The sequence below is a fragment of the Misgurnus anguillicaudatus genome, chromosome 24 (assembly GCF_027580225.2).
Source record: "Misgurnus anguillicaudatus chromosome 24, ASM2758022v2, whole genome shotgun sequence".
NCBI classification, from domain to species: domain Eukaryota; kingdom Metazoa; phylum Chordata; class Actinopteri; order Cypriniformes; family Cobitidae; genus Misgurnus; species Misgurnus anguillicaudatus.
In genome coordinates this window covers 14,125,755-14,269,933 of record NC_073360.2, presented here as the reverse complement: position 1 = coordinate 14,269,933, position 144,179 = coordinate 14,125,755, and the positions used below count along the sequence as shown (strand labels likewise).

Sequence of the window (144,179 nt, the reverse complement as noted above, 5' to 3'; positions counted from 1 at the left end):
TTACCTCTATCACTGTATCTGGGTTCTTCAATTTCACAGCCAGGTATTGCACAAGAAAAAACATACGTCACCTTGGCTTCATTCAAGGGCTAGGGAGGGCAGTATTACCAGCTTCCACTGCTACTCGTTGGGCCGAGCACGGCTGGTGTCATCCTGGGAAAGGAAGGTAAATGAGACCGCAACACTATGTCCGTGCAGTCAGTCTGACACGCCTGCTTTCCATTCCTTCCACGGGCTGGACAGGCACCTAGATCAGAGGGGCAGGCAACTGGACTCTCTCCACAGTACAAGACATGCACACAGATGGTTAGACTTGTCTGTAACAGTTTCACCACTCCCCTTTTTACAGTATGGTCTTTCCCCACAATACCTCACTTGATGTACCCGCTCGACTTCCTTCTTACTGGCACACAAGGGCTGAAGTTATAGGTGGGTGAATACTAGATGGTGGTCACCGCCACAGCAGTTCACGTAGCACCCGCAAGGATTAACTTGACCTAGGGGTGAGTACAGACAACAGGAGACACGGCACAGCACTGCAAGACTTCAGGTGCACACACGTCAAAAAGCACACTCACCCACTGCAATACACACACTTGAGTGACTGGTAAGGCCGGTACTCCACACTACGTCAAGACACCCTGAGGGAACAGCCGGGGCCGCTGACACGGGCAGCAATGTTGTTGTTTCCAGTACCCACATGATGATATGCGTTGCCCTTTAATCCTCTGGCTCACCCACCCGCTTCATTCTCCACGGTGCTGCCACTAAACAATTAATAATCTCCACACAAAGAATTAATCTCCGTTTCCTGGGGTCTCCATGGAAATAAAAAACCCGCTGTACTCACAGTTTCCGGAGCGTTTGTCTTCCTTCCTCCTTAACACTCTTTCTCTTCAGACAGCTCTCCAAATGCCCACACTGCGGTCCTATTTCCGCCCTGAGATCGGCTCTTTACTCCTTCCTTTCATCCTCCTCAGCCCCGCACTCTTTCCGCTCCCTCCAAGCGTCCGCCGGATCAACAAAAGGAGCCTGTCCCGGAAATCAACCGCTCCTCCTGTGTTTTTGAATGTCCTATTTATATGTCTCTTCCTTACTACATCGCCCAATCACGAATCGCCACGCTAAATAATATCACCTTTTTCTAATCATGCCCCGTTTTGGTTTTCATGGAAATCCAGGAAGTAATTGTGTTTGAAAATCACGGTCACGGTCTCTTCACCATTTTTGGTTCCGCCCTCAAAGTCACTCCGTGACAATAGCAAAAAACTTTTTTAATTTTCATGATTCGGTCACACATTTTCTTGAATTTTCATGGAAAACATGGGGCAAAATAATGTGATGATTTTCGAGTTTCATATGGCCAGTATTTTGTTTTTCTTGAACCCATAAACATGATTTTGGTCTCATTTAAAAGCTTTTTTTAATCTCTTTCTATCTGAACAACTATGTTAGCATTTAATCATTTTGAAAATTTTAGCAACATACCTATTTTAATGCACTTGGTTAATTGATAACAGATAATAAACGTTATAAAGAGACTATAAGGAAAGAGGATATCATTTCAAACTATTTTATTGTTTTACATTTATTACATTTCGCACACACTCTAATATATACAGACATCTACTGCATGGCTATACAGCTGCTTCACATTCTTTGTCCATTCAAGCAGATTTTGGTGGAGGTAAAACTGTCGTGGTCGTCGTTCAAATTTATTAAAATTTCGTTCACTTGTAGTTTAGCAATTAAACTAAATGTCTACTACAAGTTCAAGAATGTCTTTACGCAACTTCAGCAAAAACAACGACGATTTTACAAACAACAGACTTTGGCGAGCTCGCACGGCCAGAAGTTAAACATGAAAGGTGGTGACTGAAAACGATAAGGTACCTATGCTTCTTTCGGTGGTGTTAACAGATTTCATGCCCGGTTTTGCTGTGCTGGGGTGCTCCCTCTATTTTTGATCTAATTTGTTCGGCCCGTCTTTCTCCTCCCAGGCTGAAGGGGGAGTTGTCGTTTCTCGGTCCATTTGATAGCAGCTGATGGGCAGGACTTTTTTTTTTTTTTGGAACAAATGTACACTTATACATGGCACTCAAAGTTGTTATACAGTACAAAAAATAAAATAAAATAAAATGCAAGGCGCACAAATTTCAGAAAATAAATTACATAAATAAAAATAATACAAAAACAAAAAAAAAACAAAAGGGGGTCAATCATTTTCTAGAATGTCAAAGTCTTTTATCAGTCCAGTAAATTTACAAGCCTGTTTGGTTTTCATATAATATAAAGAAGGAAGGTAGCTTTCAAGAAATTATTTTTTAAACACAGAGAAGTAGGGTTTGATTTTGGTACATTTACATTTGTGAATAAAGAATTTACCTAAAATTAACATTGTGTTAACAAAAAACTCAGCTCTACTGTCACTTAACAACAAATATTATAGTCTCTAGAAAAAGCAGGCAGTGACTGTATTTTGGTTTCCAGCCAGAAGGACATGTTTTCCCAAAAAATATTTGAATGAATAGAGTAAAAGAAAAGATGGTCAGTTGTCTCTATATCACTTTGGCAAAAAGTACAAATGTTATGGTCAAAATTAAATCTCAGTCTTAAGAATTCACCTGAAGGGTATACACCGTTAAATATTTTAAAGTGAATTTCCTTTGCTTTAGGAACTACTGGGAAACTTATATATTGAACTCGTAATTTCTGTACAATAAACTTATCATAAACCTGTAATACATTATTACGGTAAAAATTCCCAGAATACAATCTTGAATTAAAAGAAGATCTAATGAGTTTATTCGAAATCATTGCCATGAGATCATGACCATCAAAAAAAAGAGATGGGAGTTCACATGTGTTATCTAGCTCTACACCGAAAGAGTTTCGTACCAAAAAAACAAAATTCTTTGGAATAGCTTTAATGATACGTTCAAATTGTTTACGTTCATTATAAAAGACATTTCCTGCCAGCTGCTCAGGCTCTGCTCTGCACGTTTTGATGGCCTGGGCTCTGGCCTTTGTGCTGGCAGCAGTGCCACCATTAGACTCCTTTAATTTTTGTCTTTTGGCACAACACATAGTCTAGACTTTACTGATTTGCATCACACTTTTGATTAGTCTTTTCTTTTTCTTCATTTACTGAGTTGATACATTTAATGATTTAAATTATGATTTTATTAATAACTTGAATGATTTAATAAATTACTTTTGATTTAACTGAACAGTTGTTGTGGTCTCCTCTATGTCATTGCGCTCGAACTGATTTTGCCAAGTGGTTGATGTCTTCAGGGCAACATATTGTGTTGACCCAAGGACAACATTTTTCTAAATAAAACCTAAACCTACCCCAAACCCCAACCCTAACCATAACCAAACCCTAAAATCAGAGGGACATGATAAGTAAAAAACAATGGTCTAGAAACAGCTAATCTTGGTTGCAAGCTTAAATTTAAAACAAACTATTATCTTATTTCTGAAATCTGATTGGTTGCTTGAAATGTTGTTCCAGGGTCAACATAATGTTGCCCTGAGGACATCAACCACTTGGCAAAATCAGGAGAGCCATGTCATTGCTGCTGTGAGCCAAGTAGTCGTGACACAATAAAAACTCAGAAATTTCGCCATCAACAAACCAACAGAAGCATTATTTTCCACAACACCGCGCGCCGCCTGAGGAAATCTTGAGTTTCATTGACCGGAACCAAAAAGTCAGCAACATACCTTATTAAAAATCCCAAGTTTTTAGTTAAATAAAGTTAAATACATACTTGAGTTATAGTTCTTACTACATTAAAATAAAGACATTCTTAAAAGTGCTGTAAAATTAATGTATAAGTCTATACCACTAATCATTTATATAGATCTGTGGTTTATACATACATATTAAAGGCGGAGTCCACGATGTTTGAAAAACGCTTTGGAAAAGGAGATGGGCCGACTACCAAAACACACTTAAAGCCAATCAGCAGTAAGGAGCGTGTCTACTAACCAACATCCTTGCCGGGTTGCGTATTTGTGGGACTGGTCTATTAACAGAAGGTCCAGATTCTATTGGGGTAGGGGCGTGTTTGTTTAGGTGATTTCAAATATCAACATTGGCTTTCAAACATCATGGACTCCGCCTTTAAATATACTGTCTGAAATATACTGAGTCTACATTTACAATAATTTATGATTAATAGCAAGATTTATGTGTGTTTAATGACGTGATGATGTGAAGGGGGAGGGGATTTATACGTGCATCAGGTTTAGTTGATAAAACACTTCCAAATAAGATACACTTGGGTATCCTCACTCATGACTCCTCAGAAAGCTTCCTAACTCCTCGTTCCTCGCCTCCTCACAGTACAATTAAACAATTGAGATGTCCTACATGATGGCAGAGCTTGATCAGTTTCTGGGTCGTAGGACGTAGGAGCGAGGAGACGATGAGGCATAAGCCCTTTTCACACAGAAATTCCGTAAAATACACGTAAAATGCATCCTGGATTTTTCCGGAATAGTTAGAGTTTTTGTTTGTTCACACTGCCAAGATTACACGGCATCTGATGGTCCCGGAAAGACACGTGACATGTTGAAAGTCCCGCCCTCTCTTCCACGCAGCGTCTGAAGTTTGCATATTATTTATTATTTCTCTCTCCAGAAACCACTTGCGTGCATTTTTGTTTATGATAAGACTACAAAGGAGCGCGTGAATGCACAGTTCTATGCTGGTGAATGATCTCAGCTTCAGAGTGGATATTTGACAAGCTCCCTGATTTCTGCTTTAATACAGTTTTCAGACATTTCTCATCGTGATTGTTTATATGCATTTAAAACCCGCATTTTGAGGAGCTGAACAATATATCTCGTTGGCATGACATGCGGGTATTTTCGTTTATTATAGCTCAAATAAGCACGTGACGCGATATTCTTTTATGCTGCTGAATGATCTCCGTTTCAACGCAGTAAGTAACGAGCTAACTTACCTGATATCTGCTTCAGTCCAGTTTGCTGACATTTCTCGTAGTGAATGTTGTAAATCCCTCATTTTAAAGAGTTGAACCAACTTCATGTTGCCATGACACGCGCGTCCTCACTACAGCACGTGCATCATTGTTTATGCGTCTCATATATAATTTCCTGATAACTGCTTCAATCTAGTTTGCAACATTTCTCGTGGTGAATGTTTATATGCATGTTATCTGTCGTTGTAAGGAGTTGAACCATAACTTGTGTTGTGATGATGACGCGCGCGTCCTCACTTCGACACGCCCTTTACGGCATTCTTGTTCACACAGAGGGTTACCCGCGTATCTTACTAGGTCCTCTTTCCGGCAACCATCCCAGAAGATTAACGGAACGAGTTTTTGTTCACACAGACGCTTGTCTGGCAATTTTACGGGTATTTTCTGGGACCAGAGGTCTGTGTGAATGGGGTTATACTGAGAAACACCCCTTGGCTGGGGCCTCAAAAGTTTATGGGCCCTTAGAATCGTCCTAACCACCCCCCTGGCACCCCTGAGTGTAAGGGTGGGGTTAGATCAGGGGTAGGCAAGTTCGGTCCTAGAGAGCCACAGTCCTCCATATTTTAGCCTAAGCACTGATAATCTAACCTCATGTCTAAATCCTAAAGACATTGATTAGCTTGTTCAGGTGTGTTTGATTAGGGTTGGAACTAAACTCTGTAGGACCGAACTTGCCTACACCCGGGTTAGATGCTTCAAAGAATCTTTAAAACCAAATAAATCAATTTATCTCTTGCTCCTCTGAGAGGGAGAAAGTTAAAATAATGTAAGTTGTCAGACAATCTGTAACTGATTTTGTTGTTTTTGTCTGTTGAATTTAATAAAAACAATCTTGTCCCTGCACAAACACATTTTACTATAATACACACAGAGTGCACAAACTACACATTTCAGCCTAAATGTAAAATAATAAATCAAATATTAACATATTATGTCCAGCGCAACTGATTTATACATAAAGTAAAAACAACTTTTTAAGTTACAATAAAGGTAGATGTTTAACATTGTTATGATATCTTGTGTTTCAGCTGTACTCACCTGAGATGCAGTGTACTCTATGAATGACGTCTCTGGAGATCGGTTGGACTTTGCTGATGGTCGAGCGCTTATATTTGGTCGAGGTCCCGACAGACCAGAAGTGCTCAAGGCATCAGGGTGGGTTCACAAGATCACATTTAGGTTGGCCATTCGTGCCAGTTCCGCCGGACCCGTCCCGAACATGTTTTCGGGTGGGTTCTCCGGAAGTCACGTTGGTCGACCGCATACGTCATCAAGGTTTAATATTTCGTGTTCATTTTCAGAAAAGCAACTGTTACATTTCAAGGTAAGAATGAAACTACAATGATTGTATGTCTTAAAAGAAATAAATCTTAATTTTCTAATGTATTTTAACTGAAATGTGAGAACCTCGATGACGTATGCGGTCGAGCAACGCAACTTCCGGAGAACGAACACGAAAACATGTTCGGGACGTATCCGGCGGAACTGGCACGAATGGCCACCCTAATCACATTGCATTCATTCCAGTCAATCAGACAAGTGCATACATGTCATGCTTGTGCATTTTTATAAAATCTCACTAAAGCATTTTCAGTCAAACTTTTTTGAACAACTATGCCAAACAAGAAGTCCTAGTTACACAAGTAAATAACCAGGATCTTACACTGGCTATGTTTACATGGACACATTTTGCCTCCATCGGATTAAAATCCTTCCGATTAATAAATCCTATCATAGCGTTTACATGAACACTTAATAATGTAATGATTGATGTGCGTGTTTATATGACACAAGATTTAAATCAGATGTGATCATTTGATATGCGCACATTGCACAAATATAGTTTCACGCTGTTTCAAGATTTGCTTTGTGCCTTACTCTGATTATAAAGCAGCAGCAAAAACACCCATTCACGTGTGCCCAAAAAGCGTATTTTACTTCACGCAGACCGTTCGCGAGAGCGAGTCCAAACACACGCGTTTGTGGATCAGAGTATAAATCATGGACTGACCGGACAACGCTGTCTTGTATCACTTTATGGGGAATCGGAAGGATAATAGGAACAAGATTAACAAGACAATCACTTCTTGTGACTTCCTTCAACAAAATATACTTGAGTTATTTGCGCCACATGTCATTACGCCAATTCTACGTCATTGCACGTGTGCATATGCTCCACACTCCCGTCCTGTAGGTGGCGGAAATGCACCTTTCAGTGGGTTTGCCAACCGCCATTAAAAGAAAAGAAGATGGCGCATGCGCAGAGCGTCCCAGTTTCAGTTATCCATCCGATCAAGTGTATACATGTCCTTTTGAACGGATTACAAAAGGTATAAACCACCCCTAACAAGCGGATTTGATTTTTAATCAGATTGGCACTTTTTAGTCCGATTGAGGTGTTTACATGGAGCATTTTTATTAGGGGTGTCCTCGACTAAGGATTTACATATTCGAATCAGGATTGTCGAATCTTTCCATAGTCGACCGATAGTCGAATCATCTATGTTTGTGTGCATGGGTTGGGAGGGGGTATTTCAAGTGATGAACGAAGACAAAACTGACGATGTTTATATATATATATATATATATATATATATTTTTTTTTTTTTTTAAGGTAAAATGTAAGGCAACATTTGTTACATTATTCCTCAAAACATTTTAAAGCCACGATCTACAGAACATCACACACAAAAACATTTTGATAAATAAACCTAAAAAGACAAAACTGATCCTGCCTTGGAAACCCCGGCTACAATTCAGTGTTTTTATTTAATTTGGAGATTTATGCGTCAAAGCAGTCATGACCCAAAAAAAACGACAAATGAGAAATGACATATAATTTGTGATTGTTACTGTAAATGGTAAAAACTAAGCTTTATATATAATTAATTAAACTTTAATTTATAACAAGAAAAACCCTGAAATTAATGATTTTATAGACACTACGCGTTATTATTTAGCACAGAAATACCTGCTTGCTTGCTTTGACTTTGATCATCTCTGTATTCACTTTAGATACAGAAACACCTGATGATTCTTATATTATTTATTTCAGGAATCTCTTTTCTATCATTTGAAAGTGAACACCGACCATCAGGGCCGGATTAACCATATGGGCAACTGGGCAATTGCCCAGGGGCCCAAGACCTCCAAAGGGCCCAGGGGAGCAAGGGCACGAGCAAAATACTGTATCTGGTAATCTCCCGCTCGCCGCTTTATATTAAACAAACTGTCAACACGGGCTTTTGCGCTGCAAAGAGAGACGCTGCGCTTATTACTTTGAACGTGAGTTGAGAGCGGTTGAGTCTCATGCGGACTGACCAATGAAGAGAGGGCCTCAGGTTGAGACCCTCTCCTCATTGGTCAGACCGCATGAGGTGGGTCAACGGTTCGCCAAGCATTACGTGACGCAAGGCTTTGGTACAACAGAAAAAACGAGACACGGAGAAGCTAAGTGGGAGCGCGAAGCGGAAATTAAAAAAGGAAAAGGGCATCAGAAACCCAGAAAATGTAAAGTATAAACAGTGGTGTAGTCTACGTGATACGCAGGTATCTGCGCGATCCGATCGGCGTATGAAATCAAATTACTATAGCGGCGCGAAAGTGACTGGGGAGCAGAGAACCCACAGTCAGTTCAGACTTCAAATTAAAGATAGTGTTCTTCACTTTGGTTTGGGTGTCTAATATTAGGCTATATGATGTTCTTGTAATAATAATTAAGGAAAAGCCTATTTTCATTTTTAGACAATGCTTGTATATGCAAAAATAAGCTTTTTATATCAATGACTATGCAAATTAGAGTTAATCCATGGTCATCTTAAATGTGTATTAATTAAAAAGTTCTGTTAAGTCAGATTCCGTCAATGACGAGGACAACTCAGCTAAGTTAGCCAGGACTTTTCTACACCGCCAGCTTACTTTTACAGCCGGAGATTATAGAGATGCTGATGTGTTTTGTTTCCATAGCATCATATGTGAGTGAATGTCTTTGATAGGGGACATAGTAGTGCATTTGCATGAGCATTTAAATATTTGTAAATCAAAATACACCTGATGCCAGTTAGAATTTAAGGTATTGAGTATATGTACTGTATAATACAGTAATATATTCTGTATATGACCATATTACGGTGATCCTGGGGTCGTGATGATGGGGCCCTTGAATATTGTTGCCCAGGGTATAACAAAGTGTTAATCTGGCCCTGCCGACCATAATAATAAATCACAAGAAAGACAGTCGTGTCAGGTTCTATGCCCTGTGCAGATATTTTCCGTTTCATAACCGAAATTTAAAGAAACGGCTTACCTGTTTTGTAGTTTAACTTTTGACAAGATAACCACTTTGTTTTAAATACATTTTAAAACTTATACCCGTCGAAAAACATCCGTTTTTTAATGTTTAGTTTGATGAACTCCTAAATATGAGACGCAGAGCACCCCGTTCGGCTAAATTGCATGCGCAAGCATGGCGAGCACGCAATAGCGCAGCAAGGATACAACGAACAGCAGTCCAAAATGTACAGACTTAAAATTAGATCAGAATTTACGTTTATAATAAATAAATAAAAAATAATAAAATAAGGTCAGAAGTAACAAAGTGCAGAACAAATGTGCAAAGTGCCTCAAGTGCACGGAAATGAAACACAAGCCAAATAGTAAAATCAGATAACCCAGAGTGATTTATAAATAAAATAAAATAAAATAAAGAAATTATTAAAAGAACGAAAGTATAGCCAGAATTGCCAGCTTTGTCTTTTAAATGTAGAAACAAAGAGTACATTTATTTCCGTCATCTGAGAATCGGCTTCTCAGAAATGAACCAGTTTATTAGAAACCTATTATGGACGTGTAGACCCATCACATGGGTTGTTGGATTTATTAATGCATTTTAAAAATATATATTGAAATCTACTTCTTCACATATTATTTGCAGCATTATCATATTAATATATTGGGAGAAAGCGGTTATATGTGAAATCATATAATGTGTGCACCCATATGCAGCCAAATTGAATGATCCTCATTTCATAACACATCTGCGACGATTCGACTGTGAGATTGGTAGTCGAATCAGGCTTCTCCTATCGATGCATCGAATCTTCGACTATTCGGGGTCACCCCTAATTTTTATTCAGATTGATCATTTAAACGGATTACAAATGTCCATGTAAACACAGCTAATGACAAATAGCTGCAAGCAGCAATTATGGGATCAAGCCCGCCAATGCTCAACAGGAATAAAGGTGAGTTTGGGTGAGCAGTTTAAGGAACTTAGAAAAACTTCACAATTTCAGACAAAAGAATACCAAGATTATGAGCAAAAATAGCTACATGTTTCATAACTTTGCATCAGTAGGTGTCACTGTGACAAAACTGTAACCCAGTTTTAACTGTTAACCTTGTTAATATGTAACTGCAAACATATTCTGTCCTTTATCTTTGCAAAAAATAATTAAATTATCATGCTTTTCAGCCATTTTGGTCTGAAAATTGCTTATTTTTTATTTTGGGTACATATTTTCTGTTTGTAAAAATAAAATTATATTATTAAAGTTATTTATACATTTGGAACATTTTATAATAATACAGATACTCCAAGGGAAAGTTTCAGAACCATAAGAGTGAATTTGTCATAAAATTAAATGCATTTAAAAATAGTTATTTTAGAGTTATTTTTGCTATTCGAGCTTAATTCAAATTAAATGTAAACTTCGCTTGCGTTGACTTTTGTTATCTGTAAAAACAACGTGCACACAGCCCAGAAGATCTTCCTTACAGAAAACGAGGGGGTGGTGATGTTGAGAGTTGCAACAGCTCATAAGTCTCATGCCCTTTACTGCTGCAGGAGTTTCAGATAGCTCCAAAGTTAGTCAAAGTTTATGTTTAATGAAGCAGATAAGTTGCTGTTGCATTTATATGTGTTGTGCCTAAAGCCTGTAGAGCTCTTTGTTGTCTCGCATGTGATATTTTTACTCTTTATTTCTTGATTAGGATTTTCTTTACAACCAATATGACAACCGACTGGCCAGTTTGTTAAAGAAAGGAGTTAAGGTGCTTTTTTATCAAATCTTAACTTTTTTTTTTTTTTTTACTTTTTTACTTTTGTTACATTCTGACACAGGTCTCAGAATGAATAATAAATGCTAAACTGCAGATGTTCCCACTTATTATCCCCGATGCAGCAGGTCGTCCTGCAAACTGGGCCCCCAGGATAAAAGACGACTTTTCCTGACCTCAGTGACAGACTGGTAATCAAATCAACTCCCTTAGGTTTTTATTAGACATTGCAGATTGCATGAATGTCAGTTTTTGAATTGACACTCCATCAACACTGTACTATATTTAATAGTACATAGTAATATATTTGCTATTTTAATATCAGTACTTGGCCACAAGGGGGTACTATAGTTTCATTTTATATGTGTTACCTGGGCATTACACAAAAAGGTATTAGTGCAATGCCCTTCCAATCTGAGCAGAGACTTAAGGTTAAATAACGAAAGTTATTTTTTTATTAAACTATAAAAAAATAATATTTTACCAAAGGCAAAACTGTTTAAAATTTAAAGGTGACAGAATGATTGAACGGAGTATTTATCCTTGTTCTGTGATGTGACATGTAGACAAAATGTTTTGTTTGGGTCTATAATGCCTTAGAAGCTTCCTAAAAACCTCTCTCAAAAAGCTCTATTAGGGTGGGGAATTTAAACAAGTGGTTTTGCACCTATTTGGCTCCCCCTACTGGCTTAACTTGCAATCTCATTACTGATTGGCTGACTTGGCTGCCACTCAAAAAATTTAGCCAATTATTTTAAAGTGGAAGTGCAGTTAGATGCCTGTGATGTAAGCATCAGTTTTTCAGATTGGGCTTTTTTCTGGCTGACATTTCTAAAAGAGGAATTTCTATGAGACTGAGATGTTTAGCATGTTTAGCACTTTTTGTATGTTTATGAATGTGGGTAGACTACCATTATTCAACAAAGACAAGGTAAAAATGGTTTTGCATTCTCTGTCCCCTTTAAACATAGGAACTTTTCTTGGGTTGAAAACCTGCTCCATTCAAAATGCCAACCTTTGACCCTGTGAACTAATTGTTTTACCTATTGATCAAGTTTATTTAATTTTAATGATTTAATTAATTTTAACCATCTTAATGATTCATGTTGTGTTTATATACTATTTTTCACAGAAAATTTGACTTAAATATGTGTCTTTATAGCACCAGGCTGTTGAATGCTTTATTCTGATTGGCAGAGCCGGACAGTAACGGAGTACATTTACTTGAGTACAATACTTAAGTACAATTTTGAGGGATCTGTACTTTACTCGAGTATTATTTTTGAGGAGTACTCATGACTTTACTCAAGTACATTTGAGAGGCAAATATTTTACTCTTTACTCTACTACATTTCTATCCATAACCGTGAGTACCCGTTACTTCTTCTAAAAAAAAGGAAAAAATAAAAATCTCAGAAGCCCTCGATTTGTTGTTTCCCTCGTGATTGGATTGTGCAGGCGCCATTGATTGGGACAGCCTATCAGCTATTACCTTCAGCTTTCCGCCAAAGTCCCAATAGTCAGATTTAGATATGAGAAGAAACCATGGACGAAACAATGGATGAAGACACAGCAGGTCCATCCTGGGAATGTGACAACCCTTGGCTCCATTTCGCCAGACTATTTTCATTTTTTAAACAAGTTAATAATAGTTTTCGCTTTAAGTGTTTGCTGTGTTTACCAAAACAGAGCTTCATCACCGCTTACAAAAAGTCAACCCCTTGAGAGCGGCAGGGATCCAAATGTTGCTGTTGGGAGGGGTCTGGAATGCTTCGTTGTATGCTGTTCACGACACCAGCTACAGCCCTGTGGGACACATAAGCACAGTACTGTAGTGTGAATGACCACTAACAATGGAATCACTTTCCCAACACTATGTTCAAACCTATCTCAGAGTTGTTGGAAGACAAGACACTGACAGTCTATGCTGTTAATGATACGCCTATTCCTTATAACTGTTGCAGTTCCCATACCCATCACTGTTACCAAAACTTCTAATAACACCATCTGCCTGGACTGTCATAGAATGATTGAATACCTGGAACCCATCAAGACTTTATACACAAGTGCAAACAAAAGAAAGTGGGACACCAGCTGAAATGAAGGACAGCACAGAGAGAAAGTTCAGCAAAGAGAGTAGCACACCACTGTCAGGGTTTGATTGATAAGAACCCAAACGCAGAGTTTCATAAACACTAAACAGATATTAATTCCAACAAACAGGGAAAACAAAAACCCATGAGGGGGCAAAACAAGGTGAACCAGATGAACACAACACTAAACTGACAATAAACAGACTAGACTAATGAAACAAAGAGCTTGACAAAACCTCTCTCTCTCTCTCGGAGTGCATGCTGGGAGTAGTTTGAGAGCGGTGGTGGGTGAGACCTGAGCTCTGTGAATATCTTTATATTTCTACATTTTTAGATTTTTTCTGTTCTAATTTCTTGCATGGTTTGAAAGTTTATACTTTAAGCACCTTTGTAGAGACTGTATCAAATGTTCGGCTGTTTATTCCCGACGATGCATTGGAACGAGAATTGTTACGTTTTGACAAATTTGCGAGTGGTTTTAAAACAATCCCTCTGGGCTGCAAACACATGAAGTTGAGTGGGGAATGTGGTGGAAGGGTCATCATATCCTTAGTCATGGCACAAATCTGAGTCTGGGAATTGCTTTTCTTTTTATGTCAGATAAAAAGATTAGTATTTTGAAAATAGAAGAATTTGTAAAAGGTCGTCATGCTCTTGCCAAAGCTGATATTGAAGGGCTCATCTTTTACTTCATAAATGTTTACGCACCAAATCTGGGACATGAAAGAATTATTTTCTTTAATATATTGAATAATGTTTTAAAACAAGATTTTAGTGATGGGAATATTATTATTGGTGGAGACTGGAATTGCACGGAAAAGTTTACTTATGACTGTGTAAATGAGGAACCTCATATGGCGGCTTCTATTCTTTTGTAAAAATTAATGAGGGAAGCTGAATTGTTGGACATGTGGAGAATTAAACACCCAGTAGAGAGATAATATACCTGGGTTAAAATGTCTCATAATCAGGTTAGTGCTGCCCGATTAGACAGAATCTATGTTTCAGAGTCTTTTAATAATAGAGTCATTGATTGTTGTATTTCTCCTGTTGGGATTTTCTGATCATCACCTTGTGTTTATTTTAGTTAATATGACACAGTCTTTAAGAAAATCCTCATATTGGCATTTCAATGCTAAATTGTTGCAGGATTCATCTTTTTGTGAACATTTTGTAACTTTTTGGAATCAGTGGAGAACTAAAAAGGCAGATTTTGAAAACTTAAAGCAGTGGTGAGAAGTTGTCAAAATCCATATTAAAACATACTGTCAACAATATACTGCATACTCTACTGTCATACAAAAGAGAAACAGTTCAAAGACTTGAAAAAGACATTGATTCTATAGAAACTGCAGTGTTACAAAGAAATGACACAATCATGATTAATAATTTGCAGCAGAAAAAGACGCAGTTAAGCTCTTTATTGAATGAAAGGGTGAATGCAGCCCTGGTAAGAGCACGTTTTACATCAGTTGCCGAAATGGATGCCTCAAGTACTTTCTTTTTTAATCTGGAAAGATCAGTGGCACAGCACAAACAACTGATATGTCTGCAGCTTCCTGATGGAAAAATAACCAACAATATTATAGAAATGAGTCTTCACGCTGTTGATTTTTATTCTTGTTTATATAAGGCTGACAAATGTAACTCTGATTGTGCTGAAAAGCTGTGTCAGGATCTGCCAAAAATAGACTCTGAATCAAAGACTACTTTGGAAGCCAACATTTCTTTTCATGAACTCAGTAATGCTGTTGGACAGTTAAAATATGGTCGTTCCCCTAGCATTGATGGACTGACTTCTGAATTTTATAAACATTTTTGGAAGTGCATCGGTATGGACCTCTTTGGAGTATTTTGTGAAAGTTATAGGGATGGATCTTTACCAACTTCATGTCAGCATGCTGTATTGTCTCTCTTACCAAAAAAGGGAGACTTAATGCTCTTAAAGAACTGGAGACCTGTCACCTTGTTAACAACAGAATACAAACTTCTCTCAAAATGTATTGCTAACAGACTTAAGAAATAGCTACATTTGATAATTCATCAAGACCAAACCTACTGTATTCCAAAACGATCAATAATGGAGAATCTTTTCCTGGTGAGAGATGTCTTGGATATTTGCAAAACATGTAATGATGAATTTGGGATATTAACACTAGATCAAGAAAAAGCATTTGATCGTGTAGACCATAAATACCTCTTTAATTTGCTTGAAGGTTTTGGTAAAAAAAAATTATAAAATGGATACAGCTTTTATATAATGGAGCTTCTTGTATTGTTAAGCTTGGTGGTGGTTTAAGTAGGCCTATTTCAGTCTTAAGAGGTATTAGACAAGGTTGTCCCTTATCAGGGCAATTGTACAGCATTGCAATTGAACCTTTTCTTTTTCACATACGAAAAGCTTTACCCGGCCTATCATTACCTACTATGTCTCAGCATTTAAGGATTACGGTTACTGCATATGCTGATGATGTCAAAGTGTCTGTAAATGATCAGAATGATATTAATGTTTTAATGGAGATTAGTGACATGCATGAAAAGGCATCATCAGCTAAAGTAAACTGGGAAAAGACTGATGGCTTTTGGGCAGGTAAAAGAGATGTAAAAAGGTTCCCAAAACTACCCAGTAATTTAGTATGGAACACAAGTGGACTAAAAATATTGGGTGTATTTTTGGGATCTGAGGAGTATCAGAAAAAGAATTGGGAAGGGGTATTGGAGAGAGTGTTCACCCGACTGTCGAAGTAGCGATGGCTGTTGCCACAGATGTCTTATAGGGGGAGAGTTTTAGTTGCCAACAATTTGCTTGCTTCTGCTTTGTGGCACAGATTTATTGTGCTACAGCCACCTGCTGGACTAATTCAAAAAATCCAAAGGAAACTAGTGACATTTTTTTGGTCTGGGCAGCACTGGGTTTGTTCAGCTGTTCTCTTTTTACCAGTTCAAGAAGGGGGGCAAAGTCTAGTTGACATCAAATCGAGACTGATGGCCTTTCGTTTGCAAGCTGCCCAAAGACTACTTTACACCAATGAAATTGCTTGGATAAATACCGCAATTGCTCTGCTAAAAAAGGCAGGAAACATGGGAATTGATAGACACTTGTTCCTTATGGACTTGAATGAAACCATTTTAAAAGATCTGACCCCTTTCTACAGGTCCATGATGGAAGCCTGGAAAGTATTTTGTGTGTCAAGATCAGTGGAAACAAGTGCAGGTTTTTGGCTTTTTGAAGAACCATTGTTTTTAAATCCATTTTTACCCTCTAGACATTTACACTCCACTTTTTTGACATCACGACTGACAGCAGCTGGATGTTTGGACCATCTTCTAAGTATCAGTGTGGACAATCTGAGTGAAAGAACTGGGATAAAATCTACTCGCTTTTGAAACAGCTCGCTGATGAAGTGCTTGGAGAACTGAACTTTGATCAGCAACTTTTCATTAATAATTCTAATCATATTGATGATTGGAAAACTGGATGTGAATATATTTTTCCAACCCTAATGGTAGCTGCTTACTCAAGACAATGGCAGGAGGAGGAAAATCTCATATTGTCCTTTAGTACTCCTCAGCTGGGCAGCTTTGAGTCTGCTGAGATAACGGCATTATATGTGACTTGTGTTAAAGTGATCAATACACGATCCTTTTCTGGAGTGATTTTATCTAGAAGGACTGAATTTTTTAGAGATAATACCTCCCCCAAAGGCTGTTGGCGATCATTGTATAAACGGCCAATTGACAAACGAACAGGCGATTTGCAATGGCGCATAGTCCATGGCGCAATAGCAACAAATAGACATGTGGTGCACCTCAATCCTAATACAACAGTGGGCTGTCAGTTTTGTTCTGAAAGTGAATCTGTTTTTCATTTGTTTGTACAATGTGCACGGCTGGGCAATATGTTTACCATCTTAACTCAATGGGCATCAGCATTAGGTGAAGATTTTTCTTATCAACTGTTTATATATGGACCAAAATATTCAGTCAGTCGCAAAAATGCTTTGGTTTTAATAAATTATGTGTTTGGTATTGCTAAACTGGCTATTTGGAAAACAAGGAAGAATAAGATGCTGGGCAGAGATACATTAGATCCTTTGTTAATGTTTCTGGGGTTGATGAAATCAAGACTCAAGATTGAATATGCCTATTATAAACTTACAGGATGTTTACCAATGTTTGTGAATATATGGGCTGTAAATGAGGTACTTTGCACAGTTGATGAAAATGATGATTTAATGATCAGCTTTTGACTATTTTTTGTGGATGGTTAAATGTTTTAATTTTGATTTGTGAAATGTAAGAGTTTTTGGTCTTGCCTATATGGTATAAATAGAGAAATTAATTCTCTCTCTCTCAGAATGCAGTGTACACTAGTGAATAATGTCTCTGGAGATCGACTAATGGTTGAATTGATATTTGGTCCTGAGTTAAAAAAAGAGGTGATCAAGGCATCAGGATGAGTTACAGTATATAGTAAGATCACAATACACCCATCCCAGTAAGTCATACAAGTGCATACGTGTCATGTTTGTGCATATTTATAAAGACAATCTGAAGCATTTTCATTCACAGTCAAACTTGTAGCCAACTATGCAAAACAAGAAGTCCTAGTTACACAGGTAATAAAGTTTTATGAGAAGTATTTATAAATGCAAACCTGTTTTTCCATAGTTAGGGTCCAACCCATCTAACATAGATGGTCAGTGTTTGGGAAGGGGCCAGTCTGCATGTCTGACTTAGGTTGCACACTCTTTCTGGTTAATCGGTCACACCCATTCACTGTAGAGTTTGTTGAGATTTCAAATGGCAACTCTCATTGCCCTAATGAGGAGAAGGGGAGAGCAGTAGGTGTAAGCAGAGATAGAGAGTGGTAAAACTATGGAGACCCTGTAATGTTCTTATTTATATAACTGAATAAGACATCATGAATCCAACTTGTGCTAGTTTCATCTAGCTGTGTTTATTAACAACGTCACATGAACTCTTACTCTCTCCAGCTATCATACAGTCACTCGAGTACATACAAATGTTAGGGCTCCCCCTATTGGTATCTCCTTTGTTAACACTTATCATTACATCCCCCTTCCAAACAGATATGATTTTAAATATAACTTCTAAATGACTGTCAGTCTAAGTAACAACATTTAATATGTCAAAATTAGAGCAACAAACTACATTCATTTACTCTTAGCAGCAAACTACATTCCTTAGCATTTAGCTTTTTTTAAACGAAAACACATTATAACTTAAACAGTTGAAAATACATTATAACAGCATATTTGGCACAAGTATTCAGCATATTTGGCACAAGTATTAACAATTAATATTATGTTTCTCTTTTTTTACTGTGGCATTTTTAACAACTTTCTGTCACTGCTTCTTAGTTGAAATAATTTCACCCTTGCTCTATGAGCCTCTTAGGAGGTTTCCATGGTCTGGTAGACCTTCTCAGTGTCAGTTATTGTGATATGTGAAGGAGGCTGTGCATCTTGTGTAACACTTTCTTGTTGTTCTGATCCAGTCACCTCAGCTTGATGTTCAATGCCTTGAGCCTTTAACAGACTCCTTCTGTTTCTCCTGAACAATTGTCCATTCTCTGTCTGAACAACAAATGACCTGGGACCTACTTCACTGAGAACTGTTGCTTTCCTGTCCCAGCTGTCAGGACCCTCAATTTTCACAACATCCCTTTCCTGAAGAGGTTCCAGACACCTTGCTGTTTTGTCATAGTTAATTTTCTGTCTGAGTTTGAGTCTCATCCTTTTGTCATTCAGCTTATAGTTGTGTTTGTTATCATTGTTTTGTGGAATGTGTGGAAGTGTAGTACGCAGCTTGCGATGCATTAGTAGCTCAGCAGGAGATGCTCCGCACTCTAAAGTTGCAGCTCTGTAGCTTAGTAAGGCCAGATACGGATCAGTCATACTGTCTCTAGATTTTTTCAAAAGTCTCTTTATGATTTGCACCCCTTTTCAGCCTTTCCATTGGCTTGTGGATACAAGGGACTAGAGGTGATATGTTGAAATCCATATTGCATTGCAAAGTCTCTAAATTCACCACAATCATACTGTGGACCATTATCACTGATGACACATTGTGGAATCCCATGTCTGGCGAAAAAACCTTTCACGTGTGTGATGACAGATTGAGCTGATGTGCTGGACAGCTGTGCAACCTCCGGATAGTTAGAATAGTAGTCAATCACTAGAAGGTAGTCTTTGCCATGCAAATGAAATAAATCCGTGCCTACCATTTGCCATGGTGCAGTGGGTAGGTCTGTTATCAGCATCGGCTCCTTTGTTTGTTTGTAGTGATGTTTGAGACATGTTTCACATTTCTGTATCATCTCCTCAATGTCATTGTTTATGCCAGGCCAGTAAACTGTCTCTCTTTCTCTCCTCTTACATTTTTCCACACCTAGATGTCCCTCGTGGATACGGTGAAGCATATCCTGGCGCAAGGATTGCAGGATGACAATTCTGTTTTGTCTCAGCACCAGCCCATTAGCCATACATAAATCTGCACGCACCGAGTAGTATCTTGGACAGACTCCTTTTGGCCAGTCATTTTGGATGTGGTGGGACACTTTCTGCAGGAAAGGGTCTTTCGCTGTCTCTTGTACGATTCTTTGCAACATGACATCTGATGTTGGGAGTGAAGCAGTCACCATATTTATGAGTTTTTCAGCTTCCTCAGTTGTAGGGCTGACCAACATGTCACTGCTTGGTGCTGGTGCTCGTGACAAAGCATCTGCCAGCACGATGTATTTTCCTGGCGTGTAAATCAGCTCAAAGTCATAGCGTTGTAACGCCATCATCATTTGCTGGATTCTGGGTGACATGTCGTTAAGATTCTTTTTTCTGATTGAAATGAGCGGTTTGTGATCTGTCTCTGTCATGAAGGTTGGTAGTCCATACACATAACTGTGAAACTTTCCACAGCCAAACACAAGACCCAAAGTCTCTTTTTCTATCTGAGCATAGCGTTGCTCGGTCTCCGTCATCGATCTAGACGCATATGCTACAGGTTGCCATTTGTCTCCATTCAATTGGAGCAGTACGGCTCCTAAGCCATCTTTTGAGGCATCTGAGGAGATTTTTGTTGGTTTTGATGGGTCAAAGAATGTGAGGACTGGTTCTGTAGTTACAGTGTCCTTTAATTGTCTCCATTCTTTCTCATGTCGAGCAGTCCACTTAAACACTGTGTTGTGTTTTAGAAATTCTCTGAGACATGCTGTTTTGGAGGAAAGGTTAGGAATGAATTTTCCCAGGAAATGAATCATTCCCATGGCTCTCAAGACACCTTTTTTTGTCAGAGGGGGCAGGCATGTCCAATATGGCTTGCACTTTTGACTGATCAGGTTCCACCACTTCACTTGTGATTTTGTCTCCCAAGAATGTCATTTCTGTTACACCAACAAGGCACTTGTCTCTATTAAGTTTTAGTCTAATTGTTTTTGACTCTCTGTAAGAGTTTCTCCAGTCTTTCATCGTGTTGTTGTTTTGTCTTTCCCCAGACCACCAGGTCATCTATATACACTCTGGTGCCTTCCAGACCTTCTATTATGAACTCCATAGCTCTGTGAAAGATCTCTGGCGCTGATTTAATGCCGAACGGGAGCCGTAATAAGCAGTAACAACCAAAGGGTGTGTTGAAGGTGGTGTATTTGCTGCTTTCTGGGTCCAGCCTCAGCTGCCAAAACCCGTGTGAAGCATCCAGTTTGCTAAAAAACTTAGCACCAGCCATTTCACTCAAAATCTCTTCTCTTTTGGGAATCTGGTAATGTGCTCTTTTGATATTTTCATTTAGATCTTTAGGATCAAGGCAGACTCTTAGAGCACCTGTGTTCTTTTTCTTGACACATGTAATGGAGTTGACCCAGTCTGTGGGCTCTTCCACACAGTCTCTATGACACCCATTTGAGTCATTCTTTCAAGCTCTTTTTTTAAAGCAGTCCTGAGTGGTGCAGGCACTCTCCTTGGGGCATGCACTACAGGCACGGCATCATCCTTGAGCTATATTTTGTACGTGTAAGGTAATGTGCCATGTCCTGTGAAAATCGAAGGAAATTTATTGACAATGTCTGAACTTCCCTCACACTGATGATGTTCCTTTTGTTTGCCTTGTGTGACCATTTTCATGTTGTCAGTGTTTATCTGATAGATCCTTTTTACTAGTCCAAGGTCCTCAGATGCTTTGTCTCCTAAGAGTGACTCATGTCCATCAGGGACAATGACGAACAACATGTTATGCTGTTTGCCTTTTGACGTCACTTTAGGTCTGCATGCACCTTTTGTTTGTATTGGCTGATTATTATAAGCCTTCAGAGGTGACTTTTTCTGTGTAAACGGAGTAATCCATTTATCTTCTGTGACAGTACTTACAGTTTGACCTGTTTTGATTTTTTCTGCAGACTGACAAGTGATGTCTTTATCCTGTGATACCATTTTAATGAAAAATGTGTCACTCATGTTATCACTGTCATCGGTGTCTTCCTGCACCGTGTGAACACCCTGTCTTTTCTTCTTAGAGAGACACATTCTTGCATAATGATTTTGTCCTTTGCATTTTGCACATGTTTTTCCTTATGCAGGACATTGTCTTGGTCTGTGATTTTCACCACATCTTTTGCAAGTGAACATTTCTTTTTCACTGTTTTTAACTCTGTTGTCCTTGTCTTTAAATTTGTTCCGTGGTTTTCCTTTCATTGCCACTGCGTTTTTTGCTACGTCATCTTCACGCGCTGCTCCATGTGCAAACTCTCTGAAATTTAGTACATGTTGTCGTGCTAGCTCATTGGCTTGACATATTTTCATAGCACTGTCCAACGTGAGCTCTGTTTCTCTAAATAATTTCTACCGGAGCTTCTTTTCATTTGTTCCAAACACTATTTGGTCTCTGATCATGGAGTCTCTGAGAGCACCAAAATTACATGTCTGAGCTTTAATCTTTAGGTCGGTCAGAAAAGTATCAAAAGACTCACCCTGGTTCTGTAGGCGTGAGCGAAAGACGTATCTCTCGTACGTTTCATTTGGTTTTGTTAGACAGTGTTCATCAAATTTCTTCAAGACTTCATCAAATTTGTCTTTGTCCTCTGGTTGAGCATACACAAATGTGTTGAAGACCTCTATTGCTTCTGTGCCGACGATGGTAAGCATGCATAGCAATTTTTCTTTCATCTGCCTGTCGATCCACTCCGACAGCCGCAATATACAACAGAAACTGCTGTTTGAACGACCTCCAACTTGCATCTACGTTTCCAGTCAGCTTCAGCGGACCTGGCAGTTTCATTGCATCCATCATGTGTAGCTTTTTGTTCTTGACCCGACTCCTGGTACCATGTAATGTTCTTTTTGATATAACTGAATAAGACATCATGAATCCAACTTGTGCTAGTTTCATCTAGCTGTGTTTATTAAAGGCACACAAGGCAAGTCTGAGTATTATTTCTCTACTAGCTCCCCCTAGTGTCTGGGAGTAAATGCTTTCTATATCTGAGACTACGAGACTGAAGGACACTGGGTCGGATACAGCGAACTTGCAAGTGGGGTATTCTTCCTACAGATGGTAGGGGCGGGCGAGAGAGTCTTCATTCGTCATGTAATGAGTCATATAACCATATACCGACTTCCAAAGATGATTTATTAACATAAAAATGCTGCCTTGTGTCCCTTTAACAACGTCACATGAACTCTTACTCTCTCCAGCTATCATACAGTCACTCGAGTACATACAAATGTTAGGGCTCCCCTTATTGGTATATCCTTTGTTAACACTTATCATTACAGACCCGGAGGTCAGGTCCCAGGAAAAACATCCAGGATTACTTTACTCAATTCCTCAAAAAGGGTATATCATCCAGGCTCAAATAACGTCTTCTATTTCTCTTCTCCTCTTGCAGGAGGAAAGGGGCCAGGCACCAAGGGCAAGCGCGCCCACAGGGGGAAAGGGGAAACAGAGCTCCTTTGTTCCCACGGCCAGGAAGTATATCCTCCTGGGGGCCTTTTGTCCTCCTCCGTGGGGTTTTGTTGACGCGTGGCGCCCTCCTCTTCTCCTGGAGGCAGAAATGCAAACACAAAATAAGTGGGTGGAAAATAGGCCTGGCAAACTCAACCCCTTTTAAGGATCCGGGTTATTGTGAGTCACTCACTAAAGTGATCCGGGTTGTGTGAGTCACTTGAATCACTTGAGTCAGTATTGCTAAATCGCCAAGGAAACTCAGTACAGACCCACTTGTAACCGGCTGATCCACGCGACTCGAGATTCACAGAGCCGGAAACATTGCAGACTCGCAGACCATGGGACTCGCTCTACAGATCCACTAACCGGAGCCGGTTAGTGGATCTAGCGACTGAAGTCTCCTCAACAGCAAATCCACAACAAAAGCCTTTCACTTCTGAGATAACATGCTTATAAGTTTTAGGTTTGGTGTGTATGGTCGACCATTTAAAAAATAGGCCTAATAATAATAGCATAATAATATAGAAAAAACCGGTGTCCTGCTTATGCAGCCCCAAGAGGTGGAGAGACAGTTTGCGCTGATCAGCCGGTTACGGATCAGCCGGTTACGAATTGAAAGATTCTCGAGTCAGAGCAGATCTGCAGGTCTCTCGAGTTTGCAATGTTTCCGGCTCTGAGTGAGAATCTCGGGTCAGTTCTCGCGCAGATCAGCCGGTTACGAGTGGATCTGTAGTGCGAGCGAAGTCTCATCAATAATGTTGAAAGAGGTTTGTGTGTGTGGTGGCGCTGTTTATGGTTTTACATTGAACTGTAGTAGGACTCAACTGATCCGGGTAAATGACACTAGAGACTCGCGACTCATGAGTTAATTTAAAGATCCGGGTTAAAGATCCGAGTGAGTCGCGACTCAAACAGGTCTAGTGGAAAAGTGATAGCGGCTACCTGCAACCTGGTGAGGGTACTATTCCTTGAGTTGAGATTTGAAATGATTTGTCTCTCCACTCCTCTCTACAGGGTGCTTGGTCGACGTCTGCTTTCCCGAAAACTGGAGGTGGACTCCACACGCTGCAGCAGAGCTCCTGAGAATGCAAGTAAAAGGTAAGGTAAGTATTGCTACTAATTCCGACTTGAAAGTAACTTGCTCCTTCTGTCTCCTCTCTCCACAGGCTGCTTGGACAACTCTTCCTCGTCCGTGGACCCGAGGTCCTCACAGCTCGTTACACAGAGCTCCTAAAGTCAAGGCAAAGAACAAGGTAAGTATAACTTTTAACTTGGTTCAAGTGACACTCTGTATCTCACCGAGCGTGCTGTTCTGGGCTTGACGGGACTTTCAAGGCAAGTATAGCTCTTAGCTCGGTTTAGATAACTTTGTGTCTCACTTTCGGGGTGAGTATACCTTTAGCTTTGCTACGGACAGCAGATTATCTCGATCACTGTGTCTGGGTTCTTCAATTTCACAGCCAGGTATTGCACAAGAAAAAACATACGTCACCTTGGCTTCGTTCAAGGGCTAGGGAGGGCAGTCTTTACCAGCTTCCACTGCTACTCGTTGGGCCGAGCATGGCTGGTGTCGTCTTGGGAAAGGGAGGTAGATGGGACCGCAACCCTGTGTCCGTGCAGTCAGACTGATACGCCCACTTTCTGTTCCTTCCACGGGCCGGACAGGTACCTAAATCAGAGTGGCAGGCAGCTGGACTCTCTCCACAGTACAAGACATGCACACAGATGGTTAGACTCGTCCGTAACAGTTTCACCACTCCCCGTTTTACAGTATGGTCTTTCCCCACAATACCTCACTTGATGTACTCACTGGACTTTCTCCTTACTTGGACCCAAGGGCTGAAGTTATGGGTGGGTGAATACAAGATGGTGGTCACCGCCACAGCAGTCCACGTAGCACCCACCAAGATTGGCTTGACCTAGGTGTGAGTACAGACAACAGGAGACACGGCACAGCAAGACTTCAGGTGCACACACGTCAAAAAGCACACTCACCCACTGCAATACACACCCTTTAGTGACTGGTAAGGCCGGTACTCCACACTACGTCAAGACACCCTGAGGGAAACGCTGGGGCTGCTGACACGGGCAGTGGTGTTGTTGCTTCAAGTACCCACACAATGATATGTGTTGCCCTTTTATCCTCTGGCTCAACCACCGGCTTCGTTCTCCACGGTGGGGCCACTAAAACAATGAACAATCTCCACACACAGAATTAATCGCCGTTTATTGGTGTCCCAATGAAAGTAAACAACCCGCTGTAATCACAGTTTCCTGAGCGTTCATCTTCCTTCCTCCTTAACTCTCTTTCTCTTCCGACAGCTCTCCGAATGCCCAACAACGCTGTCCTATTTTCGCTGTGAGATCGGTTCTTTACTCCGCCTACAAAACAACATCTACACTGGTAAGAACATGAATCTTCAAAGTTTGTTTTCTTCAAACCTGATCTGTTGGTACATCTCCAACTGCTTCATTCCGTCAGCGAGTCCTCTTTAAATGCTTCTGCCTGTTCGCCTGTCTCCGTAACAGCATATACACAGCCTCACCCACAGTATTCCTTTCCAACTATGACTACTTCCTGTATCTTCCACGCTTCCTTTATACTCATCTGGGTGTGTGAACCGCCCAATCGGCAATCGCCACATCATCCCCCGCACCTGTTACACATTGCCATTGATTTGGTTGCCTGGGGTTACCCGGAAGTGACGGGTGTTTGCACAATTCGGTCATGGTGGAACTTCTCCTCACATCATTGGTTCCACCCTAAAAGTCACTCGTGACACATTCAATATACACATTTCATTCTTTGAGTTCCTGGAAATCAAACCCATGACCTTTGTGATGTTAACACAATTTCAAATGTGTTGAAAACACATTCAATTCCAAATCAAAACATTAACAAAAGTCTTTCTTGTTGTTTTAAACTAAACAAAGAAAATGAATATTAATGTGTTAAAAATAGCAGTGTCAACATTTTTCTCTTTAGACACTTATAAACTGATTTAGACACTTATAAACTGATTTAGACACTTATATAACTTATTTCTTAAGATTTAACATCACTTTAAACTATTAAATTACTAGTATTTAGTTGGATTACCATTGTTGTTGCTATCTGCTGTGCATGTGTCACAAGGTGACGATCTTTTTGGGCGGAACCAAAAGTTGGGAAAGTTTGGTTCCGCCCAGAAGTTTCCGCCCAGACCGGACAGCTGTGAGTATTAACTCCTGTATTAAAGTGAAGTAGAAGACTGACTTGTGATCTTACTAAATACTTCCAGGAGAAGGAGGGCGGCCCTACCCCTGAACTAGCGTGGTAGGTGAGCCAAAGGGACTTTCATTGAGCAGCCACAGCAGCGGAGTAAATAACCAGGCGTCTTTGTGTGTACACCTGAGTGTGGTGGGTGAGCCCTTGTATTTTTAAACCTTTCACGTTGAAGTGGTGCTGTGTATTGCTGTGGGTTGCTGTGCAAGTGCTGTGTGTCTTGTCAGACGTACCCCCGCATCATCCATTTCGTCGAGGGAAGGACGTAGAGGCTAACGGTCCTAGGGAAACTATCTATCATACGCTGTGTGCGGTTCCAAGTGTGAAGTGACGGCGTGGGCCTCTGGAAGCGACCCCCCGTCTGAATATCGGCAGGCTTTGGAGAGTGGCGGTGAAGATCTGGAAGTTGGCAGTGTGTGAGTACAAATACGGGCCGCCGCATTGATACCTTACTTGTGTAACTTCCATTGTTGCAGAGTTAGAGGCGAAGGAGTTCCGCCGCCCCGAGGTCTCTACAAAAGGGAGCCTCTGTCCGGTGTCCGATCGCCCTACTGGTAGCGAGGAGAGGGAAGCGCTCGACCCGGCGAGACGGTGTGACAATTTGCCCCTCTGCCGACCAGCGACTTTGCCGAGCGGGTTTTGCCCCCGGCGCCATCGGGAAACTACTGTCCGTATGATACATCTGTGTACGCCAACCGCTGTACGGCCGCCACCTCGCACATTGTCGAGTCACACCCGATTGACAGAGAAAGGAGAACGAGTTGTGGGAACACTGCACTTACCAAGAGCTGTAGAACAGCGGAGAGGTGAAAAAATATCCAAGCCCAAAACCACCGTGTCTTTGTGTCCCAGCTGCTGCCTGTGGAGAACAGAGAAACGAGAGTGAGCACCAGGAAAACGAGCCGTGGGGAAATTATACCTACCAAGAGCTGTAAACAGCGGAGAGGTGAGAAATATCCAAGCCCAAAATAACCGTGTCTTTGTGTCCCAGCTGCTGCCTGTGGAGAAGAGAGAAACGAGAGTGAGCACCAGGGAAACGAGCTGTGGGAAATTATACCTACCAAGAGCTGTAAACAGCGACGAGGTGAGAAATATCCAAGTCCAAAATAACCGTGTCTTTGTGTCCCAGCTGCTGCCTGTGGAGAAAAGAGAATGAGAGTGAGCACCAGGAAAAACGAGCTGTGGGAAAATTATACTTACCAAGAGCTGTAAACAGCGGAGAGGTGAGAAACATCCAAGTCCAAAGTAACCGTGTCTTTGTGTCCCAGCTGAGAAAAAGAGAACAAGAGTAAACATCAGGAGAACGAACTGTGGAAAATTGTACTTACCACGAGCTGTAAACAGCGACGAGTTGCGGGGCTATCCAAGTCCAAATAACTGTGTCTTTGCGTCTCAGCCACTGCCTGTGGAAAGAGGAAGGAAGGAGAGTGAGCTGAACATAAAGAGTTGTATGAGCCCGAGTAGTGAAGCCCCCGCAGAGTGAAGCACAGGTACGCAGGTAGAAAGAGTCAACCTCCATATATTCATACTATTTTACTTTTGCCTCCAGGAAGGAAGAGGAGGGCGCCACGGATAGCGGGGACCGGCAGGAGCCTGTTCTCTACGACCCCCCCCCCCTTGGTCTCCAGCCCCCCTGGACCCCCGTTGCCCCCCTCCCCTCCATAGGGTATTTAGCCCTATATCCACAATTCCCTATATCCACAATTCCTGTCAATTTTGGGGTTTTGCTTCAGAAACTGCATTTTAACCCTCTGGGGTCGGACCATTTTGGGACACTCTCAGAGGTTCTGACATGCTCTTACATTTGGTCTTTTTCAGTTGCTTTAAAACATAATAATGGCAAGTGTCTCATACCACCGCGTTCAGCACAAACTGGGCTAAAATATTGTATGAGCTACATGTATGTTAATGTTTGTATTTTTGAGAGAAAAATGTTTATGCGTGGTTTTTAAAAAAGCAAAATTTTTAAGTCACTGATATAAGTCCACAAAACCCATACTAAACATGTTTTAACAAGACTTTCCTAAACAGAATCTAGTAGTCTAGAGTTTTTTTCTTCAAAATGATGTGGCAATCACCCTGCCTACTTATTCACATAAAACAATGTATTGATTTAGAAATTGTAAGACACTTTTTGTTTAGAGGGGCTGTATGCGAGAAGGATTGATTGACAGCTAGCAAACAAAGGCTTGCATAATGAGCTGCTTAATGAGCTGCATAATGAGCCTTTAGGCAGGAATCTGAGAGTGAACTACAGTAAAGAATGTGAGGACAAATGTATACATGTTTGTTTGAGGTTTATTAAGTTAACAATATAATCAAAATAGAAATGATGGTCAGTAGGACATTTTAAGTTTATTTGGAAACAAACCCCATTCAAACACTTTGTATAAACTAAGAAACTGATACACAACAGAGCTGTAAACTTCATGTGGCTCATGTTACCATATAACTTTATGTCCAAAAAGGGTTTTTCCACTTCATAGTTTTGTACTGATGAGAGAGATGCAGACCTCTAAGAGAGTTATAAACAGCTGTTAGCATAAATTGTCCACATGAATACCCTTACTTAGTGTCAGTGATATTTACCCATCAGTTATATAAGTAACATTCATATACTATCTTGTACATAAACTTAATCTCAGATAAACATCTGCAGCAATTAATATAAAAAGCTTTTTTTCAGATGACGTCTAGCTTCTGTTTTAAACGTGTTTCTGTAAGCGCGTATGAACTTTAAAAACACATCGCATATGGCGCGTCCATGTGCGCGAGCTCGCGTCTCCGTGTGCAGCGCTCACAGAAACGGTGTCGCGTGTAAAGCACAATGTATGGAATTACCTTGCATGTAAACAACATGGAATCATTTTACAGCAAACCCCGCAGTGCAGCATTACTAAAAGTTGCCATGACAGATACGAAAGTGAATAACTGTGTCTTAACACTGTACAACATGTAACAGATATCCGCCATTATGGGAGGTCACGCGTACTCGTTTGTAAATAAGCATGTAAACATGGAATCATATTACAGCACACACTTAAAAGATACAGCAGTTCAGGCTTACTGAAAGTTTCCATGAAGGATATAAGTGAATAACTGTGTTTAACACTGTTACAGCATGCAACAGTGAAATCCGCCATTGCGTGAGATCGCGTCCGTTTGTAAACAATGCGAAAGTTTTTCAATCCGAAGCGTGCAGTCTGCTAAGGTTGCTTAACGTTACTGTATGTAGGCTGAACTGCACAAGCCATGAGCATAGCCTATTAAGTTACATGATAGCAAATATAAATGGTATAAATTAACTGTTAACGTTACTTACTTCTAATCCAGCCCCGGTGCGTTCTCCATTGTTCTTCTTAGGTAACGTTAAAGATAAATGCTTATAAATGAAGATATTCCTCACATGTTTGTAAAGTTTATCTCCCAAACATGCGGTAAAGTCTTTAAATCTGATAAAACTTTACGCTTTGCTTGTTATGGTTGAACAGCTCGTGTCTTCATTACCATGTCAACAGCCTGAGGGCGTGGCCAAATTAAAGATAATGAAGTCAGCCAGGAAAAACGGTACTCTCTTTACTTCAATGCAGATTACATAAACAGGCAATATTTGTTTTCGAGTATATTTAGCTTGTTTAAAAGTAGACATTTCAGGCTTTCTTTGGATATGTGTATCATGCTTGGGTGACGAGTATTTGCGGAGTTTCAATTGATTTTTGTAACGTGTTTTGAGAGACAGCTGGCGGAGACAGAAATGTCTGGATGCACACCCTGTTTATTTTCTTTATTTGACAAAAACACAAAGATCTCTTGTTATTGTGAATGAACACATATTAAAGAAGACCCTTTACCATTTCAAATGATGTCAAACACGTAAGTGTATGATTATTAATGATGGACTATTTTAAGTTGATTCTGCCATGATAAGAAAAAAACACGTCAAAACGCGGCCCCGCGTTTTTGGACGCCAGGGGGTTAAGTGTCACCCCACAAGTTTTCAATGGGTAGAGATCAAGGTATTTGGCTGGTCACTCCAAAACCTTAATCATTTTTGTCTTTCAATAAATGGGTCAATAACTCAGTAGAGTGTCATTACCAATGGGTCTATTATTTTTCTATTTCACTACTACATCTGTAAATAATTTGCAATGCAGAAATATTACTACTACTAATAACAGTGGTTTATCGGGTTACTGATATTGTATTGCACTTATTTACTCAACTGTATGTAGTACCTGTATGTTCAGTATGTAGTAAACAAAACACTACAAACCTTAGCCCTAATTTATGTAGGCCGTTGTCCCTAAATGCCCTGTTGCCCTTGCTAAAACAGGTTTTTTTTGACAGGTTTTAAAACACAATGAGAGAAAATATCTTTCTGGCATTCTGGTTTTTACCTACATGCTTTTCAGCCATTTTCTGTTTGTAAAAAATAAATATAAAAATTATATTATTAAAGTTTTGTTTTACAGTACATATAATTTTTATAATAATGCATAAAGGACTCCAGGAAAGTTTAACAACCATATGGGAGAATTTGTCATAAAATTAAAAAACATTTAAAAATGTGTCTCATTTTTTGATGATGCTCCCCACAGAAAACAAGAACATGGTGATAAGGAGAAGCTTAATCAAGCTTATTATCCCAGATTCAGTAGGTCATGCTGCAAACTGGGCCCCCAGAATAAAAGAAGAAATACTTTTCCTACAAACCGGTAATCAAATCAACTCAATCAACTTAGGTTTTTATTACACAATGCAGATGAATGTCAGTTTTAAAGTGAATTACACAACTTTAAAATCAGTACTTGACAAGAAGGGGTACTTTTAGTTTTATGTGTGTTCCCTGTGAGTCAAACATTTACATTCAAGCATTTAGCAGACGCTTTTATCCCAAGCGACTTACAAAGAGTGGGAAACAAAACCTTTTAAATTGTTAGTGCAATGCTCTACCAACTGACCTAGAGGGACACAAAGTTAAATAATTGTATATTTACTTACATACAGTTTTACCATATGTTAAAAGAGAATTTTTTGTTCATGCTTCTAGTTTGCCATCAATATTTTTCACAAGTTTTACACCCCAGAGGAATTTTTCTTGGGTTGGAAACCTGCTCCATTCAACATGCCAACCTTTGAATGTGTCTACTTTAAAGGTCATCTAAGTGATTTATGTTGTGTGTTAATATCCTATTTTCCAGAAAAAATTACACTCTAATATTCATCTTTACGATCCACCTGAAGCATCACTTGCATCTACCAAAAAGTCATAGTTGCAGTGGGATTCCCCGGAGGTGAGTTTTAGGGTGTTTTCAAACCTAGTTCGTTTGACCCCTCCAAATGCTCTCGGAGCAGTTCAGGGTGTATATGTGAACAAACCAAGTGATCTCAGACCCCCCTGAAGGACCCAAATTAAATCAAACCACAAAAGAACCCAAAAGCGAACCGTACCCAGATCACCTCCGGAGGTGGTCTGAGTATGGTTCGCCCCTGGGTTCCCCTGTGGTTCGACCTCATTTTGAGATGTAAAAATGGAAAGGTTTCGGTCACTTTGCGTGTCGTTTGGACATTGTATCAAAATAAACAGCTGCACAGAAAGCTGGGAGTTCTTATGAAATTGGGCTACTATATTGTATACACCAAAAGGACTAAGGTCACATTCAGTTAATTCCTTTTCTGATTTACTTTAAGTGTTTGGTTCTTTTAAATGAACTATGTACCCTTAACGTGATGTGTCTGAAAGTCTGTGTTTGACTTCCTTCCAGGTAAATGTTTTCATGTTGTCACCCCCTTTTTTCCATTTTGCAGTGGGCAATTCAACAATTTTCCAAACACATATCATTCCAAAGAGCTACGCTTATGTAAACAGGCTGAGTTTTAAGTGTATATAGATATAGTTTTTGTTCATATCTTAAATTATATAAATTTCCTAGAGATACAACAAAGACTGTTGAAATTAATAAACTAAACTAATCTAATGTTTAAAAACCAAGAAAACCACCAAGCCCACCAAGACAAATGATACAGTATTTAAAAACAACCTAAAGAGAGCTGCATGGATGAGGTTAGCTTCACATGGGTCCCCATTACAAAAATCAGTGTAATTTTTTCATAGGCTTTGCATCACATTTTAAAAATAAGCTCTGCATGTGGTCAACAAAAGTTTATGATATTTACACATTTTGATCATCAAGATAATCTTAACAATGAACACAACTAGTTTGGATAATAGATAAACATAGTTTGGGAATTGTGCTATTTACATCATCTGTCTCACGTTGCTTTTTAGCAACCGCCTTTTTAAAGACATGTAAAACTTTATAAACTTTGTAAAAATTATAAGTTACTTGTGTGTTGTGTGTTTTAAAAAAAACATGTAAATATATCTTAAGCTTTTGTTAACCACAGATCTTATTTAACATTTAACCAAAAACACACTGACGTTGGGACAAGAGAACTGGAAGAGCTGAAATGATAACTCCGGTCCAGGTTTTAGCCTACAAAAAGTTTTCATACATGCAGCTCTCTATTAACCCATATTAATCTATTTTGTCTTATTTTAATCAGATTTCGCCCTGTAATTATTAAAACTCTCTCAGGTGTCTTATTTATCCTGCTTCATAGGATGATCGCTCCACTCTGGGAGATGAGAGATCTTCTGCTCAGTGCTGGGCTCGATCGGCCAACCCCAGGCTTTGAAGAAGGACGACAGATTCATGTTCACCACCTTGGAGAAGGTCTCAGCATACAGATTCATCTTGACTGGATTTTTATTGGGCACTCCAGTCATGACATGATAGGCAGCAAAAACCTTCTTGAAAGCATCCCAGCCAAATTTGCCTTGAAGCTTAAAAAATATGAAGTGTATATGATTATGAATACAGTGATGATTAAATGAAATTATTATTGGTTTTATTTTCTAATTTTCGATTATTTTCATCCATGATATAAAATTAGTTGATCGTCTAAAATTAGTGAAGTTTATTAAAGCTGCCATACATACAGTTCTTGGTTAGAAATAAAGAACAGTTATTGAGCAAGTAGATAAAAAGTGAGCTTATAATAATGTTTTTCAATTAAAGATGTGTAGTACGATTTTTTTGTTGTTGTTTCAAACAGAGCTGAATAGACCAGCAAAAGTTCCGGGTTGCGGCTTTAACAAGCAAAAACAAGAAACATTGTTCTGTATGTTCCTACCTGCATATAAGTCTCCAGTGCTATCCACATGCTCCATTTTTTCAAATCCCTCCCACCTTTGGCATAATCTCTGGCACGAGCCTGGCGACCATCTAGGGCCATGCCTGGGTGAGCAGTAGCCCTGTCGACACCAAGCACCTCCTCATGCACATACACTGACCACAGGTTGCAGGTGCACTCAGTTGTGTGTGGAGGAAACTCCCAAACTCCACGCTGCTGGTTATGACCAAGCTCATGTATAAATCCCCACATACCCTTTTTACGGGCACTTTCTGGATTTATCAGTTCTTGGGCGGAGCTGGACTGAATCATGATGGGATATCCAGCATGCATAAAGCCTGGGGATAAAATGAGGAGTGGGTTTCTAATAGAATAGTATTACTGTACTTTACCCCAAATTATTCACAGTATGTCTTTTTCAGAATATAGAAGAAGATAATTAAAAGTGGCGGCCGGCGCTCAATGCGAAGTTCATCACAACATGTAATCTAGCCCGTCATGTGTGTTTCCTTTTTTCAAAATATGTATTCTGCGCATCTAGAGATCCTGTGTGTATTTTGTGAACGTGAGCGTCTCTTTTATCATAAACGGTTTTGACACGTGCACCAGGCACTTATTTTGACAATGCACATGGTTTACATGACGCAACAAACACATATTTTGAAAACGCAAGCAACACACATGACACTTATTTTGAATTGGCGCCCCTCGGATGAGCAGTCACGAGCCACAACTGATTATTAAATGTTTTTCTATTCAAACAGATTCAATATAATGACAGTAAATTATTGAGCCCCAAACCCAAGAATGTAAGCAAATAGTGGGTGTGGGTTGCTGTTTATTTTTCAAGTACTGTAGGCTACAGTGATAGTATTAAATAAAAACTGCAAAATTTTTTGCAATTTTACAAAAAATCATGGTGGCTGTAATTATATTCGATTAATTCATCTTGCATTGACATCTTACGGCATTTATGCAAGATCTGGAGGCAGAGAAGTAGTCCATGTGACATCAGTGTGTCAGTTAGAATTTGTTGAAACATCAAAAATAAATTTTGGTCCAAAATAACTAAAATTACAACTTTATTCAGCATTGTCTTCTCTTCAGGTGACTGCAGTTACGCAGATGAAGTGTTATCTGGTGTGCCCCAGGTCTTTTTTTGTGCACCTGGGCTTCGTTTACAGTCTGAAAGAGACGCACACTGTAAGTTTGAAAAAAAACCTGCAGTCAAATGACTTTAGTCTCACGCATGGGCTTCACAACAGATGCGGAAGAGAAGACAATGCTGAATAAACTCGCAACTTTTGCTAATTTTGGACCAAAATGTACCTTCGATGCCTCAACACATTCCAACTGACCCACTGATGTCACATGGACCGCATCGATGACGCTTCCATTACCTTTCCTGACATGGACAGCACACCGCGCATAGATTTTCAATAAAGGGTCAACAAGCTCCCAGACCAAATATAAAACATCCTAAACATCTGTGTTCCGAAGATGAATGGAGTTCTTACGAGTTTGCAATGACATGAGGGTGAGTCATTAATGACATTATTTTCATTTTTGGGTGAACTATGCGTTTAGTAGTATCTCATACCGACAGAGATCTGAACATCTGCAACAAATCGCTCCTTGCGGGGAAACTTATGAGGTATTGCTGCCAGGTCAGCTATGCCTCTCATTATTAAATCCCAAAGTTTCGCCACCTCATCAGGATGATCCAGATTCCGTATCACATCTGAATGTAATGTGATGATGAGGTTCTCAAACTCAAGCTCCGCCCAGGGTGCTGGCGCCTGACGGATCCCACCGACCCAGTCAGCTACACTGGTCTCTCCTAAAGGGACAAACCCAGTCAGCTTTCCAAACTATACTACACTATTTTACATGGTTTTGAAACATATTTCACTGATATTCATCTTCTGAATATGAATATTAAGTTTGAAATCTCACTGTGATGTTAATTGTTATTTTTTATTTAACATTCTTACCAGACTTAAAGTATGGAGCCTGTACAGCAGTCTGCACCACAATTTCCACCCCATCCACTTTGGTTTTGGGAGGTGCAACTAGGTAGATGAGCCCTCCCCATAGATTACAGATCTGGACCATTTCATTGTCCAACAAGAAGCGCTCATGGACCACAGGAGCTCGTCTCAAAACATCTGCGGCCCCAATGTTATCTGTGTGACAACCAATCTGGACCTACAGACAGTTGGAAAACATGCTGTCATCACCCTATTAATGTGTGATTAAGTGTAGAATACAAGTTAACAAAAATTGCCAATATACAGCTCTGGCGAAATGAGTCGGAAGATGCAACGTTCCATTTTAAGATATGGGCCGATAATGTGAAAAAACAATGGAATAATATTTTTTTAGCTAATTTCAAAGAACAGACATTCAAAAATAATCTCCCAAAGTTTCGTAGTTTTACTAAATTTGCTGGAACATTGCTTTTCTCAAAACCTCTCGTCACCTCAGAGCATTTCCCGAGTATCCCCTGAAAGTCACTCCAAATATGATTAAACACGTTGCATATAGAGCCAATCAAAAATCTTAGAAATCTAGACAAACGCTGATCATTTGTCAATGGGAAACCCCGGGGCACGCGATTGGTCTAGTCATCTTCCTGTGAGACTCGGAGCACTCTGTATAAACAATTATTTTAAACCAATATTTAACTGTTGGTAACTCCGTTATGAATTTGTTACACTTTTATTGTCAACTAGCCTACACAAAGATATGATTGCATAGGCTAGCATTGTTTGTTTTCTTTTTGTTTGTCTCTCTGCCTCGCACACACGTGTGCGCACACATGCACACACTCTTTCTCTCTCTAGCAAAAATGTAGCACTTCTGTTCAATCTTTCTGATTTTAATAAATATTTGTAAAAGTGCCTTTTAAAATATTTATTCAAATAAATACTTTACAATAATTTGAGCTTCAGCCTGGTTTAACCTGGTTTATTGTAATAGCATTTATATATATTAATGTCATTGGTCAAATTAAGCTGCAAAACAAATAGTTTATCCCTTTAAAAATGCAATGGACTTTAATAGATATTTACAAAAAAACAGGCAAAAAACTTTAAAAGCGATTTTCCCAAGGTTTTCAATTGGAAAAAGAGGGCAGACGATCATAATTCAAATGTCTATATCTTTAAAACCATTCAAGGTATGACTTTGACTAGGATATCATTTGAAAGTTCTCTTCTCTTTAATTTGTTACACAAAATCTCAATTTTGAAATTGGGTCACTGTGACTCATTTTGCTGGATCAGGTCACATATATAGTATTAGACTGGACACATAAAAATAATGTACTTGAGGGTATAAATTCGATCACCTTCCAGTTTTTCCCAATGAGCTCTGGAGGTATTACCATCTGTGTCCTCATACCAGGAGAAAGATACAAGCCTGTGCTTATCCATGCTTCAGAACCTGAAACAAGTGATGTGCTGTTAAATACACGATAACAACTCGTGTGTGTAACAAGTCAATTCTCACCTACTTGCGAATTTAAAAGAAAACTTTTATACCACCAGTGTCAGCACTAATACGAACTCTTGCATCAGTCACAGTGGGCAGGTCAGGTATATCCTTAATGATGTATGGCAGCAGTGCATCAGGGTCAGACATGGTTTTGTAAAGTTCAGTCGCAATTTGGAGCATAAGGTAGTCTTTGGGGGCTTTAATAGGGCACGTACTACACACCTGTGGAACACCAATCTCCTTCACCATGTCCGTAAAATGAGTTACCATTGAACTATAAGAAGCACAGTCATGTGTACGCATACCAAGGTATTTGGTACAGTCATTGCCAAGTTGTTTTAGGGAACCCTCTACATGAGGAGCAAGATTTTGCCCCTTGGTTACATGTTTCCCAAACTGTCTCAGTACATTACGAAAGTGGTACACATCTTTAACGCCCTCCTTGATATCTGGGGCTTTGTATAATCCTCCATTCACAGTGCTGCCCAAAATACTCAGTCCCATCTTGTTAAGAATGCGATTTCCTGGGTATTCAGTCATCACATTGCGGCCATGGTTTGTCTGGGCCCAATGCCAGGCATGACCTCCGATCAGAAGACCACTACCTTCTGCCACAAATTCTTGGATCTTTTTACACTCTGCATCACTGTAGGAAGTGCAGACGTAGACACTGAGATCTTTTCTCAAGTTTGTTAACTGGCAGTTCAGACCGGATTTGGTCAGTATCTTTTGGGCTCCTCCAAGGTTGGGACTGATCCCAATAATGCCTTTACGCCCCTCATCAAGCCAGTTGATAGCATTAATCAGGAAAGTAGACAGAGATTCACGGCCCAGGTAGCCTTCATGGGTTAACACAATTACCCGTCCTTGTCCATAGTAGGCACCGGCAATGAATACTTTTCCTGGTGGAGCGACTGCAATAGGAAATGATAATAATCCATGCACCATCAGCTCAGAAGCCACAGCCCCACCTTGGATGTCAAACTGAGGCACACCTTTCAGCAGGAATTCTAGATCATTCTTAAAATCCTTGACGATTCTGAAAAATAACAATAAAATTGTTACAAGAAAGTTTGAAAAATGTGTTTACTAAAATAAGTAGGTCAAAGCTAAAATGTCTGCTGAACTTACGATACAGCAAGCCAACTAGATGGGATATTTGAAGGAACAGGGAATACGCCACGTTCTCCTTGGTGTTCCGTAAAGTAAATTCCTGCGACGCTGCAAACCTTGTTTCCAGGAAAGTTCAGAAAAACATCCTCCTTTGAATGAGAGTAAGACCAGTGCCATGCTTGGCCAGCAATAATTAAACCGCCCCCAGCTTTGACAAAAGCAATCAAATCCTTTGCACAAGCGTCAACGCTGTAAGCATCTGTGATATATACAGCCAATCCCTCCCGAAAATCTCCAAGCTCGGTGCTGATAGATGAATTGCGGAAGTTTTCAGCTACTCTTCCTAAATTCTTCTGAATCCCTACAATGCTGGCATCACCGGTACATGGCATGAGCCACATCAGGGCATTCTCTATCAGGTTGGGGAAACGGGTCAAGTAGTCTTCGTGTCCCAACACCACCACACGTCCCTGACCGTAACGAGATGCAGCCATCAGAACTTGACCTCTTGGATTCATGGCAAGTGGAAAGGCATCAGAACCGATCAACACAAGATCACTAGGGACCGCTTGTCCTTGAAAGTCAAGCTCACTCAGACCAGTCATAATGGAGCAGTAGTCATCTTCACGCGCCATGATGCTTCAGTTGTTTAGTTGGTCAAAAAGCGTTTTTCTCTCTTAGTTTTGCAGATTGAGTACTTGATTTGTGCAACAAGAGGTTTTCCAATGCCCCAGTCTAAGTTTTCTACGCAAAGACAAAATATATTTTAATTACAGAACAAATATTATTTTTATTACATTTTACTTAAATATAAATATAAAAACTGAATCCATGTGTTAGGGTTATATCACAGTTGTGTTATGTGTTCTTGTTTTGTTCATTGTTCCTGTCTTTTATTATGAAGTTCTGTTTTGTAGTCATGTTTTTTATTCTGAATATCTTCATTGTCATGGTTTTCTCTTGCTTTCCCATTCCCTGATGTGTCATGTTCTGATTGGTTCCCTGTCTGTATATAAGTAGGGTGACCATACGTGCCATTCTTCCCGGACTCATTCCGACCAGGATTTTGTGTTCGTCTCCTGGAAGTCGTATTTGTTGACCGCATACGTCATAGAGGATTATTATTTTTATTACAGAAAAGCAACCGTTACATTTTAAGGTAAGAATGAAACTACGATTGTATATCTTATGTTTTTAACTGAATGGCATATGCGGTCAACAAATACAACTTCCAGAAGACGCACCGAAATCCTGGACGGGATGCGTCAGGGAAGAATGGCACGTATGGTCACCCTAATATAAGCCTTCATGTTTCCCATTGTCCTTTTATGGACATTTGCTTTGGACTTAACAAAATAATTTCTTATTTAATGCTGTGGAGTTACAAAGTGGGAACTTCATTGGAATTTATAGACATTGCTTTATTGCTAATTGCCTCTTCTTTCACTGAAGGAACTGTGGATGAGGAGCCCCATAGTCCTAAAACCCATTCGCACAGACCTTTGGTGCCAGAAAATAACCGTAAAATTGCCAGACAAGCTTCTGTGTGAACGCAAACACGTCCAGTAAATCTTCTGAAATCGTTGCCGGAAAGAGGACCTAGTAAGATACACGGAAAACCCTCTGTGTGAACAAGAAGCTGAAACAGTGGCGTAATGGGCGTGTCGTAGTGAGGACACGCGTCATCACAACAAAAGTTATGTTATGGTTCAGCTCTTTAAACAAGAGATTTACATGCATATAAACATTCACCATGAGAAATGTCGCAAACCAGATTGAAGCAGTTTTCGGGAAATGATAAATGAGACGCATAAACAATGACATGCTTGCCATGGCAACATGAGGTTGGTTCAACTTTTTAAAATAAGGGATTTACATGCAATACAACATTCATGACGAGAAATGACAGCTAACTGGACTGACGTAGATATCAGGTAAGTTAACTTGTCAGTTACTGCACTGATACGGAGATCATTCAGCCGCAAAGAATATCGCGTCACATGCTCATTTAAGCTTATAATAAACAAAAATGCCCGTGCGTCACCCCAACAAGATATATTGTTCAGCTCCTTAAAACGATGAGAAATGTCTGAAAACTGGATTAAAGCAGAGATCAGGGAGCTCCTCAAATATCCACTCTGAAGCGGCGATTAATTACCAGCATAGAACGGCGCGTCATGCGCTCCTTAATAGTCTTATCATAAACGAAAATGCACGCGAGTGGTTTCTGAAGAGAGAAATAATAAATAACATGCAAACTTCAGATGCTGCGCAGAAGATAGTGCAGGACTTTAAACAGGTCAGTGTCTTTCCGGGACCTTACAGATGCCGGCAAATCATTGGCAGTGTGAATGGAAAAACGGATGGAAAAACGGTCCATATCATGTTAACCTGAGCTGATTGCACGGCAGACCAGAACGATTGCCAGGCCACCGGGAAACGTCCCGGTGCTCCAGAGTGCTAGTCCACCCCTGGCTCAGCCAGAGCACACAGGTGAGATGGCTGAAAATACTGAACCCACCGCACCTGAGCCATTTCACAAGGGGCGGCAGTGATTGAGTGGTTCATGTAGGTCGGAAGGTTGGTAGTTCAATCCCCGGCTCCACCTGACCAAGTGCCGATGTGTCCTTGAGCAAGTCACCTAACCCCAGCTGCTCCCGACGAGCTGGATGGTGCCTTGCATGGCTGACCCCAGTGTCGATGTGTCAGTGATGAATGGGTGAATGTGAGGCAATATGTAAAGAGCTTTGATGGCCATTGGTCTATGAAAGCGCTATATAAATGCAGTCCATTTACTATGGCCGCCTCTACATTGCTTCTGAAGAACTTCAGGACCAGGTGGCTGGTTTTGAATCTGGCAGGCACTCCACTTTTGTCAGTGTGGGAGGCTGGTGCTCCTAGTCCAATGGTCTCAGTTTTGTGGTCTCTATGGTGCCTGAAGTATTTCCTTTGTCTTCTGTGCTCCTTGTGTTTGCCATGGCTCTGTGACGTGTTTGGTCTGCTCTCTGCTCTTTTGTTCCACAAGAGTCTTCTGAGCAACCTACCATGCCTGAACCAGTTCCCAAGATGGCCACCACCATGCCTGCACCAGTTCCCAAGATGGCCACGCCATGCTAGAACCAGTTTCCAAGATGGCCACCGCTCCCTTAAGTATTTTGGGGGGAGCTAATAAGGGCTGAGGCCTGTTGCTGCTTCACAGGCTGAAGCCTGCCGCTGCTCCACAGACCTGGCCCATCCACCTACAGTCTTGAAATACTCACAGACTATGAAGTTTTCTGTTTTATAGTCATGTCTTTTATTTTGAAAATCTTCATTGTCATGGTTGTCTCTTGTTTCCCCATTCCTTGATGTGTCATGTTCTGATTGGTTCCCTGTCTGTATATAAGCCTTCATGTTTCCCATTGTCCTTTGTGAAGCTTTGTTTAAATGTATCTGCTGAAGGTGTCATGCCAAGCCACGCTTTGTGGTTGTTCCTGTTTTTGTCAATAAAACTGTACTTGGGTCTACAACTCTCCTCTCAGTGGAATAAAAATTATTTTAACATACTTTCTGATTCTTAATTTTACTTGTCTTAGCATATACCATCATTACTCAAACAAGTTTGGGAATGTTTGTATTATACCATACCACACCCGCAATCAGTACACCCAACAATACACCTTCTGCATTGTTTTTGTTCTTTCTAAAACAAACAAAAGATGTTTTGTGAGATCTGATTAGCTGTGCCCTTTGTGGTGATTTCTAGGTAATCTATGTTTTAAAACATTTGGGCCAAGCTTAAGTATAAGTATTATATGTGTGTGTGTGTGTGTGTGTGTGTGTGTGTGTGTGTATATATATATATATATATATATATATATATATATACATATATATATATATATATATATATAAATCACTGATTCTTGAGAGTCGGGACAAAACAGGTTTTAAAAAACTGTTTTTTAAAATACACACTATATCAATTAAAGTTATATGTTTCTGTAGAGAAAGGTCTTAGCTATTTAACCATGTAAAGGAACAGGTTCTAAATAAAAACACATTTTTAAAAAATAAACATGTTTCCCTTCAGAACTGGATTTGTGTCAACTCCATCAGACACACTAAAAACTCTGATATGATATGTAAAAAAAATACAATATATAAACTTAGGTTGTGATTCCACACTATTCTGAAAACTCAGATTTCTAAATATTAGCATTTTCAAACATTGATTTAACTTCAATATTGTAAAAACAATTTCCTTAAATAAATTAAACATAAGAGATGGTAGATCAGATGGTCCTTTATTACAAAAACAACATAAACTGAAGAAAGAATATATTTTTCCCCAAAAGATTAACAAAAAAATACATCCAACGCTGTTGGAAGATCTGACGGTGTTGACAAAAAACTGATGGTGTTGACAAAATATATGTGTGCATTGCTGATTATTGAACAGCAGAGGTGGAAAGAGTACTGAAAATTTGTATTCAAGTATAAGTACAAGTAGTTGCTAAAATAATACTCGATTACAAGTAAAAGTACTGGTGTTAAAAATGTACTTAAGTAAAAGTACAAAGTACCCCTCTTAAAAACTACTCAAGTACAAATGACTTTTTAGCTGGTGATATTTATTGAATAAACATTAAATCCATTGAATGAAATCAGAAATATGAATAGATTAAAAAGAGGCAATTTGTGTTTTATACGAATAAACACATAGTACAGGAATTCTGTCTGTTTAAAGAATGTTAAATGATTTTAACAGCAGCTATATTATTTAATATTGTTTCTTCATATAATTTTTATCAAGTTATAAAAATGCTCTAATGTTATTATTATTAATGAATTATGATGCAACATAAATAAGCTTGTTGGGTTATTTTATTTAAAAACAGATTTTTTTACATTAACTCATTCCCCACCAGCCATTTTTCGAAAAGTTGCCCGCCAGCATTTTTTATGATTTTCACAAAAGTTTTACAAAATGCCTTCAAGGAAATTTTTCTTCTAAAAATATATAAACATACAAATATATCAAATGAAAGAACCGACCCTCTACTTTCAAACAAACAATAAGAAAAGTGAAAAACCCGTTTCATCCTATTTTTTCCCTGCTTATAAACTCTGAAATATTGGTATTTTTCTTTACAAATACACACAATTGCATTTTTGTGAAGGAATTTAGTTAGAGATCAGATTCAGAACGAATATCAAACATAAAATTAGTAAATAACGTTTTGGCTTCAGTTTATCCATAAATTGGGTAAGTCCGCTATCTAGTGGACAATCGCGGTATTGCACATTAACATAAATTCTTCAGAAACACGTTTTTTATGCAAATGTTTTTTTCTTAATTGACAAGAAGCAAAAGCTGCGGTGTTTACCTGCAGTTTACCTGCAGTTCCACGCCTTCTGAGAAGAGATATTGCTCCAGAAAAAAATAATTTACATTGCTCTTTCCAAGTGTCCACACGATGTGACAAGACATTACTCCCATTAAGTTTAACGTAACATCCATGAGCGCTGATCTTTGACGGAATAATAACTTCAGATTGGGATTCACACACTGATTTACGAGCTAGTGAACTAATGAGACACACGGAGAGTGATTCAAAACAGTGCGTTTGTGTGTGTCCGTGTGTGCCTGCAGTTTTTCCATTCAGAGATGAGCCTGTTTAGAGGACCTTCATTTACTAGGTGGCGGAATGATACGAAAGGTAAAGCGGTTACTGTGCCGTTATCAGTAGAATATTGCACGCCATCAGATTCGAGAACCAGAAAGAACTGTTGTATAATTTCGCATACGTCATCCGACAGATGTGCTCTTCAAACACTACAACTAAAACTACTCATTGTTAGTAGAGTATTCAACTTACTGTAAAGCAAACTATAATAAAGATATTGCACATAAACCGTTTCAAAAAAAGAACAATAAGGGAAACCAGGGGCCCTCCTCCGCCTCTGTTTTCATTTCACATGTGTGTGTTTGGGTGTGTTGGATGTATGATTGACCTGCATCATATATAGACATATATATATACACACTCACCGGCCACTTTATTAGGTACACCAGTCGAACTGAGCATTAATGCAAATTTCTAATCAGCCAATCATATGGTAGCAACTCAATGCATTTATGGATTGTAGACATGGTCAATACGATCTGCTGCAGTTCAAACCGAGTGTCAGAATGGGGAAGAAAGCTTAATTTGATGGACTTTGAGTGTGGCATGGTTGTTGGTGCCAGACGAACTGGTCTGAGTATTTCAGAAACTGCTGATCTACTGGCATTTTCACGCACAACCGTCTCTAGGGTTTACAGAGAATGGTCCAAAAAAAGAGAAAATATCCAGTGAGTGGAAGTTTTGTGTGCACAAATGCCTTGTTGATGCCAAAGGTCAGAAAAGAATGCCCAGTCTGGTTTGAGCTGATAGGAAACAGTAACTCAAATAACCACTTGCTACAACCGAGGTATGCAGAAGAGCGAGCATCTCTGAACGCGCAACACGTCGAACCTTGAGGCGGATGGGCTACAGCAGCAGAAGACCACACTGGGTGTCATTCCTGACAGCAAAGAATAGGAAAATGAGGCTACAGTTCGCACAAGCTCACCAAAATTGGACAATAGAAGATTGGAAAAACGTTGCCTGGTCTGATGAGTATATATATATGTGTATATATATGTTACATGTTACACAATAACAAGCAGACCACTGCCTGCCCATTCTTTACAAGTCAGATGTGTATGGTTAAATAATGTAATGCATGCTATGTGTGCATTTATGTGTAAATAAAACCCTGAAATAACGGTTTAATCCTTCACTATATTCACAAATAATATTATAATCGCACATTAAGAGGTTATTGGTGGATTTGTCAACTCCATCAGCTTACAGGTCAACTCCGTCAGGTTCTATGTCTGTTCATAGTTGACGTCTGACGGAGTTGACATAAGAGCATGTTTTTTCCCTCCAAAACATTTATTGTACACTGCAGCTAGGTAGTTTTTCCTCAGTTGCTAGCTGTCCCAATAACCTCACTAAAATGCTTAAATTCAATCCACTATGGTTTAAAAAAGTATCTTAACAGAAAGATGGTGTTGACATGGTGCAGCTGTGACCATAGGTATATTGACATTTGTCTAAAATATATAAAAAAAGTAGACATAACAGATAATGTTTGGTAGTGCTGCATTCACCACAGTCAGGGAGATGAAAAGGGGTCCTCAAGGATATAGCTGACCTGATTTTCCTGATTTAAATAGCTTTATAAAAAAAATCTGACGGAGTTGACAGAAACTGAGGACACAACTTTAATAGGTAGATTTTTAGGGAAAATATTGTTTGATGTTCACTTGATGCATTGTTTTTTTATATTTATACCCCTTATTTTTTATTGAATATATATGTTTTCACAATTGTAGAGCTTTTTTAAAGTTTTTTGCGATGATTAATACTGTGACCTCTTGCTGAGGACAAGTGCAATAACATGGACCTTCTAACCACAGACCACACATTTAAAAAAAATCCGCCCCCCAAAAAAAAGTTTATTCTAAAAATCAGATATGTATATACAATTCCTTTAGATTTTACTTTGTAATTATGTCAATCATGATTAATTGCTATAAATTAGACTTTTCTAAATGGGACATGTTTTGTCCCGACTCTCAAGATAGTAGCTGGTTTAAGCTGGTCCTCCCAGCCTGGCAAAGCTGGTGGATCAGCTGGTCTTCAAGTCTGATCAGCTAGATCAGCTTAAAAAGTGACCAAAACACAGTTTGCTAGACCAGGTTGCTTCACCAGCAAAACCAGCTAAAACCGAGCTGGGAGACCAGAAAAAACTGCTTGCTAGCTTATGCTGGTCTTAGCTGGATTCTTTAGTAGAGGAAACATAAAAAAATTAACTGTTATTTGAAATACAAACAGAGTGCGCAAACATTTTAGCCTAAATTTAAAATAATAAATCAAATAGTAACAACATTTTTAGTTTAGTTACAATGTAAATGTAGTTAACATTGTTATGATATCTTGTAATTCAGCTGTACTCACCTGTGAATGAAGATGCAGTGTACTCTAGTAAATGACGTCTCTGGATATCGGGTGGAGTTGGGTGATGGTCGAGCGCTTATACTTGATCGAGGTACTGAGTTGAAAAGTACTTAAGACATCAGAGTGAGTTATACAGTAAGATCACACTACACCCATCCCAGTAAGACAAATGCATACGTGTCATGCTTGTGCATGTTTATAAAGACTCATTGAAGCTTTTTTAATTTACAGTAAAACATGTTGCCAACTATGCAAAACAAGAAGTCCTAGTTACACAATAAAAGAATCAGTATCTCACACCTGACAACAGCAGTTATTTTTAATGGGAACTTCAGTATATGATGACTCACATATGAGAAGTATGCAAACCTGTTTTTCCACAGTTAGGGCCCAACCCATCTTCCAAAGATGGTCAGTGTTTTCTATGATTTTGGAAACAAATATAAGTTTCATATGTGCATAATACAGAATTTTTACTGATTCTGTTGAGAGTGCATTGGAGTACATCAGTGTAATATGTAGAGTATGTAGCAAACAAAGACCTTTGGGCCTAGGTTCACAGTTTTTGCTACATACTGTACATATTACATATTTGCAATATAGTGTACTGCAGTGTTGACATTATTAAAACAGATTTCTCTTCACAGGTTTTATAACACAAAGACCTGTGGCCGGTTGCATAAACATAGCCGTGACATTAAGACTGCGTCTTAAGAATGATTCTGACTAACTGGCAATTAGGGCTAATCAGTTTTGTTATTTGGATTTAAATCAGACCAATCTACCTTTCTAGGTAACATACTTAACCCTTAAGAGTTCCTAGGGACGTTTTGTGCCATTTTGATTTTGATTTTTAAACCATCTTGACTGTGATGATTGAATATTGCCCAAACTTGCCAAAGGTTAATCATTTTTGATACATTTTAGAATATTGGTTTCAGTTTTTTAAATTAGCTTAAAATGGCTAAGCTACGCAAAAACCGACTAATGTGTTCCTTCGGACAAAAAATGCCCCATTGAAAACCATTATAACTACCATTTTTGACCCCCATTTATCTTAACATAAACTAATACATACCTTTATGTCAATATATCATTTTGAACTACTGGCCTTGAAGTTTCAATTTTTATACTTGTCCACCAGGTGGCGCTACTTTTTACCATTTCATGCATTCATCAAAATGTCACAATTTTTGCTGTTTTCTGCGGACCGCATAGCTGCTGAAAAGATAAACCTTTAATGTTGAAAATTGGTGTGTGTGTAAAAAAAGTGTGTCTGAGTGGTAAGGGGGTGGGGTGATGTCGGGGTGGGGTCGGTGATGAGTGGGGCAGGGGGGCATATTCAACATATCCAATTTCTTCTCTCTTTTGAAGGGCACATTCTGCGTTATAAACCAAATCAGTAATAAAAACGATTAGAGGCCAGAACCGAAACAAAATCAATCTTCATTTTGTTTCTCGCTCATGTTGTTTATGCAAATACACTGCTATAAGTATAGCAGAAGTAGTGAAAATGGCAAGGCATTACAGCACACATAAGGCTCCTGAAATAATCATGCACTTCAAGAGCGAGGATGTCTCCTCATCTTCCTCCGGGGATTCTGAGGTTGACACGGAGGCCTCAGAGGTAGAAGTAGACCAGCTGGAGTCTAATTCATTAGAGGGATCTTCAGAAGACTTGTCAGAAGGTGAAAGCGGAGAGGAGATTGATGAAGTGGCGGCAGGATGGACGTCAAAAATTGAAAAATCTTCTGGCCTCCCACAAACATGGAGACGCTCCGCTACTTTCCAGCAGCCAGAGATTTGATCCCAGGGCTCACGCACTATGCCACTGCCCGAATCAGCCCTGACTTCAAGCTTTTCATTGATGCTGATGCATGAAATCCTGCAGCATATTGGTTCCATGACAAACCTACATGGGAGACAGTCACAGACTGGAGAGATCTTGATACAGAGAAACTGCAGGCTTATGTGGGGCTGCTCATTCTGACCGGTGTTTACAGATAAAAAATTAATTAGCTCTCAGTCTCTGGAGTGAGAAATCAGGACAGGTCACTATTTGGGCTACGATGTCCCACAAAAGGTTTTACGACATCAGCTGAACACTGTGGTTCGATTAACGTTAACATATTGGCATTTAAAGGGTTAAAATTTCCACAAATTTAATTAATATTTGACATGTTTCAGGAAGAAGTAGTGTTAAAAGATTTAATAGTTTAAAGTGGAAAAAATATTGATGATATTTTTAGAGCAGGTTTTGTCATTTTGGTGTCATTTTGGCCTTAGGATCACAAGTGTGAGTTTTGTATAAAATCTGACCCTGTTCAAAAAATAACAATGCATCAAAATCAATGTTGCTACCAATCTAAAAGACTGCATCGTTTAAAATGAAAAAAATATTCACGTATGATATTTTTAGAGCAGTTTTTGGGAAGGTGTCATTTTGTCGCCTTAGGAACACTTAAGGAAGTTTTTTATAAAATCTGACCCTGTTCAAAAAATAACAATGCATGAAAATCAATGTTGCTACCAATCCTTGACCCATCTCAGGGTATAATAATAATAATAATAATCACATGGTGGTTCAAATGTGTTTTTTGGAAAATATTTAGTTTTTTTGTTTTTTTATGTTAAAAAAACATGGGCTAATGTAAACAAACAGGCATATAATGGGTTAAAATTTCCACAAATTATATTAATATTTGATATGTATGTTTCAGGCAGAAGTAGTTCTAAAAGACTGCATCGTTTAAAATGAAAAAAAATATTGAGGTATGATATTTTTAGAGCCGTTTTTGGGAAGGTGTCATTTTGTGGCCTTAGGAACACTTAAGGAAGTTTTTTTATAAAATCTGACCCTGTTCAAAAAAATAACAATGCATGAAAATCAATGTTGCTACCAATCTTTGACCCATCTCAGGGTATAATAATAAAAATAATAATCACATGGTGGTTCAAATGTGTTTTTTTGGAAAATATTTAGTTTTTTTGTTTTTTCTGTAAAAAAAACATGGGCTAATGTAAACAAACAGGCATATAAAGGGTTAAAATTTTCACAAATTATATTAATATTTGATATGTATGTTTCAGGCAGAAGTAGTTCTAAATAGCATCGTTTAAAATGAAAGAAAATATTGACGTATGATATTTTTAGAGCAGTTTTGGGAAGGTGTCATTTTGTGGCCTTAGGAACACTTAAGGAAGTTTTTTAAAGGAACTCTTGAGGGTTAAAACAGTTATGATCAGTCTTGAAGAATACAAATCATGACTAACTTTTAAGACTAGTCTTAAAGTTTTATGCAACCGGCCACTGGTTTTACAGACAATGCTTATCTAAGGCTAGTACCAGGCCATAGTTAAAATAAGATGTTTAAGCATTTTTTATGAACATGCCTTAGGAAAAGACTTACTTAAGTTATTACTGGTCTGTATCCTGAGACAAATTAATTGCACTGTATTTGAATTTTTAAAAGATAAATATAACAATTATTTTATTAATTGGATGTTCTTTTATTTTTATTATTAAATGTTTTTATGTTACGTGAACTCCGCACTTGCGTCCTGATTCCAGTAACCAGTCGTGACAGAATGATCTGGCCATTCAAGGACGCAGCGAGTTCCAGTAGGAGAGCTTTCCCTGAAATTTCTTCGAGGGGGAGTAGTGGACATTGGGATATGCATTGGGATCTGCGAGCTTCGAAGTCCCGATTTCCCTTGGAGTTGACCAAGAGGGATTGCTCGGAACTCCAGGCCGGGCTCAAGCTAGCTGTCGCCACGCCCGATTCATTCCTGGGGTGGTTGCCGCGACACACGAGCCTGTTCCTGCGAGGGTTAAATCAGTCCAGTTGGTTTCCCTGCTAATCGAGTTGTCTGGTCCGGTTCATGGGAGGTCCACCACCATGCTCGATTTGGGGCTCGGAACGGACACCACGCCCAATTATTTCCCCGGGGTGGTTGGTACCGCGTTTGGGGCCAGTTTCCCCAAGATGGTGGGAGTTGATTCCCGGGATTATCGGATCCTTGTCGGTTCCCAGGAGGGTCGAGTCATCTGGGTTGTCCCCGAGATGGCAGCTCCGTTTTTTCCGGCTTCCTGCCCTGCCGGTTTTGCCCCGGCTTCCGCCGGCTCCGCTGTGGTCTCCGAGCCCTCCGTCCCTCCCCCCAGACTCACCCTCCAGGACTTTTGTTTATGTTTATGTTGTAGTGTCTGGTAGCCACTCTTTAAGGGGGGGTTATGTTGTCACACGGTGACGAATGCAAGGGGTGGAACCAAAATTCGAGAAGATTGGTTCCGCCTGGAGTTGAGTTCCGCCCAGCGGCATGAGTAGATACACCGGAATCTTCGGGAGAACGCCGGGACCAAAATCAAGCTAATTATGCGCAGGTGTGTTTAATAAACGCAGCGATCGAGGATTGGAGGATGTAAGGAAGCGAAGGAGTACAAAAGGGAGAGGAAAATACAAGGTTGGTGCGTGTTGTTGAGTTGAGTTGCTGTTGTCACTTCGGGTTGCTTCATTGCCCATCGGGCTATTGAGTTGCTGAGCTTATTGCTACGGTGGTGAAGAGGATACTGGTGCTGTTGTGGCGAGCAGACGGAGGAATGAATGAGCTGTGAGTAGAAACAGAAGAGAAGAGATCGTTGGCTGAGTATACAGGAAGTTTTGACATTGTGGAAGTGTTGACATGTATCGCTTCATTTGAAATCATTGGATGAAACTGGACTGGAATTATATGCAGCTTCACTGTGCGGGTGCCCCGCAGTCTAATAGAGTGTGACGACTTACCGTGAGTACAAGGAATTTGCTGTGGAATGTGTATATATTGAGAACCTGTCGTTTCATGTGTGTGTGCACCCCCAGTGAACGACGATAGCGGCCCTGTCACGGAGCAAAGTGGAGGGTGAGCCGGTTGTGTATTATTGTCAGAAACGAGAACCCTTGCTACAGCTATATTCGACACCAGCCTTCATTATAACGCCCCGCCGGTTCATAGCTGACTCCGGGAAGATCTTGGCCTGACCTTACTAATTGTCACAAAGTGTGTCGTGGGTGAGTTTTGACTTTGCTGAGTGTTACACTTGATGCTGTGAAGTGTTGTGCTGTGTATCTGTTGTCAGGAGCCACTACAGTGAGTCAGTCGCAAGAGAAGAAAACCGTGCGGTGGGCGAAGTGACAATTATACATCTGCTGTGCAGCGGGTTTGTGTAGAGACGGGTGTGCCATTGAGAGCCCCTGTCGTGGAGTTGGTGCGGTTGGTGGTGGATCACATTGAAGGCCATGACCCTGGTGTGAGTAGAAATTTGAGTGCTGATGTGTATGAAAAGGAAAGCCCAGTGTGTGTAGAAGTACAGTAATTTGTTGTCACAGAGTCTCTTCAAGGGTACGCCCCTGTCCAGATCTCTGAAGATACACCTACGGAGAGGAGAGGGACGCGTTCGGCTCGTCAGTGACAGTTCTTCACCCTCTAGTGGTGACTGAGGACTGGGAGGTAAAAACCACAAGAATCTATCTCCCCACGGTTGGTTTGTGAGTAGATCTTTCCACTGCACCCACACCTTGTGTTACGGTACTGAGCCTTCACAGAAGAAAGTCAACTAAATAATTACCTGTAAAAGTATTCACCACATTTACTGCCACCAGCCCACCTATGAAAGAGAGATAGCCTCAGTTAAAGGTGCCATGTGAATTGTGTTACAGCCCTGAGCCTCTAAAAGAGGAAAACAACCAACCAGTTTACCTGTGAAAATACTCACCATAGCTGTCGCCACCAGTCGCCTGCAAGTAAGAGAGAAAAGTTAAAGTTAAAGGTGCCGTGCGAATTGTGTTACAGCCTGAGCCCCTAAAGGAGGACGGCGTCCAACTAGTCACCTGCAAAAGTACTTACCATAGCTGCTGCCACCCGTCTGTCTGCAAGTAAGAGGGAAAAGTCCAAGTTAAAGGTGCCGTGTGATTTGTGTTACAACCTGAGCCCCTAAAGGAGGAAGACATCCAACCAGTTACCTGTGAAAGTACTTACCATAGCTGCTGCCACCAGTTTACCTGCAAGTAAGAGGAAAAGGTGAAAGTTAAAGGTGCCATGTGATTTGTGTTACAGCCTGAGCCCCTAAAGAAGGAAGACATCCAACCAGTTACCTGTGAAAGTACTTACCATAGCTGCTGCCACCCGTCTGTCTGCAAGTAAGAGGGAAAAGTCCAAGTTAAAGGTGCCATATGCTTTGTGTTCCAGCGAGCCTCTGAAGGAGGAAGGCATCCAAAAAGTTACCTGTCCAGATACTCGTCATATCCATTGCCGCAAATCCACCTGCAAGTAAGAGAGAAAGTTATCATTAAAGGTGCCGTGTGATCTTGTGTTGCAGCCCTAAGCCTGCCCACAGGAGGAACATTATAGACCCGTATCGGAAGGATACCTACTGTGCTCACTGCCCCGAGCCAACAGATTTCTGCCTCCAGGACAGCGGAGGGCGCCACTAATAGAAGAGACCCCAAAAGGCTGCCCCCCCTTTCTTCCCGTTGAACTCGCCTGGAGGCCAGAAGAGGCCCTTATTTTAAATCCCCCCTTTTCCCTTCCCCTGTCCCTTCTTTTTTAAATATTTAATTAAGTTTATTTTAATTATTACTTGTACCTTGTGTGTCTGGTCATTGGGGTGGCTTTGGGAACCCCCTCGAGGGGCGTGACCTCATTAGCATCTGGGTCCGCCCCGACTTGTGACAATGTCACAGTTTGTCCATGTCATGTTTTGTGTCTGTTCCGATTATCATCAGCTGAACACTTATTTACTGATTGCTTACCTTGTTTCAACTGATGTTTATTAGTATGTGTATTTATACCTCTGCCATACTCACTGCCGGATCATTGCCATTACTTCTATGTCTGTTTCTGTTCACTTTGGATGTTCCGGTGTTACTTACCTGCCTGTTGTTTTTTACTCCTCGTGTTTTGTTTCTCGTTTTGTAAATAAATGTTATCCTTTTTGTGTGAACTCTGCATTTCCAGCCTGACTCCTGTAACCAGTTGTGACATTATTTCTAAGACTTGCCAGTCTGTTAAAGAAAGGATTTAAGGTGTTTTTAATCAAAATCTAACTTTAGTGTTGCAAAATCTTATAGTTCATTACAGGCCCGGCTGCAGGATGAAATGACTCAGGGGGCATGTGAAATTGTTGAGGGGGCTTAACTTTATACCATCAATGAATAATACACACTGAGATCTCGCTTTGGAATGACAGATTTTTAAATGTAGCGCTCCATAAAACACTCCATATGCAACTGCACAGGTAACCAGAAACTGACTAACACAATTTAGTAAAATTAGCAAAAAATAATGATAGATCATGAGATATTATTTGATAGACTAGTTACTAGTGACTAGTAAGTGTGGATTAAGGATGTTTAAAATCTCTAGCCTGGTGGACAGGACATGAATGGATCAAATCAGCAGATTTGCAAAGGTTTATTTATCTCCATGTTAAAATTAGCAGGGTAACTGCAGTATACCACATTGCTATGTGATTTCCATATTATAGAGGAGAGTAGGCTATTCAACCGCAATAAACGTCTCATATGGGAATAAATATCCTAACAACATTATTTCTCGAAACTTTGACAAAAATTTTCATTTTCAAAAATTTGACAATTTTTTTTTTCAGAGGAACTGTATTCTTACAGTTATTCAAAGATGCACACATTATTCCGCATATGATTTTAATATTAGACGAGAGTATTCATATAACGGCAATGCACGTCTCATAGCTATGGCAATAAATATCCACATAACATAACAGCATAATAAAATTAATAAACAGACAAGGAAGCAGGATTAATATATAAATTGTATTATTATTACTGGAAAAACGGCAATATTACTGAAATAAACTCTGTAGGCTAAATGCGCCAAACACGCGTTTAACCGCAAGTCTAAAAAAGCAAGTGAATGAAACATTATTATCTCTTAAAACTTTATATGACAAAGTTAATTTAAAGGTAGTTCTTGAAACACATCTTCAGATGCACCTGAACACATCATCAGTGATGTAACCTGAGGTCCTCGAGTGTTTCGGGTCTTTCAACATCAGACACCCTCACCCAGGTGACCCAGCCACGGCTGATCAGACCGCGACTTGTGTTCAGGTAGCACTCGCTTGCCCCCATGGTGCTCCTCTACGAATCCAGAGCCATCTTGAAGCTTTCTCAGCTGCATCGGTGATGTTCTTGATGGCCCTGCTCCTTGTTGTTCCTACAATGCCCAGCGCAGTAAAGGCTTTGTGGAGCGAACGCCCCACAAATCCTCTGCAGCCAACCTCGATAGGCATGCATCTCGCCTTCCAGCCATGTGCTCGGCAGTCTGTGACCAGCTGTTCATATTTGGTCATCTTCCTTTCGTGGGCTTCTGCCAAACAGTCCTCCCATGGCACAGTCAGCTCCATGATGATGATATTCTTGGTGCTCTCTGAGACTAGGATAATATCTGGCCTCATCGTTGTGCTGACAATGTGCTGGGGGAATTTAAGCTGCTTCTCCAAATCTACAGAGAGTTTCCAGTCCTTGGCTGATGCCAGGATCCCTGCTGGTGCCTTTCTCCCTGCTTGTGGCTGTTCTCCTGCCCTAACAAATGCAATTAAGCAATTGGTATTGCTCCCTCGGCCGCCTTTGCTGATCTCTTTGCTGATGGTGTCTGCAATAGATTTCAGCACCTGGTTGTGACGCCAAGTGTACCGACCCTGGCCGAGCGCTGTTGGGCAAGAACTGAGAATGTGCTCCAATGTTCCACGAGCTGGGCACAAATGGCAAGTTGGTGTGTCTGCTTTTCCCCACATACAGAGGTTTGCTGGGCTAGGCAGGACATCATACACTGCTCTAATCAGGAAGGTTATGCGGTGCGGCTCACTTTGCCACAGCTCCGTCCAGGTGACCTTGCGATTCATGGCCTGCTCCCACCTGGTCCAGGCCCCCTGTTGCCCCATTCCAGCTGCTATACTCATCCTTCCTTCCTCCACAGCAGCTCTGACCTCTTCCTGTATTCGGCTGCGTTTCTCCTTCCCCTTCAACTCCTTATGTCGAGGAGGTGTTGGGAACATCCCCAAGCCAGCTCTGCCTTGGGCCACCACTCCCACAAGCTCTTTGTGCCGCAGTCGAGCCTGTGCATCCAGCACAGCGGCTTGGGCGCTCCACTTTCTCCCTGTCTTCACCAGCACTCCTGCCTGGGCCACCTTTGGGTCGTTGGAGTCTCTGTACATCAGCACCTCACGTGCCCGAGTCACTTTAAACTCCTCTTCCAAGGATTTCAGCGGCAACCGGAGCATTGTGGTGTTCCCATAGAGGGCAATGTTACTGAGGCTCCTGAGCAACCCTAACCATCTCCTGAGACAGCTGCTGACCTTTCTTTCCAAGGTCTCCACCGTAGAAATGGGAACCTCATACACCAGTAGTGGCCAGAGTATTCTTGGCAGGATACCATGTTGGTAGATCCATGCTTTAAACTTGCCGGGGAGGCCAGAACGGTCTATTGCTCTTAACCAATAGACCGTTCTGGCCTCCCCGGCAAGTTTAAAGCATGGATCTTAAAGGAAATGTATTCTTACAGTTATTCAAAGATACACACATTATTCCATATATTAATTCCTGTTTAAGAGCACGTTCGTCTCTGGCCTCGCTTTGTTATGTAATGGCTGATTGACAGGCGCGCATCCTCGTCTTTCAAACAGGTATCATTATAACCTTTATAACAATAGAGTAAACTTTATAGTTACTTTCACTGTGTTTGTCTGATATGACTAACACACGTCGGCAAATTATTATTATTTGAAAAATGATTTTTTATTTCTTATTAGCAAATTATTATCTTATTTGAACAGATTTTTATTGCTGCTTCCATAGACATCAGTGTGTATTTTACAAACTAAATGTAGGCTATTGTTTTACCAGTGCTTATGTGTATTTAAATATCTGAAATCTAAAATAAACATTATGAGGTTGAAAACACTGCATTGATATATGACAGCGCTGAGCTCGTCCTTCTGGCTCAGCGTCAACCAACGCGAAAGACGTTTGAATCTGGCAGTAATGTCACATTACTGAACATTCTAAATCCCATATGGGGATAAGGTTAAATTATTATTTAACTCAAAAGGTTGAACATTTTATTTGTAACCATGAATACAAAAATGAAACAGAGGGGGCACAAATCAGATCTGAGGGGGCAATGCCCCCTTTTGCCCCCTCGTGGCGCCGGGCCTGGTTCATTATGTTATGATCTGACACAGGTCTCACAGTGAATAATGGATGCTAAACTGCAGATATTGACTGCAATGACAGACCGGTAATCAAATCAACTCAACTCAAATCAACGGTTTTATTACACATTGCAGATGAATGTCAGTTTTAAAGTGACTGACTTCAATAGGCCTACATAGTATAATTTTAATATCAGTACTTAACCACAAGGGGGAACTATACTTTCATTGTCATGTGTGTTCCCTGGGAGTCAAACCCACAACATTTGCATTGTGCTCTACCAACCGAGCTACAGGGACACAAGGTTAAATAATATTGTTTTACATACAGTTTGCTATTTGTTAAAAGAGTATATTTTGTTTGTGCTACCAGTTTGCCCTCATTATTGCTCTTCAGTTTGACACTCTGTAAACCAGTGGTCTCAAACTCTCGGTCAGCCGTTTTAAATAAAGATTATTGAAGTAAATGTTTTCACCCCCCGACATTTTACAAACACACATTATTCCAAAGGGCTATGCTTATGTGAACAGGGTGAGTATATAATGTCTATATATAGTTCTATATATCTATATATAGTTTTTGTTTTTTTGTTGATCTTAATTTTTCTTCTGTTAAGAGGTTATTTAAATAATTGTGGCTTGAAACAGAGGGACAATTTACCGGCTTGTGCTGCCTCTCTATGGGGAGAGCAATATAATCTGGCACTTTAAACCCCCTTGGTAGGTCACTAGATACAACCAAGACCGTTGAAATGAATAAACTAAACTAATCTAAAGTAAAAAAAAAAACACCAAGCTCACAAAGACAAATTATATAGTATTTATAAGCAACCCAAAGAGCTGTAGGGATGACATATTTTTGTAAGCCAGCCCAAGAGGTAAGCTTCACATGGGTGCCCTCCACAAAAAGTCAGTAAGATTTTTCCATAGGCTTTGGATTATCACAAAACTAAGTTGCATGTGCTCAACAAAAGGTTATAATATTTAGACGTTTTGCCCATCAAGATAATCTTAACAATAAACACAACTAGTTTGGATAATAGATCAATTTAAGTTTGGAAATTGAGCTACACTGCAAAAAATGACTTTCTTACTTAGTATTTTTGTCTTGTTTACAGCAAAAACATCTTTTCTTGATGAGCAAAATGACCTTGGAAAATAAGTCTAGTTTTTAGACAAAACATATAAAATTTAAGAGAATTTGTGGTTAAAAAAGCACCAAAAAACTGCCTTATGAAATAAGACAAATTTTCTTGAATTAATAAACTTATTTCAAGAAAAAAATATTCCCTTTTTGCTTATTTCAGGCACTAATTTACTTACAGTTTATACTTTTCTGTCCAAAACTAGACTTATTTACCAAGGTAATTTTGCTAATCAAAAAATACATCTTAGTTTAAGAATTTTTAGATATCTTTACTGAAAACAAGACAAAAACACTAAGTAAGAAAGTCACTTCTCTGCAATTTCTGTAGTCTCAGGTAGTGACTTAGCAACTGCCCTTATTAAAACGTGTAAAACTTTATAAACTGGGGTATTACTGATGTGTTTTATGTCAAAAAATAAAACGTAAATATATCTTAAGCTTGTGTTAACCACAGATCTTATTTAAGGCGTTTAACCAAAAACACACTGACGTTGGGACAAGAGAACTGGAAGAGCTTACTCGTCTTTCGATTTGGGCATATGAAAATATTGTCATCCTTGCAGCTCTATTAACCCATATCAATCTACTCTTATATCTTATTTTAATCAGATTTCACCCTGTAATTATTAAAACTCTCTCAGGTGTCTTATTTATCCTGCTTCATTGGATGATCGCTCCACTCTGGAAGATGAGAGATCTTCTGCTCAGTGCTGGGCTCGATCGGCCAACCCCAGGCTTTGAAGAAGGACGACAGATTCATTTTCACCACCTTAGAGAAGGTCTCAGCGTACAGATTCATCTTGACTGGATTGTTATTGGGCACTTCAGTCATTTCATGATATGCAGCAAAAACCTTCTTGAAAGCATCCCAGCCAAATTTGTCTTGAAGCTTAAAAAATGAAGTATTATGATTATGAATACAGTGATGATAAAATTAAATGATTTTTTTTCTTATATTCAATTATTTTCTTCTATGATATAAAATGAGTTGTTTGATAAACGTTTATAAAAGCTGCCATCCATAAATTACCAAAATGTAGTGATGTATAGAAAGACATGTTTAACTGGTTAAAACAAACATTGTGCAGTCTGTTCCTACCTGCATATAAGTCTCCAGTGCTGTCCACATGGTCCATTTTTTCAAATCTTTGCCACCTTTGGCATAATCTCTGGCGCGAGCCTGGCGACTATCTAGGGTCATGGCTTGGTGAGCAGTAGCCCTGTCGATACCAAGCACCTCCTCATGCACATACACTGACCACAGGTTGCAGGTGCACTCAGTTGTGTGTGGACGAAACTCCCAGATTCCACGCTGCTGGTTATGACCAAGCTCATGTATAAATCCCCATATACCCTTTTTACGAGCACCCTCTGGATTTATCAGATCTGGGGCGCAGCTGGACTGAATCATGACGGGATATCCAGAATGCATAAAGCCTGGGGATAAAAATGAGAAGTGGGTGTTGTGATGCGTTTGATAGAATACTATAGATGTATTTTACTCAAAACTGTTCACACTATGTCTTCATCAGAATACAGAAGAAGATTATTACATGTTTTTACGTTTAGACAGATTCAATACAATGACAATAAATTATTGAGTCACACCTCCAAGAATGTAAGCAAAGTGTAAATGGGTGTGGCTTGCTGTTCATTGTCTAAGTAGACTACAGTGATGATATAATATCATGGTGGCTGTAATGACACTTTATTAATTCATTTTGCATTGACATTTTACAATGTTGGCATTAACAAGAGTAGTAATTAGAAGGAACTTCCTGTCAAAATATCATTTATAACCCCATGTCAATCATGTTTTGACAGGTGGTGCCCCAACCCTATCAATCAAAAACTGTACACACTGGAAAGTTTAAAATGACGTGTTTATGGGGTTTTTAGGCTGCTGTCCGGATGACCGTCATTTATGATGCGTCAATCAAAGAGTTGTTTTCCTTTTGTGTCTGTTTGTTGTTGCGCAATTGTTTGTCATATTTATTGTTGTGCCAATCAAAAGGGTCAATATTTTTTGGTGCATGTTAAAAGTTGTACATAGGTTTATTTTTTGGTTGTCATTTTTATGGCAGGGGTCTCTGTGTGCTCTCTCCCCCCCACAGCCCATCACTCCTGAGCTTGTAAATGAGTATGTGTTCCTTGATGGTAAAATAAATGTAATTCTGTCTACCTGTGAATCACTTCACAAGCTCTGTGAGTCTTTTCACGATTCGCTCTCTTTTGTTCACACGCAATAAAGCTTGTGCTCACCGGCGATAGAAAACGTGCACCAGGCGTGCACTCATATTGACTACTGCCGTTGTAAAGTGACGCATGCACAGCTGGAGCGATGTAGTTTGACGCAACGTTAGCTCACAGTACACACATCTGGTGGTTTAGAAAGACAACGAAGGTGCAAGTCTAGAAAGTAAAGAGCGACAAGACCATCTCAAATGATCACGCCCTGATCACACCATTCATATTTATAATCTATATAATATATATAAGATCTTATATACAGGTATGTTCCCTGTCTGTTTTGTGCATATTCATGCTTGTTCGTTTTACATGCTTATGTATGCATAGATACTAAATACAATGCATACTATATCTTCAATAGCCTACAAAATAAATAACTGATTAAAAAACAAGATTCTGTCTATAAAGATTTATATTTTGTTATCATTAATGCATTTTCACTTCAAAACTAACTTTAACTTCTTATATTTCTAAAACTGTGATGAGCATTTAGTTAATGAGTGGCAATTTTCTGCAAATTTGTATATTCCAAAAACTATATAAACATAAATCTTATAAACATATATACTTTTACACTTTTATTTTGGTTTTATTATCACCACAAGTTGCTGTGTGTGGTTGATAAATAAAGTGTCTTGTGTTTATGCTCAAGTGGGCTCAGTGATATGTTAATATTGATATTATGGTGTTTTCTGAGTCAAAGAGGGAAAACTCATAGCCTGACGTTGTCATACTCAATTCTAGTCAGAATTTGAGTCTGATACCGCTCCATTGAGCTAAAATTATGAGGCGTGTCTCAACCAAAAAATGCCTCTGCACTCAATTGGATAGACATACGACCAATCAGAGCAACGGAGTGTGTGACTTATGTTGAAATGGCGTCTTTAGCACCGAACTGCTAGTAATTTCGCTACAATGATACTAACATCATTGTAATTATACTAAGTCTGAGTTAGCGAAGGTACATTAACACCTAGGGCCCTATTTTAACGATCTGAAACGCAAGTGCGAAGCGCAGAGCGCAAGTGACTTTGTGGGCGGATCTTGGGCGCTGTTGCTATTTTCACGGCGGGAGAAATAAGTCTTGCGCCGGGCGCAAATCAATAAGGGGTTGGTCTGAAGTAGGTTCATTATTCATAGGTGTGGTTTGGGCGTAACGTCAAATAAACCAATCAGAACGCTATCCAACATTCCCTTTAAATGCAAGGGCGCAAGTTCCATGGCGGGTTGCTATTATTATGACGGATTTACCAGGCGCACGCCCGGAGCGGTTCACAGCCGAGGAGACCGACGTTCTTGTAAGAGCAGTCAAAGACAGAGAAGTTGTTTTGTATGAGGATGGGAGAAACCCGCCCGAATCAGCGTCGCGGTTAAACAGGCGTGAGAGGAAATAGCCGCAATTGTCTCATCAGCTGCGCCAAGCACTACAATGATGTCAGGAGACGGGGGGGATCCCAAGTTGCCAGCATAAATCGGGCACGCCGGGCACACAGGAGGACATCGCTGCGTCCACCCTCACAGCTGAAGGGGTTTGGGGGCTTTGAAATCGGACACAAGAAACGCAAGGTCCAACCCCAAAGTACACTTACAAATCAAGTTCATATACATAAAGGTTTCTTATGAAAACATTTTAATTATTATTTACATAAAATAAACATAATACAGCCACACAACAAACTTATGAAAATATTTTAATCGTTATTTGCATGATAATTGTTTAACGCTGCCACACAAAATAAATAAAAACTATCACCACAATGCTCACCACTATGATTTCCCTTATCTCATGTATTAATATTTTTTATTGTAACAATTTATGATGATTTCCCTTATCTTATATTTTTTATTGTAACAATTTATGATTTGCAAAAATAACTGTTGCATCTGTGTAGATAAGATAAGCAATGCGCGTTGTGCACGCTATACATTATGGTCAAGCATGCGCCCTTAAAATAGCATAATGAACCACGCGCAACGCGCCACTGACTTTAGACTAGTTTTTTTTGGTTAGTAGCGCAATTGTTTTTTGAAACTGCAAAATAGCATAAGAGATGGTTTGCGCCGGAGCACGCCTCCTTTTTTGCGCTGAACCGCCCAGGGAGCGCAAGTTCATTCCCTAGTTTGCCGACAAGCATCTGTGGAGGGAAAAACCCGCTGTGCGCCGGTGCAAAATACGAAATGATACATGCGTCACTGACAAAGTCAATTGCGCTGGGTGCAAGATAGGGCCCCTACTATGTTTACAACATTTCATTTATATCACAACATTAAGTATTTACTAAGTCATACAGTAAGACTGTCTCTTACCATTTGTACGTTAGGTGAACTTCATCCACGACGATAGCTACCCATTATGTTGGCTTGAAAAATATCGGAGCCTAGCATGTCCCTCCACTTATTCAGCAGTCACGATTCCAGGCTTCCGAAAAGAAGCTGGCAACGACCGCTAATTATATCCATCTCGTCGTGCACGCCGAGTTGCATCCCGTGATACCCATTTCAGTTGCTTCTTTAACTTTGTCCTCCATAAGAACCAACTTCTGCCGAATCCCATAGGAAGGACGGCGAAAACATAAACAAATGCCTTGATCGCGTTTCTCTGTTCCTCTTTTTAAATCAATGCTCTGTCGATATCTTTTAGAACAGACTCAATGTCAGAATCCACACATCTGAATTCACCAGCGGCAGCCATTTCATTGTAAACAGATTGAACACACGCGCTCTTTGGTGACGTGGTTGATACGTTACTGTTGATCATCTGTCCATCATCGTATGAAGCCCGCCCTCACAATTTGATTCGTTGGCCGGTTTTGGGACTCGCATAGTAGCTCCTCAACGGAAAAACGCCAGACCGATCTTCCCGTTTTTCAAATTGTGGTGGGCGGGGCTAAGATCGGTTGGCACCCAGGCTAGAAAACTCACTGTTGTATGTCTTGAAAGAAACTAATGCATTTTGTGATGTAGATTACCTAGATATTACACTTTTTTTAAATGAGACTATAAATCGAGGCTAAGGGGGGCCTACAAAACCAAATGAACTGAATTACAGATGTGAAAACACCCATAAATGACGGTCATCTGGACCGCAGCCTAATAAACCCATAAAAACATCACTCAAAACTGTCTAATGTGTACAGTTTTTGAGTGATGGGGTGGGGCACCACCTGTAAAAACATGATTGATAGGGGGTTATAAATCATATTTTGACAGGAAGTTCCTTCTAATTACTACTGACAAGTTACCTGTTGTCAATAGTGATGCACTTCTTAATGTAGCCCAAACAATGCAAGAAAGGTCTCATGATTTTACCCATAAATTACTATCATTAATTATTATTGTCTGTAACTGACCAGATATTTAATAAATTGTTTTTTTGAAGAAAGAAGTCAAATTGGGATTGGAATCATGTGGGAGTAACTAAATCATGTTATGCTCTTTTTGGGTGAATATTTAATAGTATCTCATACCGGCAGAGATCTGAACATCTGCAACAAATCGCTCCTTGCGGGGGAACTTATGAGGTATTGCTGCCAGGTCAGCTATGCCTCTCATTATTGCATCCCAAAGTTTCGCCACCTCATCCGGACGATCCAGCTTCCGTATCACATCTGAATGTAATGTGATGATGAGGTTCTCAAATTCAAGCTCCGCCCAGGGTGCTGGTGCCTGACGGATCCCACCAACCCAGTCGGCTACACTGGTCTCTCCTGAAGGGACAAAGCCAGTCAAATTTCGAAACTTTACTACACTATTTTACATGCTTTTGAAACATATTCATATTTAGAAGATGCATATCAGTGAAATCTTAAAGGATTAGTCCATTTTCTTAAAAGAAAAATCCAGATAATTTACTCACCACCATGTCATCCAAAATGTTGATGTCTTTCTTTGTTCAGTCAAGAAGAAATTATGTTTTTTGAAGAAAACATTGCAGAATTTTTCTAATTTTAATGGACTTTAATAGAACCCAACATTTAATAATTGATTCAGTACTTGACAGTTTTTTTCAACGGAGTTTCAAAGGACTATGAGCAGTCCCGGGCGAGGCGTGGGGGTCTTGTATAGCGAAACGATTGTCATTTTTGACAATAGAGATAACAAATATACACTTTTAAAGCACAACTTCTCGTCGTGTAGATCCGGTCGTGATGCGCCAGCTGACCCCACTACGTCACCGCAATACGTCATCACGTCAAGAGGACGAACGCGAAACTCCGCCCCAGTGTTTACATGTGTTGAGAAAGAGGACCGTTCCTACGTTGTTGTATGCCAACTGATACTAATTAATATCTTTGTGGCAGTTTATTGTTTAAAATGGTCCGCAAATGTGCGTTTTATATATGTTACACGTGACCTCCCTACGTCACTACGCATTTACGTTAGATCGGGCTGGACCGGACCTTGACGAAAAATTGTGGTTTAAAAGTATATATTTTTTATTTTTCTTGTCAAAAATGACAATCGTTTCACTAGATAAGACCCTTATGCCTCGTTTGGGATTGTTTATAGTCCTTTAAAACTCCGTTGAAACAAACCGTTACGTGTTGAGTTAAGTATTAAATGTTGGGTTCTATTAAAGTCCATTAAAATTAGAAAAATTCTGCAATGTTTTCCTCAAAAAACATAATTTCTTCTGGACTGAACAAAGAAAGACATCAATATTTTGGATGACATGGTGGTGAGTAAATTATCTGGATTTTTCTTTTAAGAATATGGAATATTCCTTTAAGTTTCAAAATCTCACTGTGATGTTCATTGTTATATTTAACATTCTTACCAGACTTGAAGAACGGAGCCTGTACTGCAGTCTGCACCACAATTTCCACCCCATCCACTTTGGTTTTAGGAGGTGCAACTAGGTAGATGAGCCCTCCCCATAGATTACAGATCTGAACCATTTCATTGTCCAACAAGAAGCGCTCATGGACCACAGGAGCCCGTTTCAAAACATCTGCAGCCCCAATGTTATCTGTGTGGCAACCAATCTGGACCTACATACAGTTGGAAACATGCTGTCATAATCCTATTATTGTGTGATTAAGTGTTGAATACAAGTTAACAAAAATTGCCAATATATGGTATTAGACTGGACACATCTAAATAATGTACTTGAGAGCATGAATTGGATTACCTTCCAGTTTTTCCCAATGAGCTCTGGAGGTATTACCATCTGTGTCCTCATACCAGGAGAAAGATACAAGCCTGTGCTTATCCATGCTTCAGCACCTAAAACAAGTGATGTGCTGTTAAATATGTGAGAGAATTGAGAGAATTGACTTGTTACACAGCTCTTGTGTGTAACAAGTCAATTCTCTCCTACTTGCGAATTTACAAGAAGAAAACTTTAATACCACCAGTGTCGGCACTAATACGAACTCTTGCATCAGTCACAGTGGGCAGGTTAGGTATATCCTTAATGATGTATGGCAGGAGGGCATCAGGGTCAGACATGGTTTTGTAAAGTTCAGTCGCGATTTGAAGCATAAGGTAGTCTTTGGGGGCTTTAATAGGGTGGGTACTACCCACCTGTGGAACACCAATCTCCTTCACCATGTCGGTAAAATGAGTTACCATTGAATTATAAGAAGCACAGTCATGTGTACGCATACGAAGGTATTTGGTACAGTCATTGCCAAGTTGTTTCAGGGAACCCTCTACATGAGGAGCAAGTTTTTGCCCCTTGGTTACATGCTTCCCAAAGTGTCCCAGTACATTACGAAAGTGGTACACATCTTTAAAACCCTCCTTGATTTCTGCGGCTTTGTATAATCCTCCATTTACAGTGCTGGCCAAAATACTGAGTCCCATCTTGTTAAGAATGCGATTTCCTGGGTATTCAGTCGTCACATTGCGGCCATGGTTTTTATGGGCCCAATTCCAGGCTTGACCTCCGATCAGAAGACCACTACCTTCTGCCACAAATTCTTGGATCTTTTCACACTCTGCATCACTGTAGGAAGTGCAGACATGGACACTGAGATCTTCTCTGAAGTTAGTTAACTGGCAGTTCAGACCGGATTTGCTCAGTATTTTTTGGGCTCCTGTGAGTTTGGGAATGATCCCAATAATGCCTTTACGCCCCTCATCCAGCCAGTTGATTGCATTAATCAGGAAGGTGGACAGAGATTCACGGCCCAGGTAGCTTTCGTGGGTTAAAACAATTACCCGTCCTTGTCCATAGTAGGCGCCGGCAATGAATACTTTTCCAGGTGGAGCTACTGCAATAGGAAATGCTAATGGTCCATGCACCATCAGCTCAGAAGCCACAGCCACGCCTTGGATGTCAAACTGAGGCACACCTTTCAGCAGGAATTCTAGGTCATTCTTAAAATCCTTGACGATTCTGAAAATTAACGATACAATTGTTACAAGAAAGTTTGAAAAATGTGTTTAGTAAAATAAGTATGTCAAAGTTAAAATGTCTGCTGAACTTACGATACAGCAAGCCAACTAGAAGGGATATTTGAAGGCACAGGAATCACGGCAAGTTCTCCCTGGTGTTCTGAAAAGTAAATTCCTGCAACGCTGCAGACCATGTTTCCGGGGAAGTTCAGAAAAACATCCTTCTTTGGATTAGCCTTAGCCCAGCTCCATGCTTGGCCAGCAATAATCAAACCACCCCCAGCTTTGACAAAAGCAATCAAATCCTTTGCACAAGCATCAACGCTGTAAGCATCTGTAATATATACAGCCAATCCCTCCCGAAAATCTCCAAGCTCTGTGGTGATAGACGAATTGCAGAAGTTGTCAGCTACTGGACCTACATTCTTCTGAATCCCTACAATGCTGGCATCACCGGTACATGGCATGAGCCACATCAGGGCATTCTCTATCAGGCTGGGGAAACGGGTCAAATAGTCTTCATGTCCCAACACCACCACACGTCCCTGACCGTAACGAGATGCAGCCATCAGAACTTGACCTCTTGGATTCATGGCAAGTGGAAAGGCATCGGAACCGATCAGCACAAGATCACTAGGGACCGCTTTTCCTTGAAGGTCAAGCTCACTTAGACCAGTCATGATGGAGCAGTAGTCATCTTCACGCGACATGATGCTTTAGTTATCTTTATTTGGTCAAAAGGTGTTTTTCACTCTTAGTTTTGCAGATTGAGTACTTGATTTGTCCAACAGGAGGTTTTCCAATGCCCCAGGCTAAGTTTTCTTCACAAAGACAGAAAATATTTTAAATACAGAACGAATATAATTTTATTACATTTTACTTAAATATAAAAACTGAATCCAGATTTTAGAGTTATGTCACAATTGTGTTATGTGTTTTTGTTTTGTTCATTGTTCATCTCTTTTATTATGAAGTTCTGTGTTTTATAGTAATGTCTTTTATTTAAAAAAACCTAATTTTCATGGTTTTCTATTGTTTCCCCATTCCCTAATGTGTCATGTTCTGATTGATTCCCTGTAGCCTTCATGTTTCCCCATTGTCCTTTTATGGACGTGTGTTGCTTTGGACGTAACGAAATAATTTCTTATTTAATGCCATGAAGTTATGAAGTGGGATCTTTACTGGAAATTATAGACATTGCTTAATTGTTAAGTGGCTCTTCTTTCACTGTGGGAACGATGGATGAGGAGCCCCATAGTCTCACAGTGATTACCACATCTGAATCTCCACACGTCGTGAGTCTCCATGCATCGTGACTGCTCAGCTAGAGCCCACATGTGAGATGGCTAAGAATACCTGAGCCAGTTCACAAGATGGCCGCCTCTATATTGTTTCAGGTGAAATTCAGGACCAGACGGCTGGTTTTGAATCTGGGGTGCGTTTCCTAAACAATGACGTAACTCGCTGCTGAATCAACATAGTACGATGCATAGTTGGAGAAACTAACTACCTTGTCAAGACAGTTTCCCAGAAGCATAGTAACTTTGTCGCACATTCGTCGTTTGAACCATGTTGGTTTAACAACATAGTTGATGATGTCATGTGGGAGGTGAGGTACTAATTGATCTGTGCAAATCGATTTAATGTCAGATTATTGCTGTAAATAACATAAATTGCATTGGAAGACTGATTTTGTTAACGTAATTAAGTTATCTGTTGTTTATTTTCAAGATATTTAATTCATGCACAAGTTCCCTCTTACTCCTCCCAGGGATGAACTTTGTCAGTAACGATGAAACTTACAACAGTAGTTGGCTAACAATGCTTTTGGGAAACGCACCCCTGGCCGACACTCCACTATAGTGTCAGTGCGGGCGGCTGGTGCTCCTAGTCTGGTGGTCTCCAGTTCTGTGGTCTCTATGTTGCCTGAGGTATGTCCTTTGTCTTCTGTGCTCCCAGTGTTTGCCATGTCTCTGTGATGTGTTTGATCTGCTCTCTACTCTTCAGGGGTCCGTTCTTCATACGTCGCTTAATACATCCGAGATCAAATTACACATCCGAGGTGTTCAGATCTCACTAATTATGAACTCACTTATTCGGTTCTTTGAACACCTCTGCTGTTGATGATTAGTATGGCAGGATTGAAAATGACCGGTTGTTACAATGCCCATTTTTAACCCCTGCAATGCGAGAGCTATTGATGAAAGGTTATTGTGAACTTTTTATAATGCTGCTTTTGTTAACCCATCTAAAGCTAATTTTGTACATAAAATCACCCTACATAATGTAAAATATTATGCGAAAATATTATCTTAATATCTTTAACATTCACATTCAACATATCTTGATATCTTATCACCTCCGCTTAAATAGGTGCAATCTAATCTTGTTTATATGAAATAAACCTGCTCCCAAGCAGGTTTAGGCTGACAGAGAACCAAATAATCCAAGATTAAGCCAAATCATTAACAATCAAATCCAGCTAACTGAGTAATCCACATACGAAGAACGGACCCCTGTTCCACAAGAAGTTTTTTCAAGCCCAGGAACCTGAGTCTATACCATGCCTGAACCACTTTCCAGTTACCATGATTCACGGCCGAGGACCGCTGCTCCGCAACTTGACATACTCACGGACTATGAAGTTCTGTCTTTTATGTTCATGTCTTTTATTTTGAAAATCTTTATTGTCATGGTTGTCTCTTGTTTCCCCATTCACGGATGTGTCATGTTGTGACTGGTTCCCTGTGTGTATATAAGCCTTCATGTTTCCAATTGTCCTTTGTTAAGCTTTGTTTAAATGTATCTGCTGAAGGTGTCATGCCATGCCACGTTTTGTGTTTGTTCCTGTTTTTGTCAACAAAACTGCACTTGGGTCTACAACTCGTCTCTTCTCAGTGGATATATTGTTACACCATTCTTATTAATATGTATTAATATTGAATAAAAATAATTTTACCACACTTTCTAATTCTTAATTTTACTTGTCTTTATGTAAACCATCCTTACTCAAACAGGTGTGGGAATGTTTGTATTATACCATGCCACACCCACAATCAGCACACCCAAAAATACACCCAAAATTGTTCATTACAAAACAAACAAAAGATGGTTTGTGAGATCCGATTAGCTTTGAGACAAAACCATTTTTAGAATTTAAACTGAACATTGACTACATAATAATAATAACAATATTAGTATTTATATGGAGTCAATAAAACACATTTATCATGTCACCTTAGGATATCCAATATTGTCTTATGTTAATGCAGTCTTTGTTATCTTTAAATACTCTAAAGAACACAACACCAAACAGACACTCAAAAAACAAACGGTGCTAAATAGCACTAAAAGTGGTTCACTGGATCATTATCATAGAGGAACAATTTTAAGTGCCGTATAGCACCTATGTAGCACCTGTGTAGAACCATATTGTGCTATATAGAACCATATCCGGTGCTATATCATCCCCAGATGATTATTCATAGGTGCTTTATACGTGCTACATATCATATATAAATATAGGCTGTGCCTATAACCCCTCCAGCCGTTACTTAATTACGATACAGCACTTGCCTCGGGTACCTTAACGGTTACCAAACAATATTAAAGTAAAAAAAAGTATTAGTGCAATTTTCATGAAGTTAAATTAATAAAAACATTCCTTCCACTAGAAAAGATAGTCCCTGACTGTGAACAGCAACGTTCCAATGTGAAATATGCATAAAAGCTCAAATAAAAACAACAAACTGTTCTTAAAGCAACACCAAAGAGTTTTTGCTCTTTGCTCCCCCTACAGGTTAGAAGCGTAATTGTCCATTACCCACTGTCATAAATACTGAGGCATAGCTGGCTCTGATTGGATTGTAGGTCTGCCGTAAAGCAAGTTTTTGTAGTATTCACTCGGACTACAGGACCGCTACCCGACGGTTGGAAACTTCTTTAGTGCGGTTTTGGCCGATAGAGGGCTGCAAAGCGAATGTGAAAGTGCTGTTCACCCTGTTTAGAGTGGATGAACGACTGAAACTGTTTTGGAAACGTTATTTTAAGGTAAAAAAAACTCTTTGGTGTTACTTTAAACTTATACGTGTGGTTGCTAATGGCGCAGTGATAAATAGAACCGTTGGGTGAAGCGAAGTCATAGCCGTGTTTTATCGTGAATAAAGCACAGCTATTGACCAATCAGAATCAAGGATCGGAACTAACCATTTTATAAATATATACACACATGCACACACAAACAACTATATTATAGTGTGCTGATGGTACTATAGAAATACTATTATAAATGGTTATTCCGTGGTATTTTTAGAGTTACCAATGTTAATTTTTGTAAGGGTAGTTCATGTTAATTTATTTTATAGTGTCCTGAAGGCTTTACAAAAATTATATACATTTTCAGACTATAAGTGATTTTGTTTGTTGAATTTATTTAAAATAAAATGTAGTCTCTGAGGACCCTATACTGAAAAATCCAGCTAAGACCAGCACCTGCTAATCTTCCAGTCTGACCAGCTAGACCAGCTTAAAAAGTGACCAAAACACAGCTAGACAACTTTAACTGTTACTTGAAATACAAGCAAAGTGCGCAAACATTTTAGCCTACATTTAAAATAAAAAATCAAATAGTAGCATACGTCCAGCACAACTGTTTCATGCAAGAAAATGGATAAAATCATCTTTTTAAGTTGCAATGTATTTAACATTGTTTTGATATCTTGTAATTCAGCTGTACTCACCTGTGAATGGAGATGCAGTGCTCTCTAGTAAATGACGTCTCTGGATATCAAGTGGAGTTGGGTGATGGTCCAGCGCTTATACTTGGTCGAGGTCCTGAGTTCAAAATTACAGACAAGAAGTGCTCGGGACATCGGAGTGAGTTGTACAGTGGGATCACAGTACGCCCATCCCAGTTAGACAAATGCACACGTAATGCATGTTTATATAGACTTACTGAAGCATTTTAATTCACAGTCAAACATTTGGCCAACTATGCAAAATAAGAAGTCCTAGTTACACAGGAAAATAATCAGGATCTCACACCAGACAATGGCAATTAATTTTTATGGGAACTTCAATATGTGATGACTCACATATGAGAGGTATTTGTAAATGCAAACCTGTTTTTTCACAGTTAGGGCCCAACCCATCTTCTAAGTGTTTGGGATTTTTAATGATTTTGAAAAACAAATATAAGTTTTCATTTGTACATAATTTTTACTGGTTCTGTTTAGGGTTTTCTGCACAGGGGAGTCCATTTTAAGAAGAATGCATTGCAGTGCATTACATATATGTAATATGTACAGTATGTAGCACAAAGACCTTTGGACCTAGGTTCAAAGTTTATGCTACATACTGTATATATTTGCAATATAATGTACTGCATTGTTGACATTTTTCTTCACAGGTTTTATAACACCTGGTTTCACAGACAATGCTTACTTGAGGCCAGTACTAGGCCATAGTTAAATTAAGATGTTTAAAGCACTTTATATAAACATGCCAATGACAGACCAGTAATCAAATCAACTTTTTTTATTACACATTACAGATGAATGTCAGTTTTAAAGTGAATGACTTCAGTAGTACATAGTATACATACAGTTTTAATATCAGTACTTGACCACAAGGGGGAACTATACTTTCATTTTCATGTGTGTTCCCTGGAAGTCAAACCCACAACATTTGCATTGTGCTCTACCAACCGAGCTACAGGTACACAAGGTTAAATACATTTTTTTTACATACAGTTTGAGTATTTTTGTGTATGCTTTCAGTTTGCCCTCAATATTGCTCTTCAGTTTCACAGTCTGTAAACCAGTGGTCAAACTCCCGGCTCGCCATTTGCGGCTCTCCCTCCCCCTCCCTGCGGCCCACGTAAAAAATATAACATATTCCTGCCCACAGAAAGATTTCTATTACTTTGATTATTGATATAAACGTTTAGGCTGCCGTTAAATGAAAGTCAAGGCGCTTCTTTGTTTTTTCAAAAGTTAATGAGAGGTTGTGCGTCTTCAGTTACTACGCAGATTGCTCATCTGCACCATGTGTCAGTCACCCTGCAATCAGTTAATCTGGTCGGGACTTTGAAGTGTTTATCCAAGTAAGACCTGTTACTCGGGGTACGTTAGTTCAAATCACAGCTTCTATTGGCCACACATCATAAGGAGTGCATGCGGGAGCTGCAACACATATTAAACTACGGATGAGGAAAAGCCATCAGGTGCCCAGGTTATGAAAAAAGGAAAGATGAGGAGAAATGTGCAAAAGTTCGCTAATAAGCATATGCTACATATACAGAAATATTGTGTTTCTATGTTGAAATATCTCTGTGGCCCGACGACAAGATGGCCATCTCATAATGGCTCCAAGTTTACAATGCATCCTTTATCCAGAGAATATTTGACTATAATATTCGTCTTTACGATCAGGAAGTTACTGTTGCCATGAGATTCCCCGGATGTGAGTTTTTATGTGATGTGTTTCAAAATATATGTTTGACTTTCTTCCAAGTAAATTTTGTCACTCCCTTTTTCTCATTTTGCTGTGGGCAATTCGACATATTTACCAAACACACTCATCATTCCAAAGGGCTATGCTTATGTGAACAGGGTGAGTTTCTCTCTGTTGTAATGTGTATATAGATACAGTTTTATGTTGATCTTAATTTTTCTTTTGTTAAGAGGTTATTTAATAATCAGGGCTTGAAACAGAGGGAAAATGACTGCCTTGTGCTGCCTTTCTATGGGGAGACCAATGTAAACTGTCACTCTCAATCCCCCCCGGTAGGTCACATGACTGAAAACTATCAATTACCTAGAGATACAACCAAGACTGTTGAAATAAATAAACTAAACTTACCTAAAGTTTAAAAACCAAAAAAAACCCACCAAGCTAGACAAATTACAGTACAGTATTTAAAAAAAAAAAAAAAACCCATAGAGAGCTGCATGGATGACATATGTTTGTAAGCAAATCCAAAAAGTTAGCTTCACATCGGTTCCTTTCCCAAAAAGTCAGTGAGATTTTTTCATACGGTTTGGATTAGCACAAGCTCTGCATGTGCTCAAAAAAAGTTTATGATATTTACACATTTTGTCCATCAAGATAATTTTAACAATGAACATAACTACAGGGATAATGGATCAATTTAAGTTTGGAAATTGTGCTATTTACAATTTATGAGAATTGTGTATTCTTATGTAGCGAATTAGCAACCGCCCTTTTGAAAACAAGTAACTTTATAAACTGGGGTATTACTGGTGTGTTTCATGTCAAAAAATAAAACATGAAAATATATCTTAAGCTTGTGTTAACCACAGATCTTATTTAAGGCGTTTAACCAAAAACACACTGACGTTGGGACAAGAGAACTGGAAGAGCTTAATCGTCTTTCGATTTGGGCATATGAAAATATTGTCATCCTTGCAGCTCTATTAACCCATATCAATCTACTCTTATATCTTATTTTAATCAGATTTCACCCTGCAATTATTAAAGCTTTTTCAGGTGTCTTATTCATACTGCTTCATAGGATGATCGCTCCACTCTGGGAGATGAGAGATCTTCTGTTCAGTGCTGGGCTCGATCGGCCAACCCCAGGCTTTGAAGAAGGACGACAGATTCATGTTCACCACCTTGGAGAAGGTCTCAGCGTACAGATTCATCTTGCCTGGATTGGTTTTGGGCACTCCAGTCATGACATGATAGGCAGCAAAAACCTTCTTAAAAGCATCCCAGCCAAATTTGCCTTGAAGCTAAAAAAAGATGAAGTGTATACGATTTGAATACAGTGATAATCAAATTAAATTATTTTTATTTTATTTTCTTATTTTCAATAATTATCTGATTAATAAAAGTTTATTAAAGCTGCCATCCATACATTTCTTGGTTAGAAATAAAGAACAGTCATTGAGCAAATGTAGAATTAGTATCCAGCAATTTTTGTTTCAAACATAGTTGGCAAGTGGCAAAAGTTATGGGTTGCAGCTTTAACAAGCTCTAACAAAAAATGCATTATAAGTTGTCATAAAAAAATGATGTAGCCAAATTGTACATGATCAAATTGTAGTGATGTATAGAAAAACATGTTTAACTGGTTAAAACTAACATTGTGCAGTCTGTTCCTACCTGCATATAAGTCTCCAGTGCTGTCCACATGGTCCATTTTTTCAAATCTTTGCCACCTTTGGCATAATCTCTGGCGCGAGCCTGGCGACCATTCAGAGACATGCCTTTGTGAGCAATAGCCCTGTCGATACCAAGCACCTCCTCATGCACATACACTGACCACAGGTTGCAGGTGCACTCAGTTGTGTGTGGAGGAAACTCCCAAACTCCACGCTGCTGGTTATGACCAAGCTCATGTATAAGTCCCCACATACCATTTTTACGAGCACCCTCTGGATTTATCAGTTCTTTGGCGGTGCCGGACTGAATCATGATGGGATATCCAGCATGCATAAAGCCTGAGGGGAAAAATGAGAAGTGGGTTTTGTGATGTGTTTGATAGAATACTATAAATGTATTTTACTCAAAACTGTTCACACTATGTCTTCATCATAATATAGAAGAAGATTATTAAATGTTTTTATGTTTAGACAGATTCAATATAATGACAATAAATTATTGAGTCACAACCCCAAGAATATAAGCAAAATGTAAGTGGGTGTGGCTTGCTGTCCATTTCCAAGTAGACTACAGTGATGGTATTTAATAAAAACTGTAAAGGTTCTGCAATTTTACAATAAAATCATGGTGGCTGTAATTACACTTTATTAAATCACCTTGCATTGACATTTTACAACGTTGGCATTGACAAGTTACCTGTTTTCAATAGTGATGTGCTTCTTAATGTAGCCCAAACAATGCAAGAAAGGTCTCATGATTTTACTTGTTAATTACTTGAATTTCAGGTTCCTTTCTTAATTTGCTGTCAATAATTAAAGTCAACTGACCGGATATTCAATAAATTATTTTCTGAAGAATGAAGTCAAATTGGGATTGGAATCATGTGGGAGTAACTAAATCATGTCATGCTCTTTTTGGGTGAATATTTAATAGCATCTCATACCGACAGAGATCTGAACATCTGCAACAAATCGCTCCTTGCGGGGGAACTTATGAGGTATTGCGGCCAGGTCAGCTATGCCTCTCATTATTGCATCCCAATGTTTCGCCACCTCATCAGGATGATCCAGCTTACGTATCACATCTGAATGTAATGTGATGATGAGGTTCTCAAACTCAAGCTCCGCCCAGGGTGCTGGTGCCTGACGGATCCCACCGACCCAGTCAGCTACACTGGTCTCTCCTGAAGGGACAAAGCCAGTCAGCATTCCAAACATTACTACACTATTTTACATAGTTTTGAAACATATTTCACTGATATGCATCTCACTGTGATGTTCATTGTTATTATTCATTGAACATTCTTACCAGACTTGAAGTATGGAGCCTTTACTGCGGTCTGCACCACAATTTCCACCCCATCCACTTTGGTTTTGGCAGGTGCAACTAGGTAGATGAGCCCTCCCCAAAGATTACTGATCTGGACCGTTTCTTTGTCCAAGGAGAATCGCTCATAGACCACAGGAGCTCGTCTCAAAACATCTGAAGCCCCAATGTTATCTGTCTGGCAACCGATCTGGACCTACAGACAGTTGGAAACATGCTGTCATCATCCCAATAAGTGTCTAATACAAGTTAACAAAAATGGGCAATATATGGTATTAGACTGGACAAATCAAAACAATGTACTTGAGGGTATAAATTCGATAACCTTCCAGTTTTTCCCAATGAGCTCTGGAGGTATTACCATCTGTGTTCTCATACCAAGAGAAAGATACAAGCCTGTGCTTATCCATGCTTCAGCGCCTGAAACAAGTGATGTGCTGTTAAATATGCAATAACAACTATTGTGTGTAACAAGTCAATCCTCACCTACTTGCAAATTTAAAAAAAGAAAACCTTCATACCACCAGTGTTGGCACTGATACGAACTCTTGCATTAGTCACAGTGGGCAGGTCAGGTATATCCTTAATGATGTATGGTAGGAGTGCACCAGGGTTAGGCAAGGTTTTGTAAAGTTCAGTCCCAATATGAAGCATCAGGTAGTCTTTGGGAGTTTTAATAGGGCACTTACTACACACCTGTGGAACACCAATCTCCTTCACCATTTCGGTAAAATGAGTTACCATTGAATTATAAGAAGCACAGTCATGTTTACGCATACCAATGTATTTGGTACAATCATTGCCAAGTTGTTTCAGGGAACCCTCTAATTGAGGAGTAAGTTTTTGCCCCTTGGTTACATGCTTCCCGAACTGTCTCAGTACATTACGAAAGTGATACACATCTTTAACGCCCTCCTTGATATCTGGGGCTTTGTATAATCCTCCATTCACAGTGCTGCTCAAAATACTCAGTCCCATCTTGTTAAGAATGCGATTTCCTGGGTATTCAGTCATCACATTGCGGCCATGGTTTTTCTGGGCCCAATTCCAGGCATGACCTCCGATCAGAAGACCACTACCTTCTGCCACAAATTCTTGGATCTTTTCACACTCGGCATCACTGTAGGAAGTGCAGACGTGGACACTGAGATCTTTTTTGAAGTTAGTTAACTGGCAGTTCAGACCGGATTGGCTCAGAATCTTTTGGGCTCCTCCGACTTTGGGATTAATCCCAATAACGCCTTTACGCCCCTCATCCAGCCAGTTGATAGCATTAATTAGGAAAGTGGACAGAGATTCACGGCCCAGGTAGCCTTCGTGGGTAACCACAATTACCCGTCCTTGTCCATAGTAGGCGCCGGCAATGAATACTTTTCCTGGTGGAGCGACTGCAATAGGAAATGCTAATAATCCATGCACCATCAGCTCAGAAGCCACAGCCCCACATTGGATGTCAAACTGAGGCACACCTTTTAGCAGGAAATCTAGATCATTCTTAAAATTCTTGACGATTCTGAAAAATAACAATAGAATAGTTATGAGAAATAGTTTGACAAATGTGTTTACTAAAATAAGTATGTCAAAGCTAAAAGGTTTGCTGAACTTACGATACAGCAAGCCAACTAGAAGGTATTTTAGAAGGCACAGGAATCACGCCAAGTTCTCCCTGGTGTTCCGAAAAGTAAATTCCTGCTACGCTGCACACCTTGTTTCCAGAGAAGTTCAGAAAAACATCCATCTTTGGATTAGCCTTAGCCCAGCTCCATGCTTGGCCAGCAATAATCAAACCACCCCCAGCTTTGACAAAAGCAATCAAATCCTTTGCAGAAGCATCAACGCTGTAAGCATCTGTGATATATACAGCCAATCCCTCCCGAAAATCTCCAAGCTCTGTGCTGATAGCCGAATTGCGGAAGTTTTCAGCTACTGGACCTAAATTCTTCTGAATCCCTACAATGCTGGCATCACCGGTACATGGCATGAGCCACATCAGGGCATTCTCTATCAGGCTGGGGAAACGGGTCAAGTAGTCTTCGTGTCCCAACACCACTACACGTCCCTGACCGTAACGAGAGGCAGCAATCAGAACTTGACCTCTTTGATTCATTGCAAGTGGAAAGGCATCGGAACCGATCAGCACAAGATCACTAGGGACCGCTTTTCCTTGAAGGTCAAGCTCACTTAGACCAGTCATGATGGAGCAGTAGTCATTTTCACGCGCCATGATGAGTTTTTGCAATGGCCTGGGCTTAGTTTTCTACACAAAAACAGAAAATATTTTAATATAGAATTAATAAATTGTTAATTATATACTACTTAAATGTTCAAAAAACTGAATCCAGTCTCAGTAACACGTCTAAATATATTAATGAACAAATAAAAATTCTGTTACCAAAGGCTATAATTCTTTAATTCTTCATTATTTATTTTACTTGTCTTTACCATGCTTACTTAAACAGACCCACCTTTGTTATTTATGTTAAGAAAAGTCAGCACCCTGTCTAACAAGTTAAAGTGTAGGAATGTTTGTATTGTACCATGCCACACCCACAAGCAGCAAACCCCAAAATACACCCTCATTCCCTAACAAACAAAAGAGAACTAAATAGCATTGAGACAAAGACATTTTAGGATTTAAACTGAACAATTGTGGCTACATAATAATAATAATAATAGCCTAATAATCCCTTACGAAAATTAACCATGGTTTTATTGTGGTAAGTGTAGTAACCATGGTTTTTTGGTCAATTGATTACTATGAGCAAAACCATGATTTTACTACACTAACCATGGTTTAACTATGGTTTTTGAAAACCATGGTTGTCAAAACCATGGTTATTTTGTGGTAACCATGGTTTTACTACAGTAACCATGGTTTTTTGGTCATAACTGTAGTAAAACCATGGTTAATTTTCGTAAGGGATAATAATAAATAATAGGCTAACATTAGGATATCCTATTTTGTTAACACAGGCTTTGTCATCTTTAAACACTGTAAAGACAAAATAGTGTGCTGACGAAAGTACTACGGTATGGTTATTCCACGGTATTTTTACTGTTTTTATACATATTTTTATATCAAAATCGAAACGGAAAAACAAACATGTCAAAACTAACTTAACTGCGCTGTCATGTTTTATTTCCGGGATCTTAAAAACTAATAGGCAGTCGAGTTTTAGTTATGATAATTTCGTTTAATTTAAATCGTCAAAAAGGCTTTTATAGAAAAATACCTTAATAACTAAATGTGTTTTTATTATGAATGAACTGACATCGGAACTAAACAACAGGCTCTTTGTTCTACATCGGAATCACGTTCGTGTCGGACCCGAGAAACCCAAACAAACGCAGAGAGGGAAAAAGTTAAAATAATGTAAGTTTTCAGACAATCGGTAAGTGATTTTGTTCTTTTAGTTTGCTGAATTTATTAAAAACAATCGTGTCCCTGCGGAAACACAGAAAAAAAAACGTTTAACTGTAACGTTAAACGTTACTTAATTCACACAGAGTGCGCACACATTTCAGCCTACTTAACATCGACTTCTTATAGTTACGTTGCAATGTATCTTAACATTGTTATGATATTTTTTAATTCAGCTGTACTCACCTGTGAATGGAGATGCAGTGCACGCTAGTAAATGACGTTTCCGGAGATCGGGTGGAGTTGGGTGATGGTCGAGCGCTTATATTTGGTCGAGGTCCTGAGTTTAAAATTACAGACAAAAAGTGCTCAAGGCATCAGGGTGAGTCATGCAGCAAGATCACAGTAAACCAGACAAGTGCATAACGTTACATCTCATGCATGCTTATATAGACGTACTTAAGCATTTATTTTTATTCACAGTCAAACTTGTGGCCAACTATGCAAAACAAGAAGTCCTAGTTACACAGGTAAATAATCAGGATCTTACACCTGACAATAACAATTCATTTTTTAGTGCTTATGAGAAGTATTTAAAAATGCAAGCCTGTTTTTCCACAGCTAGGGCCCAACCCATCTTCCATAGATGGTCAGTGTTTGGGAAGGGGCCAGTCTGCATGTCTGACGTCAGGTTGCAAACTCTTCCTGGTTAACCAGTCACACCCATTCACTGTAGAGTTTGCTGGCATTTCAGACGACAACTCTCAGTCCCCTAAGGGCAAAGGGAGAGCAGTAGATGTAAACATTGATACTGTTGAAACGATGGAGACCCGGAGGTCAGGTCCCAGGAAAAACATCCAGGATTACTTTACTCAATCCCAAAAAAAGGTACATCATCCAGGCTCATGACTTTATATTTACTTATTTGCATTTTGATCTATATAGCCTACATTTCTTATTTTTGAAGTATGTATGTTCCTGGAAATCAGATCCATGACCTGTGTGATGCTACAGAAATGTTTACATATATAACAAATATAAGTTTTTATATTATGCATAAAACACAATTTTCTGATTCTGTTTAGGGTTTTCTGCACTGAGGAGTGTGTTTCAAGAAAAATACATTGCAGTTCATTACATTTTATATAGGTAATATGTACAGTATGTAGCAAAGAAAGAACTTTGAACCTTGGGCCTAGGATCAAAGTTCTTAATTTGCTACATACTGTACATATTACATATTTGCAATGTAATGCACTGCAGGGTAAACGGTATTAAAGTGCACCACCTATTTCATTGCTAAAAAACGATGTTATTATGTGTATTTTATATAATACAAGTGTTTCGCGTAGTTTATGGTTAAAAAAACATTATTATCCGCATACCGTACATTTTTGTAGCTCCAGATATCCCTCTCTTCCTGAAACACACTGATTTGAAAAGCTCTGATTGGTCAGCTAATCTGAAACATTTATAATAATGACATTGTATTTGTGCATGAAAATACTCTAAAGGAAAGTTTAAGAACCATATGGATACATTTGTCATAAAATTAAAAACATAAAGTTACATTTTTTTTGCTATTCGAGCTAAATCCAAATTAAATCCTTGCTTTCTTCGACTTCTGTTATCTAGGTAAGAAAACGTGCACACAGCCCAGAAGATGATCCACCTCACAGAAAACGAGGGCGTGGTGATGATGATGATGATGAGGAGGAGACCTCAGCCGAGGAGAAGCTTAAGCAGTTACAAGCATTAGCCCAGAAAGAAAGCAAGGTCACACCAAACTCACCATCAACAACACCCAATGCTCAATCTTCAACTTGCTCTCAGAGTCACTGGCAACAGATCGGAAGTCTCATGCTCTTTACTGCTGCAGGAGTTTCAGATAGCTCCAAAGTTAGTCAAAGTTCATTTTTAAATGAAGTGTATAAGTTGCTGTTGCATTTATATGTGATGTTTAATGCTACTTTTGTGTAATTTAGATTGCAGGCTTTGACATTGATGGCTGTATTATCACCACAAAGTCTGGGAAAGTATTTCCAACGAGTCCAGATGACTGGAGGTAAGTTTGACTGAAATCTATGTAGAGCTCTTTGTTGTCTCTCATGTGATATTTTTACTCTTTATTTCTTGTCTAGGATTCTCTTTCCAGAAATACAACCAAGACTTGCCAGCCTGTTAAAGAAAGGATTTAAGGTGCTTTTTTAATCAATTATAACTTTAGGATCTCATAATTTGTGCTGGGTGCTGGGGGTTCCAAATCTTTCCCTATGAAATGGGAATGCTCACCTACATCACGCGCAGTGTGATTATTATTAAAATATGATTGAACTCTCAATAAGCCCAGGTTATACGTGTTCATGATTGCCGGAACACACATCCTGAATATTAACAAAACTTCCTAGATCAGATGTATATATGAATGATAGACAGACTCTCTCGAAGCAGTCGGGAGACATCTATGGCAAGCCGTTTTAACTTTTATTAATTGTGTTCTTGATATCAACAATTCAATTTTCACTAGTTAAAATTGTAATTCTTGATATCAGATATTACATTTCTACTAGTAACAATGGTAATTCTTGCTATCAACAATTACATTTCCACTAGTAACAATGGTAATTCTTCATATCAACAATTTAATTCTTCATATCAACAATTCAATTCTTGATATCAACAATTCAATTCTTGATATATGTAATTGTATTTTCACAAGTGAAATATCACCATAGGCTGCCATTCAAATTCAATTCTTGATATTAAGAATTACATTTCCACTAGTAACAATGTTAATTGTTGATATCAGCTATTTAATTCTTGATATCAAGAGTTAAATTATTGATATCAACAATCGAGTTCTTGATATCAAGAATTCAATTGTTACTAGTTAAAATGTTAATTCTTGATATCAATAATTCGATTGTCACTAGTAACAATGTTAATTTCTGTTATCTGAAATTGTATTTCTGATATCAATATCATTTCAGATATCTAAAATGGCTTTCTTACTAGTAACAATCCCATTCATGATATCAGAAATTTAAATTGTCACTAGTGACAATCGAATTCTTGATATCAAGAATTAAAATTTTAACTAGTAACAATTGAATTCTTGATATCAAGAACTCGATTGTTGATATCAAGAATTGAATTGTTGATATCAAGAATTGAATTGTTGATATCAAGAATTGAATTGTTGATATCAAGAATTAACATTGTTACTAGTGGAAATGTAATTCTTGATATCAAGAATTCAATTCTTGATATCAACAATTCAATTCTTGATATCAACAATTCAATTCTTGATATCAACAATTCAATTCTTGATATCAACAATTAACATTGTTACTAGTGAAAATGTAATTCTTGATATCAACAATTGAATTTGAATGGCAACCTATGGCGACATTTCACTAGTGAAAATACAATTACAGATATCAATAACTTAATTGTTGATATCAAGAATTGAATTGTTGATATCAAGAATTGAATTGTTGATATCAAGAATTGAATTCTTGATATCAAGAATTGAATTCTTGATATCAAGAATTAAATTGCTGATATCAAGAATTAACATTGTTACTAGTGGGAATGTAATTGTTGATATCAAGAATTAAATTGCTGATATCAAGAATTAACATTGTTACTAGTGGGAATGTAATTGTTGATATCAAGAATTAAATTGCTGATATCAAGAATTGCCATTGTTACTAGTAGAAATGTAATATCTGATATCAAGAATTACAATTTTAACTAGTGAAAATTGAATTGTTGATATCACAAATTCATATCCTACGAATGAATAAAAGTTAAAACGGCTTGCCATAGACATCGTCAGTTAGCTTCGTGAAATATTTTCTAACATTAGTGTTCAAAACTTCACAAACACAAAACTAACATATTCCAACAATTTCCAGAATCGTAACATGCTTATTTGCGAAAATATAGTTGTTCTTTTCCAGCGGCGTCCGCCATCTTGGTCGAACAGTTTGACCAGCTCGCAAGGTATCCTTGTTAATTTCATCTCCCACTTCGTTTTATGCCTGCATCGGTCCTGACAACATTTTGAGGGTTGATTCTGAGGGGAAAATAGCAGTCCGTTTTGCTCCCTAAAGAAATGGGACGCCCTACACGTGCATGCGCAAAAAACAAGGGTTAGGGCAAAAATGTAGGGGAAGGGGAGGTATTGGAACAGGCCCTTAATCTAATAAAAAATAATATGCTTGGCACAACCATATTTTTATCTACAAAAGTAATTTCAAACTTTCAAATGTATACTTTCAGATTTAAAGATTTTTAGATAATGGGAAATATTTCAGTCAACTGTTTTGACCGCTACTGGAAATAACAGTAAATTAGTATCTGTGTTTATTTATTTTACAAATATTCAGTTAATAAATAAAATACACTTAACTGGTCATTATTGCAGAATACACCTTTTGAGGATAAGAGACCCCTCTGCTTCCTGTAGGGTCAGGCTTTATTTGGTTATATATATTGATCAGATGTTTGCAGTAACTGTCTAGTTGTTGTTGCTTATGTATCTGTTTTAGGTGGTGTTTTTTACCAATCAGATGGGCATTGCTCGAGGCAAACTCAAACCAGAAGTGTTTAAATCAAAAGTCGAGGATATCCTTCAAACACTGCAGCTGCCTGTCCAGGTTTAAGTCATTCAAACATAATGTTTCATTTTCAATGCCAGTTTACAGTACATTGTCAGCATAGACTAATGCTGGCCCCGCCCTTTTTTGCATTGTATCCAAAGCAGCTTATTGTGATGTAGTGATAATTTTTCAAAAAGTGTCTTTGTTAAAGATTATAAAACATTGTCCTTTCTGCAGGTTTTTGTTGCCACAGCTCCGGGTATTTACAGAAAGCCTGTGGTTGGGATGTGGGAACATTTGTGTGAGAAGGTGAATCAATATATATATTCTTGTGTGACTATAAATTTGTACAACAAGAATTTGTATTTAGTCAAACTGCATATATAAAGATGCTGTCGTGTTTTTGCAGGCGAATGGTGGGATCACTATAGACGTGTCACAAAGCTTGTATGTTGGTGGTAAGATATATTGAATCTTTCTTTGCATGGTTGTCTCATGTGGTTGTGATTTACTCCTCACTTAAATGGTTTGATAGTTTATTAAAGCCTGTACCTGGTTTACATCAGTAATGTTTGTCCCTTATTATCCCAGATGCAGCAGGTCGTCCTGCAAACTGGGCCCCGGGAAAAAAGAAGAAAGACTTTTCCTGCAGTGACAGACTGGTAATCAAATGAACTCCCTAAGGTTTTTATTACAAATTGCATGAATTTTGAATGAATGCTAGTTTTAAAAGTGACTGACTTCAATTTACTATTTTAATATCAGTACTTGGCCACAAGGGGGAACTATACTTTCATTTTTATCTGTGTTCCTGTGGAGTCAATCCCTGCATTGTCAGTGCAATTACAGTTTTTCCATTTGTTTAAATAGTATTTTTTGTTTATGCTTCTAGTTTGCCCTCAATATTGGTCTTCAGTTTCATACCCCAGAGGAATTTTTCTTGGGCTGGAAACCTGCTCCATTCAACATGCCAACCTTTGACCCTGTAAACTAATACACTAAGTCACATGTTGATACAGTTTATTAATTTTTTTTAATGTGTCTACTATCTTAGTAATTCATGTTGTGCTTTTATATCCTATTTTCCAGAGAAAATTAGACTCTAATATGCGTCTTTACGATCCACCTGAAGCCTCCCTCACATCTACCAAACAGGAAGTCATTGTTGCAGTGGGATTCCCTGGATGTAAGTGTTTATGCCATGAGTCTCAAAGTCTGTGTTACTTTGACTTCCTTCCAAAATAAAGTTTTAATGATGTCACCCCCCTTTTCCCATTTTGCAGCGGGCAAGTCGACATTTTTCCAAACACACGTCATTCCAAAGGGCTATGTTTATGTGAACAGGGTGAGTGTTTAGTTGTAATGTTTGTATATAGATTTATAGGTCACACACATAAATGTCTGCCTGTTATCCACAGGACACACTCGGTTCCTGGCAGCAGTGCGTGTCAGCTTGCGAGCGCGCTCTTAAAGAAGGCAAAAGTGTAGCTGTAGACAACACTAATCCTGATCTTGAGTCTAGAAAAAGGTGCAAAGCAAAAGCATATACATCATTTTAATTGTTTATATGTTTATCTAAAACAGTCTATGGTATAGTCTGCAATTAATGGGCTTTCTTTTATTTTCACATCACAGATATATCGATGTCAGTCGAAAGGCTGGAGTTCCCTGCCGATGCTTCAATTTTACAGCAACTCTGGAACAAGCAAAGCATAACAATAGGGTATATATCTGTGCTGGCATTCATCTGTAGGATTTAAAGAAAACATCCCATCATGCATTTACTGGGGGATTTAGTGGATACAGTATGTATAATTTGCTCTCATTTTTCTGTCTTTAGTTTCGTGAGATGGCTCCTTCCACCACTAAGCATGTTCATGTAAACGATATGGTTATCCACAGCTACAAGTAAGTGTGTGGCATTAAGCTAAAGGTATTCTAGAGCAGTGTTTCTCAACAGTGGTCCTCAAGGACCCCCTTCCAGAATGTTTTAGATGTCTCCTTAATTAACACACCTGATTTAAATTATTAGCTTGATAGGGAGACATTCTGGAAGGAGGCTGATGAGTTGGTTCAGGTGTTTTAAATGGGGAGATATCTGGGGCTTTCTGGAGGGGGGTCCTTGGGGACAGGGGTTGAGAAACACTGTTCTAGAGGAACTTTAATCAAACTTTTGTGTTAAAGGGATAGTTCACTTTAAAATGAAAATTCTGTCATCATTTACTCATCCTCATGTTTTTCAAAACCTGTATGAATTTATTTTTTCTAATGAACACAAAAAAGATATTTTGAGAAATGATGGTTAACACACAGCAGTAAGTGACCATTGACTTCCATAGTAGGAAAAAATATTTTGGAAGTATTGTGATAAATGACTAAGAAAATATTTTGATAAATGAAGGTAAGCCCACAGGTGATGGTACCCATTAAATTCCATCATATTTTTTTATTCCTACTATAGAAGTTTATGGTCACTTATTGCTGTGTGTTTACAATCATTTCTCAAAATATTTTCTTTTGTGTTTATCAAAAAAAAAAAAAAAAAAAAAATTCATACAGGTTTAGAACAACATGAGGATGAGTAAATGATGACAGAATTTTCATTTTAAAGTGAACTATTCCTTTAAGGGAAAAGTTAAAATGATAATTTTCTCCTCAATAAGTGGTGCAGTTGAGTGTTGCGTTGGTAAGAGTCCAAGCTCATCCCTTTTTCTTGATCTGGATAGGAACAAGTTTGTGCCACCAAGTTTGTCTGAGGGCTTCTCTGAAATCCTGCAGATTAATTTTGTGCCAAGTTTCAGTGACAAGAGATCTGAATTTCTCTTCATGCTGTTCTCTGAAGGCTAAAGAATGAACACTATCATCAACGTAAACAGAAGCTTAAAGGTTAATGACCTGTTGTTTATGCTGCTCATATCCACTAAGTGCATAACAGAACTTCACTATAAAATCAGGAATTATTAATAATACAACTCGCATATTAAAGGTTGTGTTAGACTGCTTGATCCACATAGTTTCAGTAATATTTTTAATGTATCGGTTTTCAGAAGGCTGCTGAAAATGTCTCTGCTATTGATTTTTACTGGAATAAAGAAACATAAAAACAAAAACTGCCCTTTAATGTTTATCGGATAGGAAAATGACTTATGTCACACAATGACTAGTGTTAAAAACCGCATTAATATACAAAAAGGTTTAGACTGTATGGTCAGACTCAGCTTGCTAGCAAGATGCTGTTTTATTTTTTGTATGGTGACTGACGCTGCTTAGAAAACACTTTTGGTATAACTATCACAGGGCAAATGTGAACAACACAGTGTGGTTAATCATAAGACACACCTTACACCTCTTGCAACATTTCTTGAAATATATTGACTACTATCACAGAACGATATCATATAGCACCAGGTGAAGTGTGGTGTAACAGTGCAATCTCTTTCAGACAAGGAAACGAAACATTGCACTCAAAAGCATGCAAACCCATTGTGGTGCTGCTGTATATTTATTATATTTATATACAGACAAATATATTTAGTGTCATTAATAAATTAAATGTAAGTACAGATCATGTCTAAACTTAAAAATATAAACATTTGTCAAATATAGATTTCAAAAGAGCCTCAGATTACACAATAAGTAGCATTTTGGTGAATTGGCATATTGTTTTATAATGTATTTCGCTCATTAGATCTGGGGAAAAAACTTTCATGCGCTTCATAAATTTGTGACTCTCATTATACAACATAAACTTACATTTGATATAGAATAGTTTAATATAATAAAATGTAATAGATGACGACAACTTCCTTATGTTGTGTCATTTTATGTTGTATTGCCATAATACTTGAAAGTAAACAATAACAATAAATAACTCATGAAGCCATTTTGTGCTGGCATGATAAGGGGGACTGCAATGAGAAAAGAAAATGCAAAGAAAATATAAATGATTCTGAAATGTATGTAGCAAAAAGAAATAAAAATACCCAATAAATACATTTTACAATTTAGTCTTTTTCATTCTTTTTCTCTGAACTTTTCTGGGGACTCCCTAGAACCTCATGAATGCAGCCGGACCCCAGTTTGAAAACCTCTGGCATAATGCATTCTCAAACATACTGTCCTCTTCTTCCTCTTTTCCCCATTGCCCAAAAATCACATTGAACGTGCAGATGGGACGTTATTCAAGCGATGATAGTCAGTAGATGTAGATATATGTACATTTTCACTTATATATACCTCACCACCAGTGGTCCAAATATGACAAAAACTCGCAGTAGTGTTTTATGCATTCACTTTATATGGCCTTAAAGCAACACTAAAGAACTCTGGCTCTTTGCTCCCCCTACAGGTTAGAAGCGTAATTGTTCATTACCACTGTCGTAAATACTGCAGCATAGCTGGCTCTGATTGGATTGTAGGTCTGCCGTAAAGCAAGTTTTTGTAGTTTTCACTCGAACTACAGGACCGCTACCCGACAGTTGGAAACTTCTTTAGTGCGGTTTTGGCCGATAGAGGGCTGCAAAGCTAATGTGAAAGTGCCGTTCACCCCGTTTTGTGTGGATGAACCACTGAAACTTTTTTGGAAACGTTATTTTAAGGTAAAAAAAACTCTTTGGTGTTGCTTTAAATTGTTTAATTTAACCTTTATTTTACCAGGTAGGCATGTTGAGAACAATTTCTCATTTAAAACGGCAACCTGGCCAAGAGGATTTAAAAAATACTGAGGATTTTGTCTATCTGCATATTTTAAATGCAGGTAGTCTATATATGTGTGTCTGTATAAACATGTTTGTTTATAATGTTACCGGTTCTTTGTTTGTAAACATACTTACACAAGATGTGTGATATTCAATCTATATTCATGAAAATTTAAGCATCACAAACAAAAAGTAACTCTCAGACAGCCGTTTAAATAAATAATGTGCCAATCAATAAATACTTTTGTCTATTCCAATAACTACCCAATAGTTGAATAGGACTCAATAACTCAAAAATTAAAATGTGTTTTCTAAACATTGTATAATTAGTCTTTAAATACACATACAGTATACCCAAGCATAAAGTTTGCTACATTCATATAACAGTTAAAAAACTACAATATAAAACGTGGTTAGGACTACTATGCTTTTACAATAATAAAACCATTAACCAGGGTTATGGGTTCGAGGCCCAGAGAACGCACATATTGATAACATTGCTTTGCTTATATGCACTTTTAAAGCTGTGCTCACACTACAGGATTTTCTGCATGAATTTCCTCTCATGAGAATCCGAGATAAAATTGGGTGCAGGATCTGCACTGGGTCTGATTATCATGTAATGTGTGAGGTTTACCGATTAAATCTTACATCTCTCCAATTGCTTGCAAGCAAATGAAGGCAGCCCCGTTCATTTCAAACATGTTTGATATTTAGGATAAAAAATCGGGATGATTGTGGTTACGGTCTGAATAATGTGTTTACATTTTTTTTATTGTAATGTTTTTATATTCATAGTTATTTATATGAATAAACATTATAGAAACTTTTATTTAATAAATATATGTGCACTTTAAATAGAAAATTTAATTGGAATCAGAAAACTCTTTCTACAGATGTAAATATTCACTAATGTACAAGAAATAAAGGAAAAAGTTGCCTTTTCTGTACAATGACAGGTCTAATTGAATATTGACAGTGTTGTTTACATTTAAAGACTCTACGTTACATCAGTGGACCTCAGCGTATATTTGAAATTAAAAGAGCATTGCAATGAGCCACGTGATTGGTTGATTGGTGCTTTAGGTCATATACCTGACATCAATTGTAGAAATTAAATGATACATAGTTTTCTCTGCTGCTTCTGAATCTTGTTGATATCTTCATGATGACGAGCATGGTGAGGACCTTCACATGTAAGTATGGCCGAAGGACCCAAGTTCATTCACAATTTTTGGATGATTACTGAGTAGGCCATCTGAATGTTTCCAGGTCGAGTGTGTCGAAGGGAAAGGTCCTCTCAGTTGATGGCAGGTGTGACCAAGTCAGACCACACCTTCAGCTCCAGAGCCGTTCACCCATCATGGAAGGGGAAGAGAGATGCTGAGCTGCAGGAGGACCACCTGAGGTTGGAGGACAGGTACATGCACAAAACCACTCTTACTCCTTACATTTTTCCAGCCCTTTGATGGGGAGGTGTAGCCAAGTCTCAAGTTTGGGTTACCATACATTGTCAAATACATCACTTCACATTTTTTAGGCCTTTAACCTTAGCACCATCCACAGATACAGCACCAGAAGAACCTCTCTCCGTCCACTGCTGCACGGTGAAGGACTTTCGTGACATCTATCACTCCATGGTGGATCCCACGCTACGGATTCCCCTTCATCCCTACAGTCTGGATCTGGGAATGAGGATCAAGCAGCGCTCAACTCTCCCATTTTTGTGAGGAAGAAGAGGCTGATTGATCCATCTGCATCAGAGAGTGGACATCAGTGAAGAGCCTCCACCAAACCGACCCAAGCGAAAGAAGGCCAGGTACTGATTCAATGTGTAAGACACACTTAAAATTACTGCTGTAAATACCGCTGTAAACATGTAGCATAAGCAATGTTTTTCATTATTTTCTATTTTTGATAATCGGTAAGGAATTACTATGGATTTTATTATATTTCTTTTAAATTTGAAATTTCCTATTTCAATTAGTCTGTGATCCTCTTAAAGGGATACTCCACTTTTTTTGAAAATATGCTCATTTTCCAGCTCCCCTTGAGTTAAGTGGTTCAACACTACTCGAATTAAAATTAAACTGAGATCAACAAACCATAGATTAGCTCTAAACTCTGTTTATTTTAATCCTTGTTGGTGCAACCCACCCTGAATCCGGCTCGACGTGACGAGGTCCATACGGTTCTGTTGTCTTTTGACATAACAGTAGGTTAAATCATAACATGAAAACTTTATCGCATGATTTGTGTCATCATGACATACTGTCAAATTATCTAACAGGTGTTTGAAAAAATTATGTAATCGTCCTTGGCTTTTTTCTGGGGTGCATTTTATCCCAGACTGATGAGTTCAGGTGTTTTAAATAAGGAGACATCTAAAACTTTCTGGAAGGGGGTCCTCGAGGACCAGGGTTGAAGAACACTGGTCTAATCAGATTTAATGGATTATGCTAAACTATGCTAAAAGTGCTAGCGCCAGACCCAGAGATCAGCTGAATGGATTCCAAAAAGGTAAAAATCAAGTGTTTAAATTTAAACACAGAATAACAAATCTTAGATTAAAACTTTAACCTGTATTAAACCCTTTATCTGCAATTTATTTTGTCCGCCACGATGAATTTGCCACTGTATTAAACGGCAACAATGTTGACCTTGTCATTCAAAAAGAAAATAAACAGTTAATGCAGGCAAAGGTAATGCAATTTTTGTATTATAAATCACCTACATTGTTAATCTAAAGAGTTTAAAGTAATGGAGCAACAGGATTAAAGATAATCTAATTTTACTGTAAAAAGTTTGGAAGTTTTGATTAAAAATCTCAATTCGATCTTGAAAATTGGCTATTAAAAATTTATATAAACTGATATATTTTCATAAAATGTATGTTGTATAAAATTACTGTAGATGTAGTCTGTATACTAATTGAACACTTCTTTATATCCAACTGTTAAGAGGTAAGAAAAGTTCAAATGTAGTGTAACTGAAATATTGTAAATATCATAAAATGTCTTTATTTCATAAAAATAAAATATAGATGGTGTCACATTGGTCTCAAAGTCCTGCAGTGTTTTTACATTTTGAGTATGATTTCACAAAAATAGGTTCCAGTAAGCTATCATGGCATGTTCCCAAAATTGCCACCAGGGTGGTGTAAAACGCCAATTCACCCTGTGGTCACCCTAGGTACCAAAATACATTTTGCAGTAAGAAATAAGAAAACACGCTTCATGATACAACTAAAATAAGAATGCTGTCTTTAAAAAATCTATTTATTAAATATTTTAATAGATTGTAAAAGGTAAACATAGGTTTAAAGGTTTTAGGCAAAAATACTTTTCCATTTGGTAACTACATTTGCACAGGCTAGGCTATTAACATTTCTACGGCATTTGTTATTTTTAATACATGTAAGCATTGATTTTACTAATACATATTTAAAATTAATAAATTGTATCTATTCACATTAGGTAATGTAGGATAAACATGAACAATTGTATTTAACAGGTGGAGATGAAGGTTGAAAACCTATAGGCTATTTAAAACTGTGTTGTTACTTGTTAGTTCATGTTGCCTTAACTATTGATAATGAACGAGACTTGATGCATTGTAAAGTTTTAACAAGATTTTTAAAATCTGTATAATGTTGTTAAATATGTGAATGTATATATTTCAAATTATACACGAGTACTGTTTTTGACATTTTTTAGCATTACGTTTGGAAAAAGCATCTGTATAAGTAAAAGTCGATTTTTTTTAGGGAATTAACATTTTTGTTTCACAACAACACAAAAACATACAGATATAGTTGCCACACAAACAAAAATGATAATAAATATAAAATTCATGCCTGGAGCAGGCAGGATCTTTGTTGTGTGAACAATGTTGGATATTTTAGATTTCACAGCATCTTTGTCTTCAGACCGAATAGCAAAGAAGATTGTGGCACCATTTTGGATTGTCATGTTAAATGAATGTTGTTCAACTGATCCAGACTCTTGAGGTGAGACCGCAGATGTATTGACTAAAAAAGCATCGCTGAAGTTCAGACGAAGCATTTCATGGTCATTGCTCCATCTGATCTCGTAGGATTTGGCTTAAAAGAAAGAAAAAATGTCAGGAATAATTGATGATGGGCCGTTGAATTATTATTTAATGTTCCTTACCTTATGAGCAGGTTGTTATCACAAAATACAAGATCCTGATCACACTGACAGGGCTTATTTCTGCAATAACAACCTGCTGCCTTTACATTATCCCTTACATACCACTGTTACCACAGACATTGCTAAGAAATTGTTTGGAGGTTGTTTTAAGATATTTATCAATTTTCAAGATTTATCAAAAAATAATACATACTTAACCAATCAGAATAAAGCATTCAACATCCCACTGTTATAAATATAAAAATAATTCATATGCAGATTGCAGACTACAGTGTTTTTGTATTTTTTATTTCAGCACTAAAGACTAAGTTAAATCATTTCAATTCTCAATTTCTCAAACATTATTATAGCAAAATCTGCTTTACCTGTTCCCAGGTCAAGATCCTCTCCTGGAGCCGTCCAGGTGAGAAATACAGTGTCTTCCTTGATTTCAGCTTTAAGATCTGTGATTTTGTTAGGAGGGTAATTTGGTGGTTTTGTGTCTGAAATGAAAGACACCTCAAAACTTTCTCCAGTGGCTGTTCTGGTAAAGTTTTCTACCACAAGTGGTTGTTCATTAACTGGAGGCGTTGGCAGGTTCGGATTCACTTTATCTAAAAAAAAAAAGGAAACATGTAATTTCCATGCACGTTTCTTTCAAAGCCTGTGTAGCTAATTCTAACAGAGATATACAGGAGTTTATAAAAATTATAAATCAAATCGGTTCACATTATGCTCTGCAGTATTATAAGTTGCATAATTGGGTATATCTGAATTTAAAAGGAGCCATCTACCCACATAATTTGGAGTAAATTGATAAAAATTGTCTTATTTACTATTTTATAATTTGATGATGCAGTTTTGGATCCACCGGCAGGTTCGCAGAGTTAAGGGGGTTTTAAACAAGATGTATACCAATGTGAATTGCAAAAGTTATAAGTTGAAGGCCCGGATAACCCCACTGCTGAAGAAACCCACACTCAATCCTGCTATGCTACAGAACTACAGACCCATTTCTCTTCTTCCCTTCATTGCCAATACTCTTAAACGCGTGGTGTTTGACCAACTCTCCTCTTTCTTCACACAAAATAACCTCCTGGATAGCAATTAATCTGGTTTCAAAAGTGGTCACTGCACTGCTCTCTCAGTCATTGAAGCCCTAAGGCAGGCAAGAGCAGCCTCCAAATAATCTGTGCTGATCTTACTGGATCTATCTGCCGCTTTTGACACAGTCAATCACCACATCCTCCTGTCGACCCTCATGGCTATGGGTATCTCTGACACAGCGTTTCTATGGTTCAAGTCGTATCTCTCCGGTAGGTCATTTAGGGTATCCTGGAAGGTTATGTCTCCGAACCCCAACGTCTCGATACCGGTGTGCCTCAAGGCTCCGTGCTTGGACCACTGCTCTTTTCGATATACATGACATCCCTGGGTTATGTCATTCAAAAACATGGCTTTTCCTACCACTGCTATGCGGATGACACTCAACTCCACTTGTCATTCCACCCTGATGATCCCACGGTTTCTGCCCACATCACAGCATGCCTGAGGGACATCTCACTCTGGATGAAGGATCACCATCTCCAGCATAACCTTGCCAAGATAGAACTGCTTGTCATATCATCTGAACAAAAGATTCATAACAACCTATACATAAAGCTAGGTTACTAGGACGATCACGCCTTCCAGCACAGACAAAAACCAAGGAGTGGTCATTGATGATCAGATTAGCTTCACAGAACATGTTGCTAGCACCGCCTGCTCGGCTTGTGGTGCCATCTCAAAAAGGCAAGAAAACATTATCGCGCACCTTCTCTGGAGCTGTTCCACAACTTTGGAATGATTTGCCGGTCGCAAAACAATTTGCTGACTCTTTAGCTGAATCAGCTAAAAACCCATCTCTTCTGCTATTACCTCACTTACTAAAATAGGACTTATCTTTCTATATTTTCTTTTTTCTTTATCTCTATCTGTACATTCTTACAAAAAATACTAACTACCCCTTGACTATGTATACTGTGTTAGACTTGATGAGACTATTTCCAGTGCACTTATGTATTGCTGTTCTTGTGTTGCTATAATTGCTTCTACTGTTTACCTCATTTGCAAGTCCCTTTGGACAAAAGCATCTGCTAAATGACTAAATGTAAATGTAAGAGGAAAGTAGTGGGACATCTGACCGACAACAACCCGAGACAGAGAGGGTGGCATCCAGGCCCTAACCAACAACAAAGGCTGCCCCCTCCCACATCCTCCTGCAGCAGCACCCTGGAGGAGAAGCTAAACAGCTTCTTTGCCCGGTTCAAGACTACCACTACACACCTGCAGTCACTGCCTCCCCCTGGCTCCGGCACGACACCTCTCTCTCTTCAGGAGCATGAGATGAGGAAGAACCTGAGAGCAGTGAACACTAGGAAAGCTGCTGGTCTCGATGGCATTTCGGGAGAGGTGGTTAAAGGATGTACAGACCAGCTGGCAGGGATCCTCACCAAAATCGTCAGTATCTCCCTTACACATCCCACCGTCCCCACGTGTCTGAATGCCTCTACCATCATTCCCATTCCCAAAAAACTGCCATAGACACTCTTAATGACTACAGACCCATCGCTCTGACGTTTGTAATTATGAAGAGCCTGGAACGATCAGTCTCCCAGCACATCAGAGACTGCCTCCCTCCCTTCTTCGACCCCTACCAGTTTGCCTACAGGGCAAACAGGTCCATGGGGATGCCATCACCCTCACACTCCATACAGCACTGAGCCACCTGGAAAACAAGAGCAGCTATGAGAGGATGCTCTTCGTGGACTACAGCTCAGTGTTTAACACAATCATACCGGACATTCTTTACAGTAAACTGATAGAGCTACAGATCTCCCTCCCCACCTGCAATTGGATTAAAAACTTTCTGTCGAGCCGCCCACAATGCGAGAGACTCGGCCCACGCCACTCCTCCACACTCACACTTAGCACTGGTTTTCCCCAAGGCTGCGCTTTGAGCCCTCTGCTGTATGCACTGTACACCTACGACTGTTCTCCAACTCACCCAACCAACCACATTATAAAATATGCGGACGACTCCACAATGGTTGGATGTATCTATGACGGGGACGAGACTGCATATAGGGCAGAGGTGAAGGATCTGTCGCGCTGGGGCTCAGACAATAACCTGAACATCAGGTTAGAAAAGAGACAAATTCTGGATTTCAGGAAGCACAAACAGGACTACACTCCCCTCCTCATAAATGGAGACCGGGAGGAAATTGTCACCACCTTCAGGTTTCTGGGCAACCACATCTCTGCTGACTACCCCTGGACCTACAACATTAGGGCCCTGATTAAGAAGGCTCAGCAGCAGCTATACTTCCTGCGTTTCCTCAGAAGACCAATCTGGACACAAAGCTGCTGCTGCCTTTCTATCACTCTTCTGTGGTGACATGAAGGCAGTGCAGAGGGTCATTAAAACTGCCCTGCCCAATCAACACTAGCAGGCTGACGAACAGCTTTTTCCTCTGGGCCATACAAACTGCTAAATTCACTCTATTCTACAATATTTTGGTATCTGTAATTTTGAACTTTAAATTTTACATGATTCAGCATACATGCTACTAGGTGTAATAAGCACCACATGACTAATAAGCACCACATGACTGCCATATTGGCCAGCACAACATGAACAACAATTACTGATCGCCCCTTCAAGATCTAAAATTTTCTTATGAGAAGTACTGCCAGTTTTAAGTTAAATAACACTGGTTTACCATTCACCACGCCACTCTTCCCGTGGAGAGTAAACCTGGATTGTCCATCTTTATTCCTCACTCGCACTTTCAAGCTGCTTCTACCCTTCACTAATTTTGTGAAATATCTGGAATAGATCCCATCATCTTTAAAAGCGTCGGCTCCTGCAAGACATAAAGTTAATTTGTTTATTTACATTTTAAGAAGAGTTTGTGCATAGGAAAAGAATGATAGGACTTACCTGCACCATTATCCAGGAGTTGTATTATCTCTGGGGCCCCAGTTTCGGGCTCCAGTGTGGCCCACACCTCAGCATTAACTATAGATCTGTAGTTTTGACTAACTTCAGCAAACACAATCATCGGTTTACTGCCGTCACTAAACTGCTGGTTGACATGGGCTTTGACAATGATAGGAGGAACATCATCACGTGCTGCTTGACTGGTTGAGGTTATAGTCAAAGACTGAGATTGTCCACTCAGAATACTGTACTTCCAGTCACCAGGCTACCCAACACAAGAAAAAGGGGAATCTTTAGGACTTTGGCAAAACACACATTATCTTATGAAAATGATTACTGATATAGGCTACTTAAATAGTTAAAAACGTTTTTAATTGTATTTTAGTAGCACAAATGTTTTCTAGCTGATGGTTTAAACTATAAACTTAAGCCATAAACTCATATACAACGTCAGAAAATTGTCCATATAGCTGTCACTGGGGCAGTTCCCTTTAAATAGGTCCTTATATGTACCATTTGGGAAAAAATAAATTTGGTACCATGGTACATTTTAGGTACTAAATGTACATTTTGAGGTACTAATATAAACTCTTTGAGTTGGTCATATAAACAAGGATTAGGCCTAAATCTGGTTTAAATCAAAGCTTATTTAATAATTCTGTTGCACCAAACTTTAAACCTGTTTTAAAATAATCAGGGTTATATTTAAACTGTCATTACCGGTATCTTTAATCCTGTTGCTCCATTACTTTAAACTCTGTTTTAAATCTCAGTTAGGAATTAACTTTAAACTTGCATATGAGGAGGTTTACATTTTTTTACAATTAAATGTGTGGCTAAATAATCAGAAACAGACACCCAGAGCGTGGTGGCGCTATTCAAAGATGCATTTATTATAACGTCTCAGATTAAGTTTGGCGGCTCAAAAAGATTATTAACAGCACCGGTGAAATCTACCGACGCTCGTATGCGCTTCTCCACAGTCACGCATACTCCAGTCAGAAACTAAAGGGCAGTGAATGAACAGACACACAGCGCGCTTCATGACAAATGCGTCGGCACATCTTGTTCATTATATCACAATATCTGAACTTCGCAATATTTCCTACTTCCTGCTTCGCTACTGTTCAGATGCTTTTACTTGCGCTCTGTGCTTTGCTGTGCTCTGAACTACCAGCAATTCAGCACAGTGCTCAAACTAAACAATTGGGCACTCACACTAAAACTACAAATTCCTGGAACTATATTGATATTTGGAATATTCAACAACTTGGGGAATTTGTCATAGCGGTCTACCAGTCTGCTATCGCCGACAGTTGACAATCCTAAAACAGGACAACACAGCTGCCCACACTCAAACATCATTGTGGTCCTTCTCAACATAAAGCTGGTGAGTCCTGTGAACCTGCCTTTAAACAGGTCATAGTGTGCTCAGAGAAACCTAAAGTAATTGAGGACACAAACCGATGGCATAAACAGGGTGTGAGACCCAAAAGTGACCAAGACATTAGACTGTCACGGGTGTCACAAATTGCTGCATTAGCATCATCTACCCCAGATATGGGTACAACTGGCGTAGCCAATATTGGTATTTTACCACACCCTGTACGGCTTGAAAATAGATTTGAAGCACTTATGAGTTTGGGTGAAGAATCCCCAAATGTTAATGGACACAGAACACATCAGCCAGTAGCTTACAGAGCTAACAGACGCTCAATATCATACAGGCAGCGGCGCTCAACTCAGACAGAAGCCGAGCCAAGCACACTAATAGTGGGTGACTCTGTTATCAGAAACATTAAAAAGCAAGGCTACCCGTACATACGGTTTTCTTCGGGCAACGGTTTCTGATGTTAACAAGGAACTTTGCAACATTCTGATGAAACATAAGTCTGTCAGTCGGATTGTCATACATGTGGGAAAGAATGATATTCGGAAAAAGCAGTCTGCACTCCTTAAGGGGGATTTCAATTAACTTTTTGAAACACTTGCAAAAATGAAAGTTCAATCATTCATCAATGGACCTCTCCCAGCCCGAGGAACAAATATGTTTTCTTGGCTACTAAGTTTAAATTCAGGGCTGCAAAAAACCTGCACCATGAGAGGACTGAATTATATTGACAATTTCAATATCTTCTGGAATCAAAGGCAACTTTTTAACACAGATGGTATCCACCCAAACAAACTAGGTGCTAGGTTGCTTAAAGACAATATCTTTTTCTTCATGCATCATCCATCAGCTGAGTCTGCCAGTCCACTACTAAACGTCCAAAGTGACCACAGGATTTTTCAGGGAAAATGGAGAAACTGGTATTTGCTGGAACAAAGCTCTCCCACTCTATTGCTGCGAGTCCCCAAATATCAAGAAACGGCGGGCTCCTCGACCACCAAAGCCTTCGGGCCCAGCCTGCCCTCCCCCTCCATCTTAGAGAGCACTCCAACCTCTGCCTCAACGTCAATGATCACACCAGCCCTCATCTGCAAACAGCACTGGTAACTGATATGTGTTGGGTCCCAGCTACGAAAGCAGTAACAATCATAAATGTTTTCAGAACAAGCGGGAGCCAAATGTCCCTTTAGCTTTCCCTATTGCTGTCCTGATATGGGATAGAAAGATGAAGGCCCTCTCCAGCCACACGGCAATTCTATCTTATCTACTGCCTATGAGACATCATTCTGAGATTGATACAGGGCTTTATTCAAAGATGCCTTTCAATGCAAGCAAGTGTTACTTGGTGATAACCAGTCTTTTGAATATATGTGTATTTGTGACTTTAAAGCTCCTCTGTGTAGGATCTACTCCCGTCTAGCGGTGAAATTCTGAATATTACTTTCTAGCCCCCCCCCCCCCCCCATTCGGAACGTGTTTTAACTAGTACGGTGGCCGTGTCATGGCAAGGTTAACATGGCTTCCAGTAGCTACAAAGCAAAAGCAATGAAAAAAAAGAACAATTTGCAATGTCCTTTGCCTGTGATCCGTCAAAGCGCACAGATTTATGTTAAACATGGAAAAAGTCTGATTTTCATGATATGTCCGCTTAAAATCACATACAAAAAGCAACCATAAACGTAGCTTAGACACTCCTTTTTCATCGACGCGAGGAAAAATATCCCAGGGGCTGTTACACTTGGTATTAAGATGTGTTTTCGTTGATCGGATCACAAGTGGACGAGAGAGACACATCACGTTTACACCTGGTGTTTAAATCCGTCTCTTTTTGTCCATTTTCGATCGCTTCTCTCCAGATTACTGAGGAGATGGTCTGTGGACGAGTCCCTCTCCTGTCATTTAATCATGAGCGGGAGTAATGACGTGTTTAAATGGACGCGAACTAATATTATGTCAGAGTCCAATGCTTATGTTTTAAGTAAACATGTTACATGTCCGTGTATATTTAAGAGCTTTCTCTGATATTGGTGAAATAAGATCACTCAACTTTCACACGCTTGTAAAACGAAAGACGCGCAGATCAGCGGCGTTAGTTTTATCAATGAAAGGCTAAAAATAGGGCTGTCACCGTGTGTTTGTGCTAGAGGTCAGAAAAGATGAAAAACATTTATCTCAGTACTTCAGATTACATAAATGGGTGGAGAGACGTGTGGCTGTTTGAACACATTAAACCACATGCGTGTTTACACTAACAAGTGTTATGCATAACCATGCTATAATTAGCCAAAGAACGATAAAACTTCCATTTTACAACATAGACTGTATAGACATTACTCCAATATTGACTTTGGTCTTGTTGTTTTTCCTGTCGCGTTGTCGTTTTAAATCCTCTTTTTGCTTCCTTGGCGACTTGTTTTAATGTCCTCGAAAATAGGTCTTCAACAGGCTTTCAAATCTGCCTCAAATCAAAGCATTAGATCGCGGGATCATCACGGTGTGGAGCTGTTGTTGAATCCGAAGGATTCAGTTTACACAGGTCGCATATGCCGGCTGCATACGTCATCAAGCCTGGTTTATTTAAATTAACTGAGCATTACATTCGCAAGTCATAAGCATATTACATCCATTTACAATTACCTAAGAATAATTGTCAGCTTTGTAATTGTTAATATTCTGAAATAAGACTGTCTTGATGACGTATACCGCCTACACATGCAACCCCGGGAGGCCTCAGCTAGCGGCCAGCGTGAGTGTAGTCTGAAAGCGCGAAAGGCGGAGCTTGAATTTCAGGAATGTCCCTCGTCGGCGAATGCATTTCAAAGATGGAGGCACAACATGAATTTAGCCAGTCGAGCGACTCGACCGTATGTATTTTAAATAGCAGATTCTGAAGCAGAATACTTTGATTAGTGGTTGGAAGTAATTACACATGAATGAGCACATGCTTTTGAAAGAAAACATGGGGTTTTGCTAAGAATTAACTCAAAAAAGTACACAGTGTAGCTTTAAAAGGCACACCACGCACTCTATTTACAATTATTTATAGACCTCCCAAATACACCTCAGCATTTGTTGATGAATTCACAGAACTTTTATCAACAATTTCCTCTGAATTTGATTATTTTGGTATTGCTGGAGATTTCAATATTCATATAGACAATGCAGAAAACAATACTCCGATTGAACTGTTAAATGTTTTAAACACTTTTGATCTGACCCAGCACGTGCAAGGTCCTACACACAATGGACACACTCTTGTTCTGCTTATTAGCAAGGGTCTAAACATTTCATCCACTGTTAACAAGGATGAAGCGCTATCTGACCATTTCTGTGTTTACTTTGATTTATTGATCTGTCCTGCCACTGATGCTAGATCTGTCTATGTCAAAAAAAGGTTCATAAATGAAAACACCAGTGAGGTATTTATGAATGCTATATCAATGTTGCCAATATCATCTGACTCTGTTGATGTTCTCTTTGAAAACTTTAACATAAAAGTTAAGAATGCCATTGATGGTATAGTTCCAGTAAAGGTCAGGATGATCACTGGCAGACGTAAAGCACCCTGGAGAAACCCAACAGCAGTACAGCGCATGAAAAGAACATGCAGAAAAGCTGAACGTATGTGGCGGACAACAAAACTAGAAGTACATTATAGCATCTATAAGGACAGTCTTCGTGCTTTCAATGTAGAACTAGGCACAGCTAGACAGACCTTCTTCTCCAATATTATAAACAACAACACAGACAACACTCAAACTCTTTTTGCTACTGTAGAGAGACTAACAAACCCCCCAAATCATGCTGACAACAAATGCAATGAGTTTGCAACCTTTTTCTTTGAGAAGATCAGTAATATCAGAATGGCGATCAATACACGTTGATTATCACATTGTGGGGACCAATTGTCCCCATAAAGATAGGAATACCAGTGTTTTTGTGACCTTGTGGGGACATTTTGATAAAGAGCTGAAATCAACTTAACCATTTATTCTGAGCTGTCTTTCCATGGCTTTCCATCCACTTAACACAATGCAGGTGTTTTTAGTAATAAAATTAGAAAAATTGTCATTGGGAGAAACTTAAACAATACTTAAACAATGCCAATGTCATATGCCAAACCTGAATAAACTGCATAAAATAAACGATAAAAAATAAATTCGTGATGTGCCATCAGTTGTGGTCTTGACCGGTTTTGAAACAAAATTCCGAGTCCTCTTTGTCTGAGACCAAGACGAGACCGAGTAAAAAAGCGGTCGATTCCAAGATGAGACCAAGACCTTTAAAAAGAACTACAACACTAATGAACCCTATTTGCAAAACATTACAGACAGTGATTTGCAAAACACTAAACACAGTTGTATACATCAGACACAGACGTATATGAGGATGTCACTGACAGTCAAATGACCACACCTATGAGCCAATCTATTAATCACAGCCATCAGGTACACAAACACATGATTGCTTAATTGTGGACACACCAATCAGGTTTAAGCACTATAAAAATGCAGCAGGTAGGTTCACCTGCCTTCAACCAAAATGGAAAGAGTCAAAAGAAGAGTGAAGGTGAGCGGAGTACAACGAGGAAGAGAAGAAGGTAGAGTAAGAGACAGAGGAAGACCTGAAGCAGGAGCTGAGAACCACTTTTAGTGCTATATAGCACTGTTTGTTTTTAGAGTGTGTGTAGTGTTTGGTGAACATAGTTGCACTTTCTCTGTGTACTTCATTTACAGGACTTTAGACTTGCTAAACGTGTTTTAGGTTAGCAACAGCAGTGTGTAACTGGTTCAAAAAAACTAAAGTCATATGAAATGTGTGTGTTTCGTATGGTAACAAAATATTGTTTTTATAAAGTTGTCTATAGTTTTGACAAAAGTGTTCCATTTTGCAAATGATTTTGCAAAAGTGTTGTGCTACTTTGGTGTGTTAATTGTGTGTAGTGTTTTAACAAACTGGGCCTTGTTTTCAAAATTGTGCTTAACCAATCGTAAAAAAAAAAAAAATTTAAGTGGTGCAACACAACTCGAATTAAAATTAAACTGACATCAACAAACCATAGATTAGCTCTAAACTTTGCTTAATTTAATCCTTGTTGGTGCAACCCACCCTTTAAGTACAAAGGTAAAGCCTCAGTGACAGATAGGGCCAATTTTGTAACATTTTTTTCCTGACGATGTACAGTAAAAGTCATACCTCGGCAGTTCCTGGAATTTTTAGTGTGATTGTCTTCGCTGTTGTATCTGAAATCATATCACTCAAACTGTAGATGTACCCACTTGGCGACTGTATGTAAGCAGTGGATAAACTACTTTCAAATATGATTAAAAAGCTGGTTTTGTTACCAACAGTCGGATCCACTGATACAGTTCCATTAAACCAGCCAGCTGTTCTTATTCCAGCACTCTCAAGCTGCAACCAAGAAAGAAAATGAGAGCATTAACACACATAATATAAGACTGGATTCACACTGATGCCTGATTTCAATTTTGTGCCCCATGAAAAAAAATCACTTGAAAGTCACTTGAAATATGTAGTGTAAACGTGGGCTTAAACATTGTTTGGAAAACTAATCTCGTTCGAAAAGTGCTTGAGTTTCAGCATGTCCCCCACAACGTCTGATATTCTATATACCGATTTTGACGGGATTAAAGTTCACAGGCTGTGCTGGACTTTAAACTGTGGTTTAAAGAAGGACTTTTATTTTGATATTTGTTTTACTTTTCCATAGTTTTCCTATTGTTTCCTGGTTTAAGAGGAAGTAGGCCATATTACTTTAGTGCTTTAGTTGTACAAGGTACTCCATGTGGTTGCAGTCATCCAGCTTCATCATGCAGCCTTGGCAAGGTTTTAGACGAGCACTGACAAATTGTATCCCCCATGTTGACACGAATGACACCAGACTCCGCCAGTCGGAGATCACCAAAGATGCTATTAAAGAGGTGTGTGAAATTGCAAAAACAATGTCAGACAATGTAACAGGCTCTGGTCCTCTCCCCGCCTACTTAGTAGATTAGTGTTACTTCATGGCTGGATTTCAAAGTGGTGCCCACAGCATAACATAGGGTTGTTAGACAATTGGAAGCATTTCCATGGGAGACCTGACCTGCTAAAGAGAAATGGCCTCCGTCCGTCCCGGGAAGGAAGTGCTATATTCTCTAGAAATCTGACCAATAGTCTTACTTGTGATATTGTCTGACTATCTAGGGCCCAGGTCAGGAAACAGACAGATCGGCTTACCCGTCCATCTGTTAGCTGCCTTGACATGTCAAGATCACATATATCCCAGCACATAGAGTTTATCTTACCAGAGTATTAACACATTTCGACTTTGTCTGTTCCTCGAACAAACAAATACAGAGCACCGTTTACCTCCTTTTGTACAAATCTTATTAATATAAAATTTGAAAACAATACATTAACAGATAAAACTCAAATGTTAAAATTCGGCCGCCTTAATATTAGATCGCTTACCAATAAAGAACCTATTATCAATGAAATATTACAGACCAAAACTTAGATGTGCTCTGCTTAACAGAAACCTGGCTTAAAGCAGATGATTACATTAGTTTAAATGAATCCACCCCACAAGACTATTATTATAAGCACGACGTCGCTTAAAGGGGAAAGAGGGTGGTGTAGCTGCAATCTACAATAAATTATTCAAAGTAAACCATAAATCTGAGCTAAAATTTAATTCATTTGAAAGAATGTTGTGGAACTAACCGATCGTAATAACAAAAAGCTTTCATTCATCTTAGCCACTATCTACAGACCTCCAGGTCACCACACAGACTTTGTTAAAGAAATAGCAGATTTCCTGTCTGAGCTAGTAGTCACTGTAGATAAAGCTCTTATCGTTGTGGACTTTAATATCCACGTTGATACCACAAAAGATGCATTACGACTAGCGTTTATAGATGTTCTAAATGCTCTCGGTATTAAACAAAATGTGTCAGGGCCCACGCATACCCGTAAACACACATTAGACTTAATTCTGTTACTTGGGCTCAATATTAATGACATCAAAATATCACCTCAGAGCGATGCTGTTTCAGACCACAGCATTGTCTCGTACACCATACTCTTAAATAGGATCACACAGTCCACAACATGCTACCGATTAGCCAGAACAATAATTTCCACCACTAAAGATAGCTTTATTAGCACTCTTCCGGACCTGTCCCAGATGAAACATGCATCAGATAACGAAAGAAACGAAGAAAACGAAACTCTCCACAGCAGTCCCAGACGTAGTACTGAAGCGAAATGAAAATTAAGCGGAAGCACGTAGGAGGGTGGAGCCAGGCTAGGAAGCCGTTGCTCCCATTCGGAAAAAGATAATTAAAGAAAAAACGCCAGCTCCATGGTATGACCATCATACTGCAGCCCTTAAAAAGGTAGCTAGAAAAATGGAACAACATTATTGAAGCACAAAGATAAAGGTATGGTGTGCAGCATGGAAAGAAAATGTTCAACACTACAGACAGGCTATAAAAACTGCCAGATCTACCTATCTCAGCAACTTCATTAAAGAAAATCATAATAACCCGCGTTTCCTCTTTAGTACAGTTGCGAAACTGACCAGAAACAAAGAACAAATAGAAACCGATACTAAATTTCAACACAGTAGTAAAGCCTTCATGAACTTCTTTACTAACAAAATTACGGTTATTAGTGAAAACATTGTAGCTAGGCAAGGAGCCACCACTCTACCCAGTAGTACATTTAATACTAGATTACCATACAAACATCTTGAGTCATTTAAGGCTACTACAATAGAGGAGCTCTCTAAATTAGTAACTTCATACAAATCATTGTCCTGTATATTAAACCATTCCCACAAAATTACTAAAAGAGGTATTCCCTGTGGTGTCAGACCCAGTATTAAATATTTTTAACTCATCACTAAAACTATTGCATGTTCCAACAGCCTTCAAACTAGCAGTTATTAGACTGCTCATTAAAAAAACCACACCTTGACCAGGGAGATCTTAATAACTCAAATCTCTCTTTTCTTTCCAAAATATTATAAAAGGTAGTGGCAAGTCAGCTATGTTCATTCTTAGTGAATAATAGTACGTATGAAAAGTTCCAATCAGAATTCAGGCCCCACCATAGCACAGAGACAGCACTGCTTAAAGTTACAAATGACCTTCTTTTAACATCCGATCGTGGTGAAATCTCAATCCTTATATTACTAGACCTTAGTGCAGCCTTTGACACAATAGATCACACAATCTTACTCAATAGACTAGAAAACTATGTTGGCATCAGTGGTCAGGCGCTAGCATGGTTTAGATCATATCTAACCAATCGTTATCATTTTGTTTTGTAAATGAGGCAGGGACATTAGGTAGAATGAGGCAGGGACATAGGGTCCACAAGGTCCGCCATCAGATTAATGGACCACATGATGCTCCCTTTGCCCAAAAATTTGATCTTGGATGGGTTGATGTTGGAGACGTGTGTATTGGAGGTGCTCATTGACCTGCTCATGTAGAAGTTTTTAATTCCTCTATACTTAAGAGTGGTCGCCCCAGTTTCTTTTGGCCATGTGAAAGTCAGTTACTTGTAAAAGAGCAGTATGGCACCAAACTTCAGTTTCAAGATTATCTTGCATCAAAAGTTGTAAGTGCTTCAGCAACATGTTCAAGTGAAAAGCTAGACCAATTAATTTTTGCTCGTACATCCACCGATCACAAGCTTGCACTATCAGTGGATAATGACAGGTCCCTTCGCATAATGGACAAATCGTTATATCAAGATGAATCCAATGGCTGGGTGACTCCTAGAAGAAGGCTTCCAAATAACAACGAGTACAGTGGCCGCTCATGACTGCTGTTCCAAGGGCACAAATTCAAAATATGTGTTCAGAGTGTTATGTGTGTTGCTTGTGTTTTGTCAAAATAAGTGCCTGCTGCACACGCAGGCGTGTATTTGTATGTGGGTGAAGCCTCTGCAGGCCAGCAGAGGAAGCCATGATGGCTCTCATTACCTCATCAGAATAAGGCATTTTTTGCCTTATATATATGACGCTTCCTGTTTCTCTGATTTCGCCATACATTAGTCGCCTCGCCATGGTGTAGCGTTCAACATATCAAAAATCCCTTAGAAATTTAGCAAGTACAATGTCTCAACATTATGTTCACCACATTTGGTGTCAATTGCATGAATTCCCTAGGAGGAGTATTTAAAAGTTCACCGCATGCACTTTTGAAAACAATCCAGAATGCCCGACCTCCTGTTGGGTGGAGCTAATAGGTTTCAGTGCGAAAGTTGTTCGGCTCAATGAGATCTATATACATATTAACTCTTGTACATGTGCGTACATGTTGCCCGCTCTGTGCACCAATGTTTGTTTTTGCATTACAGAGGGTGCTACAGAGCCCTCCTGCCACGGCCGTGTTCCAGCCTTTGCCCGGTCCTAATGACCAATGACTCTGGTGTCTGTGCCAAATTTCAAGAGTTTGCAAGCATGTTAAGGCACCCAAAGTCCCCAAAAGTGTTAAAAAATATATAAAAATAGCTGCAAGCAGTGATGGCGGGCTCTCGCACGTCTTTTTATTGCTATACGGTGCCTCCCAGAAAACAATGCACGGTGCATCAAGTGAGTAAATATCGGTGGACTATTTTATGTCGCTACTGACCCATTTGGCGACTGCAGGTAAAAGTAACCCCTAACATTTTAGATGAACGGGCCACTAGTGAGCCACTCAATAGACACCCCTGTGATGTGTGTGGCAAATTTCAAGTTAATCAAGAGCCTTAAATATGCCTGAAATAAAAGCAAACACTGACGCGATGCCATGGCAACAGCGTTCAAAATATCAAAAATCCGTCCAAGTCCAATGTCTCTGCATTATGTTCACTAAGTCTGGTGACAATCGCATGAATCCCATAGAAGGAGTATTTAAAAGTTGACAGCATGCAACTGTTAGCCTGAAATATGCCTGAAAATAAATATAAAGTTTGACGCAGCATTCGAGATAGCAGAAATCCGTTCGCAACTTAACAAGTGCAAATTCTCAATATCATGTTCACCACGTTTGGTGTGAATTGCATAAATTCCCTAGGAGGAGTATTTAAAAGTTCACCACATGCACTTTAAAAATATAAAAAATTGCCAACTTCCTGATGGGCGGAGCTAATAGGTTTTAAGCGAAAGTTGTTCGGGCCAATGAGATCTAAATGTGTACCAACTTTTGTACATGTGCGTATATGTTTGCATGATCTATGAACAAATATTTGTTTTTGCATTACAGGGGCGCTACTGAGCCCCCCTGCCACATCGGTGTTCCAGCCTTTGCCCGAGCCTAATGTCACACAACTCTGATGTCTGTACCAAATCAAAAGTTTTCGAGCATATTAAGGGACACAAAGTTATAAATTCTTAGAAAAACAATAGGACTTAACACCTTTCGGTGCTCGGGTCCTAAATATGTAAAAAATTTAAACCGCATTAGTGCCCTCTTATGGAACGCACAGTGCATACAGCCGTACGGCTGCAGGCGGCACTGTTGTAAACGACCCCTTAGTGACACACTCGAGATAATGAAATGGGTAATGAAGAATGTTTTACCAAACCTGAACTGGTTCTTTTGTGTAGTCTCCAGTTGGTATTGTAAGTGAAGCAAATGCATCCACTAACATATTGGAGGTTAAATCATCAGTGGCTATGATAAATTTCCCTCCTATTTTCAACATGAAACATATAGCAGAAATTAGCATTGGATAAACTCACACTAACATAAACTAACACTTACAGGATATGTTTTATACTTATTAATGTTGATGAACAACACCTATGACTACTATATGCTTGAGTGAACTTCAAATGTTTGTGCTGTGTCACTTACCAGTCTTGTCTGCCATGTGCTTCAGAGCTTGGGCAGCAGCTGTACCCAAAGCTATCGTGTGTATAATGGCACCACTTTGTATTGCACCTTGAACACAAGTATTGAGGTCATCTGACACCTCACCATCAGTGAGAAATATAATTTCATCTCCTAATACATCCAAATTGTCCGCTTTAAGTACCTGATGGTTTGAAAAAAGAAATGCAGAGCACTGACATTGAACATTTATACTTTACACATCACCAACAATACAAAATGTATATGAATACAACTAACAGGGCACCTCTAAGCCTTTAAAGAGGCCTTTACAGATGTTTGTTGATCCACCTGCTCCGGTTGGCAATGATTTGATCAGCTCCTTTCTTGTGGCCTCATTGTCAATGCGAGTCAATTTTTTAAGAATGTAAGCTTCACTGCTAAAGGTTACGATTCCCACATAGGCTTGATCTTCGATGATGTACTGCAGGAAATGTGTGGCGGCTTGCCACTGTCGAAGAATCCTAGAGCCCTTGAAAATGAATTCAAATTAAATGTGTCAATCAAATTTAATGTTTGGGTTTCAAAGCAGTTTGTCAATTTGATTCTGGTTCATTAATATACAATGCATAAAACAGGAGCGGTCCTAGACCCTTTTTAGGGGGGCTCCAGCCACCTTGTCTGTCATCTTTGCCCCCCTAAAATTAGTCTTTATATTTCTACCAAACTATCAAATATATTTTTCTGAAGTTTTATTTATTTGTATAAACAATTTATTTGAAGATAATAATTAAAATAACGCAAAATGCAAGACATTTAGATGAAAAAGAATGACAAGTTTTGGAAGCATTTGATTAGCTTTGCTGTTCTGTGCATGTGTCGTAACTGCCAGTGGAGTAAAGTCAGAGTGGAGGAAAGCGCGAGCGCCTGTGCTACAGGTCACCCAGAGGCAGCTGCAAACTTAAAATCATTGTTTCATAAAATATCCAGTGTGGAAACTCAGAAGGTATTTTCGCTAATGTTTTAATTTGTATTCTAGCCTGTATGAGTGCAGGCATGTCTGCAAAATATCTAAGAATATTTGGCGTCTTAAATGAGCTAATATTAGTTGTCCCCTGTTTATAATTCAAAATTGCTTTGCAAACTGAAGCCGTGGCGTTTTTAGTTTACCGTCATTACACATTTTGCAATACAAGGTCTATATTTTTGCCTTTTTCTGGTTAACAGTAATACTAGCTGTGAATAATATTATGCTAAGTTTTCAAATGTCCAATTGAAAAATTTGTCATTTTGAGTTTAACCCACGATCCACTGCCATCCCACATAGGCTACGCACGGACACACACACACACACAAACAAACAAACAAACAAACAAACAAACAAGCACACCTGGCATCCCTACTGAAAAATCCAGCTAAGACCAGCATAAACTGGTGAGCTGGTTTTAGCTGGTCTCCAGCTTGGTTTTAGCTGGTTTTGCTGTTGTATGAAGCTGGTCCAGCTGTGTTTTGGTCACTTTTTAAGCTGGTCTAGCTGGACTTAGCTGGTCAGACTGGAACACCAGCTGGCCCACCAGCATGACCAGTTTGTCAGCTGGGAGGACCAGCATAAACCACCTTAATCCAGCTAAAACCAGCTACCATCCCATGCCGGTCTCAGCTGGACCCCCCAGCAGGGATGTAACAAACCCAATGCACTCACACATTTTGTATATGAAACACACAAATAAGATAGACTACAAGCATGCATGATACATCTGGAAAGTAAAACTGACTTATAATGTATAATGAAAAGTACAGTCTGACTCGTATAAATTTAAATTCTCATATAAATTGTTAGTAGGGGTGCGCGGGGCAAAAACTAACACAGGGTTAGTTGTAACATGGACCGTTTACATTGTTGCACATGCTTGAGCGATTTTTTTCCACTATTTATCTTCACGCTGCCAGAACACCGGCACCTGCAAATTTTTGGAAAAGTTTTATGATTTTCCAAAGAGTTATTGAAGAAAGAGTGTTTTCGTGTCATGTAAGTAAAGTTTTCCTCATATTTTTTGGGGGTTTCTGAGTTGGGTGTGTAAGTTACCAAAACCAAAGTTATGTTTTTTGCAGCGATTTTTTCTTTTGCACTGACACCTACACCCTCTGTGCCTACTGCTGTGCTGTTTCCTGAGCCCTCTGCACTCAATCCTGTATTTAGCCCAGTTACGATCAGGCCCTTCCCAAAGGCAGGGCAAAGGAAGAGTGTTGTCAAGGGAAGGAACAAAAACAATTAGCACTATTCTCACAGACACATCAAACAAACTGGCAATAGAAAAAGAAGAGGAGAAAAGAAAGGCAAAAAATACAAGCAAACTGTTTGATAAATGTCTTTTTTGCTCATTTTTTGTTTGTTAAATGTTGTGTGGCTCGTTAAGTTGTTTTAAATAGGCCACAATAGGCTACTAACAATTAAAGGAAATGTGCCTGTCTTATAAATAAAAATAAATTATAATAAAATGAATGGCTAAACTCTGACTTTGATTCTCATTGCCTCAGAATTCGATTTTGAGACTGTAGTCTGGTTTAAACAGACTGTTATTTTTGTCATAATTATGCTGCTTTTTCTCACATATTTAGACATTTGTATCCATTTATAATTGAACTATGATTAGATAAGGGATGAATAATGTAGATACATGTCTATTATAGACAGATATATAAACAATATCCACTTCAAGTATATAGACAAAATAATATTGAAATATTTTGCCTGCAAACTTAATTTTTAGCAAGTGTTACACTAACCCCCTGCCTGTTACAATTAACCTCACCTATGGGGTAAGTTGTAACGTTTGCACTTCTGTTATGTTTGGTGTTATTGTCCAGTAATGGTAAGTACTACAAAAAAAACTTTAAATGTTAATTTGTAGCAGAGAGGTGTGTGTTGCTTGTGTAAAAATATAAATAATCTGACGGAAATATTTTTTGAATGATTCGGGTCTCCACTGCTTTTCTGGTTCTCTCCTCCTCCACCGAAGCATGCACATCCTCCTGCACCAGCCTCTCCCGCTCCCTCCCGCTGGCCAAGTCGTACCGGGTTGCTGTTAGGCTTCCATGTCCGTCTCTGCCTTGCGCTACTGTCCCAAGGATGGCCTTGTGCTTCAGCCGAGTTTCAGCTTGTTGGACTGCCTCTGCTGCCCTCCACTTCCTCCTTGTCCTGACGACAATCCCTGCCCCAGACACTTTCGCATCTCTGGATCCAGAGTACTGCAGATGTTCCCTTGCCCGTGTCACAATGAACTCCTCCCTGACTGAGCTTAAAGGAAGTCTAAGCTTGTTGGTGTTCCCATACAGAGCGATGTTGCTTAGGCTGCGTGGCAGTCCCGGCCATCTGCGTAGATAGCTGCTCACCTTTCGCTCTAAACCAGGGGTTCTCAAAGTCCGGACTCCGGTCCGGATCCGGACCCGATGGGAACTTGATCCGGACCCGCGTCCACTTCATATTACAAGTGCATTAATTTCTATGTGATTGATTAAATGTGTGCATTTGCTACTTAACAAATGCATATTAAACTTGTAAACCATTCGTTTAGGTTTTTTTTTCTTTTTAGATTTAAGAGTATTCCTGGTCCGAAAATAAAACAAATTATTAAAAAATTTCCTGTGTGACGCTGTAGCCATCACACCCAGATATTATGAACAGCTACTTCATGTACTACGGCTTTTGATCACTAAGTCCTTATCAATCTGGAATCACTGTTGGTTTGAGTTGTTTAAAACATGCATTTGAAAAAGCAACACTCGTCAAACATATTCTTTATTATCATGAAAATACCTGAAAATGTTTGAAGAACAGCAATATAAATATATCCTTAGGACATTTCCTGGAGCTGCGTGTGTCTGGTTCTTCGTCTGCAGCGCATATTAAGTTTCTACCCGTGAGCGCCCCCTGGCTTTTCACTGTAATTCATTGAGAAGCATAGCAAGAATCATAAGCCAATTTATAGGCGGTTGAAGCTCATGCGTGCCCATACCATGAGCCTCTACAACCCTCTGAGAATCCATCTTGCTCCTGGCACCGCTGGTACTCTCCTCTTTTGGAATGTGCACTCCCTCAGCATACCTCCATGGCTGGGCAATCCTCCCTCTTCTCCAGATTACCTTCAGGGCCTTCCAGAGTCTGTGTAGAAGCTTTGGGCCGTTCTTATATACCTTGTAAGGCACTCCGCTTGAGCCTGGTGCTGAGCTTGACCTTGCTCTCCTCACCACTTCCTCCACTTAACTCTGGCAGGGCTCCTTCAGGTTGAACTCTACTGTGGGCTAGGGTGGTGTCAGCAGTGCATTGCATGGCCCTAGTGGTTGTTCTCTGTTCGGGTCAGAGTAGGTGGCCTTGAGGTGGTTGTTGATCGTGCCCTTGGGGCAGGTGAGTTGGCCAGTCCTCTTTTGGCCAAGGAGCTGCTTGGTCAACTTGCTGCCCTCTTCTTTGCTCTCTCTTTCCGCCTCCTCTTGTGGTACTCTGCCCTACAAAGGGTCAAAAGTTGTTTCCTCAGGATTACTCTCAGATCTGCTTGGCCAGCTCCCTCTACTTCCCCTGCTGCCTTGTACTGCCTCTTTAGTAGCTTGAGTTCTTCCCTGAGACATTTGATCTTCCTAACTCTGTGGCTTGGAGTGTATGCCGATGGAGTGGGTTTGGGTGTCACAGATCCAAATCGCTCAGCTGCAATGTTCACTATGAGAGTGGTCATCGTTAACAGTCGATGGCCCACATCCCCCTTGGCTGTCACTTCCAGGATCTGTTTCATGTCTTCATCGAACTGGTGCCACTCAGCTCTCTTTGAGGATTGGGTCCACTGTATTTAATATTTCAGGAAATTAATAATGTCTCATAAAAATGAATTAAATATAATATCTCTGTCATTATAAATAGAGTAGACAACTTGGTGAATATTTTTGGCTTTAATTTACTAACGCGAATGAACAATCCCTCTCATAGCACTATAACCCGTTATCATAACACCCATGCAACCCACAGGGAATCACATCTTCTGAGTACACATAAAACTATTATCTCTACTATATTTAGGTTTAATGGTAAGTTATAATGCATTATGGCATATATGACAACACACATGTACACATGTACAAGTCCTCGTGATGAAACCTGCTTGGCGCACCTGCTGTCTCATATGCAAGGATCTGATAAAGCAATATCACAATGTATTACAATTTATTGTTTAGTAGTCCTTAAAATATGTTGGTGGGACACAAAAGAAAGTCTGCTGTCCATAACATCTAAACGGGAACAAACGTGCACATGCAGAGCTGTGATCTTTCAGGCTTTGACGGTTACATAATAAAGTCAAAATGTTCATTGGCGTATATAAATATGTAAAGGTCAGGGACGGATTGGCAGTCTGTGCGTTCTGGAAAAGATCACTTATATGCTGCTACGTGTAAAAAAAAACGAGCAAGAAGAGTCAGCCTACTAGCCGTGATTGGTCCACGGATTCCCGGAATTCGCGAGTCTGAGCATCCACAGCCTGGTCATGATGAGGGACAGACAGAGTTAACTTCACATCAGCAAGAGGTCCTGTAAGTGCCAGTAGTAGCTGGACACGTGCCAATTGCCAATTATAATAAAATATACACGATATAAAAATAAATAAAACTTGCATGAAAATTAACGTAATGCGCAACTACTGTTAAGCCGAAAGTATACTAGGGACGTCCGCATATGCGCGCCGTCCGCATGACGTCATTTTCGTCATGAGGGTCCGCGTGCAGCCCAAAATTTGAGACCGCGCGTACAGTCCGCGTTACAACAGTGCATCCACATGAAAATATTTAGACAGGACACTCCACTACAAACAATTATAAAAAGAAAATAGACAGCATTTGCACGCACACTATCGTTTTTCTTCTTTAACTTTTACTTCTTCCAAGAACAGAAAGCTGTGGAGCATGTTTGTTTGATTACTGACTTTGTTGTCTTGTTGTTTGTTCTAAACTGTGTTTGCAATGGTGGATCAGTTACTTTTCTTCACCTATCCTAATGTTTTAATGTACTGTAAACGTCTCCAAATCAGTGCTGCCCTGAGAGCCTGTTAGACTAATAATTTGAATAAGAAATCATTTGTATTGCGTATAGTGTCGAACGCGGCCATCCGCGTGTAGCCGCGGGGACTATACTCGGAAAGCTGCGCGGACGCGTGCGCGCGCGAGCCGGACGCGGATGCGGAAAAAAGTATACCCGGGCCTTTAGAGACATGTGTGTGTGTGTGTGTGTGTGTGTGTGTGTGTGTGTGTGTGATTTTAGTTAGATGACAGTTGTAGGTTACAGTTTGACAAGAGTTTACAGTTTGACAAAATGTACAATGTTTTGTTTTATTGCGACTGTACACAAATATAAGCAAACACTTTGCAGTTTGAATGATGTCCCATATGAACAAAATGACGGAGTACGTATTGTTTTTAAGTTTCCACTGTTAAATCGCGCCTCTCTCTCTCTCTCTCTCTCTCTCTCTCTCTCTCTCTCTCTCACACACACACACACACACCAAAGCAAAAAAAAATTCCAACCCCATTTAAAACAGTCTGTGGGTGGTCATTCATCGTATTGCATTGGTTTTCATTTCTATCATTGACTTTATTGTATAGGCCTATGAGAGGTTGTAGTGAGCTCACATTTTTTGCTACAATGAAAACTATTGAATTAAACAGGAAAATATCAGGCATGCATTGCTACCACTCGCAAATGTGCTAATATACAAGAAAGGGGGCTAAATAAATGACCAAATTTTAGTTTAAACAAAAAATCCTAGCTTGCACTTTCTGTCTGTCTTCCATCAGAGTGCAGTTTTTCCTTGTCTTTCATATTTGTATTCAGTATTGTGGAATTGGCAAAGACCTGGTGGCTGTTTGTTAAAGCTTTACAGACAAAATTAATTCATTATTTCACAGCCTTATTATACATCATAGTGTAATATGACATTGACAAAATATTAAATAACCTCGTCTGATAGTCTGACAGTATTGTGGCATAGTATCAGGACATCCTTGTGTCTGTTGCGCACGGCTAGGGGCGAATGGCCGGATGATGGGCCTATTTGGGAGAAAGTCCAGGGCTGTTTTTTAGCCCCAGTCCGTCCCTGGTAAAGGTTATGTGTAAAGTGCAAAGTTTAGGAAAAAAAGTGTTTTAGGACGTATAAATCCATTACTGTAAGCTTGACAGTATGGGCCCTATCTTGCACCCAGCGCAATTGACTTTGTCAGTGACGCATGTATCATTTCGTATTTTGCACTGGCGCACAGCGGGTTTTTCCCTCCACAGACGGACGTCGGCAAACTAGGGAATGAACTTGCGCTCCCTGGGCGGTTCAGCGCAAAAAAGGAGGCGTGCTCCGGCGCAAAACATCTCTTATGCTATTTTGCAGTTTCAAAAAACAATTGCGCTACTAACAAAAAAAAAACTAGTCTAAAGTCAGTGGCGTGTTGCGCGTGGTTCATTATGCTATTTTAAGGGCGCATGCTTGACCATAATGTATAGCATGCACAACGCGCATTGCTTATCTAATCTGCAACAGATGCAACAGTTATTTTTGCAAATCATAAATTGTTACAATAAAAAATATAAGATAAGGGAAATCATTAAATCATAAATTGTTACAATAAAAAATATTAATACATGAGATAAGGGAAATCATTGTGGTGAGAGCATTGTGGTGATAGTTTTTATTTATTTTGTGTGGCAGCGTTAAACAATTACCATGCAAATAACGATTAAAATATTTTCATAAGTTTGTTGTGTGGCTGTATTACGTTTATTTTATATAAATAATAATTAAAATGTTTTCATAAGAAACCTTAATGTATATGAACTTGTGTCCGATTTCAAAGCCCCCAAACCCTTTCAGCGGTGAGGGTGGACGCAGCGATGTCCTCCTGTGTGCCCGATTTATGCTGGCAAGCTTGAGATCCCCCCGTCCCCTGACATCATTGTAGTGCTTGGCGCAGCTGATGAGACAATTGCGTCTATTTCCTCTCACACCTGTTTGATCGACTCTGATTTGGGCGGGTTTCTCCTATCCCCATACAAAACAACTTCTCTGTCTTTGACTGCTCTTACAAGAACGTGGGTCTCCTCGGCTGTGAACCGCTCCTGGTGTGCCTGGTAAATCCGTCATAATAATAGTAACCTGCCATGGAACTTGCGCCCTTGCGTTTAAAGGGAATGTTGGATAGCGTTCTGATTGGTTTATTTGAGGTTACACCCAAACCACACCTATGAATAATGAACCTACTTCAGACCAACCCCTTATTGATTTGCGCCCGGCGCAAGACTTATTTCTCCCGCCGGGAAAATAGCAACGGCGCCCAAGATCCGCCCACAAAGTCACTTGCGTTTTGCGCTTCACACGTGCGTTTCAGATCGTTAAAATGGGCCCTATGTGTTAATCAAAAAACAATATGCTACTTAACGTTATATTTATTTATTTAACATTCAATTAATTTTGTTTCTCTGGTCTTATATTATTATCACTTACTGTTTACTTGATTATTAAATTACTTGAGAACTTTTTTACTATTCATTTAATATTAGGCAAGAATTTAAGTTATTCTTGGTCACTTCTGATTGAAGGCAATTCTTTATTCCACCGATTTAATTGTAGTTCGGGGTTCCTCTGACGACTGTTGTTACAGCCAACATTGCAACATATCCCGGTCATATTGTAATCTTGTTATGAACCTCCTGGGAGTGTTTAATTGCTCTTTATCTGGTAGTTGTGGCTGCTGTGACCATAGAGTAAAGCAGAGCACACAGCTGTGACCGGACACAAAAATGGCGGCGACGACCCACAGTGACGTCACGTGGTCCTGATGAATTGTAGGACTGACTCCTTGAAAAAAACTCCTAGGAGAAAAACCCATGGGGAAAGAAAACCAAGACATGGCTGATCCTATAAAAGATTTGCAATAATTTAAAATAAAAGTTACATACTTTCATGCTTCCTGAGACATCAAGGATGAGACAAACGACACGCTTCATTCTCTGTACAACAGTGAAAGATGGTGCTGGTGGAGGAGATTGCAGCGGTTGTAGAGATTGAAGGGCAGCACTGTCCACAGAATCCTCAAATATTACTGTCCATGTAGCTCTGTTACCACATTTCTCATTTTGTAGGTTCTGGGCTGCGGCATTGTGCTCATCTTCTCTGCAAAATGCATTTTCCTGAAAAATATGGTCATATTTCCGGCTTCAGTGCACTGTAAAAAATTTGCTGTAATTATGCAGCTGGTTGCTAGTAACTTACTGTAGGAGATAAAGACTAAACATTTTGTAAATAATTAACTTTGAACAAACTGTTACCAGTAAATAACATAAATGTAAAATCTACAGTAAGTTACTGGCAGCTAGTTACCAGTAATACTGTAATTCTACAGAAATTTTTTACAGTGTGCACATAAAAACTTATATTTGGCATTTTCCAAAAGTTTATCATTACACTGTAATAAAAATTGATGTAGTTAAGCAGCTGTTTGCCAGTAACTCATTGTAGATTTAAAGTTATATTATTTACTGGCAACGGTTTGTTCAATGTTAAATGAACATTAAACATCTTTGTTTTTACAAAATAATAAAATAACAGCAATAATAAGCCAGTGAATAGCATAAATTTAAATCTACAGTAAGTTACTAGTAAACAACTGCCAGTAATACTGTACACTGTGTGCTGCCTTATTTCTATTTTATCATTTCAGACTTTCAAGCCTTTATCGAAATCATTTAGTCAAGATAAATAATAGTAAGTTGAAATGACGTTTAGTTGATTAAACAAAAAAAATGAAGGCAGCAAATAATGTTTTACACAGTTAGTTCTACTGAATTTTTTAACAGTGTACACAGTATGATATCATAGCAATTTAAGTGAAACCTTCAGGTAAAATCTTCATGTATGTGACCCAGAAAATGTTATAAACGTCTTGACTGGGACTCATATTTGTTGTCAAATCATGCATTAATCCACACTCTGTAAATAAATTATTGAGCCTTTTGTGTTTTCATTTTTGTTTGGACTACTATACCCACCTCTGAATGCTGGCCTGCGATGTGTTTGCTACATCTATAAATAAACAAAAAGACAATGCTGGTTATACTTCATAAACAGCAGCAACAATAACAATATTTATATTTGTAATAATGAGTTTATGACCTTCTAGCTTGAGCTTCATTAGAAAAATAAAATGGATTTTCTTCATTGTAATCATCGTAGACCCCCCATCTCAGATGTGCCCATTCATGCACTAAGACCCTTCCTACAAGCAAAAAAAGCTAATGAAACAAGACTGCTGAATAAATGTGTAGTTGTTTTTAATAATACCATGACAAATGTTAACATTAATGACCTCTTGAACTGTAGAAGAGATTGAGATCATCATTTAGGAAAAAGTCTGGGGTGAAATGAATGTACTCATTCTCCGATCCACAATCTTCATACTGCTTTGTGTACGGATCATCACCATATCCTGGATTAGCTTTATCAATTCTTATTCTGGCCTGCGAATGATGCAAAAATTATAAGGTAAATTAAGTGAATTAATATTTTGAACAAATACGACTAAAAAGTTTAATGTTCTGTACCTTCTCATAGGATTCGGTTGTGGCTTTGGTAAAATTCTTCCTGCTCCAATGAGGTGGAACTAATATTGTCACATTTCTGAAATAGACCATGTTGTCCATTGCTTCAAACAGATGCATCGAACCTTCAGTGAACATGTCCTGTCCAGATAAATGAGAAAACTGCCAATCTGCATATGCATTTATATGAAATGAGGACAGACTATAGGCCTACAATAATCATGCTTTAATTGCTCTTTTGAAAATACAAATGAATATTTGTTTCCTGCCGAATAAGTAATTATTAATGAATTAATAAGAGAATAATAAAATAATATGATAACACTTTAAAATACTGTTCAATACTTAATAGAGAGTTTCACAGTTACAAATGCAGAACAAATGGTTAGTTCTGAATTTACTATAAGGAACTAATCAGTAGGTACTTGGATACCGATAATAATGGCAAGTAACAATTAGTTGTCTCACTCTCAGAAAAAAGGTACAAAAAGTACCTTTTAAAAAGGTCCTCACATGTACTTTCATACAGATACATTTGAGGTATCAATACCTCTATGTGTATCTTTGAGGTACCAATATGATACAAATATGTACTTTTTAAAATGGTAAAGGTATTATCTACTTTTGCTTATTAGTTGATGCATCACTAACCATTTGTTCTGCATTGGTTATGTAAGCAATAAGGTACGAGAGTACCTTATTGCTTTTATAAAACGGTTACCACACAATATTAAAGTAAAAAAAATATTAGTGCAACTTTCATGAAGTTAAATTAATAAAAGCATTCCTTCCGCTAGACAAAAATAGTCCCTGACTGCGAAAAACAACATGAAAGTTCAAATAAAAACAACAAACTGTTTTCAGACTTTGTCTCATTATATGTTTATGTGTTGCTAAGGGTGTTGCTAAGGGCGCAGTGATATTAAATAGAACCGTTGGGTGAAGCGGTCATAGCAGTGTTTTATTGCGAATAAAGCACACCTATTGACCAATCAGAATCAAGGATTGGAACTAACCGTTTTATAAAATTATTTATACCACGGGCCTGTTGAATGCTTTATTCTGATTGGTTAAGAAATGTTCCACGAGTGTTACATTATTTTTCTGGAAAACACACACCTGACCTGTCGAATGTCTTAAAATAACCACCAGTGTATATAAGCAGAATAATTGATTCCGGTCCTTTTAATTATTTGACAATAATGCACACCCGCGGTGTAACGGCACTCTACTTCGCGCTGCATTACTGTCACGTCCCAGGAAACAGGTAAGCGGATGCAGGCACAAATTATAAAAAAGTTTATTTTACATATAACACCTAAGACCAAAAACAGTACTTAACATAACAGGCAGGCATAAACAGGAATACTAACACTATGGCAGGTAACAACGACACTATAACAATGATTCGGCTATGAAGAGAAAAAAGACGTGGCAGCGAATGCACGTGCAGTTTGACAACGGAAGTATAGCAAGAATCAGCAGTGAAGCAACACAGACAGGAAAGCTATTTAAAAAAGTTGACTTCATCAACTTTTTCAACACAGCTACCACATCCGTGTACTATAGTGGAGTGGATAGAAGACGTTAGCAGATGACCAAATATAAAGTGGCCAGATACATATATACGTATATTCAGAGCTGGGTAGATTACTTATGAACTGTAATCAGTTACTGATTAAAAATTACATGACAAAATTTGTAGTTAGTAATATAATCTCTTAGATTACACATCGTTGGTAATGTAATCGGACTACTTATGGATTACATTTAGATTACTTTTGACAAATCTTATTTGATTTCAAATATATAAAGAGCGAAAATATATTCAATTATTTTTCACAAACAGCAGTTTTAAAATTAATTTTAAGTAAATAAAAACAAAAACTTCGCAAAAACCATATTAACTTTCACGAAATTCACTGCAACAACCTTGCTAGATCTAAAATTTCACCTCACAAATAAAACTGAAGTGTTTCTTTAAACCACAAGTTTCTTGAAGTGATGTCTATACATCCAGAGAGTGATCAAACGCTGAGTGCTGCTCCATTTTGCATTTTGTCTTGTCGTTGCTATAGATATTATATACGTAGACGCCTCATAGACTGAGGCTGCCTATTGGAGCTGACGTATCTGCGCGGCCGCCATCTTGGATGGGTCCCCAATGCCCCCCCTGAATTTATTTCTACCGAGTAAGGTGAATCCCCAATTACAATAATCATAACTCCCCGAATTTTTACCGTATTTTTAAACGGTTTTGGTTACACGTAAGTAACATTAGTTACGATGACATAATATTATGAATGGTAAAATAACCCAAATTATTGTTCAGTCTTACTTGGGAAAGGTAATCCCATCTGGTATCAATACTGCAGTGGTTATTGCAACCGTAGGATGCCCAAAATACAGGCATTGTTGCTCGCATAAAGTGAGAAGACCCACCCGGTGACGCTGGATTACGTTCCAGTACGCCATGAGGCGTCTACGTATATAATGTCTATGGTCGTTGCATCTTTCCTGTGCGATTCTATACCCTCTCCCCCAGAAAAACTCAAACAATTATGAACCTATAAAATCGGTATGTAAATTTATCATGACAAAAAGGAGATTTACTAAATTGTGAACATCTTACTGCCATAGTGTGAATGTAATCATGTAATCCATAAAAAAGTAACAGTAGTCTGATAACGAGTATTTTAAAATGTAGTTTAATCTAATTACAAGTACTTGATATTTGGAATCTGATTACGTAATCCAGATTACATGTAATCTGTTACTATTAATCTATTATTTTAGTGCAACCAAACGCAACAACCAGACATTTTGATGCTGGGAAACTTTCTGAGTTGCTAACACGTTAGAACCAATGGAGAACAACACCACTTCTGTTTTCAAAATGCGCACACAGTTTATTTGATCACATGCAATGTAAAAGGGTCTATAAATACACAGACTAAATGATACACAGTTGATGATAATAATTAGTGTTTAACGAAATGTCCCGGTGACAACAATCAATGTAGACATACACACGCAAAGCCCAATCACGGTAGAAAACCGTGACACATTACTACCTTGGGTGTGCATTATTTTCAAATTATCAATGTCCCGTCGTCAATTATTCCTTACACAAGTATTACACCTATTATTTTTTATATTTTTAAGTTTAACTAATACATATCAGCCTTTAAAAAGAACAGATAAGGTGCAAAAATCTGTATATTCACCTTTCTTCTCTCAATAAGTGTGTTGTCCTGTGGTACTCCTGAACTGATCGCAACCACAATATCAGTGTATCCATTTCCCTCCAGTTTGATTCCAGTGCAGGAGGATGACAGGAGCATCCACAAGATAATAAATCTTGGGTCCATTGCTGTAGATTTACTATATTTAGCGTATTTTAGGTAAGACTAAAATAAAGATCAGCACAGAAACTTGTTTTTCTTCTTGCAAAGTCAAGAAAGAAATCCAACACATGAGCTTCTGCAGAAGTAAGACACAGTTAAGCAAATACTGTACTTATAGGCCTCAACACCCCTCCCACCCAAGGTGTAAGAGGTTTCAAAATGACGAAGAAAAATCGTAATCATCTACAGAACAGCTGTTTTACATAACTGTATAAACCACACTGTGATATTCTGTATCAAACTAAAAAAAATTGGGCATGGGTATCTGTATTCCTTCATTTCTTCACTTTATTTCTCTTTCCTCTTTTTCTTTTTCTGTTAAGTGATTGATTCTTACCTAAGGCATTTCCCATTTCTTTGAGGCATAATGGGTAACACTTTACAATAAGGTTGTATTGGAGCAACAACAAAATTATCAAAAAACAAAGTGAAACCAAAATGAAGAGATCTTCCAGTGTATACCATGGTTCTCTCATTGTACTAAATGCAGTCATACATTCTTTAAATGTCAAAGAGAAAAATGTGGCTTGGGCAATTTAAAAACCAGGCAAAATTTTGGCCAAAATAGTCACTGAAATGGGTCTTTGTTGTATCCCTCAGATGAAACAGTTCATGAAGATAGGAATGCCACAAATGGTACATTATGCTTTTGTCCCAGCACTGGAAAATGTTACATAATTGGAGCAAAAATGGCTACTGGGGTTCATGGCTAATAAACAAACATACTCCCTCTCAGTGGCTATGTTTACATGCAATTAATTTTGTCAGTCCGACTGAATTTAATCCGATTGCAGGTAGGGCAATATAGTTTACATGTACCCTAAACTGATTAAAATATTCATTTACATGTACATTCTATACTGTATAATCTGAACCGAACGTCTATGCAAGCGCACAGCCAGGGTTGCCAGATTTGTGTATCAAAACCAGCCCAATGGACACTTAAAACTAGCTCAAAAGCATCACAATTACTATTCGCAGCCCAATTACCAATAACTAATAAACAAAATCCTTTCATCTATAACACAAAGATAAAACTTGCTGAAACAATTTTAAAAGTACCCTAAATCCATGGGTGCGGAAAGTGGGGGTGCTTGCACCCTTTGGTGGCAAAGATTTAAGAACAGCTATGACAATAAAATGATAGCTTATAAATACCTCTGATTGTTGTTTGTTTCTGTTCCATGACATTTTGTATGTCATGTTTGGGATGTGTGATGAAGAGAGGAATAATTTTAGTAATTTTAAAATAATTTAATTTCAGTGTTCAAAACATTCTACAAATTAAAGGCGTAAAGTCTCACAAAATTTCCAGCACAACCTGCTCACTGGAAATGAATCTTGACATGGATCAGCAACTTCTTCTTACTTCTTACAGAGTAGCAAGGCTTTGGAGATTTACACACGTGACATGAAAATGGGAATTTGTGAAACTCTGAACAGTTTCTGATCCATGTCGGGATTCATTTCCGGTGGGCGGGTTGTGCTGGAGATTTTGTGAGACTTTGTGCCTTTAATTTGTAGAATGTTTTAGGTGTTTAAACTGTTATGAGGCATTGTTTAAATGTTTAAAGTGTTTTCATAAGTAGTTTCATAAGCTCTTACTTAGGCCAAGTCCACACGGACACGGGTATATTTATAACCGGAGTTTTCCCTAAAAAAAAATCCCGTCCACACGTGCTCGGTTTAAATTAAATATTCATCCACACGATAAGGCAAAAGCACGCTATCAAGCACTGTCAAGAGCATGCCACACCAGCAGGCGGGGATATAACCCACACAGCAAATTGTGTGGTGTTACATTTTCAGTGTAATTCCTAATAGTGTTACAGTGTTAAAATAAAAGTGTACATTTAGTGAAATTAGCACCGGCTTGTGTGAAATGGCGCCCCAAAGTGGTGTTATATTTTGGTGCTTCATTTACAAACGCCTGTGCAGTGTTAATTGTACATACGGGAACTTCACATAATTGAGACAATGCAGTCCGCATTTGAGGATCAAGTCAGTTCGAAAAAATGGCGGCTCTGTCGGTGGACTTATGCAATTGAAAGCGAAGACAAAAACAAGGTAAGATTTAGAATTTTATTTTTTGTTATATTTGATTTCATAAATTGTATTAATATACTGTTTTAACATTTAACGTTACTATAAGCTGTGTCTGTGAGCAAGGTAGCATGCATAATCATTCCTTAGAGTCACATTAAAAGCCCCAGGTGTTGTAATTTTTATTTAATGGCAGCATTTTTTTAAACATACTTTAATGTAAGATGGTTTAACTTATAAACGTATGGTATGGTTTTAACTTTCGCTTTGAATAATATTACACGTTGAAAACGTGCTTTAACTGGCATTTCGAACTGGCAAAACTACAGTAGCAACGAAAACGCGTTATATGTATGGTTCTAAGCTATTTTTTTTATTTAATCTAATTAATTACATTTTTATAAGATTTTTGGCGCGGACATGTACACTGGCTCAGTGCTTATTTTACATACGGGAAGTTTCCGTAGCCACAGTGTTCATTCGTAAACAGGGCTTGAAGCAGAGCAGACGGTTATGCTAGTTGTCCTTTGGCACATGGCGTTCAAGTTAATTAATGGAAGTTTAGGGCAAAGGTAAGAATTACAATCCTGTTTTTGTTTGTTTTAAAAAATATAATGTCGACGGTCAGTCTATTTTATATAGGAGTTTTGTGAGAATTACTGTGGTTGTTGCCTCGTTCTAAACTTTTCATATTCTAATGTGTGATATCAATTTCATTGTCCTCTTGATAATGTACGGTTACAACTTCAATTTATTTGTCAGTTTAAGTAGTAAATGTATATTATAACTATAAAATATGTAATTTTTGAGACTATATGTTATAATGACGCACCAATTAATTTTAAGCCAGTTTAAAACATGCTGTATCTTTTAATTTGATGAATTTTGTTAGTGAAAACTAACATTTAATAGTAACAAAAACGCTTTATGTCTTGTACGTGTATGGCTATTTGCTGTTTTTTAATCGAGCTAATTTAATTTGATTAATTTTGGCGCGGAGATGTACACCGGTTCAGTGTTTATTTTACATACGGGAAGTTTCCGTCCTCACAGTGTTCATTTGTAAACCGGGGCTGAAGCAGAGCAGACGGTTATGAAAGTTAAAGAAAGACTTTACGTTACAATCCTGTTATTTTTGATATTATAAATAATGACAGTCAAAAAGGACTCCTTTGTGATTTTTAGTATGTTTGAAAGTTCCGCTTCCGAGTCTGTAGTAAGTTACGTGTATAACGGTAAAACTGATTAAAAAGTAATTAAAAAGGTATAATTCCAAAGCACTATTTGTGAGTGTGGGTAAATTGGCCATTTTCTTGCACATGTGGAGGTACAATAGTAATGCTTCTAGTCAGGGTAATCGAAATCTTGAAATTTAAGGAACATTAACCATAATTTAACCTTTTTGAAATGCCAGCTTTGAGGTAATTAAAGTCACGTGTAAATGTAATGTGTGTCAACACACAAGTAATTCAGTAGCTCGTCAAAGCAGCATACCACAACCTTTTAGTGTATATGCCTTGTTTCTAATGTTTATTTTTGTTTTAAAGCAAGTAATCGAAGTGACCGACAGAATGCTGTTTAAAGTGCAGTACCAACATCATAAAAAGTACATAAAGCATAATGGATCAGCATATGATGACTTGATTAAGGATGGTAAGTTTTCTTTTGGATTGTGATATTTGACTATTACAATTTTACATTTTATGTGTTTCAGTTTATTACAGATTTTATTAAGTATGTTACATAATGGATGAGCTAAATTTTTATTTAAATGTTTGTTGTATTCACATATTTCTGTTCTGTGCTTTTCTGTTCATTTTGTGTGTTCAGTCAAGCAAAAATTTGGGATCTCTCCAGATCATAACATCTATTTAGCCGACGAGACTGGAACAGAAGTAGATGAAGATGTTTTTGCAGACATTATTGAGCAAAAGCCTGACACTCTTTGGACGATAGTTGATGCTGTGGCTATTACAGGTATAAAAGGCTGTAACAGGTTTTATCAAGTTATATATTAATTCATTGTAAAGTTATTATGTAGTTTGAATTTTCTATTCGATTTTAAGATCCTCCTGCCAACATAACCTCTCCATCTGCAAACGAGACTGAAACGCTGTCACTTCATTCAGTTGCATCTTCATCAGACACACAGCCATCAGACAGCGACGGTCCTTTCCTCTCACCTAAAAGAGCTCGTTCTGTTGACCATTCACAAGAAGCTAAGGAGGTACATTACTTGCTTAAAAATGTGAATGTTGTTTTATTAGGGTCTGTTTACACTTGCTTTTAAGATGTGTTTTCGTCGATCGGATCACAAGCGGACGAGTGAGACGCATTCTGTTTACACCTGGTATTTAAATCTGTCTCTTTTGACCGCTTCTGTCCTAATTACTATAAGGGGATGGTCTGTAGACTGTGGGCGAGTCTCTTTGCTGTCATTTAAACGTGAGCGGAAGTAATGACGGGTTTAAATTGACGTGAACTGTCAATGTCCTCTGCTTGTGTTGTGTGTAAACATACTGCACATGCTGCTATTTAAGAGCAATCGTTGAAATAAGCTTGCACAACACACGCTTTCACGCAATTGAAAAATAAAACTAATAAAAGACGCTGAGAGCGGCTGCTTTAGTTTTGTCAATGAAAGTTTAAAGAGAGTGCTGTACAGTGGGTGTTCGTGCTAGAAGTCAGAAAAGATGTAAAACATTGTGCTCAGTACTAGGGGTGGGAATCGCTTGGACCCTCATGAATCAATTCAGAATCGATTCTTAGGGTCCCGATTCGATTCAGAATCGATTCTTGACGTACTAATTTGCATATCTGTGACGTCATTACGGCACATTTGCTCTCAAAGCCAGACTAATGTTTGCGCTTTTGCTACTAGTCTCTGAACTGTCATATACTGTACTTTAATGCAACTAAGGGAAAAAATGTCATTCTTATATACATATATGTCCTGTTTCTGTTGTAAGACATTAAAAATAGTAATTAAACGTGACATATTAATTCTATATATTAACCGGCATTAACTTCCATGAACTGACAAACGCGAAGTGTCTAATCATCATCATTATACACAGTGATTGGCAGTATTACTGTATTTATATAATGCAGCGCACCCATCGACTGAATAACAAACTATGTGCATATTTTTACAGAAGTATATTCATGTTATATCTAAACAGTCAGCGGATGGTTTAGGGCAGGGGTGTCCAATACGTCGATCGCAAAGGCAATGCCGGTAGATCGCACATAAGTTAACTGCTGCTCCACATGCGAATTTGTCATTATGGTCTTTTAGAGTAATTGTGAAACACGCAGGTCTTTTTGAGTTGCTGCGCCTTATGTCTCAAATGTGTTTTGCCAGGCCACTGCAGCTCAGTCGTTTTTAACTTCCAAAATTCACAAGGATGCGCATTCTTGCCTCATGCAGGAGTTGATCCACATGCACGGTGTGTGTGCATTTAAAGTGTTATTTATCTTCTGCTCTTGTAAGCTCCGCTATGTGCTCGTGCAGTGCGCGCTCTTAAGTTGTCCGTGTGCATCACCGCTCCCCCAGTTGAGTTCCGCCTTTTGGTTCTGATAACGTCACGTTATTATTTTGTAAACTAACATATAAGAATCGATTCTTGACATTTGTGAATTGATTCAGAATCGGCCCACGTCCGAATCGCAATTAATCCAAGAATCGATTTTTTGTCCCACCCCTACTCAGTACCTCAGATTACAAAATGGGCAGAGAGTAGGCGGTCTTGTGTGGCTGTTCGAAAACACGTTCAACCACATGTGCGTTTACACTACAAAAGCAATCAGATGTGTTTTCGACTACATCTGAATGTGGTTGAAAGTGGTCGAAAGTGGATAAGCTTAAAGCACTTTGAACACGTTTACACCTGGCGTTAACATCGTCTATTTGTGATCTGAAAACACATCTTAATACCAAGTGTAAACAACCTACTAGATTAATTTACCATATTTACAAATTATCTTTGTTTTTTTAGCTTGTGAAAAGTGTTTTCGAAAAAAAGCCTGCAGGAGAGAAGATATTTCAGGAATACAGAAAAACAGGGAAAATCACAGATTCCACAAGACGAATTCTTGTTAATGCACTGGTTGGAGACATGATTGATAAACATGGGTAGGGTAAAGGATTTTATTACCTTCTCTCAGTTTAACTTGGTTTGACAATACAGTATGGGGATAACCATTTTAACTGTAGTCAATTGAGCAGTTTTACTGCATATAACAGTGTAGCTTTATTTGTCCACCAAGGTGTATTCCACCTAAGGAGGTCAGGGTTAAATATGCAGTTGGGATTGTGACACTGTTCCCCTCCCTCAAGGATCCTTATTCTAGACAAGGCTATGTGAGTTTTTTTTACTTTTCAAATGAATATTTTTCTTAACTCTTTCCCTGTCAAAGACGTTTTCCCTGTCAATGACGAGTTATCTCGTCAATTAAGGGCAAACCATTCCCTGCCAATGACGAGTTTTTCGGCTATCCATATTTTCGCTATCATCCACTAGATGGCACTCTTACACAACTCCAGAAGGCATTCAACTTTTTTGAAAATCATAAATATGCTGGCAACTTAAAAAAAAACTGTTGGTGGGGAAAGAGTTAAAGGCTCTTTTGTAATATATTTTTTATAAGCTGTTTGTAATTAAGTTGTAACTGCTGTAATTTTAAATTGTTTTGCATTCATTTTAGGAACACTTCTACGATGCAGAAGGTAATTCGGGGTACATAGCCTGGAGACTTAAAACGGTTCAACGTAACAACCGCTGCAGCAGGACCACTACTTCAGAGGCCACTTGTGAAAGAAGGGGACCTGGAACTCAAAGAGCATTTTTTACATCAGAAATGCAGCTGGAGGGAGATCGTTGTCAAGAAGCTATTTCATTTCTGAAACACTGTTTGGATCCAGAGCAAGTGGCTGCAAAGATGAAATCTACCTTTCAGTATCGCCAGAAAATGATCCATGATCCTGAAAAGTCATCCTCTGTTATTTCTTTATTTCCGAGGTTTCTTGACACAAAAGGACTGGTAAGTATTGCATCTATGAGTTGTTGTTGTCTTTGTTTAAAAGGGCTTTTGAGCTGCAATACTTAGTAATTTGACAAATAATTCCATGCTTTTATCCATATACCATTTTAGGTGCTGCAAGACTTTGAGTTATTGTTTGGAGTGGAGACTGCATCTAAGCTTCTGGAGAAGTGGGACTCTTGTCTGAAACAAAAAGTCATTCAAGAAGCCAAAGCCCTGACCCAGTCACTGCATCTGAGTTGTCTGATTCAGTCGGCAGAACTGCAATGCAACACCAGTCATGGAGCTACAGGTAGTTCAGTATGTATGGTAATCAAAGGAGGACAGATAATCATTTCATGTGTACATAAAATACTTCTGTATATAGGTTTGTTATAGTTTTTTTTTTCTGATCATAGATTGGGACAGTGAGATGTCGTCCCTCTTATTGCTGGTGTATCTCCTACCACCACCTTCTAGTGGAAATAAGAAGGTTGTCAAGATCAGTGTGCGTGAAGCTGTAGACCGTGTAGTAAAATTTCATAAGGTATGCTTACTTTTAATGTTATGTAAGAGTGTTGATATGCAATGTGTGGTGATACGTAGGTAATTTTTGTCAGGTATTTAAATAGTGATTTTTTTTTCATAGTTGCAGTAACACTAATGTAAGATGGCAATGTAAGATGTTTTTTTTTTTTGGCTGTTAAATTAAATGAATTAAGTCATATGATATTTAATAAATAGAAATATGTTAATAATATGTCCTTATTGTAATGTATATGCACTCTCTTTGTAATGTCATACTTAAGTTTTTTCAGTTTGTACTTGTTTTTTTTAGTCCTGTTGCAGTTTTGAAGAAGTTCTTGGATCAACACAGACAACACAGCCCTACATCTTGGCAGTTGGGACTTCGAAGAGTAGCATCCATGAGTACTACATTGTGTTGGATGGGCAGCTCATTCCCTGCATGGCTAAGTCCTCTCTCTCAGCCTTTAATGAACTTTTCAAAACTCATTATGTGTTTGGCATTTCATATGATGCTGCTTTGCACAATATGTTTACCTTTCTTCAAACAACCATCTACAACATTGATGTAGGCATTACCCATGAAAGCCCTCGAATCGGAGATCTTCGGGCCAAGGTTCTTAATTAAGTACTGTTGCAAAGTTTTCTTGAGAAGATGTTTAGGTGCTTTGTTTGCAAATTAAGTTCTAGAACAGTTACCGAGTTAATTCGCCATCTCAAGTTTTCTCATGCTTTTTATCCTGGCAGAAGGTTACAGTTGGTATGCGATCAGGATGGGTGTTGTCAAAAATTTGTTACCTTTTCTGGCTTTAGAAAACATATCCAAACAAGGCACAACAGTAGAATATCTGAAATGCTGTCATTAGAACCTCCCTCTAATCCCTCTGTCATGCAGTCATCCAGCATATTTTCAGAAAGTCCAGGAACATCTTTAAGTGCCCATGAGAGAACATCACGAACCCAAGAAATGTGTGCATCACTAATTGCAAAACTGCAGAGTAGTGGAGTAGCTACCAATGTAATTACATCAGTGGCTGAAAATATGGAGGAACTTATTTATGAAATGCACTCGAACATTAAAGAAGGTGTTGTTCAGTTGCTTGAAACTAATGAGCAAAGGGAAGGTGTTGAAGAATATTTTGACAATCTTGAGAATCCCTTCTCTAAATTCACAACAGAGACTCGATGGAAAAAATACTTTTTTGAGACCTGGGGGGTTGTAGAACCAGTTGAAATCCCTTTAGGAGTGAGATATGACACTAGACGAAATACAACTACAGGAACATACGACCAAGTTCCAGTCACTGATAAATTTATTTATGTCCCTTTATTACAGACTTTAAATTTCATGTTCAGAAACGAAGAAATCCATAAACATTTTGTACAGCAAAGTGAGGAAAGAGACATTTTAAGAGAGTTCTGTGATGGCGGCTATTTTAAAGAGCATCCTCTCTTTTCCAAAGAAAACAACTCTCTTCAAATACAACTTTTTTATGATGACTTTGAAACCTCAAATCCTCTGGGCTCCAAACATGGCATCCATAAGGTTGGAAGTATGTATTTTGTCTTGAGAAACCTATCTCCTAAGGTTAACTCGGCCCTTATGAATATTCATCTTTTGGCACTTTTTCACACACAAGATGTCAAGAAGTATGGCTTCAGTGCCATCTTGGAGCCTATTGTGCGTGATATTAAAATTCTTGAGAGCTCTGGAATTAAGTTGCCAGTCTCTGATGAACCAGTACGTGGAACAATAGCTCAGGTAACTGGTGATAATTTGGGAATGCACACACTTTTTGGGTTTTTAGAATCATTTAGTGCAAACTATTTTTGCCGGTTTTGTCTTATTGATAAGCTTTCTTCTCAGAGTATTTTTTGTGATGACCATCCGGACGTAGTATTGCGTGACAAAGTTCTACACGATGAGCACTGTCAAAGCCTTCTTTCTGATGCTGGCCTGCAGTCATCATTTGGTGTCAAAAGACCATGTTTACTCAATGAGCTGCAGTATTTTAATATTTCTGACAATTATGCAGTGGATATCATGCATGACATATTAGAGGGAGTGGCACAGTTGGAGATAAAGTTGCTTTTTGAGTATTTGTCTGACAGCAATGTTGTGTCTTTACAGGCTGCAAGCAATAGAATTTACTCGTTTAACTATGGTTATGTTGAACGTAAAAACCGACCTACTATGCTTAGATTTGAACAAGCTGGAAATGGGGTGGGTCTCAATGCCATCCAGACATTTTGCCTGATTAGAAATTTGCCTCTAATTTTTGGAGATCTGGTTGAACCAGAAAATAAACACTGGAGCTTACTGCTTCTTTTACTACAGATAATAAATATTGTGTTTTCTCCGGTCATCTCGGATGGAATGACTGTTTATCTGAAATATTTGATCTGTGAACACCACACCCTGTTCAAAGAGCTCTATTCAAGAAGTCTTACTCCTAAGCATCACTTCATGGTTCATTATCCCAGATGCATCAGGAAGATAGGGCCACTTGTTCATGTTTGGGGGATGCGTTTCGAAGCAAAACATCGCTTTTTTAAAAAAAGTATTAAAAATTTCAAAAATATTACTAAGTCATTAGCTCTAAAACATCAGATGTCTATTGCATACCACTGGGAATCTCAGCCATTTAAGTGTATTGAGTGTGGACCTGTATCAAGCGTTCAGCTTTGTAGCCTGTTAAACTGTGAATTGATTGCAGAAAAACTGCAAATCGACATTGATTGTTATGTTGATCTTTTTACTTGGATTTCTTGTTTTGGGACAGAATACCGTTCAGGTCTTCTTGTTTGTTCAGATATGAAAGATGATCTTCCTGTCTTCAGTAAGATTACTGATATAATTGGATTTGATGGTCAACATTTTTTGTTGACTTGTGATTTTGAGACTTTATGCTTTGTTGAACATCTACACTCATTTCAAGTCCAAGAGGGGCTTTGTAGGAATGTCTCTATTTTGAATGTGGAAACCTTGCGTTTCTTTAAGCCGTTTGACCTTCAAACATCTTATGGATTTCAGCAAAATGACCTTTATATTGTTCCTATACATGTTTTTATTTAAAGGCCTTCATTTTAGACAGTGCTTTTGTGCTCCGGTCTTGTTTGAATGTACCTTTTTAAGTAAAGTTGTAGACTTTCACAAATCTTAATCCCTCTACAGTTTTATATATGTTGAAAATGTGAAATTGCACACAAAACATGGACAGTCATATAAAATGAATTAACTTTAATGCTTTGTTGAACTAATGTGTTTGTTCCCAGTATTTAGTAAACATGCTGTACTGAATGTATTTGTGAAAACCAGTTACAAACTGATTCTTGGAAAAAAATAAATATTGATTGTTTTAAAAATGTTCATGACCTGTTTATTAATACACTGCAATCATTTTGAGTATGGATATGTTAAAAGTAGCAAACAGTTTAAAAATGTATTAATGTTCATTACTTACGTGGTGTTAAAACAGATTTTAACCTTAATTAATGTGCAGTTTTTAAAATAAATGCGTGGTAGGGATTTTACATTCACTACCTCAGTGTAAAAATAAACTCTAAATGTGTGTTTAATACACTCTTGTGGGGAGTAAAACATAATGTACTCTGGAGTATATTGTACACTCTTGGTGTAAAATAATGTACACTGTTTAAGGGTATATATTCAACACTGTTAAAAGTGTTACTTTAACACCAAGCTGGTGGGACCTATATATACACCTGAAAAGTGTACAATTTACACCAGTGGAGTTAAATGAACACTGGGCAATTTGCTGTGCAAATCGTGTTCCACAATATAGTGAGATAACTGAGCATCTATCTGTATACATGTTAGAAGCCCTGTTAGCACAGTTATTATTAGCAAGATACGTCCGCCATTGCACAGAATCATCAACAAAGCAGTCAGCGGCGCACAATCTTGACGTCAAACACAGTGGATAACAGCGCACACTCTGACGTCGCAAGGCAAAACCCCCGGTTTTACTCTCTACACGATACCACTGTAACCGGGGTTTCTTAAAAAGCTCACCCTGGCCGGGGTTTTCAAATATGCTCGGTTTCAGTGCCCTGATACTGCAGTTTCGTGTGGACAAACGGCTGAACCGCGTGAAAAAACTCACGGTTATAAAAATACCCGTGTCCGTGTGGACTAGGCCTGAGTGTAAGAATGTTAAATTCAAGTGAAATTGTGATTAACGTTGGGTGAGGAACCCTCACCACTTTTATATAGATGTTTTTGGAGATAGGCCTATTTGTAAAATGTTTTACATTTTTAACGTTTGAATTGTTAGGTGGCGGTTCCATGAGCTTTGAGTACCAAAATCTATGTGAAGCTTTACTGAACACTTGGGCGTTTTCCCGTACAGGGTCTAGATCAATCTAGAGGACTAGGCCTTAGTTATATTAGGACATTTAGGTAGTTTTTACAAATGAACCTTATAAAAAACATTACTGGTGTGCATCTTGAGACAAAACAAGGGCATTGATATAGGTTAAGATATGTCGGTGAAAGATGATTTTAAATTAAGACAGCCCAAACATGCTTTTTAGTCTGGAACTAGTATAAGCCCTGTCCAGGAAATCCTCCCTTGGGAAGGTACACTCAGTTACTTACATTTTATTTAAATTTTCAGAAAATATTTGTGACTGTTATTGTATAAAACTTTTTATTAAAAATAATTATTTTCTAATGTCTACTGTTCAATTGTATGCGGACCATTTCTGTATGTTTACAATTTTAAGGTATAACTAATAAATAAAAATGAATAAAATGTTACAAAATAGTTTGAGTGTTTCTTTTTCTATTAGGACAACGGGAAATAAACAATTCAGCATGGTACCTTACCAATATAATTTTACCAATATACATTTTCAGTTTGGGTAACTTAAAATAAGAACGCTACCACAATTTAAAAAACTTAAGACATCTATGGAACCACTGGCCTTTGGTACATTGGAGGAGGAATTGAGAAAAACTACAGAGAAATATAAAGATGAAACACACAAGATAAAACTTAGGAAATTACGGAGAGACACCATGGATTATCGAGATAGCAAGGTCTACCCCTGGCGTCTCCAAGCCGCTACATCTGGTATGAAGCAGAAGAAACGGGTAAATTTTGGCAGTACACGATCATACACTTCTGGCTCTAGCTCTGAATACCCCTCTGATTCCGATCCCGATTTTTTACGGGAGGAAGATACACAACTGGAAGAGACTGCTCCAATTCGGAGAAGTTACCGTACAAGACAAAAAGGAAGACCAGAAGGGGACAACGAGGTAAAGGGCAGAGAAAGAAGAAAGGTGCGGAAGACACAACTGTGATACAGGATGATTCCCCTAATAATCCACAACAACTGGTATTTAATCTCTCTGATATACACTCTAAAAAAATAATCCGTAAAAAAACGGATAATGTCCTGGCAGAAAATTACCGGCACTTTTTCCGTTATGTTTACAGACACTTCCGTTTATTTAAAAACTGAACATTCTGTAGATTTATAGAACACTGTCCGTAGATTTACAGAACATTTTCCGTAACCTTTAGGGTCACTTCAATCTGCCTATGAAACGCAACAATGGTGACAATCAACAACAAAGCTTCATGCCGCAATGCATGCTGGGTACCAGGATTGTAGAAAACTCTCTTAACATTTACTCTCACCATTGTTGAGATTTGTATCCAAAGTATTGATGTCTCTGAAGCAAAAACCACAGCTGAGACATTTTCAGCCATCTTATTCAATACATTGTGTTTTTAGATCAGCATACAGTCTCCCTCTTATACATTTCAGTTCATTATTCTTATTTTATCATTTCATATTTAAATGTTAGACAGTATAACATAAAATCAACTAAGCTTATATAGAAAATTCTTCTGCCTCAAGCAACAAACAAGTTGTAATTGCTACAAGCAAAAACACTGTTGCAATGTTAAAAGAGCAGAGTCAGTTCTGGAAGGTCAAGGGACAAAAGCCTAACTAAAGGAAACACTAATCACCATAGTGGTGACTTCAAGTGAATCTAAAACAAACACAAACTGGAGATTTAATGTGATAAATGTTGTGGTAAATATCCATTTGACTTACACGTCACGTCAGAAAGAAGATTTGTCTACTAAATCACATGTGTTGATGCTGTAATAGTTTAACACTTGTATCTTGTTCTGACAGCATTTGTTTAGAAGTTAAACATCATCCATGTTAGACAATAACTCTGCAAGCAAGTTGTAATTTTAGGTTTCAAACAGAGATGGTGATAGAGAGGCAAAAGTGAAAGATTGCAGCAGGGGTTATTGTACCCATAATGCAACATGTTATAAAAAAAACGGATAAATGCCTGTAAAACATAAATACGGAAAATTCCTTCATATTTACACAGTTCTTTGTCCGTTTTTTTACGGATTTTTTTTAGAGTGTACAACTATCCTCAACAGAGTTACATGTGTTGAACAGAGGCCCCGACGTATGAATACACACGGACTGTAAGACCTAGAAGGGTTTTCTGCCCTCCAGTAAATAATGCTGCCATCACTACCTTCTGCAACCTCGTCGATGAGGATATTGAGAATATGATGTCAGAAACTAAAGGGAAAGATTATGGCATTTATGAACAGAGAAAAAATGACAAGTTTTACCTCTTAGCAAAAGGAAAAACCGCCAACAATCAAGAATGAATGATTATATAGTGTCATTGCTTTTCAATCAAAAAATGTCTTTATAATATAATGGGGGAAAATGCCACGAATAACTAATTAGTGAGAAAAGAAATGAAATCTGATGTTGCACAGAAATCAAAAATGCATCAAAGCCAATGTTTTTACCTAGCTTTGGTATGCCCTAGACTGTGAAAAAGGTAAAAAAAAATCCAGTCCACAATCACTTTTTGTGATATTGAAAATCTGTAATTTTGTGTTTGTTTTTCTATCAAATCAGTGACACCACTTATGAACTTGATTTAAAGAGTTAAAATCATGCACATTTTCTGAGGATTTGGTAGTTTTGATTAGTTCTGAGGTTGATTAACAGATTTATGAAAAAAAAGAAAAAAAATATAAATCTGATACATTTTCACCACCGTTCAATTTAGTGACCGTTTCTGTACCCGAACAACCCGAAACGGTAGTAAATTTGCCCACGGTATATTGTTGTATAGTTTTTGAAAAATTTCAAAGCATTTTCTCAAAATATGTGTCAATATGTTGCTGAAACACAGAGAAAGTTGTGGCCAAATTAAGACATTAAAAAAACCAAAATGCGTAGATGCGGCTTGAAAACAACATGTTAATTCACTGCAAACGGCGAAGCCACCAAGTTTCTATGAGGCGCCTTACCTCCTCGCAATGCCAGGTATGTCCGCGACCTGCGATTGTGCTAATACTACTAATATGAACTGTCAACAAACACTTCCTCATCCCATAATGCACGGCGCAGCTGACGGTGGCAGCTGGTTTAGTGCAAAAATTAGCAGAACTTTTTGCAGTTAGGTTGGTTCGATCTCGGATCGTGTTCTCACCACAAATGAACCACTCCAGAGTTCGTTTGAAAGCGAACCGAGACCACCTCTTCAAGGAGGTCTCGCTCCGATTGTTTGGTCCACTTTTGGTGCAGACCAGTTTGATTGCTGCATTCTCACCTGCCGAAACGAACTGCACCAAGTGATCTATCGAACTCTGGTATGATTTAAACAAACTAAATGAGGTAGGTGTAAAAGCACCCTAAATATGCTGTTCTTGTTGCATTTACAGCGGCTATAACCAGCAGATGACACACTGCGTTTCACATAACTATAAACAGTAAATCTAGTTTCTGTTTATCTAGATTTACTCTGTAATCTAATATCTTACCTTTTGGTATAGTTAGTGTAGTAGAATAAAAACATTATGAAGTAATTTTCACTGCAACTGCAACAGGTTGTGTGTCACCTGAAGTAATTGTACGTAATAGACCTCAGCAATGAGCTTCTCTGCACTTTAAATTCAAATAGATTTGATTGGCTGTCATTGGTTTATAGCTTATCAGTTGGAAATAAATCGCTCAGCAAGTGATCCCAACGATATTGTTGCCTGTATCTTTATCCTTTTAGTTGTGGTGTGAACTTCAGTATTTTCTTCAAAATTAAATGATTCTAAAACAATTTTTTTACACAATGCACAATGACTCTATTAATATGTCTAACTGTACGCTCTGGCTGCACAGTCAACAACACTATAGTTGCATTCATTCTTCTTTGCACAGCATTCCATTTGGCAATTACAAGCTGCACTGCTAGTAAATTAATAACTTGCCCCATTGTGACTACATTCAGTCCTGTCTCCATTTATCATGTGTGCCTTGTTAGGGCCCAACCACCGAGGAGCAGGTTTTTTTTACACTTTGGGTGCCTTAACATCAGCGCTGCCACTCTCATAACGCGCATCACGCGCTGTGCATAGGGGAACAAGTGCTGAGGGGGCACCAAAAATAATAGCCTAATAAAAAAAACTATAATGCCGATAATATTTCATTAGCCTGTAGAAATATTATTAGCCACTTTTTAGACATGTTTATGTAACAAAAAAAGGTGGAACAAGATAATTTAATTGCTCTAGTCTAGAAAGTATGCCCCCCTGTCTTGGATGGTCTGCGCCGATTGATTGTGTGGGCGCCTGACGAAGTTTGACAGACAGTAGGCAACTTTTATGGAAATGGCCCAGAAAAGACAGAAGGAGTCAGGATTTGGGAAAAGAAAGAACAAGAAACTGTGAGATGATGCCATCCATGTTTAATCATGGGAAATGTGCATGTGCTGCTGCTAATCGTAATGCGCAATAATGCGCCTCGAACTTGCTGAAATTAATGTTAACAAACTATGTTGTTATAATTTATAACTAACAATTCCTGTTAAATATATTATCAAAATAATCCAGACATGTTTTTCCCAAATTAAATGTCACTTTGAATAAATTAATAATCATCAAAAATTACAAACAAGAATAGCCAATCTTCTAAAATAAAACAAAGATTTAAAATGTACTTAATTTGTAAACACAGTAGGCTATGTAGAACAGCTAAAACATCTAAAAAATCTAATCTAATCTAATATAAAAGCATAATAAAATGAGGTGCAATAATGCACAGAATTCAACATTAATGTTTGCTTTATATTATTTATAATGACATTTTATATTTATATATCATTTTATTTTTCTATTTACTGAAGAAAAGTTTGCACTTTTAAATGTGTAGTGTGTGTTGGCTATTTTACATGTTTACAAAGCCATTATAAAGGAATTATGCTTAGGGCACCAAAATGGCTAGCAGTGGCACTGCTTAAAGCAACACCAAAGAGGTTTTTTTTACCTTAAAGGAACACGCCCAGATTTTGTGATTTTAACTTGTTCACCTTATCCCCCAGAGTTAGATAAATTTATACATACCTTTCTCATCTCTGTGCATGTTGTAACTCTGTCTGACGCAGCCCCCGCCAGCCTAGCCCAGCACAAAGACCGGAAGTGAATGGCTCCAGCTGGTATACTGCTCCCAATATGTGACAAAATAACGCGAACATTTTCCTATTTATGTGTTGTGATTTGCTAGAGACATCAGAGATCTTTTAACAGTATACATATTGGGAACTATATTCTCAGAAGACGAAGCACTGCGCCCATGTAGCAGTGCTTTGTCTTCAGAGAATATAGTTCTCAGTATATATACTGTTAAAAGATCGCTGTGTCTCATATCACCTTGTTATTTGTACACAGTGTGAGTGTGACATGGATATTTTGGATATCTTGACAGTCGCATGCGGTAGACTTTTAAATACTCCTCCTATGGGATTCTCAGGTGCTGCGAGTAAATCACTCCGCCCAAGTAGCAGTGCCTCTCTACTTATTGGGAGCAGTATGCTAGCTGGAGCCATTTACTTCCAGTGTTTGTGCTAAGCTATGCTAGAGGTGGGTGCTTCAGACAGAGTCACATCATGAAAAAGGAATGTATGGACTCATCTAACTCTGGGGGATACGTGAATAAGCTAAAGGGCCCTATCTTGCACCCAGCGCAATTGACGTTGTCAGTGATGCATGTATCATTCGTATTTTGCACCGGCACACAGCGGGTTTTTCCCTCCACAGACGCACGTCAGCAAACTAGGGAATGAACTTGCGTTCCCCGGGCGGTTCAGCGCAAAAAAAGGAGGCGTGTTCCGGCGCAAATCATACCTGATGGTATTTTGCAGTTTCAAAAAACAATTGTGCCACTGACCAGAAAAAAACTAGTCTAAAGTTAGTGGCGCGTTGCGCGTTGTTCATTATGCTATTTTAAGGGCGCATGCTTGACCATACTGTATAGCATGCACAACGCGCACACACTTTGCTTATCTAATCTACACAGATGCAACAGTTATTTTTGCAAATCATAAATTGTTACAATATAAGGGAAATCATAGTGGTGAGCATTGTGGTGATAGTTTTTATTTATTTTGTGTGGCTGCGTTAAAAAATAATCATGCAAATAACGATTAAAATATTTTCATAAGTTTGTTGTGTGGCTGTATTACGTTTATTTTATGTAAATAATAATTAAAATGTTTTCATAAGAAACCTTAATGTATGTGAACTTGATTTGTAAGTGTACTTTGGGGTTGGACTGCTTGTGTTTCTTGGCTTTCAGCGATGAGGGTGGACGCAGCGATGTCCTCTGCTGGCGTCATGTCCTGTGTAGAGCCAGATCCACCTCCCGTTACACGGCGTGCCCGATTTATGCTGGCAAGCTTTGGATTCCCCCGTCTCTTGACATCATTGTAGCGCTTGCGGCGCAACGTCCTGGGGATGCCAGCTGATGAGACAATTGTGGCTATTTCCTCCCACGCCTGTTTAACCGACGCTGATTTGGGCGGATTTCTCCCATCCCCATACAAAACAACTTCTCTGTCTTTGACTGCTCTTACAAGAACGTCAGTCTCCTCGGCTGTGAACCGCTCCTGGCGTGCACCTGGTAAATCCGTCATAATAATAGCAATGTGCCATGGAACTTGCGCACTTGCGTTTAAAGGGAATGTTGGATGACGTTCTTATTGGTTTATTTGACGTTACGCCCAAACCACACCTATGAATAATGAACCTACTTCAGACCAACCCCTTATTGATTTGCGCCTGGCACACAAGTTATTTCTCCCGCCGGGAAAATAGCAAAAGCGCCCAAGATCCGCCCACAAAGTCACTTGCGTTTCAGATCGTTAAAATAGGGCCCAAAGTCCCATAAAGTTGGCGTGTTCCTTTAAAATATTCTTTTTTATTATAGGGTAACATTGGTAAATGGACTGCATTTATATAGCGCTTTCATAGACCAATGGCCATCCAAAGCGCTTTACATATTGCCTCACATTCACCCATTCACGCACACATTCATACACCGACGGCGGTGTCTGCCATGCAAGGCGCCATCCAGCTCGTCGGGAGCAGCTGGGGTTAGGTGTCTTGCTCAAGGACACCTCGACACTTGGTCGGGTGGAGCCGGGGATTGAACCACCAACCTTCCGATTTGTAGACAACCTACATGAACCACTCGACCACTGCCGCCCCAACATTCACATTTTGGGCTGAAAATATAACAAATAACAAGCAACACAGTGTCACCAAAAACAGACACTTTTGCATTCTTGAACTCATTACCAAAGAAGCACTGTCACAAAGAAGCTGACCCTCCCACTGTGAACAAGAAATATGAACGCCTTAATGCGTGTGTTTGTGCGTTGGCCTTTTCCGTGTTACAAAAGTCCATTGTTGCATTTGAGAAATATAAGTGATGACAGCATTTTTGACCCAAGGTTTGCACGATGGGGCCTCATAAGAAACCAGAACATAATACTTGCCTCAGTGGGAGTGCTATATTTCTAAGTGTTGGTAACACTTTACTTGAATGGGTTTTCTTGACGTACGTGTCATTAACATGAAGGAGATTTTACGACTACAGTCATTAAGTATTATTTGTTCAATTACTGTATGTCATTTTTAATGGAAAGATGACATTGTTTGAGATGTCTTTGTTATGACAACTTGACATAAACCAATACATCATAACTTGTCATGACAACTTGACATTACCAAGACAGCATAACTGACCACTTTTTACCAGTGATACAAACTGTAATTGTAAGTTTGTAATTAAGTGTTAATATTCTGTCAAATAGTTTTATAACAGCGTCATAAATATTCTTCAGTTCACAATAATGGTTTAAGCCATGCAGCTTTGGGTCCATATCGGTGGAAAAACTAATTAAATTAATAAAAAAATGTTTTCTTCTATGTCAAAAAAAGTCAGAACCCTATGTGTGAGGAAGAACACGTTCTGTTAGTTGTCAGTTTTTAATGTATTGTGCACATACATGAAGTTAAGTGTAATCTTTTGACGTGTCTGTTGCATTTTGTTAATGTATTTAAACTTATTTGACAGAGCATTAACATTTAATGACATTTAAATGACAGTTTAATGTAATGTTAACCCATAAAGCTAGTAGTGACAATACTGTGAAAGTCAACAGAGCACATCTCTGTTAAGGCTGTATGATAAGGCCTGTATTTGCTTGAAGGTAGAATTCCATCGAGTTACATTGGCCACTGGAATGCTTTTGCCATTGCCAAAGACTACCTCAAACTTGTCCTTAAATTAATTATTAATTGTGCTGCTATGTAGTAAAGTTGCAAGCTTTGACACTTTGGAGATTGCTTGAGAAAGGCACTTGACCTTCTTTAATGTGACTGTGAGCAAAACAGGACAGCCGTTGCTGGGATTCTATGGGAAAGTTCCTATCCAACGGTTAACCAACCATGTCCTCCTCATCCTCACTATCATCTAAGTGATCGTCTGCCACCACAACTTTAAAAGCTTTTTTCTTATTAGATGCATTATCTGTGATAATAAATTGGACCTTATCAGTTAAATTGTATTCTTCCAATATTTCGTCTTCTGCAGTCAAGGAGGAAAGACTTCAGAGTGTATTCATTAGCTGTGGAGTTACAAACATGAGCTGTTTCTTCCAGGTAAGACCTTAATGTGCGATCTGACCATATGTTAACCTCTACAGAGACAAATTTCTGATCTACCAGACTGGACTTTATACACTCTTTGGTTGATCTGGAGATTGGGATGTACCTCTCATCAATGGTGTGTAGAAAATGCTGGAAATGTTGAGGCATTGATCAATATGCTTGCGTAGCCTACACTTTAGTAAAATGTGCTGGTTTCTTGCCGCGTTCTGGGCTGCTGGTGGGCGAGCCTCAAGCTCTGATAAGCCCCACCCAGTGCATTATATATATTAAATGGGATTTATAGTGCATAATTTCACACGCTTCTATGTTCAAGTGTCCACTTCCAAGGGTCTGTTATCAGATCTGTTGATGAAGCGCATTTTATATTGATGCGTTCTAAAACATTTTAGAAATCATGACAGTATGGCCGTTAGCATGCATGTCCTAAGTACAGTATGTATGCTATGTGTAGTGACCCTATATAAGCACACAGTTAGGATGATATAAAATGACTTACAACGTGAAATAAGATTTTGGATATATTGCCCATTACAAAGTCATTCATTCCTTGTGCAACTTTGTTCGCTTAATCACACCACAAGGTGGCACTGTGGCCTCAATGCTTCAGCACTGGCACTCAGAGATAGATTGCTATGTCTGAAGTGAAACCAGGGGCGTAACTATCGGTAAGCAGGGTAAGCATTGCTTACAGGCCCGGACCAATCAGCGCCCTATCACATATTCGTAACTATCCGCTGTTCCCAGACTTTCTCATGGGTTTTCAATAGGCTTGTTCGACTTCATGCGGCGCCACAAGAACCGGCATCTGGATGACGTCAAAGTTCCGCCAGAGCGATTTAAAACCAAACTCCTCCTTATG

The 144,179-nt window shown here is 38.8% G+C and overlaps 6 protein-coding genes across 11 annotated transcripts; 2 read left to right on the top strand and 4 right to left on the bottom strand.

The window, feature by feature from the left end:
* Nucleotides 1-31,203: 31,203 nt before the first annotated feature.
* On the bottom strand, nucleotides 31,204-46,538 carry LOC129437756 (TRPM8 channel-associated factor homolog). The gene is made up of 8 exons (XM_055196046.2): nucleotides 46,229-46,538; nucleotides 38,214-38,939; nucleotides 37,130-38,121; nucleotides 36,937-37,031; nucleotides 35,579-35,792; nucleotides 35,185-35,424; nucleotides 33,585-33,922; nucleotides 31,204-33,234 (listed from the first exon to the last, which is right to left on the bottom strand). Exons 2-8 carry the CDS (start codon nucleotides 38,828-38,830, stop codon nucleotides 32,992-32,994), a joined length of 2,739 nt encoding a protein of 912 aa, XP_055052021.2. The 5' UTR covers nucleotides 38,831-38,939; nucleotides 46,229-46,538; the 3' UTR covers nucleotides 31,204-32,991.
* A 10,015-nt stretch (nucleotides 46,539-56,553) lies between these two features.
* LOC129437754 (TRPM8 channel-associated factor homolog) lies at nucleotides 56,554-71,084 on the bottom strand. Its single transcript, XM_055196044.2, has 8 exons — nucleotides 70,932-71,084; nucleotides 66,286-67,013; nucleotides 65,202-66,193; nucleotides 64,982-65,076; nucleotides 64,628-64,841; nucleotides 63,318-63,557; nucleotides 58,700-59,037; nucleotides 56,554-58,489 (listed from the first exon to the last, which is right to left on the bottom strand). The coding sequence occupies exons 2-8, from the start codon at nucleotides 66,900-66,902 to the stop codon at nucleotides 58,247-58,249; spliced, it is 2,739 nt and encodes a 912-aa protein (XP_055052019.2). The 5' UTR covers nucleotides 66,903-67,013; nucleotides 70,932-71,084; the 3' UTR covers nucleotides 56,554-58,246.
* Nucleotides 71,085-71,710: 626 nt separating this feature from the next.
* Nucleotides 71,711-79,415, bottom strand: LOC129437755 (TRPM8 channel-associated factor homolog). The gene is made up of 8 exons (XM_055196045.2): nucleotides 79,256-79,415; nucleotides 77,256-77,905; nucleotides 76,170-77,161; nucleotides 75,974-76,068; nucleotides 75,631-75,844; nucleotides 75,266-75,505; nucleotides 74,323-74,660; nucleotides 71,711-73,949 (listed from the first exon to the last, which is right to left on the bottom strand). The coding sequence occupies exons 2-8, from the start codon at nucleotides 77,870-77,872 to the stop codon at nucleotides 73,707-73,709; spliced, it is 2,739 nt and encodes a 912-aa protein (XP_055052020.2). The 5' UTR covers nucleotides 77,873-77,905; nucleotides 79,256-79,415; the 3' UTR covers nucleotides 71,711-73,706.
* pnkp (polynucleotide kinase 3'-phosphatase) lies at nucleotides 78,805-87,126 on the top strand. Of its 2 annotated transcripts, none has more exons than XM_055196048.2 (18): nucleotides 78,805-79,021; nucleotides 79,246-79,391; nucleotides 79,493-79,539; nucleotides 79,616-79,897; nucleotides 80,645-80,908; nucleotides 80,995-81,074; nucleotides 81,151-81,208; nucleotides 83,566-83,673; nucleotides 83,854-83,925; nucleotides 84,026-84,074; nucleotides 84,208-84,278; nucleotides 84,509-84,601; nucleotides 84,706-84,802; nucleotides 84,900-84,961; nucleotides 85,035-85,144; nucleotides 85,252-85,339; nucleotides 85,457-85,524; nucleotides 86,343-87,126. In XM_055196048.2, the coding sequence occupies exons 2-18, from the start codon at nucleotides 79,262-79,264 to the stop codon at nucleotides 86,461-86,463; spliced, it is 1,800 nt and encodes a 599-aa protein (XP_055052023.2). In that variant the 5' UTR covers nucleotides 78,805-79,021; nucleotides 79,246-79,261; the 3' UTR covers nucleotides 86,464-87,126. The 2 variants fall into 2 exon arrangements, with proteins under 2 accessions (XP_055052023.2, XP_055052025.2); XM_055196050.2 differs by having other exon boundaries at nucleotides 78,809-79,021; nucleotides 79,631-79,897; nucleotides 86,343-87,119.
* Nucleotides 87,127-91,577: 4,451 nt separating this feature from the next.
* LOC141361441 (calcium-activated chloride channel regulator 3A-1-like) lies at nucleotides 91,578-122,779 on the bottom strand. Its single transcript, XM_073862727.1, has 14 exons — nucleotides 122,517-122,779; nucleotides 119,293-119,430; nucleotides 119,058-119,208; nucleotides 118,865-118,967; nucleotides 118,741-118,774; nucleotides 117,652-117,882; nucleotides 108,979-109,203; nucleotides 108,696-108,876; nucleotides 108,424-108,530; nucleotides 103,033-103,248; nucleotides 96,447-96,711; nucleotides 96,226-96,369; nucleotides 92,851-93,078; nucleotides 91,578-92,415 (listed from the first exon to the last, which is right to left on the bottom strand). Exons 1-14 carry the CDS (start codon nucleotides 122,658-122,660, stop codon nucleotides 92,084-92,086), a joined length of 2,499 nt encoding a protein of 832 aa, XP_073718828.1. The 5' UTR covers nucleotides 122,661-122,779; the 3' UTR covers nucleotides 91,578-92,083.
* A 1,691-nt stretch (nucleotides 122,780-124,470) lies between these two features.
* LOC129431481 (uncharacterized) lies at nucleotides 124,471-133,654 on the top strand. 5 transcript variants are annotated; one of them, XM_073862709.1, is made up of 10 exons: nucleotides 124,471-124,763; nucleotides 126,287-126,392; nucleotides 126,570-126,716; nucleotides 126,806-126,966; nucleotides 128,738-128,874; nucleotides 129,009-129,102; nucleotides 129,447-129,782; nucleotides 129,894-130,074; nucleotides 130,181-130,308; nucleotides 130,600-133,654. In XM_073862709.1, the coding sequence occupies exons 1-10, from the start codon at nucleotides 124,674-124,676 to the stop codon at nucleotides 130,912-130,914; spliced, it is 1,695 nt and encodes a 564-aa protein (XP_073718810.1). In that variant the 5' UTR covers nucleotides 124,471-124,673; the 3' UTR covers nucleotides 130,915-133,654. The 5 variants fall into 5 exon arrangements, with proteins under 5 accessions (XP_073718810.1, XP_073718814.1, XP_073718812.1 ...); XM_073862711.1 differs by having other exon boundaries at nucleotides 124,741-124,763; nucleotides 126,291-126,392; XM_073862712.1 differs by lacking the exon at nucleotides 124,471-124,763 and adding an exon at nucleotides 125,056-125,311 and having other exon boundaries at nucleotides 126,291-126,392.
* Nucleotides 133,655-144,179: the final 10,525 nt, after the last annotated feature.

What these genes read in the sequence shown, in the direction of transcription:
- pnkp (XM_055196048.2), top strand. Translation starts at nt 79,262, where the DNA reads ATGGAGATGCAGTGCACGCTAGTAAATGACGTTTCCGGAGATCGGGTG. An exon ending in TTACTCAATCCCAAAAAAAG is followed by an intron (nt 79,898 to 80,644) that starts GTACATCATCCA and finishes TCTGTTATCTAG; the next exon opens with GTAAGAAAACGTGCACACAG. An exon ending in ATGGTTATCCACAGCTACAA is followed by an intron (nt 85,525 to 86,342) that starts GTAAGTGTGTGG and finishes TGATCTGGATAG; the next exon opens with GAACAAGTTTGTGCCACCAA.
- LOC129437756 (XM_055196046.2), bottom strand. Translation starts at nt 38,830, where the DNA reads ATGGCGCGTGAAGATGACTACTGCTCCATTATGACTGGTCTGAGTGAG. An exon ending in TCTAGTTGGCTTGCTGTATC is followed by an intron (nt 38,122 to 38,213) that starts GTAAGTTCAGCA and finishes GTTATTTTTCAG; the next exon opens with AATCGTCAAGGATTTTAAGA. An exon ending in TATTAGTGCTGACACTGGTG is followed by an intron (nt 37,032 to 37,129) that starts GTATAAAAGTTT and finishes CACTTGTTTCAG; the next exon opens with GTTCTGAAGCATGGATAAGC.
- LOC129437754 (XM_055196044.2), bottom strand. Translation starts at nt 66,902, where the DNA reads ATGTCGCGTGAAGATGACTACTGCTCCATCATGACTGGTCTAAGTGAG. An exon ending in TCTAGTTGGCTTGCTGTATC is followed by an intron (nt 66,194 to 66,285) that starts GTAAGTTCAGCA and finishes GTTAATTTTCAG; the next exon opens with AATCGTCAAGGATTTTAAGA. An exon ending in GGCTCCGTTCTTCAAGTCTG is followed by an intron (nt 63,558 to 64,627) that starts GTAAGAATGTTA and finishes TTGTCCCTTCAG; the next exon opens with GAGAGACCAGTGTAGCCGAC.
- LOC129437755 (XM_055196045.2), bottom strand. Translation starts at nt 77,872, where the DNA reads ATGGCGCGTGAAAATGACTACTGCTCCATCATGACTGGTCTAAGTGAG. An exon ending in TCTAGTTGGCTTGCTGTATC is followed by an intron (nt 77,162 to 77,255) that starts GTAAGTTCAGCA and finishes GTTATTTTTCAG; the next exon opens with AATCGTCAAGAATTTTAAGA. An exon ending in TATCAGTGCCAACACTGGTG is followed by an intron (nt 76,069 to 76,169) that starts GTATGAAGGTTT and finishes CACTTGTTTCAG; the next exon opens with GCGCTGAAGCATGGATAAGC.
- LOC129431481 (XM_073862709.1), top strand. Translation starts at nt 124,674, where the DNA reads ATGCAGTCCGCATTTGAGGATCAAGTCAGTTCGAAAAAATGGCGGCTC. An exon ending in TGATGCTGTGGCTATTACAG is followed by an intron (nt 126,717 to 126,805) that starts GTATAAAAGGCT and finishes TTCGATTTTAAG; the next exon opens with ATCCTCCTGCCAACATAACC. An exon ending in ATTCACAAGAAGCTAAGGAG is followed by an intron (nt 126,967 to 128,737) that starts GTACATTACTTG and finishes TTGTTTTTTTAG; the next exon opens with CTTGTGAAAAGTGTTTTCGA.
- LOC141361441 (XM_073862727.1), bottom strand. Translation starts at nt 122,660, where the DNA reads ATGGACCCAAGATTTATTATCTTGTGGATGCTCCTGTCATCCTCCTGC. An exon ending in TCGCAGGCCAGCATTCAGAG is followed by an intron (nt 117,883 to 118,740) that starts GTGGGTATAGTA and finishes CATATTTTTCAG; the next exon opens with GAAAATGCATTTTGCAGAGA. An exon ending in AAATTCCAGGAACTGCCGAG is followed by an intron (nt 96,712 to 103,032) that starts GTATGACTTTTA and finishes TGTGTTGGGTAG; the next exon opens with CCTGGTGACTGGAAGTACAG.